A 144179-nucleotide genomic window follows, 5' to 3' on the forward strand; every position below is an offset into this window, starting at 1 on the left:
CTAAAACGACTGAGGTTGTGAGGAACGCAGTAGCCGAAGGCTCCGAAAGGTTCTGAGCATCTGCAGTGTTTTAATTGTACCTTACATAGCTTAGTATACTGGTGCCTTTTTGCTTCCCCTCGATCGAAACGTGGCTGCTGCGGCAGAGATCGAACCCGCATCCTCGGACTCAGTTGTCGAGTGCCCTAATCCCTGCGGTGCAGCGGCGGGCCCTTCCAAGCTTTGACTGCGAAGTCCTTTTTAGGCATGACGTGATGAATTTGAATCCTGGCAGAACAATGAACCAAATTTTCTCCGTAATATATTCCGATGAACGGCCTACAAAGAATTGACCAGTCCGTAGAGATCTTGGATTTCGGGGCATTGAGGCCACTGGGGTTTTAGGTGTCTGCATTAAAGCAGGTGTCTGGGGCTAACCAAAACCGACGTAACCACGGAGGCTATTCATTCGGGATATATATTTTGTATTTTTCTCTGCATCTGCATCTTTGACACTGCTGCGACACCACGCTACGGGATTGGTTTTTCACTGGGGCCTCAGTGTACAGTTTCGGACATTTGAGCTTACTGCAATCGACTGTGGCCTCGCCACTGTTTTATTTCACGCCTCGTTGCCGCCACAATTACATTTTACGGGTTACGAGGCGTACGGGAGACGGGGCGTAACTTAACGCCCCAAATTTCTTTATTTCATGTTCAGAAACATACCACTTCAACAATGGCGCATCAGCACGTGGTTACTGCGTATATACCACAAATTATATTTCATATAGAGAAGACTGATTTACAAAACAGTTCGTTTTACCTTGTTATATATGGCTTACGCAAAACGCAAAAAAATGAGTTCGGGTAAATATTGGTCCCGTGACGAAAAACTTGCATTATAAAGTCATTACAGTTCCAGTACTAATTAATATGTTACGAATTTGTTTCAAGTTAACATTTTTGTTCTCACAGCTATTATTGTACGATACTTGAAACAGGATTTCAAGCAAGATATCCCTAGACCAAAGCAGAGCGCTTCATAATCAAAGTGTCAAATTTAACAGGCATTTCTGCTTTTTCCTGATATCACACTATGGCATTCCAGCCTTCATATCTTTTACTCGCCCATTTAGATCGGTCAGAGTTTTCGGAGTGAGTCCTAAACAAAACACAGCAGCTCTATGTGTAGGTCGAAGGAATAATATTGATAATATTAATAATTGGTTCACAGGATGGGAAACGTGTAGTATCTGTCACTTCTTTCTGTGGACACCTGAACCGCGCCATAAAAGAAGGGAGGAAGGGAGAAGTAAAAGTGGAAAGAGAAAAAGAGGAGTCGTAGTGGAGGGCTACGGAGTAGTTTCGACCACCTGGGGATCTTTAACGGGCGCCAACACCGCATAGCAGACGGAGGCCTCTTCGTTTCGCTTCCATCGAAACGCACCCGTCGCGATCGGGATCGAGCCCGGGTTCTCCGGCACAATAGTCGGGCGTCTTACCACTGCGCCACCGCGGCAGGGTATCGAGGGAAGGAAGATGATTTTTTAGCAGAAGAGTTATGGATTTCATCTTTCACTAAACAACCACTCCTCCTGCAGGTGCAAATGAAGTATTTTAAAATATTCCTTGCACATTTTGCCAAATCAACGCACTGGAGTATTTAAATCTAAACTGCTCATCAACTACCATGTCAAAGAAGTGACAAAAGCGTATTTTTTTTTTTAGGAGATAATTTTTAGAAGTCGATTCCAATTTGTTTTTTCCTACCACGCAACAAAATTATTTAGATCTTCCTGCCAGTGAGTAGGGTATTTTGAAGTTCGTAATATTTTATTTCGCAGCACAGTCGCCAAGAAGCAGGTGCAAGAGAGAAGAAATACCAGTGCAAATATAATTGATGTAAGTTATGCATTAGCAGCCTAATATCTGTTCACTGATTTCATTTTATTTATTTCATCAATGAAATTAAATGTGCGAAAAAATGTAAAAGAAAAGAATCAATAGAAATTTTATTGATATTGATACGTGGCAAGGCTAGTCCACGAAGGTTAGTCCAGGTTGGCACCGCACACAGAACACAGAAACACAGCAGCGTCGACCTTATTCTAGGATCAACCGTTGCTACCACTTTGTCTTCTCCTGCGTCACTGTTGCTGATCGTTTTCATCTTCAACTTCCAGCGATGCAGGTCATATATCTCACATTACCCCCCACGAAAAGCACAGTCCTGGTGCGCACTAGGACGAAGTACTACAGGGGTAATACGGCTTCATCCGGGCGACATGAACAATCTCGGTGCGTGGCATAGAGGACTGTTGCGGCGGATGTGCAGGGGCGATCTCGTATGTCACAGGAGTGACTGGCCGTATAAAACGGTAGGGTCCTGCGTATCGTGGCAAGAGCTTCTCACGCAGCCCTACTTTACGAGCGGGAATCCAGAGCAAGACGAGAGAGCCCGGAGAGTAGTGGACATCCCGGTGGCGAGAATCATGGCGCCGTTTTTGAGGACTTTGTGAGGAAGCTAGTCGGCGGCGAGCGATAACACGGGCGGCGTCAGCTCGGGAGAAGGCGTCACGAACGTAGGTACTGGCGTTAGCGGTGGGAGGCAGTACGCTGTCAAACGGAAGGGGAGGGTCACGGCCGTATAGAAGATAGAAGGGTGAGTAGCCCATTGTGTCGTGACGAGAGGAATTGTACGCAAACGTTAGAAACGGCAAAGTAATATCCCAGTCACGGTGATCATCCGAGACATACATTGACAGCATGTCCGTGAGCGTGCGGTTGAGGCGTTCGGTGAGGCCGTTCGTTTGCGGATGGTAAGCGGTGGTAAAAGAGTGCTTGATGGAGCAATACCGAAGAATTTAGTCGACTACTCGAGCAAGAAAGCAACGGCCACGGTCAGTGAGCAGCTGGCGTGGAGCACCCTAGAGCAGGATGACGTCGTGCAGAAGAAACGACGCCACGTCAGTTGCACAGCTGGTGGGTACCGCTCGGGTGACAGCGTAGCGGGTAGTATAATCCGTGGCCACCGCAATTCATTTATTCCCCGACGCAGAAAGTGGGAAAGGCCCGACAAGGTCAAGACCAACTCGGGAAAACGGGTCTACTGGGATGTCGATCGGCTGCAGGGATCCAGCTGGCATAACCGAGGGCTTCTTCCGTCGCTGACACCGGTCACAACAAGCCACGTAACGACGGACAGAGCGATAGAGGCCTGGCCAAAAGAAGCGGTGGTGGACGCTGTCGTACGTACGAGATACGCCAAGATGACCAGCTGTAGGTGCGTCGTGCAGCTGTTGAAGAACGGTGGTATGCCGGTGTTCGGGGACTACGAGCAGAAGCTCGGTGCCATCTGGTCGCATATTCCGTCGGTATAAGGTGCCGTTGTGGAGCACAAACAGAGCTAGGGTAGCGTCAAAGTTGTCAGTGCTGAGGCGACTTATAATGCTGTTAAGCTTCGGATCTAAGCGCTGCTCATGGCGAATGTTTGAAAGGTCAGAGATGGCCAACACATATGTGTCATCGTCACACTCGCTCACAGGTGGTGGATCTACCGGGTTGCGGGACAGGCAATCGGCGTCAGCGTGCAGCCGGCCAGACTTGTGGATGACAGAAAAAGTGTATTCCTGAAGGCGGAGGGCCCAACGGCCCAGGCGACCAGTAAGGTCCTTCAGCGTAGAAAGTCAGCATAAGGCATGGTGGTCTGTGATGACGAAGAACGGGCGGCCAAGCAAGTATGGGCGAAACTTTGTAATGGCCCACACGAGGGCTAAGCACTCACGTTCTGTGATCGAGTAATTCCGTTCAGCTGCAGAAAGGAGGCGACTAGCATAAGCAATGACGCGAGTGCAACCCATCTGCTGTTGGGCGAGTATGGCACCAATACCGTGACCACTGGCGTCGGTGCGTACCTCCGTTGGGGCCGAGGGATTGAAGTGTGCCAGGACGGGCGGGTTGGTGAGGGCTGCAATGAGCGCAGAAAAGGCTTGAGATTGTTCTTGGTCCCAGCAAAATGGAGTATCGTTCTTCAAAAGATTGGTGAGTGGTCGAGCCGTCTCCGCGAAGTTGGGTACAAACCAAGTTATTTATTGGAACTGTCTGTACGCTGTGATCCCGTATAGAGAGTTAGTCGAGACCTGCTATAACTGCAGACGAGTGGGACATCGGGTGGACGTTTGCTATCGTCCGAAGACTAATTTGTGTCGCCGTTGCGGGAAGGAACATCCTGCACCACCGGACGGAGAGTCGCTGACCTGCACGCCGGACTGCATCGTGTGCCATGGGGCGCACAGCACGGGAAGCCGCAACTGCAAGTTTCGTCTAGCCCGTCAGCAGCCGACGGGTCTGCAGCACAGCAACGAGGACAAGAGCCAAACTGGCAAGGAAGAGCGGCGTTCGCAGCGCAGCAACGAGGACAAGAGCCAAACTGGCAAGGAAGAGCGGCGTTCGAGGCCCAGGAAGCGGTCATCTAGCGGTGCGAGAGGCGATAGCAAGAGAAGGGACCGGTCAGCTTCCTTCCCGTCACTGCCCGGACCCGAGCCTGGCAAAGGAGGAGGGCAAGGTTCCGGTCATGGAAGAAGTCCCAGTGCCACAAGGAAAAAGGTGAGCTGGCCGAACGCGGGCTCCCAAAGTGAGACTGCTCGAGAGAAGGAGCTACAAAGGCAGGTGTTGCAGCAAGCCGAAACTATCAAAAAGATGGAAGCTAGGATGGCAGAGATGGAACGCGCGCTTAAAACCGGCAGAGTAGAAAGGGTACAGACGCCGCTGGCCCAGGCCCCACAGAAAGCGGCGCAGGCGAACGCTTCTAGCGTGGACGCCCCACAGAAAGTGGCGCAGGCGAACGCTTCTAGCGTGGACGATAACTGTACAGCTATGGAAGTGGAGAATCGGGGGACGGTCAAAAGGCCGCCGCCGGCAGATGAGGGAGCTCATGCAAAGAGAATAGCAGAAACTTCGGCGGCGGACACGCCGCAGCCAGTAGTTAAAGTCACTAGTCTTAGGAGGGACATGCTTACCCTTGCAGAGAGAGTAGGAAAACTGGAAGAAAGACAGGATAGGTTGGAAGGTCGGGTCGACAAGATCGAAGCCAGACTAGGCAAGATTGAGGAGCGTCTTGACGCCTTCACCAATGACTTAAGGGGTTTCCAGACCCAAGTAATGGGTATGTTTAAACACCTAAATGCTGTGCTAGAGGCTAGATTGCCTCCCGTAGTCGGCCAGGAGCCGATGTTAGTGAACCTAGTGCCTCACCATGGCCCCTCGCCAGCAAATTGAGGTTTGGCAGTGGAACTGCAGGGGCTTCCGTCGCAAGCGGGGGAACCTGCAGTTGCACATTCAAAATCTAGATAGTAAGCCGGACATTATAGCTTTGCAGGAGGCTAGCGGCTCGGTTAAATTACCGGGATTCAAGACATTTACACCACCAGAGATTGATCGAGGGGGCGTATCGAGCGTCTTTACGGCCATGCTAGTCCATCGTAACACCACAGTGATTCAGCATACCATAGATAGCAGCAGGGAGGACTACGTCCTGCTGGAGATTTTACCCAAAAGAAAAGGCGATAAGAGTCTCTTTGCTCTTAATGTATACTCTTCTCCAAAAGATAAGGGGGTGGGCTTGCCAGACCTCCTGATAAAGACGCAACGGCTATCGGCTAGGTCTCAACTCATCGTGGTGGGGGATTTTAATGCGCCTCATCCGGAGTGGGGCTACATCCGAGCCAGCCCGAAGGGAAATAAACTTTGGCAGGTTGCCCAGGACCTGCGATGGACGATCTTGAACAACCCGTTAGATCATACAAGGATAGGCAACAGCGTGAGCATAGACACCTCTCCAGACCTCACATTTGTGAATGGTATCAGGGATGCAAAGTGGGTAAACACGGGACAGCCACTGGGAAGTGATCACTATATCCTTTCCACGATATTTAGTGCTGCTAAGCACAAAGACAACGTGAAAGGAACTCGAGTGACGGACTGGGACCGATTTCGGGAAGTCAGGAATGATACAGTGACCGGGGAAATCGAGGACTTAGGAGCCTGGGTTGAGGCACTCAAGCAGGCCGTGAAGAGTACCACAAAAGAGGTTCCAGCGGAGGAGGAGGGCTCTACGGCTGACTCCAGATTGTTACACATGTGGGAAGCACATGCGAGTCTCCTTCGGAGGTGGAAGAAACAAAGGCATAATGGTGTGCTCCGTAGAAAGATGGCCAAGTTAGAACGAGAAATCGAAACGTACACATTGGAGTTGCAGTGCAAACAGTGGGGGCAGATTTGTGACCGGATGAATGGGCAATTCGGATGAAAAAAACATGGCAGTTGTTGAGGCACCTTTTAGACCCGACGGCAACCAAATCTGCGCAGAAGGGGCAAATGGCTAGGTTAGTGCATCGGTATCAAGGCACGACTGGGGAGTTTATACATGAACTCCGAAGACGTTACATAAACGCAGAGGCGGGCGGTTGCTTGCCGGATTACTCGGGAGAGGAAAACCTTGAATTAGATGCAGACTTTACGGTGGCGGAAGTGGAGTTTGCAATGGGTCAGCTTCGTACCACGTCAGCAGCGGGTCCGGACGGGGTTACTAATAAGATGCTGAGGAACCTGGATTTCAAGTCAGTAGGGGCACTCACGAATTTGATGAATAAATTTTGGGTGGCCGGGGAGATTCCGCCAGAGTGGAAGCATGCTAGGATTACATTTATTCCTAAAGCAGGGAAGAAGCTCTGCATTGAGAATCTGCGTCCCATCTCGCTAACGTCGTGTTTAGCCAAATTGATGGAGCATGTGGTCCTGAACAGGCTTCAGGGTTATGTAGAGGACAAGGAGTTGATACCTGAAACAATGATTGGTTTCAGGGCTAATTTATCAACGCAGGACGTCATGATACAGCTAAAAAAAGACGTTGTTGATCCTGGGTACGGCACGGGCACCAAGGCTATCTTGGGGCTCGACCTAACTAAGGCCTTTGACAATGTTACCCATGAGGCAATATTGAGGAACCTATCGGACATAAGACCGGGGGGTAGAACCTTCCGGTACATCAGATCGTTTCTGGAGGGTAGGACTGCGGAGATTATAGTCGGAGAAATGAAATCGGATCCCTTCCCATTGGGGGGCAGAGGGACACCGCAAGGGTCGGTATTATCGCCGTTCCTATTTAATCTCGCATTGATGAAGATACCACCCAGGCTGCAAGGGATATCGGGACTTAAACATACATTTTATGCGGATGACATTACTCTTTGGGTAACAAGAGGCAGTGACGCACATTTGCAAGAAACTCTACAGCACGCGGTGGATATTGTTGAGGAGCTAGCAGGGGAAGCAGGACTCTCGTGCTCTCAGCCCAAGTCCGAGCTTTTTGTGCTGAGGGACAAGCCAAGAGGGATACATGCGAGGCACTATGTGCCGCCACCGCCTTTAGAGGTCAAAGTGGGGGGCGTACCGGTCGCTGAGGTTCAAACGATCAGGATCCTGGGTATGTATCTGCAGACTAACAGGAAAAATAGCGAGTCCTTGAAGAGGCTTAAAAATACGGTCAATGCTACCGTGAGGTTAATCAGGAGAATCGCTAATCGTAAGAGAGGTGTTAAGGAAAAGGACTTGTGTAAGCTGGTGCAGGCGTTTGTGCTCAGTAGAATAGTGTATGCGACGCCTTATTTGAAGTTGGACGCGACGGAAAAAGGCAAGGTGGAGGCTATGATTAGGCAGGCATATAAAGCGGCCCTTGGGTTGCCTCACAATGCGTCTACCGAAAGGCTGCTGGGATTAGGGGTGCACAACACTCTAGAAGAACTACGGGAGGCGCACTTGGTGATGCAGCTCGGTAGGCTTTCAAAAACAAAAGCAGGAAGGGACATATTGGAAAGGATCGGCATTGGAGTTGATGCTCCAGCTGGTGACACTAAAATTCAAATTAGGCGGGAAATGCACAAGGGCTTGTACATAAAACCTTTGCCCAAGAACATGCATCCAATACATCACGAGGACCGCAGGAAGGCAAGAGCCAAAGCTTTACATGTTAAGTACGGGAAGTACAACGGGGCAGTCTATGTAGATGTCGCCGAGTATAGGGACAAGGACGCATTTGCAATTGCGGTGGTGGACGGGCGGGGATGCTTGATCGCCTCCGGATCAGTCAAAACCCGCTCCCCAGAAACTGCAGAGGAAGCGGCGATAGCACTAGCTATTACTAGTAGTAATGCTGACTTGATCTTCAGCGATTCCAAAACAGCCATCCGAAATTTGGCGAGGGGCAGAATATCTGTCACAGCGGCGCGATTGCTTAATCGGGCCACGGGGCGAGGGACTACGGAGGCGGAAATTGTCTGGGTACCAGCACACTCTGGGAATCCTGGGAACGAGACGGCTCACATGAATGCTCGAGGTTTCGTCAGCCGAGTAGGTGAGCCGGACGTTCCGGGAAGGTCCACGAGAGATGGGCTGGTATCCTTTCATGACATTACTAATCATTTCAAACTTGAGCGGAGGATTTACCCACCCCCGGACAAGCAATTGGTGAAGGCGCAGGAATGCGTCTGGCGACGATTGCAGACTAGATGTTTCTTCAACCCATACGTGTTGAGCAAAATCTACCCGGACATTCAGCCGGAGTGCAAATGGTGTCAGGAATTGGCAACCTATGACCACATATTATGGAGCTGTAGCATAGCACCGCCACCGGCGGATATTATGCGTGATCCTTCCCTCGAGCAGTGGGAGGCCGTGTTGGCCAGCTCAGACCCGGTCGTCCAGACCAGGGCCGTAGAGTGGGCCACTCAGGTCGCCGTCAGCCATGGGTTGATGGCCATCTAACACGGAACCATCCATACATGCTCTCTGACGAAAATAAAGTTTTTCCATCCATCCATGGGTACAAACCGCCGCAAACAGGAGCAAAGCCCAAGAAAACTACGTACGTCACTGGTACAACGGGGTGTAGGAAATGCACTTACAGCACGTATTTTGTCTGGGTCGGGTTGAACGCCACGCGCGTCGACCACGTGACCGAGCACCTTGAGTTCACGTCGACCGAAACTACATTTCTCCGAGTTCAGCTGAAGGCCAGCTCTTTGGAAGACGCCAAGAATGGCATCAAGGCGATTGAGATGGCTCTTGAATGTAGAGGAAAATACAATGACGTCATCGAGATAGCACAAGCACGTCGTCCATTTCAAGCCGCGCAGGAGACAGTCCATCATGCGCTCGAATGTTGCGGGCGCATTACACAAGCCGAAAGGCATCACCTTGAATTGATACAGGCCATCGGGAGTGACGAAGGCGGTCTTCTCCCGGTCCCGTTCGTCGACTGCGATCTGCCAATAACCGGAACGAAGATCAATGGAAGAGAAATAGCTGGCCCCGTGCAAGCAGTCGAGGGCATCATCTATCCTGGGGAGCGGGTAAACGTCTTTCTTTGTAATTTTGTTGAGGTGTCGGTAATCAACGCAGAATCTCCAGGTATTGTCCTTCTTTTTGACAAGCACGACAGGCGACGCCCAGGGACTGCTCGAAGGCTCTATAATGTTTTTTGCTAACATCTTGTCCACTTTATCTAGTATGACGCGCCGTTCTTCTGTGAATTGGGCGGGCGTCTCCGGTGTCGATACGATGTGTAACGAGGGACGTTTGTCCTAAGGGGCGGTCACCAAAATCAAAAATATCGCTGTACGAATTCAGAAGACTCGTAAGTGCTGTAGCACGGTCAGGGCGCAAATTAGGTGCAACCATTCCTGATATGCGAGCCTCCGGAGATGGGGACGGTGCAGGTCGGGTCGACACTTTAGCAGTAGGGTCAGGCAAAAGAGCGGCAACTGTGACATCAGACAGTGGGGTCAGTTCGACGAGAGTAATGCCCTCAGGAAGAACGTGCACAAAAAGGCCGAAGTTCAAGACTGGAATATAAGCATTGTTATTTTCTACGTGCACGATGTTATGAGGGAGAGCGATTCTACGCTGCAGTGTCACGTCGGTTATGGGGCAAACAACGTAGTCGCCATCAGGAACGGAGGGGAAAGGCGTCATGAGCACATACACTGCAGCTTCTGGTGGCAGACGAGCAAATGTAGAGGAGCGGAGACGGAGCGTTGAAGTATCAGAGGCCTGTTAGGACAGAGTGGCAGGTCCAGATGAAGCAGTCCAGAAGAACAGTCAAAGAGCGCGGAATGTGCAGTTAAAAAGTCGAGTCCTAGTATAACGTTGTGAGGGCAACTGGTGAGGACTTTAAATAGCACAGGGATATGGAGGTCGGCAATGGTGATTCTCGCAGTACACATACCAATCACAGTAGCTGTGTTGCCATCAGCAACACGAATGGTAGATGAGGGAGCGGGTGTGAGGACTTTGTTGAGGCGTTGACGGAGCGAGGAACTGAGGACGGAAATGTGGGCGCCAGTGTCAATAAGGGCACAAACTGAGGCTCGGTCCACAAGAATGTCAATGAGATTACGTCTGGGTGCGAGGGTCAGTTCCGAGTTGACACTCCGGGTCGGTAATGCAGCGTCACTTCCGGGCGCTGCATTCGCTAGTTTCCCGAGTAGGTGCCGGCGTATGATTGAGAGAAGCCGCGACCAGGTAGCGGTGAACGGGATCGATGAGCCCGGGGAGATGGAGATCGGCTGTAGCGATGAGCAGGTGGGACGGTTTCGGTGCGAGGTTCATCTGGTTGAGGAGGAGAGTGTGTAGGTCGATCATAGGCGGAGCGGGGCTCCTCTGGTGGGGCGACAAAGCGTCGAAGTCCATAGTAATACCGACGGTCAGCGTTGTAATAAAAGCGAGGGGTGGAGAAAGTACGGCTACGGCAATACCGCGAAGTGTGGCAGGCTCGACAGCAAATGAAGCAGATTGGCCTGTCGTCTGAGGTGCGCCACTCTGCAGGGTTATGACCAAGGTAGCGACGTGGGGATGCTGTGCTGGCGGTTGTAGCAGCCACTAAAGGAACAGGGTGCGATGGTGGCGGGGGCGGCACGGAGCTAGAGGAGAGGCCGACGTTTGCAAGTTCCTGGCGGACAACGGCCTGTATCATGGCAACGGTGTCGGGCAGCGGAGACGAGAGTGGTGCAGGAGTAAGGGCCTCAAGTTCTCTGCGGACGATCCGAGTCACTGTCGTGGGATGGGAGGGTTGGTGCAAAGGGGCCAGGTCATCGCAGGACCAGGTAGCCGCCCTGTTCGGAAGACGCTCAAAGCGATGTACGAGACGTCTTTGTTTAGCCTGCTTGATTTTTCGGCAGACTTGGAGCACCGAGTCGACGGTAGAGCAATCCATGCAGAATAGGATGTGGAATGCATCATCCGCGATACCCTTGAGGATATGCCCTACCTTCTCACTTTCCGGCGTGGAGGTGTAATCTTGCGACACAACGCAAGCACATCCTGAATGTAGGCGAGGTAGGACTCCGTAGGGGATTGAACACGAGAAGAAAGCTCTGTTTTTGCAGCCAGAGCGCGTCCAATTGGTTTCCTGAACAAGTCCTTAAGCTTGCGCTTGCAGGTATCTCAGGTAACGAGCTCTGTTCGTGGTTTTGAAACCATGTTCGAGCTGTTCCCGCCAAATAAAATATGATGTTAGCGAGCATGATGGTGGCGTCCCAGTGGTTGTTGCGGCTGCAGCGCTCATACTCATCAAGCCAATCGTCAACGTCTGGATTGTCGTCGCCATTGAAGAATGGAGGGTGGCGTATTTTCGTTAGAACAACTGGCTGAGCCGATGTTCCCGCGGTGGTAGGGGCTGTTTCGGAGGTCATCGTGGCTGTTTGAGACGTGGTTGTGATCTCAAGTAGGTGGCGGCCGCTTCGTAAATCCAGCTTTTGGCAGCGTAAATGGACTAATCGGCGCGTACGGGGATCTTGATTCGCCTCCACCAAGATGATACGTGGCAAGGCTAGTCCATGAAAGTTAGTCCAGGTTGGCACCGCACACAGAACACAGAAACACAGCAGCGTCGACCTTATTCTAGGATCAATCGTTGCTACCACTTTGTCTTCTCCTGCGTCACTGTTGCTGATCGTTTTCATCTTCAACTTCCAGCGATGCAGGTCATATATGTCACAATATAATTAAGGTACATGCAATCTAATATCGCAGACCTCAGAAAAACCGGAGGTTTCATCGATGCAAGGGAAAGTAGCACATTTCAAAACGCCGCATTCCGTACCTCCTTTCTATCCATTTCATCACTCTATGGTTTATATTTGCCATGTAATGCTTATGAAGCCGCAATGAGTAACAAATGTAGTCGTAAGATTGCGGAGATCTATAAAATATGACTTGTTTTCTCGCTGTCATCAGAAGCTGGGACACCATAAAAATCAATAAGTTGTTTACTCCAGGATACCTTTATAAGAAATCATGGAATATGGATGGTATCCGCAGTACGCCAAAGTTAGCTTTCTTTCCAAGGGTAGAACAAAGTAAGAGGACGAAGGCCTTGCATTTTAGAAGTCTTGATGTGCGGGATCGTCTGCATTAGACCAAAATCGGTTTACATGTTAAAAAAAAGTTCGGCTTATGTTTAAAATCAATTGTGAAACGGTTGACGTTTTCTTTTCTCATTTTATTAAAACTGCGATTGTTTCCTTGCAAATCCTCTGTTTGTATTGCTGAGGAAGATGGTTCTTCACTACCCCAGTCGTCTTTGGGCGCTTCTCTCTCATTTTGTACTTCGTCTTAAGTGTTTTTTCTGAAACAAAACTATGCTCCTTATCGGGCATTACTTTGGCATTATAATGAATACTTATTATCGCTTTACATAAACTATTCGATTAGATATAGTATCAGAGACGTATATTAGTATTATAAGTCTGCAGTTATTTATACATTTCTTATACTACCCTTATTTACAGAAGCTGTAAAGCCCCTTTGCCGTCTTATCGGGAGAAGTTCATTAGATTGCGATTTAGTGTACAACCGGAAAAGGTAGGTGGATACCGGGGAAGACAGACTTTAGTAAACGGAGGAAGTACCGGTTGTACCATCTACCTTCTTTATGCACTTTACTGTTGCAACTTTAGGGCTTGGCTTTCAGCAGAAAGCGTTCTGGCGACGGCTATATTGAGTAGAAAATTAAACGTCATGTGTGACATCACGCGCCGATTTCTGGAATGAATATAATTGATGATAAGATATGTATATAACCTAAAGGTCTTCGCATGACTCAAAGGACTCAACATTACAAAGTAATTGACTTTACATAAAAAATATTACAAGGCTTCAACGCTGTTGAACCAAATATTGAGCGAAAGCATTAGCTGCGGGTGACTGAGTGTTCTTCTTCTTTTATTTTTCTTCTTTCTCAGCGCACATATAAAGCCCCGCTTTGTCCAAGCAGTATGAACGTGCCTTAGGGGCCTATAGGGGTAATGTGAATGTCAGGGTCCTAGAAGGCTGATTCTGACATAACTGTCCCATGTGAAACGAGAGACCCAAGTTGACAGCTCCTGCCAGCCACGTGGGGTGTGACGTCACAGCGTCACGTGGGTAAGGCGTGGCTATCGGCCGCGCTACGCTGAAGGCTCGAAACCTAGAGTAGTATTGCTTTCGCAATGAAAACATTTCCTTGTTTAAGTCCGGGAGTGCACTGTGTGTGGGAAGTTGGCTTAATTAGGCTTAGTAATGGGGTAATGTTGACCAGGAACAATGATTGGGCACCACCAGAAGCTGCTTAACAGGAATGTTCCTCGATAAATGGTTTCTTTCTTTAAAATGTTAGGTGAAACAGAATTCCATCACTAACGACCATTGTTTTGCTTTCATTATCATGTTTTATTTCTCAGATATCCCGGCGTTTTCTAGTCTAAATCTCATGCTGGAATCTCAACTCGTTCATGTTTGTCCAGCGGCTGGTCATTGCTGTAAGTCTGGCGGAGCTGTGCAAAATACACTTTCTTGTTTCTGAAACCCCACAGTGTACAACTGAGCATAAAATTGTCATGCCCTTAAGATGCGTAAGTTTGAGATGTTTTATGTCCATTGCATCGTTTTCTATGGCTGGCGCACATCTCAGATTCTTGAAGTGAAATTCTGTCCTATCATAATCGTTTTGCTAGTTGTGAACAAAAGTCATATTTGGCTTATGATAAAAAGTTGATAGAAACGCAACTGGACGTAATAACGAGGTCCTATGAAAGGCATTGGCAGTGGCGTTGAAAGTATACATTTAACACTAATTTCTGATAGTATTTAGCCAGCAACGCTGGCATTGGAGGAAAACAATACATATACCGCTGTACTGGTTTGCAAAGCCCTGATTGCGGGTGACTCCGTGGTTTTACACATCACCCACTTGAAAATGAATCCGATCTGCTCGTCTGACAGCCGCTTCGAATTGTTCTCCCTCCAAACCTAAAGGACATGTTCCGAAAAATGACTTTCGCCGCAGCTGGGGCGTGCAGAGCCGGCAGCTCTCGCTCGCCGAGCAACCCGTTGGAATGTGTGACTCACCACTTCGCAGTTGTGCTGAACTACGTGCCTCGCCATTATTCGGATAAACCCGAGAAGCATTTTCTTGACGTGCGCAGACAGTTATGGAGCAGTCGCTCGATGGCCTTCGGCTGTGTATCATACACTCCTGACGGAACCTCTAGATTCATATTACCAAGAACGTCGACAGGCTGAGCGGGTGAAGGACAAAGCACGAATACGAGCTCGGGTTGCAGCCGAATCAAAGTTCAAAGACCACAATAAAGGTTCCTCTTAAATCAAACAACGACCAAGTGCAGTCAGTGATATGAAATAAAGTTAAACCAGAGCAAACTGTGTCTGACCAAGCTTAATCGAGCTTTTGCTCTTAAACTATAGGCTCAGCAGGTTTGAATATCAGCTATTATTAAAATAAATATCCGTACTATTTCTGTATTTGATTTCTTATGTTTGTGGAAGGAAGCATTCAAAATTGCTCAAACACTCAAAGCCGAAATGTGTTTTTAAAGAATGTCGCCACTGTTCGACATTCCTATCGTTTAATGTTTAAGTTAAAAAGAAAATCGGGAATTTTTTTTTTTTCAGTCCTTTCGAGTTGAAAATTATGCTAAATTCCGTAAAGCATCCTTCGTTCCGCTAGTAATACAGGCTGTCAGAAAAATGTGTGCCGAAAGTCAGTCAATGCAAGATTCCGCGCGATGCTCATCAACTTTGAATTTCAAATGGGGAAAACAGAAGCGTCCCAACAGTGTCGTTTCCTACTACGTTTTTTCAACACAGCTCTTTGATCAAGTCCATTGGAAACCTCCGCTTGAATGAGTGGAAGCGTTTAGTATCCACATTCAGCTGCTTGTGAATTGGGCATCTATCAAAAACAGGCTAATAAAACATATCTGCTATTGACGCCATCGCCTTCTGAAAAATTGCTTCTTTCTTTTTATTTTTCATCTTAGTCATGTATTTCACTGCCTGTCTGATCATTTTTGCTACTGCATGACTTGAACTGATTTTGTTCGCCTCGTGATTGGTCATCTATAAAAAAACTGAAGTTCTGAAACTTAATGACACAGCTTGATAACCGCGCACACGGCCAGTATGCGCACTTTAATTTTGGCCAATTTAAACCGGCGTTTTTTTTTGTTTTTTTTTTTTTTCGAGTCATATGCCATGCGGAAGGTTGCGCAACTGGTAACATTAAAAAGTTGTGTTTACGCCACATTGGCTTTCCTTCACAATGTTCCCGCCCCGGTAAAGCCGTCTGTGCATGTAAAGTGCCTGTTCTCACCTTGTCCTGGGGCTACGCATGCGGGCTTTTTAACAATAACTGGAAGGTCCTATGCTTAAACTAGTGAATGACGGCGTATAATGCATACTGTAAAGTGCAACATGCAGATATTTTCGTAAATAAATTCATGAAGTCGCTTGCGCGTGCAATATGTGCGGCATCTGGATTTTAAATCGGTAGCTAAACTATTGCTTTTAAAATTATGTTGCAGTCATAGAACATTTTGCTTTCTACCACATGAGTCGATGTCCCGGCTGAAGACGACAACCGCAGACTCACGTGCGGTGCGCGAGCACAGCCAGTTAGACATTTGGCAAGGTGGAACTCTGGGTGCGCAGAGTGTCGTTTCCGCTTGGCTGAGCGGGCCTGATAAAATATGTTTGCGGACCCCAGGCAGTGATGTCGGTCTGGTTCTTCTACCCACAAACTGGGGACTTCTATCTTAGCCTTCACTTTCTGCTCCAGCCCTGCCCGTGCCTCATCCGCTTTTCTAGGTCTCCTTAAGCTCGAGCCCCGCGAGCTTCGCCTTCTGCTCTCCTGCGTGACATGGCCTCAAATTCCGCCCCACATGCGCACTCTTCGCAATTCCGGCCACCCCTTCATGACCTAGGTGTATATGCCCTCAAGCACACTGAATGCTGGTTGTCGGACATGAAATTTTAGTTCATCAATATCGAACTGCTCTGTCGACACCGCTTGAGTTCGCAGTTGACTTCGTTCGACCATGACGTCGGAGCACTCTAGTCTACTAGTGCTGCAGTTGTTCGTGAGGTTCTACGATCCCCGTCTGCCAAACGACATTAAGACCAACTAATGCGCCGCTCATCCAGCGCACCACCGGAACGTAGCGTCGCACATTGCAGCAATTCCTTGCGTCTGAGGAGTTTGGCGACCGAAACTCTACCGACCTACAACGTCGCAAGCAAAGTTCGGCTGGTGACGCCACAGATTTCGTGAACCATTAATAACCTCGACAATCAGTTGAAAGTGCACCTTTTCTGACAGGGGCTGAAATGCAGTACTTTCTAAAAGTTCGGATATCAACCACTGACTTGTGTTCACCATTTACCCTCTTAGTCGCAGCTGAAAAGTTTCCATCAAGAATTTCAACATCAGCTCATATATCCACTCTAGATTGAAATGTGCTTGTGCACATACGCAGAAAGATATAACATTTCCAGAATCAGGCTGCATAGTAATGCGTCTCTATGCGCAGGAAAATACCTGACTTTCCAGTACAAAGTAATGTCCCTACCCAAGGTTCTTAGAGCGTCAATGCTGGAAGATGTGGAGCGCTGTTAGCCCTAACTAAAGATACCAGTAAGAAACATCATGATGTCACTGTATTTTACAAAACGCATTACGCTTATATCTAGTCTTTATGGTTCCGAAAGTTCACGTTATCTATTAGAACTGTCATAATGGAGAACTCCTGCTTAATTTTGAATACAGCCGGCTTTTAAACATACTTCATAGCACTCCACAACAGCGTTCTTCCATTTCAGCTCCATGGCGATTCAGCCCCAGCAGCTGCGGTATAAACGAGACACGTCAATACATACTCAAGCTCATCGCACCGTTAAATAATTCCTGCCGCAGATTTCATCTTGTGCAAAGGACAATGTTTAATACCCTTTTTTCTTCAGTACGTTAAGGAAAAACAGTTAAGGAAAAAATATTTTACTCCATTCTATAATGAACGCATCCCATTCCACCCCTGTTTACTATTATGTTGAAATTTCATCTGTTTTTAGTTTTCTTAAAGAGTTAGAGTTTCTAAATCAGGTGTAATTTTCTAAACCTTTCATTTTCACTCATAAAGAAGCTCAGCAACCTGCGCATGATGGCCTTAGTTGCCTATGTGCTAAAAAACCCAACTCAACCCAACCCTTTTTTTCTTCAAGTGTACACTGATTCATTTTTGTGCTGGTCGGCACTGTTTGGAATACCATCAACCGATGCAGTTCATTCTCGGCGCTGTAGCGCGTGCTGAGGCTAATGCGATTACATGTGCACACTCTCCATCACGGTCTGACAGATAGTAGGTCACCGACACCTTAAGCCAGTTATTTACCAACAGGACGATTGCGGCTGCGTATTGATTGCAGTGCCACCAAGACGAGATGTTCTGTTGCATTATTCACTGCTCATCTTGGTGTTATCCGGTTGGAAGAATAAATAGAAGACAATTAAACCCACGGAATTCAATTGTTGCGTGGCCAGAAGCCGGTAAGTGCCGAAACGCTACGACAGATTTTCGTTCCTTTACGAAATGATCGCATTGCTTTCCCTCCCAAGCAATGTATATACAAGGTGTCCGATGTAAATGAAACAAGGTTTTAAAACATTCGATGAGCCCCAGCCCAGTAAAACCAACTCAGTGCTTTTCAGAGCCACTAATGCTAATCTAGAACATTTGTTCGTTTATCAAAGTTAATGATATACTACAGACTAATTAGCTTTTTGAAATTTTTACCTTGAGAGAGAAACTGCTAATGCAAAACTTGTAGACTAGAAAAGCGGCTAGCTACATTCTTTCTATCATACTACAACTTACGCTACCCTATTAACAGGGCTTCAAACTCAGGCTGTTACGTAACCAGTTATTAGTTTAATCCTTCGCCAAGTGCATACAACCACCTTCATCGTAGAGAGCACGGCCTAGAAAAGTAGACTTTGTTATCTCGGACGCGTCTCGAAGCTTTGAAGGGACACCGCAGTCACTAGGAAGTTTTCTTATTGCGCCAGGTCTCGATTTCGGGGGGTAAAAAATTAACTTTAGGTAAAAGCTAGTTTGATGAAAACAATTCAGCTATCCGTATTTTGATAAGATATACAACTTTAGCATTGCCATTTTTTTCTCTCAGACCAAAAATTATAAATACCTAATTACTCTTCACTAATTAGTCGCATACTACTTACTGCATATTAGAATATGCGAATCTAAACAGCTCTAATTAGGTTCAGGGTGCTATAGCTTACCGTAGTTTTTACAACCTTGGCTACATTTAGCTGAGACACCCGGTATATTGCAGTATATGCGGTATGTTTTTAATCGCCTAAGCTTTCTCCGATCGAGCTACGTGCGTGTTTATAGTTATTCAAAAGGGCAGTAAATAAGTAGCTCAGATATTCACTGCTCTTAGCACGTGGAAAAAGTCCTGGGGGCACTTTGGATCCCTTAAGTGTGATGAGCGAAAGTCTTTAGGTGGTTGTTGAGTATTTTATGCGATTTGTACTGACATAAAGCTCAATCCTTACAGACTCTTTAGCGTGTGTTGAATGATTTGACAGTATGACAGAAGTTTATAACTTTTGAAGCCACTTGTCGCGCCACCTGTAGCGCCGTGGGGGTACCACTCATTGATATCATAGAAATAAGCACAATATTTGATTATTTCAGTAATGTTCATGTGAAATAGTTTTCTATAATGTCCTAATTATAATAACTTAAAAATTACTTCCTCAATCAATTGCATTGGACTGGGTACCGATGACTTTGGTTTGTTATGACTTCAATTCATGGGTGATGAGGTCATTTTGAGTAAAACTTTTTGCGAACGAATTGACGCACGCACGAACGCACACTTATAAGCCTACAAGCAGTTCAGTTCAGTTCAGTCGTTCAGTCGTGTCCGACTCTTCGTGACCCTATTGACCATGTCACGCCACGCTTTCCGGTCTCTCACTATCTTCCTAACATCACATAATTTCATCTGCAGTGCCTCGAGGATGCCATCTAAGCACTTTCGCCTTAAAATACGGGGAGAAATCTAAATGTTGACATCAAATGAAGATCGTTTCATTTTGGTGCAATATTTGGCCTCCAGTAGCGATACTTAACCGCAGCAAAGTCATACTGCTCAAACGCGTACACGTAATTTACTGTAAAGAGAGACATCACGATTCGCAAGCGTTCCAGGAACAAAAAAGACAAATTTCAGCTGCAAAGCTACATGTAGGGACTTTATTGTTTCCGCAAAGCAGTAACAGTACGGCTCGTAGCCAAGTTGGCAGGCATCTGCAGCGGTCAAGCTGCACTTTTACGCTAATCTTTGTGTGTTACAGTTATTGGGAACAATAGGGATGAGATAAAAAGTCTATGCAAGAAAGAGAAAGCATGCAATCTGTCAACCAGCACAGCCATTCCCAGGCGACTTGCCTGTTTCATTCGGCTATATGCTTGATCATTTTAAAAAAGGGCGTCTCTGCATGTCCGATATTAGGCAAGCCCACTGGAGCTGCAGGTTCCCTGTAAACTCGAACGCGTTACTTCACAACCGTATAAAACTTGTGTAACCCACGGCTAAAGCGTTCCCCACCACTACACTCACCCTTCTTTATTATAACACCGCTGCAAATCTTGCCTCAGACCTCGACTCGCAACTAACGTGCCGGACGCGATGGGCGACAGATGACAGTGATGATATCGTATACCTTCCTTCACCGCGTCGGTGCAATGCACCCGGACTAGCATATGTCAAGCTTAACGCCGGTTGGGGCCACAGGATTTCATCGAGAGCCGACATGCGCTACCAACCTGTTCGTCGCCTTTTAAGTGGGAGAGTGAGATAGGAATTCATCGTTGCTGGACCCCTGGACCCTGATTAGAAACGCTTCCCATTGGCTACGCAGGTACAGTCTTGAACAAAAGTGCTATTCAACACTAATGCGGTTGCGGATGTTGGGGAAAACTGCATCAAGACGCTATCTAACGACCGCCACAAGGACAGCGACAAATTCATGTCGATAAAAAGGGGGACCACCAAGACTGTCCCGATGCTAGATCACTGTTGATAGATGTTGTTGAAATGCAGTTTTCCCTGCTACGTGTTGCATGCCACGTCTCCTCGCAACTGTACCATCGTATATGACTTGGTCAAAGCTGGATTCGCAGTTGCCTCTGGTTGCCTTTTACATAACGTACTGCGACTCTACGCTAAACAGTATGTCAGCGATTATGCAGCCAGAATGAAAAGACTACTATTCAAGCGAGCAGCGAAAGAAGACCGTCGATGAGAGCCGGAAAGCTGGAACCAATAAAGGATTAGATTGTGTCCCTTCACTTCATACATACGCAAAGTTATGAGTGAATACGCAAAGTTTGATGTTAGTAGTGGGAGTATATAATGCGTAACGGCTTAATGCGTTTCTTCGCTCCCTATACTTCGCATTTTTTAATGGATTTTCTATATGTGTTCGGTTTCTATTTCTCTGTTTTGTGCATTCAGTACGGCGAGCCATAACATCCCGGAAATGGGGAGTATTTCGATGTATTTTTTGCGCACTGGCATTTGATGAAGCATCATATTGCAAATTTAATACAGGTCCAATTTGTGTCGTTATATGACTTATGCCTTAATCACCATTTTGAACAATGAAAGAATGGATATCTAAATCGGCATACCCATCAGTGAGACGTTCCTGATTCGTATTAGGAATTTGTCGTACTATGAATTCGAACAGGTTCGTAGTGAGTAAAAAAAACAATCAAAAACTGTATTGTAATATCCGGTGCTTTAACATACAACTTGCTGCTCACAAACCAAACCGTTAAAGGACAAATTCACGCTTCCAAAGCCTCTCCCAATGCTAATTCTTTTCTAAATTTACACTGACTAGGCGAATTTGTAGCAGCTTCATGCAGAAATATGAGATCGGTCTCTTATATTACTTTGGCATCTTGCTTGTAACCGAGCAAGCCCTTCGTGGATGTGATAATTTCAATCAAACAGTATGTACGTGGCTACTTTTAGGCAGTGAGCAGTGTTACTTGTCTAACAAATAGTGCATACCTACCTAACCTCCAGCAAAGCCGCATTATTGCAAGACTGTGTTTGTACTATAAAGTGTTTCACAATTTTCCTTTTAACTCTCCTATTCAACCTGCTCATCGTTCTTCAGCCCGCACAAGCCACCATAAAGCCGTTTCCCCCCCTCCTGCTTGCACCGTCACCCCTATTCACTCTTTCTTAGTCCAAACAGCTCGTGACTGGACCAATCTTCCCACAAATGCCATCCTTCATACAAGTACGGACCATTTCAAGAAGTCATAGAGAGATTGTTTTATTAACACCAGGTTGTTTGCCCACCCCTCATGTAAAACCCTCAACCAAAGGCTCTTGAGGTATCTCCAATAAATAAATAATTATAAGGGTGACAAGCATTGAGTGACATGCCTAGTCAGAGGCTGATGGACACGTAAATATTCAAGGTCCAAGGTAGTTGAAACTTAGGTATTGTGCTTTGCGAAAGTGTTGTGTTTTCAAAACTGCCAAAAGGGATGTTCAATGACTTTTTCTCTTTTATTTGCAACAACTTTCGAAACGTAAGTTCGAGTAACAACCGCAGCTTCGCAGTCGATGCTACCCCACTCCATGAAGCAACCGCACACCCCATCAGCATTGCGCCTTCTGTAATCGGCTCGGCACCCCTCTACCTCCGTTTTTCGAAATGGCGCAAAAATGACACCAGTTGAAAGCTGCTGTCCTCGGGAGCAACGCCAGTCAATGCGCAAAGTAAAACGGGTTCTAGTGCAGACGCCACCTCGTACTACAACAAAGATGGCCCTTGGTTGCTACCAATGCAAAAAGCATGTGCATGTGCAGATGGCTTTGTTAAAAAAAATCTTACACCAGTTTTATGTTATTACTTCACATAGTGAATGACCATTCCTGTGATCAGTGCAAATGCGCACTTAGATAAAGTTCAGACAAGACAATAGAATCGAGACAGCAACATTTATTAACACGAATTTCTCCACTCTAGCCAGAATACTCATATACCTGCTTTAAGTCCTTACGTTGTGTTCGCATAAGTACCTGTTTTAAAAGAAATAAAAATGGCATGGTAGTTTAAGCCAGTCCGCAAGAATGTTAAACAAGGCATACGAAGAACGTAAACAAATAGACACTCACTACCAAAAGATAGAACTCTAGAGACACGCGCAGATCAGTACATAACGTAACACACACACACACTTTACTTTTACTATTTGGTTCTTCGCTCTTGGCCACAATGATAGAGACTTTCACAAATGATTGGTTCTTTCCCTATATGAAGAAAATGATGAGCAGATTTTAGTACAGCGCTTTTCAAACTATTCACATCGTTAAACTTCTTACCAACTCAGAATAATCTCAAGATTACATTCTCGAGAACAATTTCATTAGATATAAAAAACACCGCTATCACTCACATACATTTACACATACACAGAAATTCGCTCACAGCTAATTTCATGCAAATATATCTACAAAACATGCGCACGCCAAGAGTATCATCTCACACATTATAACAAATTCAATTAGAAAGTTCAATGAGGACACTAAAATAAAAATAGAGCTAAAACGTTGGTCCTTGTGATTCCCTAAAAAAGTGGACGATGTTATCACAGAAACGTCTGCAGTGTTGCGTCAGCAGCACTGCGTGCAGGAAGACACCTAAGACACCCTGGTTATTACTGCACTAAAATTCTCGAACTCTCACACTTCGCACCGACACAGTATGTCTTACCGCCTTGGTGCACCAGCAGAGTTGAGTAACCTACAGAGCGGTGTCAGATGTCTATTGTACTATTTACTCAGCGCGCACAAGATTTTTAGGCATCCGTGTGGCGCTGATTTCATTACCATCCAAGTGAATTGAATGACAACCTCCTCAAGTATTGCTGGACGGAAAGGCAGATAGCCGAAAAGGGAAAAATATTTCAAACATAATACTGATGTAGAATATTTTTTTCTAATTCAAGAGGAGACAATTTGTTATACTTAATGAGAAAATTTTCCGAAAGAAGATATCTCCTCCGATCTTTTCTCCAAAAGCTATAACCGCGTTATTACTCCCCACCCATTTCTTGTAGGCAATGATCCGTTTTATGTGGTCACTTCCAACAATGCATTAGGTGAAGGCGAACGAATCTATTGAAACCCGAAAGTAAGTGGATAACAAATTGTTCACAATGTGCGCAGAGCTTAAGTACCCAGACTCTTCTCATCAGGTACGGCAAACCAAGTGTGGTTTTGGAGCAGATAGCGATATTTGGAAGGTTCCATAACACTGCCGGCAACTCTGTTAAGCAGCCCACGGCCCGACCGTACTGCAGTTTCTTCTTTATGATTGCTGCACTAGGCCATCATCGAAGTCAAGTCCATGGCCTGGTAGCCAGTGAGTGTTGGAAGGTCGCACAGTTGCAGCTGAGAAGTGCTTGTCGCCCATGTCCGTCTTTTCCGGTACCTCTCGGTGAGATTGACAGCAAGCCAGATGAGAGCATTCAGAAACATCAAACCGCTCATGATGCGGTAGAGGTTGTCGTATGACCCTTGCTGGTCCCGGAAAAAGCCTGTAAAACAAAATTTCAAAGTTTTCTGCAGCGTGATAATCACTCGTGATGGATTCCATTCCATCCTGCAGCGAATGTCACGAATAACAAGCAAAAAAGAGGATTGCATTTGGTGTGAACCTTTTGTATATCTCAACACAATGCACCCATGCCAGCGCGAGTTTACACTGAGATTAATTAGAAACCACTGAACGCTTTTATTTTTTGCCACCCAATATTCTAAATCAACCCTATTTCATCAAACGTCAAAATGCGATGTTATTTTTGCCTTGAAGCATATTTAAGTTAATGTCGCTTGGAAAATGTAGGGCAGTTCTATATTTATTTTGAGGAAATGATGTGAGACACGGGACTCTACGTCTCTGTTTTTTTTTTGTTTTTTTTTTTGTTTTTTTGCACTTCAGGCTTCGCCAAAAACGAGCAAACTCTACCGGCTAACCCAGGAATCAGCCCTGTCATTAAGTATATCAGAGAAAGATTTCCTGCGGTGATTTTGTTCTCCGTCCATATTAAACACCCATTTTAAACTTTAAAAGGGAGGAGAAATCCCTTGCGGAAACTTTTCTTTCTAGCTCAGTGAGTACGGATACGAGACAGCTCGAGAACATACTACGCCGTTTTATCTCATACGTGAGTTCCAAGTTCCGGTGCCAAGCTCCACCACCGGCAACCAAAATGGTTTTAAAAGGTTATGAAAAAATACCCCAACTACCGTCGAGCTTTCGCTCAAACGCGCTTTCTTCTGCGAGTTTATAGCCCAGAGAACACTCGGTGCGCATATTTCTCCAACAGTCAGAATCATCAAGAGTGCGCAGGCTTGTAACAACAGCTCTGACACGTCAGTGCTCTCTCTGACAGATGAAAATATCCCCCACTTTTGATAAATGCGGAATTCAACCTCAGCTTGGGTTAAATCACATCCTCTGCCACAACACCGACAAACAGCCCTCTTGCACAAGAGCACTCGCAGGAATTATATGGAACTCAAGCTTTGTTGGTGGGAGTTCAGATTGAAAACAAATGCGCTCTTATGTCTTCACCCTATTCAGTGTGCATCTTTCTTGCCACTTCAAAGCGCCGCCTATCATAACCCTGTCTACTAAGTCGCCACGCAGATCATGATTGCATAGAGCGACTAGTTTAACTTTCTAAATGTAAATTCCTTCGTTCTTAAGGGAAGGTGTAATATGGCTAAGAGAAAACTACAAAGACACCGAGCTGGCAGGCGGGACGACTAAATGAAAATGCGTGCTGGGGGAGTAAAAGACAATACAAGATTTTTTACCTACACCCCTCCGTGTATTTGTGATGGACCCGCTTAACAGTTTTAAAACATTTTCTTGCTATCAAGATCAAAACAATGTTAATTGGTTTTGTTTAAGTCTGCAATTTAGAGCTAATTACGTTTATACAGCAAGCCGTCCTCATTCATAAATGGCCGTCACATTAATGGAATCCATACAACCATCATCCTTGCACACGGCCCTCGTCCTATTCACTTCCATCAGCCTAGCCCATCAGGCCATTCTTGGGTGAAGGCCCGCCTCATATATCCCTCAAATTAGTTCTGTATTGTACCAACTGCGGCTACCTTATCTCCGCTCCGATGATGAACAAAAACCAAGATAAAAGGTGGTGGTGGTGGTTTGTGGGGTTTAACGTCCCAAAGCAACTCAGGCTATGAGAGACGCCGTAGTGGAGGACTCCGGAAATTTCGACCACCTGTGGTTCTTTAACGTGCACTGACATCGCACAGTTCACGCGCGCCTTGCTTTTCGCCTACATCGAAAAGCTGCCGCCGAGGCCGGGATTCGATCCCGCGTCCTTGGGAACAGTAGCCGAGCGCCGTAACCACTGCGCCACCCCGGCGGGGGCAAGATAAAAGGATGCCCTTAAACTGTTGGGATTATTGTCTCGACCAGAAACACCGCAGCTTAAGCAAGCGAACGTTCTGCACAAAGTGAATCTGCGTTTTAAGAACAAGCAAAATTTCGCGGGGAGTATTTCCCACATTTTTTCACTTTCTCCTGGAGAACGAGAAAGTGTCGGTGTTTATCGTAGCCTCATAAATGTTGACGTGGGGTTACAGGGGTATGATGAACATATTACGTAGGCAGTTGCAGCGGCACTGATGGTGTAGTACCTGCAACTTCCCTCATATGGTTATCTTAGCGAAATTCATGGATGTGGGAAGCGGTACGCATGAGGTCAGCACGGTTTGCTTTGGCGCTTCAAAATTTATTTTTTAATTCAGCCGTCAGGCGTTGTCTTAACATTCTAACGAGTTTTTTTTTTCTTCTAAGAACTAATAGATGTGAATGATCAATTAAATCACTGGTATGGCTGCCCCGCCGTGGTGGTGCAGCGCTTAAAATGCCCGACTGCTGTGCCGGAGTACCCAGACTCGAAAACGATCACCGGCGACTGGGCTTCGATGGAGGCAAAACGGAGAGATGAGTGCGTGTGCTGTGCGATGCCAGTGCACACTTAAGATCCCCAGATAGTCGACATTACTGCGCAGCCATCCACAACCGGCTACTCTTTCGCTTTTCCCACTTTCACTACCACCTCCCTTTCTTCCCTTACGACGCTGTCGCCAAGAAATAAGCGTGTCAGCTGCTCTCCTTTCCATTCCTATGTTGTTATTATTGACTGGTATGACAAAGTTTCTGTGACTGCTCAAGTTATTATTTCAGCGGTTGTATGGGTTTCGTTGTATTGGTTGTTATGGCGCATAACGCCATGTGACAAAATAGCGTATATAAAGAGCAACTGTGCCGCACGAGAGCACATGAAAATCAGAGTTTTCAGATTTTTCCGTTTCAGGAAATTTCTAGACTTACTCCATAAGACACCCTGCTCACTTGCAGCTATATATACTCTCAGATATTTTCACTAAAGATGCGTTTTATGCGGTGTCAAAAGTTATCCTAGAAGGCAAGAAATGTGGTCACTTGGTTGCTATGATTTAACGTCCAAAAGCGACTCTTAATCTGAAAATGTGGTAGTGGGGGGGCTGAGGAACTTTCGACGACCTGACGGTATTTAACTTGCACCTATATCAAACAGCACACGGGCGTCTTGCCTTTCGACTCCTAAGAAAAGTAGCCGCCACAGCCGCGATTTGCTCCCACTTTTTTGGGTTCAGCATATGGAGCGTCTTTATTACTCACCCATCGCGTTGGGTGGCAAAATAATCTTTCCAATCTCTCTTAACCAAAGATGGAGTTTATGTCTCGTCTGACAAAATACAACTTACGCTATACATTGACACTCAGCGCCACAGTAGCTGCCTTCTTCATCACGCCTCAATAACCAGCAAAAAGCGTAAACTCGTTTTTGTATCCGTTGAACGATTGTATCTTTTGCTTACCTACGACAAATGGTTTTGTCAGGAAGGACACTGTGGCGATGCAGGTCACGATTGCGTTGCTGAGGTTTACGTCGCTGGCGCCGACGAAGTCTCCCATCAACGAGTTATGAACAGCGATCGCATGACCACTGAAGGCGCCGAAGCTTAGGCACGTGAACATCATGGCAGGGTAGCTCTTTACGAAAGATATCGTAACGAGGCCCGCTCCGATGCAAAGGTAGTCGACCATGACGAGGGTCGAACGCTTGACGTAACCTTTTTCCGTAGCCATAGGCATCAGAACACGGCCAACGCAGTCAAGAACAGACACGCTTGGTGCAATAGTAATTGCGAAGATGACTGGGATGCCTTTGCTGAGAATCGTGTCCACGGAGATGCTCGTGAAAAGATTGATGACGTAGAAGAAAATCAGGTGCGTCACTGCAGTGATGTAGAACAACGGCTTGAAGAACATCGATGTGGCTCCGGGCGCCACACTTCCCGCTCTGTTTTCTGGTCGGCTGAGCCTGGGGCCTTGTTCGATGCTGAATATATTCTGCATGGCCTTGACAGGTATGACGTTGCTTTTCTCCGGCGAGTGCCTTGGCCTGTAAAATGACACGGATGTACTCGGTTAGGAGGGATATTAGGTAGGCGAAAGCTCAAAGATATAAAATGAAAACCCGCTTTGTGAGTTGGTACATGAAATTCAGCGAACTCAGCATCCAGAAATGACGCAGATAAAAAAGAATTGAGGTTTACGCTAACTGTATTTGCGCGAACTTTATGAATCCCACGGGAGGAAGAAGAAAAGATTGACTGTGAATGCCCAATCCCTAGCTTTGCCAACGAAAGAAATCGGTACAACTGGAGACTGCAAAAAAACTAGAAGGTCTTTTAGATATCTCTTAAGAGGAGAATGGCGAAAGCCTGCCCTTCCGCATCGATCGTTTGCCTCCCTTCGTTTGCCTTTTATAAGCGTTCGTTGCATTGCTACGGAAAAGAATGCAACGGAAAAGAAAGGTGCAGTATCTGTCACACTTTCACCGTCAAGTGTCAGTTTGGACGGTACACCATCGCTCCTGTCGCGTGGCATTTATTGGCGCGTGTTCAAGTATGGGATTGCAGATGGAAGGAACGCTAGACAAGGAGAACACATCTTGAGGAATCTCGCGCATAGATCCAGCGCTAGATCTCGCGCACAAATCTCGCACACGAGATTTCGTTCCATGAGCTTAGTAAGCTTTTCGCATTATTAATTGGAGGTTTAGCTGCGTGATTTATTGCGCGTTGAATGCTTTGTACACTTAGCACATTCACTATACATATACAGCGTTTCTGTTGGTGTACCTACCATCCGCTAGTATTCATCCTCATTGTTTACTTTTTACTCTGAGCTTCCTCTAATACAAATGCGTCAACAGACTTGCTGCCTCGTATAACAAGTATAAACCTCCCGCAGGTACATATCAGGGTCGCCAAAATACATCTGACAACACACTGATGCTGTTATATTTTGCGGAAAAGTTAAGTTTTTTATTAACGCGGAAGCGTTCCTCCGCTATGTTCACAGATTTCTCTCCGCAGACCGTGTCTGCAGACCGCGTCCGCAAAATCGTGTCCGCAGCAGTTGCGAGTAATTTAGAAGCGGTAGAGATTAATTAGTGGTGTCAATCTATAGGGCTGGCGTAATATTGCTGCAGAAAAAACAATTAGGCCAATACGTTAATCAGGTAATTTTTTAAAGGCGAAAATAGTAAACGTTGTCCGCAGCATTTGTGAGTAATTCAGAAGTGTTAGAGGTAAATGAGTGATGTCAGTTGATAGAGGGTGACATAATGTTGCGTCCGAAATAATAAATAGGCAAATAAAGTAATTAGGTTATTAATTAGAGGCAAAACACGTAAAATTGTGTCCGCAGCATTTGTAATTGAGAAGTCTTAAAGTTGATGAGTGGCGTCAATCGATAGAGGGTGATGCAATGTGTGCGGAGAAATAATTAGGCCGATAGGTTGTTTAGGTAATTAATCAGAGGCGAAAATGAAAAAGTAAAGGCGGAAATGGTCTCATTAGCGAATGGCTAGGCAACACATTTTGGTCTATCACATACTAAAATAGTTAATTAAATCAGTCATTTAGGGTTACGTCAGGGATGTGACGTCACGCAACCGGAAGTAGAGTCTAAAAAGGGCATAGTAATGGATTGGCGCGCAATTTGAAAGTACCAGACTAAAAGGAATAAACAAGAAGTGAATTAATGCAACGTAGGGGATGTGGGGCCACGGAACCGGAAGTAGAGCCGAAAATGGGCATAGGAAGGGACTGGCGCGCCATTTGAAAGTACCAAAAACTAAAATTAAAAAAGAAGAAGTGAATGACAGTGAATTAAGGGAATTAAGAAAACTGCGCATTAAAAAAAAACACTGCACACGCCTAACTGCATTAGGCCAATATTTAGAGAAGGGTATAGAAAGTATTCAAATGACGTCACGGGATCCATATTATAGCGCTGGTCGCCGCATCAGCAATGCAAGCCTTTGAAGCAGATAGCAATAAGCCTATTAGATATTCCGGCAGGCTTTTGCCGTGCTTCACGCACCACGTGTGAGAACCGCGACGAGTGGGAACTTTTAAATGCTAATAACATGGACCCCGGTGGAGTGCTAATCTGAAATAAAGAATTCTCATCTCTGAGGACTCACGATTACCGGAGTGCAGAACGGAAGACATACCTGAGCAGGATGCAGAGCACCGGGACGTTGAGTAGGACTCCGGCGCAGAAGAGTATCATCCACGAGTAACCGAACTCGTGGGCAATGTACAGAAGTATGCGCGGGAAGAAGGAGCCAGCGGCGCAGAAGGCTGTCATGTTCAGCTGCATCATGAGACGCCGCCTGGTGACGAAGGTGCGCTCTATGAAGGTTCCCGTCAGGACAAAAACTAGACCTGCTCCGATACCTGCGGGACACAAATGTTATTATTCGTCAGAGGGAGCGGTGCTAGCAAAACAAGAAGTGAAAAGAAGCAGTTTAAAGTTTTAGTCTATGCCTCAATTCCGAAATATGTGCACAAACATAAGGAATTTCTTTGTTCAGTGTCTTTTGAGGCGTGCTATATATAATAAATATCAATCAGCCATTACTCCAGCCTGCAGAATAAACTACAATATTTGTTAACGCAAAATAGTAGGGATAACATTAGGAGATAGGAAGCGTGCAGATTGGGTCAGTGAAATAACTGAATTTACTGGCATTCTAGAGGAAATCAAGAAGAAGAAATGGGCATGGGCAGGGCATGTAGGGCGAAGAGAGGATAACCGATGGTCGCTTCGGGTAACAAACTGGATTCCAAGAGAAGGAAAGCGTAGCAGGGGGCGGCAGAACGTTAGGTGGGCGGATGAGATTAAGAAGTTCGCAGGGGTCATGTGGATACAGCTAGCACAGAATATGGTTAATTAGAGAAATATGGGAGAGGTATTAGCCCTTCAGTGGGTATAGTCAGGCTGATGATGATGATGACGATTTGTTAACGGAGTATCGTCAATGTGAATAATTCTCGTTTGAGAGTTTTTTTTTTTTAATTTAATAGTGACCCATTCCTCTTCTCAGTAAACGTCACATGCTTATACCAACTTTCTTTACTGCTGAGGGCGAGGTTAACTTTCTTCACGTCACAACTGTGACAAGTGCATTCTTTCCCATGCAAGCCAAGCATTTCCCACATTGCCGTAACAACGCGTTGGTTGTCAGGGATTGTAGATGCCCCAAATTTTACACAGCACTCGCCATTTATCCTTACTGTGGTAATTGTACAACAAACGCCGTGAAGTCTACAAGACATACAAGGCATCAGGATTTGGTAAGGATGAGTATACCGTACCAAAAAATTAAAGAAGTTGAAAATTCAAATTTGCGTGTGCTACTTCCAGCTGCAGTGCAGGACTGGAGAACCGTGTGATGCACTCTGATAATGCGGCGATACTACCAGGTTTGAGATATTGTTACGGACGAAGGAGGAAGAAGAGGGCAGTGGCGCGGGCAGGAGCGCGCACGCTAGGCCCGCACACAGATTCATTAAACGTCATCTCACGACCATCGAGCATCTTCTCTCTGTCCTCTGTTCAGCTGTTGTAATCGATTGCCGCACATAACAATATTATAGGAAAGAGCAGGGTTTTAGCGTACTTAATTTGCGTAAGACGTGCGATAGCCTCTGGAGATGGAAGTTCATATGGAAGTCATGGAAACCCCTACCTTCAATGCACAGCATGTGAGCATGTCGTAGCCTAAACGGCGGCAAATCGGCAGGGGCGACAGCTACGGTGTTCCGTACTCGCTTTTCATGAGAAATTCCAGATTTCATGTCCATTCCACTCCGATGGTTTATGTTTTCTTCGTACGAGCTCGGCATGCGCACGCCACAGCATTCTTGATTCGGTTTTACCACGAGAGATAGTGTTTTAAAACTACAATTATCAGGGGGTCTAGCCAGGTTTTATTGATGATACTGTTTAACAGCATTGTTTGAATTACGGGCGTCAGGATGCGAGCACTGCGACGTTGCATCTGGTGGGCCAGTCAGAAAGTCAGTCGCATGCATGATCGTGTTTCGGCTGTGACGATCGTATGAGTGTTTTGGCACTAAAATAATTTTGCCGCATGAAAACCTCGGCACATATTTTCGAAATTCTTATATCCTGTGGCTACAAATAATAAAGTGAGAGTAACGTTCTCCCATCATTGTCATCGCGTTTTATCTTAGCCAGACCCAGCGGCTCAGCGGCATCGAACGTCGGCTGTTAAGCACTGGTTCCTAAAGTATAGATCACCGCCACGCTGCCACATTTCGCGTCATGCTCGCAGTTAGACCTGGTCTCGTCTATAAGCGCAGAATGCAAAAACTTTAAGAAAGCTGACTGAAAAAGTATTCTTTTCTTCGAGCATCTACTTTCTTCATCCAGTTAGTGTGTATGCCTGTGACTGCGCTAGGAATTGTGCTTGTTTATGAGATTAAATGTGCCAGAGCGACTCAGGCTTTCAAGGGCTAGTCAAGGGATACGGAGTAATTTCGACTTACTGGAGACCTTTAACGTCCACTGAAATCGTACAGCACATGGACGGGACATTTTCATTTCAACAAAAAGCTGCTACCGCGGCCGCGATTTGATTGCGACTGTGCTAGAAATACTACACCATGAAAACTTCCTACCACTAGCAGAGTCTCTGGATCTCAATACATTTGCCCCACGATGTTGGTGCAGTAGTTAAGATACCTTACTACAGTGCCGGAGTACTCCTTTTCGAACCCGACCGCTGGCGGCGTCGTTTTGATCGAGGCAAAAAGGTGAGACGTCCGTGCGCTGTGCGATGTCAGTGCACGTTAAAGAACCCCAAGCGGTCAAAATTTTCAGAGCAATCCACTACGGCATTTCTCATAGCCCTTGTCGCTTTCGTACGTTAGTCCCACAAACCAAACCAAACGTTTCGTTTTTTGTACCATTCAGGTGATAAAATCGCGCACAACCTTGGTATCGGGTCCTTGGCCTCGGGTCTGTAAGTAAGCCTTAACATGCCTACTTCCATACGCGTGCCTACTTGGGACTACTAGCACACACGGGTCACAAATCCTCTCAGGAAACCCACTTTCCCCGCTTCCTATACCTGATGATCGTTCATGAGCTTCTTTCACGCCGGTCCGCCCCATCTTTAGGAGTGACTGCTGGGCATTATCTCCGTAGCCCACGCTACATCTGACCTCACCATCAGCTTACTACGTGCGTCCACAAATCGACGCGTGACTGACTTAGACTTTCCTTTACATTTTTTCGCCAACTGTCTTTTTTGCTACCTTACTCCATTTTCTGTCTCGTCTTTATACCATTTCATCCTTTGGCCCTTAGTGCAGGGTGAAAATGCCGTTTAACATCAACACCTTTCTCCTGCTTCTCCGTTTCCTTCGCTGGACAAGAAAGGCTTCGCCCATATCCCTCCCATTCAGCTCTGCTGTTTTGTACCAGCTGTGGCCATCCGACCACCGCAAACTGCATAATCTCGTCTGTTTCCTCATTCATTTCGAGGGAAGGACGCGTTCGCCTTCTCTTGGAATGCATTTTCTTACGCTAAGGGCCCATCGGCTGTAAAGCATTCTCCTTGCATTCACTGCCATACTATACCATACCATTTTAAATTCCCTGTTATTAATAAGAGGCTTAATCTCCAGATGTAAACTATCGGTGGTACATATACAAAGTGCTTGTATTGAAGCCGAAATCTTCACCTAAATAAACTATACTAAAAGCAAAATGAAGTTATAGAAACAAGGGCTTCAATGAAAACGCAACCGCTGTAGCACGGTTATCGTGCTCCTGTCCGTATTTTTAGCCTCTTAATTTTCAAATAGGCTACAAGCTGCTTACGGCTTTTGCACTCGTGTAATAGAGAAAACTGACGCTTCTTCACTAGAGTAAATTGTGTCCTCTGCAGGCATGAATAATTGTCACAGATCGCCTAGCCACTGCTCTGCTTATACTGTCTCTGAAGCTGCTCAAAACAGAGAGAAAGCTTTCTCGCGTACTCCTTTCTCATGTAAATGGCCTCGTAGTGCAGTGCCACATCAGTTTGGTTTGTTTTTTATTATCAAGTTTAAAGTCCCAAAGCTACTCAGGGTGTGAGAGACGCTGTAGTTAAGGGTTCTTGACATTGCGACTGCATGAAGTTCTTTAGCGTGCACTGACGTTGCACAGCACACGGGCACTGCATCCGGCGGCTTCAGCGCAGTCCATGGCCATGGCCATTCATACGAACTCGAGAATCTTGCTTGACGAAAGCAAGAAATTTGATAAGCTGCAGTTGCGTATATTTTGTTGTTATATAAACTACAACAGAAGGCTTTTTTGTTGTCATCTCCGTTTGGACATGCATTATCGTCGTCGCACAAATGCGCGCAAAGCGCGAAAACAAAATATCTGTAAGTGAAAGAAAAGCTAATGCTGTTTCTCTTCAGTTTCGGAGAGTAGGACCTGTACTCTGGATGTCTGTGCACCCATCGTTTCTAATCTTGGTTTAAAACAGTTTTGTTTTGTAGCTAACGTTTAATGTAGCACCGTTTACGCTTGATGTGGTGCTAACAATGCTTGCAAACGTTTGTTACATTACAGAGTGGCACCTGTTCTACAAAGACTGGCTGATATGCACGCACGCGCAACAGTATCGCCTAAGACATGATATATAAGCGTGAGTTACCACTAACCATGCAGGAAGCCGAAGGTTACTGCCAGAACAGACACGTTGCTAGAAGCGTAGGCGCCAAACATTCCAACCACTTGGCAGAGAGAACCGAACATAATCAGGGGCCAGGGCGGGCACCATCGCAGCAGGAACTTGGACAGCACTCCTGGAAGATAGCGGCAATTACAGTTACCGAAGCACACACACCGTGTTTAACTTGCGCAACGCTTTATCACGACCAGCACAGCGAAATGTGGATTGTTTGACACAGATAACCCTCATTATACGCAGGCTCTTACAAAAGGCAACGCGACAAGACTTAACCGAAGGCGCTGACGTAGCCTCCAAGCATGTAAAAAATTCAGTCTCAACCTATACGGAGTGGATACCACATAACCAATAGAGAGCACTGGAAGCGACTTCAAATATTATTATAAACATCGTTCGGGCTTTAAACAAAAGAAAACCTGCATTCGCTTCGTTTTTAGGCGTGCATTTGCATTTTACATTCCTAAAGTAATTATGTATAATCAGCCACAGCGGTTCTTTTCATCGCTCGCTTTTACTTTATGTTGGTTAGTGATGCTTACTACCGAGAAATATACGGGATTTAAGCTATAATGGGCTCCTGCTGTAATAGCACACCAACCAAATGAAAGGTACAGAAAGAAAGAAAATGTATGCAGATTACATTCTGTTCAATAATCTTCTTTCTCATGTGCTTAGCTCTAATATTAATTTTGGCTTAAACTTTAGATACAAGTTCTAAGCCTCTGTCAAGGAAAACGACAAGATTCATTATTCGTTTACTATTTCAAACGGACTTTTACAACGTATGGAAGTCGCAAAAAAAGGGAAAATATCTCGCGGCAAAGGCAATGTCCTGAAACATGAGACATTCCCTGGCGTACACATATTCGAGGGCGCAGGGTGTACCTTCGCTTCCTGCCTGGCTTCCTAGGTTGCTGGGATTTTTACCCTTGAGCTTTGACCTACAGCGACACCTAAATTTATCTTCATCTACCTCGGTGAAAAGTCATCTTGGCAGCACCAGCATGCAACCAAGATTTCCATGTATTTTCAGAGCTCTCACAAACGGGCGGCCATGCCACTTTTGAAGCCTTACCGAACGCCAGGCACGTAGTCAGGAATATTTTTCACCATAGATAATTTACCCCACTGAATCATGTGGAGGGTGCGGGTGATACCTTCCTAACAATAGAGATACAAGAGGATCGAGAGGGGAGGGTGGTGGTGTGAAAAGAGCCAACTGCATTTCAAGAGAAGGGGACTTGCCTCGACTGCCCTATTGCCGACCGCATGCCTGCAGGACATTGTTTCAAGTTGAAAGGTTAACAGCATAGTCATTGGGGGCCACATATAAAGCCCAAGGCTAAGCCTCCCACCCAGAAGAAACCTCACACAGCTTTCCTCGAAAAGCGAAAGCATGGATATGTTGCCTTTGCCTTCGTGCAGTTAGAGTGCTGGGCATTGACATTTCATCAAGTAAAATTGCCCCCCCCCCAGCCATCCCCCTCCCCCGTCGCAGTGGTACCGACGCGCTCACCTGAGAAGGCGACGGCTGCCGAGGTGAGGCTGACTGACCAGGCTGTCTCCTGCCGGGATTTTTCGAACCTGGATATAAAGTTGACGAACAGGAACCCGATGGTGCGAAGCGTGACACCTGTCATAAACGTCGTGGCCACACACGCTGCCCCGATGACCCACTTTTCCAGGCCGTGGTCGGAGGCCACACCTTGCTTGGTGGTGCCGACGGGCACAATCATCGCCGGCCGGCCGGGGAGCCATTTTGACGGCTTAGAGCTGGCATGCACTGCAGAGGGTTTAGGGGCATATATTGTAATGAGGATTTGACGAAGATTTCAAGCTCATGAAGCCAGTCTAACGTATGCACGAACTTAGCAACATTACCGCGGGTGTAAACGCTTTAGTGTACATGACAATGCACAAAATAACAAAGCTAAATAATTCACTTGGAATTCGAATACTAGGCCGGCTTAAACATATTACACCGCTACAAAACGCTGTGGTTTAGTTACTATTGATGCTTCATGAGTGTTTGCACAAGAAAAGAAAACGATAATGAAAAAAAAAGAGAAGGAAGTTGAAAAAAGTGGTCTGGAGCGTTGTAAATATCAGTGCAGTGATCAATTCGTTCCGAGGTTTTGATAATATTATATTACTCGACAACTTTTTTTCAGGTGCCCTAATTGAAAACTTGGTGTTAAAAACTTAAAAAGGTAAAGTTGGCAGTTTGATAACTGCGATAGGAAACAGAAGCTGCTGAAGTAAGGTGACTCGAATGCGAACTATTCAATTTCATCGGAGTCCGATATCACAATTACGTGAGCGATATAATATTATCCTTTTTAACTACTGAGACGTGAATTTTTCTCGGGCTACGTTAATGCGAGACTAGGACAGCAAAAGGCTGCATATATAGCTGTCCAGCTCTCATTTCTGAGACAGCTCAAATCAGACACACAACAAAACAATCTCTTGCAACAAAGCTTTCTTTAAAAAAGAACATTATCAGTGCGAGCGCATTCTTCCGGAAATTGAAGCAAGTGTGACTTCCCTCGCTGTTTCGAAAATCAGGTTGCTGAATGCCTGTGGCTACAGACGTTTTGATAGTACACTTCGATCATAAAGGATCGATATGTTACCACGTATGGTTTCAGACATCTGTATTGTTAACAAACTTTTGACCCTGTCTTCAGTGGATATTTCTGTACAGAACCATGTGGTAGAGCACTGAGGTCTTAGGACCGTGTGAGTGACTCAAACATCCTTAAGACACCAAAGCTTTCATCATGAACTCAATGAAACACTAATGCCAAAAATAATACTCACACTCGGTTGAAAACTGACGAACGTCGTCGTAAAATATTTTACGGCTTTTATTTTGCTCTTGAAGACGAAATGCACTATACATGTGTAGGACCTATATTTTATAGTGTACATCCGTGCTAACAAAATGTCTAGCGGCTTCGGGAATGCTAAGTAACTGAACCCTGCACGCAATTTGAGGGAAAACGTTAATTTCATGTTGGTAAAAAAATATGAAGAACGTACATGTTTTTAAGCTTAATTAGCGGAGATGAGTGCTGGGTAATTTATTCGGAACATTTCTATATAGACAAGCTTCTGTAAAAGCCTCTGCATATCCTCCCATGCTCGCTGGAACATATAAGCGCATGAATTGTTCTTCATAGAACTATGGCGAGGATTCTCGAACGTTTGCCATAGACTCCGTAATCATACAATCTGGACGAATCTGAAAGCTGTGAGTCAGAACAATGCGGTTCATGCGTCTGGGAGAAAATAGCGGATCTCACGACGATTTGCGTAAGCGCTTGTCGTGCACGTCGGTAAAAAAAACTCACAAAAAATGGTGAAACCGGAGCCCCTCTTTTTTCTAAACTAGTTTTGCGTTTCAGAATCATTCTCAGTGAAGCACTCCTCCGCGACATATGGGCAAGATCTGGCTGAGTGCTGACATACTAACCTAGACATTACTAGATTTCCGGTTACTCGTTTCCCACGAGCAGTGGGTAACTGTGCGCCCCGCTTGCCTTGCACCTGCTGCGTCCCCGCGTGTACCATGTACTCGATATACCTCTACACTAGTATCCGTTATTATGAAACCTTCTGTCAACGCGTACGTGTTTTGCAGCTATCTCTAAAACAGAGCGCTTCGAGAAATTTCTGCGCACGGCTTACGGAGGCTCCAGATTTTCGCTTTCCACACTACATTTCTAAGGGTTTATGTGCTCCTTATGTGCATCCATTGGAACAAACTAAACGTTTTGACATCCAAGGCGCTTGAGCAACCTTCATCGCACAAGTTTAGCTTGCTGTCTCAAGGAGTGTCAAAAAAACATTGCCCAAGACACTGTAATGTACAGTCTTCGTAGCAGACTCTGTTCCTACAATTATATGGTTATACCAATATTTCATCCATATGCGGGTGAAATAGAGCGCCGTGTTTGCACAATAATTGTTCCTTTCTCATTCCTGCCACCACACCGTAATCTCCAGTCTCTTTCATCGTAGAAGGAACCTATAACAACTTGGGCTTGAAGCTGACTGGTATGGGAGCGGAATTGATGAGTGCCCGCCGCTAATTGTGCGTATTGCATACTTTATGAGTCTGCTTTTGAAGACCGGTTCGCAGTGGCCCACGGGCCAGGCTTCACGTGACATCTCACTTTCATTTCGCGACGTTCGCGACTGGCCCGCTTAAAGGGCCGAGCCGCGCCAAAGTTAGGTCTGATTGTTTCCACTCTTTGGACCTTCATCGTCACAGGAGAAGATAATAGGATTAAACATGGCGGCAATCTTTCACCGTGCCACTGAACCAATTTCGCGTTAAGCGCCAACCTAAAGAAGAGGATGTGGGACGTCACGTGAAGTCTGGTCCGTCGTGGTGAATTGGTCTTAAGTGACACAGCCGAGTGGTTCGATTTCTAGGTGCTAATAACATAGACCCGCGTCATTTATATTAGTCGCTTGAGCACTTTAATGAGAGAAGCGCTAATTTCTTCATCTTAACAGGCGCCTTTATGTGGAGGAAGGCGGACGCACGCAATACATACGCATGCGCCATGCATTCGTCTGATGCCCCTTTGGAAATTATTTGCCCGCGACTCTTATTGCGCGTAAAGCGTTTCGTAGCGAAAGCTACACTACGCTACCGTTGAGCATTTTGCCAGTGCCTGAAAGAGCGACCCGTTGCCTAGCAACCGATTTCGCCAACTCGGACCTCTCATTTTATGTGAAAGGGTGACTTTAGAATCAGCCTGCTATGGAATTTTAATTCAAGTTATCCCTATCCCACGCAGGCACATTTATAACAGGCATCAAAGTGGGTTCTGCATTAACGCCGGTAAACATCGATACGTTCAATACAACGCTCAGTGGCCCTCAGCCAAATCTTTCGCTCCACATTTGAAACAGTAGCGTTGAATCCCTATAATTTCTTTTAGCAGCTTCTCAGTACACCCTTCTTTTACAACACTGGAAAAATTGCTTGTTTTATATAATATACGAATCTTCACGGAATATTTAGCTGTTCTCAACAAATCAATACAGCAGCTGCTTGGCGAAAGGCTAAAAGAAGTTTATTGTCATTAGCTTGGCTCAGGTAAGAAACTCTAGTTTACGAAAGAAATCTTGGATTCGAATCATCTTTCTTTATATACCAGAAAAATATTTGCTTTAAAATTGAGCTCGCTTTCTTATATTCACCAGTATTATTAAAAAAGAAAGCCTATTCTAAAACTTTGAATGCGATATATACCTCAGATTACTTAAACGTGATCTCCTCGGAATTTGAATTTTTTTTCTTAAACTTTCAAAATTCGATATTTTGATGGGAATCGCGCCTATCTTAACCGCCTCTATTTTCGAACACTTTTTCGCCCTCTCTTATGTAAAACTGATTGACACAAAAACAATAAAAGGCCGGAATTGTGTTCAGGCGCTTATAACTAAACTATCATCAACTACATCGCCAAAATTTGCCACAGTTACGTCGTAAAATACGGATATCGGATGTTGTGCCACTCAGAACAAAACCGAAATACTGAACCTTAATAATAATAATGATATAATAATACCTTGGAAGAATATAAAACGCGGCAACATCCAAGTATACTACATTTATCTCCTTGCGTTCGTCTGCATCACACCGTTCTCGTGTAGTCGACTTACCGTGCACTTCCAGAACGCCGTTTTCGTTCTGACCCACTTGCAAGGATGGCCGCCTCGGCCTGAGGTCGTTGTCGCCGCCCACATCACATCGGTGTCCCGGTAGCGCCATCTCCGGGTTAGGCGCCATCGTCAGATCAACGCCGCGTCGTCAGGCCACGGGCTAGATGTTCGACGCAGTCTATAGGATTGCGACAGTGGGGCAGCCGGAGAAGGAGCACGTTGTAGTTAGCTGGGGATTTCCCTTACAGCTGCACCGCCGCGGTGCCGGCACCAGGCTGGCGGACCACGCTTTCCAGCACCTGTGATCAGACACACGATCAGCAGCCGCCGACCGAGCGTTATATGCGGCGCACTCGAGATGACGCAGCCGCAAGCTCTACAGCTGAGCTTAAAAGCTGAGCGCGCACACGGCACCAGTCTTTATACGTTGGGGCAAATCATGTGCCGCTGTCTGTCATGACAGCGTGCGGCACAGCGTTGTGTTTGTTGCGTTAGCGCAGCTGTTCTTGAACCGAAGAGCACGTGACCGGTTGACCGAAGTTCCGACACACTCTGTAGCTGTCTACTCGAGACGAAAACATTCGATCCTGTGTCCCTTTTAACAAAGTGCAAAGGTATGATAGCTTCAGTGGCTGACGAGGGCAGTGCACCCAGCACAGCACAACGAGAGGCATAGCGCAACATGCGACCGCCGTTTTGAAAGCTTTGGTCAATGCGGCACCTCTCAATGTTGATTCGAATTGCAGTTCCGATCCGAGTTCGGAATTTATTGATCATTCCAGAAATCGTGCTATTAACTGTTCGCTGAACGACGAACGCGATAAATAAAAATCTCCTAAATTTTACATCAGACTTTCGATACCTTAGGTGTGTATCACTGTCCTACCGCAGCACTGCAACGAATGAAGAATTAACACCGCGTAGTCAGCCGCCGGTAAAAAGGTCACCTTCAACTCTTCGTTCAAGCTGACCATGACTCGAGAGAGCAGCCTACTCATCAATGACTAAAAAAAAAACAGACAAAGTACCATCCCCAACGCTTTCCTTGGCCTCGCCGACTGTTGGCTTCTTTCCTTCATGTATTATAACGAGCACCCTCATTTCCCCTTAATTGATCTGCTTGTAACCACATCAAGGTATGCGTGCCTCACCTTGAAATGCCTCGTGAATTAAGAACTAAGCAAGGTATACGCTCCAACGCTTGACTGTGCCACAAAACTCTAGCGGGCTGTGACAGACAACTACCACTTCCGGCTTGGTGGTGCGGGCTGGCTTTATTTTGTGCGTGGGCCTGGGTGAGCTAACCAGACCCAGCCAACGCTAAGCTCTGGGGCCAGCCAAAGGGGAGCAAAGGCAAGTCCTTGTTTTGAGGTCAGAGCTATGGCGACAAGTTCCAAAAATTTCTAGACCACTGTCGAATCTGCACAGCAGAAATGCGAAAGCCGGAGCGTTCCTGCTATATACGGTGCATCAGGTTTCCTTTCACTATTATTGTCAAATAAATGCATCATCGTTATTACTGATGCTATCATCATTGTAATTGTCACTAATTCCAGCCTTATTGTGATCGCTAATATCATACTTGCGGTAGACAAGGAGAATCCTGGTGTGCGTTTCGCTCTCCCGGGCATGGCACGGTTTGTTAAAGCGCTCGGCTGGGGATCCTAGGTATGGTGGTTAGATTTTCGGTGGAGGTGGGATTTTTATTTTTCTGAGGACGTCATCACGATGAGTGACAAGTGACACATCAGCGCACAGATCTAACATACAGATTTCTAGCGTGGAATTTTATTCTATGAACCTAGAAAGGTTTTCGCCTTAAAAGTGTCAACACCAATTGCGTATTGGTATGCTAGGCGTTGGATCCCGGATGGCTGGCTAGCGCAAGTCCTTTTTGCTGTCCTACCGTCTGTGCCATGTGATCGCTAATATTGCCTTACAAAAGCTGGGATTCTTTATTGTGCACTGACATCGTACAGTACACGGGTACCTGACTTTTCGCTTCCACCAAAAGGCCGCTTCATGGCCTGGATTCGCTCTAACATACTTGGAATCAGCAGCCGTGCGCCGTAATCATTGAGTCAGCTGGCGGAGCCGGGAGCTTCTCTGCGGATATATTAAGGCAAAAGCCTTTAATGCCACATCGATGTCAGCAGGACCTGTCGGCAGCTGTCATACTTTCGAGAACGCATCATATATGGGCATTGGTAAATAAATAGTAACTATTTGAAAGGTAGTTAAAGGATTAATTGGTTTACTAATGAGTAACATGCTAGTTAGACAGTGGTACTTTAGTAATTAATCAATTTAGGGTAGTAAATATCTGAAGTATTTAATTACTTAAATAACTTATTGATTATTTAAGCAAATATTTGTGTAAATAACTAACTGATATATTTACTAATTAATTACAAAATAATTAACAAGTCACTAATCAGTACTAAGCAATTACTAACTTGTCAATAACTGATACTAATTAGTCACGACTATAACCAATCACGCGTAATGACAGATACGACTGTCATCGGTCGTGACGTCACGACGTCATCACATCCAACCATTTCTAATAACCGGAATTGGCGTCATTATGACGTCACATCTGGTCATGACGTCACCAGGCCACATATACGAAGGTGACCCCGCCGGGCATTGGATCCAGGCGTCCGTGCGGCCCCTTTCATTTGGTGCTTCCTCGAACGCCGCACCACAGAGCATACATAGAAATAGACGCAGTAAGCAGGCATCAGCGACGTTTCAAATTGGTTTGCAGGAAAGAGAAGTCGCAGTATCTGCACAATTCTTGGACACATTAGCCGAGTCGTAACGAAACGGAGGAAGGTGGGAGTGAAAAAAAGATAGGCGCAATGGTTAGGCCGCGCCCAATGATAGCGATCCAATCCCGGCCGGCGCGGCTGCTTTACGATGGAGGCGAAACGCTAGGCGAACGTGTGCTGTGCGATATAATTACGTTAAAGAACACCAGGGGGTCGAAATTTCCGGAGTCCTCCACTATGGCGTCATAGCCTGAGTTGCTTTGAGACGTTAAACCCCACAAACCAACACCAACCAAATATAATAATTGGTTCACAGGAAAGGAAAGACGCAGTATCTCACAAACTTGCTCTGTGGACGCCTGAACTGAGCCGTACGGGAAGGAACGAAAGTGGGAGTGAAAGTGGAAAGAGAAAAGGGAGCCGTAGTGGAGGACTACGGAGTAATTTCGACCACCTGAGGATCTTTACGTGCGCTGACATCGCACAGCAACACGGACGCCACTTTGTTTCGCCTCCATCGAAAAGATCCGCCGTGGTCGGGTTCGAACCTGGGAAGCTGTGCGATGTCAATGCACGGTAAAGAACCCAAGGTACTCTATATTTCTGGAGCCCTCGACTACAGCGCCTGTCATAATAATAATAATAATAATAATAATAATAATAATAATAATAATAATAATAATAATAATAATAATAATAATAATAATAATAATAATAATAATAATTGGTTCACAGGAAAGGAAAGGCGCTGTATCTGTCACTCTAGTTTCTGTGGACACCTGAACCGCTCCGTAAGGGAAGGGAGGAAGGTGGGAGTGAAAGTGGAAACAGAGAAAGAGGAGCCACAGTGGAGGGCTACGGAGTAATTTCTACCACCTGGGAATCTTTAACGTGCGCCGACATCGCACCGCACACGGACGCCTCTTCGTTTCGCCTCCATAGAAATGCAGGCGCCATGGTCGGGTTCGAACCCGGGTACTCCGGCACAGTAGTAGGGCGTCTTACCACTGCACCACCCCGGTAGAACGAGTCTGCCATAGTGGAAATATAACGTCCCAAAGAGCGTCTGTCATAGTCTGAGTATCTTTGGGGCGTTATATTCCCTCAACGAAACATTCGATTGTCATTCCCGAAGAGTCCCGGACTACTTGTTAACAAAAATCGCGCATTTAGTTTCTCTTGGCCTGCGCAGAAGCTCCGCCCACCATCTCGTTGGGTACATCTTGAGCTCCATATGCCTTCGCCGCTCCCACTTTGTTATCGAGTTTCTATTCGCCCATGAACAACTAAACGAACTACGGTAGTCGGAAGGCTACGCAGTAAAATATTAATAACAATAATAATTGGTTCACAGGAAGGGAAAGGCACAGTATCTGTCACACTTGAGTCTGTGGACACCTGAACCGCGCCGTAAGGGAAGGCAGGGAGGTGGGAGTTAAAGTGGAAAGAGAGAAAGAAGAGCCGTAGTGGAGGGCTACGGAGTAATTTCGACCACCTGGGGATCTTTAACGTGCGCTGACATCGCACAGCACACGGACCCGAAAGCATTTAAGGGCAGGCTTCACGTTACGTCGTGCTACTGAACGCCGGTCTCAGTCACTTATACTAGCCATGGCGTGCACATTGCTATCAGATGGCACTGATCGCCGTAACATGTTATATATTCCTGGGCCCGTATTCCGAGTTCGCGTCGCTATCGAAGTGTCGCTATCTCACGGGACCTCAAGCCATCTGATTGGTGGAAACGCCGGAACCGGGTGTTGCCACTACGGAACCGGAAAAAGTGGCAACATCATGTTCCGGCGCTTCCACCAATCAGATGACTCAAGGTCGAGGAGATAGCGACACTTTCGATAACGACGCAAACTCGGAATACGAGCCCTGGAGAACAAAACCCGGGTCACGTTCCCAGCATGTGCCGCTGAGTCACCTAACGTGCGATACATTGCACATGATGTGGATCTGAACACACATTGCTATCAGACGCTGCTGAGTCCCGTAACGTGGAATACGCTGCAAAGCAACGTGATCTGAGCACGCATTGCTATTAGATGCCGCTGATTAACGTAACCAGCGATATGTTGTAGATGATGGGGATCTGACCACACATTGCCATCAGATGCCGCTGTCATAATAATAATAATTATATAATTGGTTCACAGGAAGAGAAAGGCGCAGTATCTGTCACACTTGCTTCTGTGGACACCTGAACCGCGCCGTAGGGGAAGGCAGGAAGGTAGGAGGGAAAGTGGATAGAGAGAAAGGGGTGTCGTAATGTAGGGCTCCGGAGTAATTTCGCCCATCTTGGGATCTTTAACGTGCGATGACATCGCACAGCACACGGAAGCCTCTTCGTTTCGCCTCCACTGAAGCGCCGCCGCCGTGGTCGGGTTCGAACTCGCGTACTCCGGCCACGGCCGGTCTCATGGGAGAGAGCGCTTCTCTTCTCTTACGGCCTCTCCAATGGGGTCTGTTTCCACCGCCCGCCGCGCCTCGGTGGGGTCGCCACCGCCCCACTGCTGCTCGTCCGCTACAGCCGTTCACGCGCAAGGGAAACGCGCGCTCGCTTCTGGCTTCGCCCGCGTCAGTTGCAACCGGCAGGTCCTGACATTTCGCCCCTTATGGTTTATACAAAGTCCGTAATCAGCATCGAACATTTATCGTGTACGAGGAATAAAATACAGTCAACAATCCGCTCACGCGCGCGCTCCTTCGTCATTGCGGCCGTGCACGGTCGAATGAAGCTTTGGGTGCACTTCAACTTTTTTTACCCCTAAGTTTTGTACAAAAATAAATTTGCCAGGCTATGCAATGTGCCTTTGAATGTTTTAAGCAGGTGTAGCGCGACCTGACGTGAGTGCATGGTGAACTGTTGGGCGGAGATTCTGTCAACCGCTACCGTTTTCGTTTAGATCAGAAGAGGTACCGGCGCAAAAATTCATAGCGCGTCTCAGATTCAGCGTAAAAAACAAAAATTTATTCATATAGTAAAAATTTCACTTGTCTAGTGGAGTGGGCTGTTCTAGCTTCGTTCAAAACATATCAGTCGATGAAAGACCGAAGATGTATATCTAGTCTCGCGACTACTTTTAATCAAGGATATGGGCATAAACAGTTAAGCAGAATCGAAAAGAGCGGGAAACAATAAAACAATTGTCCTTCAAAGTTACACATTGCACTATATGTTCATCAATTCATCAAAATGCGACCTGCGTCTAGAAAATTCAGTCTCAAAATCTTCCTGCACGGCTTGTGCACATAAGGACTTGGCCTCTCGGTCTTCTCTGTCACTTTCCTGGTATAATTAATTGAGAAGAAGAATCCTGAGAAATGTTTCAAATATCGAAGAAGCGGACCTAATAACATAGCTGTTGTCAATTCCTTTCGGACAACTCAGTGTTGAATTCTGAAATGCTGACTGAATCAGGATCTTAAGTACTTCGAGAACATTTGTGTGTATAGTAGGTGCACGGCAGCTTTTTCGAAAAAAAAAAGCTTGTCCAATAGGGCAACAAGCTCTGGTTTCGGATAATACAGTCCACTAGAATATTGTTCTCGTAGAAGAGCGTACTACATGGGTCTGCTTCTTTCGCTAGTTTCAAGAAGAATAGCGCAAGCGTCACACCCGAAGTTGATTAACTAAACGATATATCCAGCGGCGTAAGGTAAACCGGAATACGTGACAGTGGGAAATGTGATAGTAGGAGATGCCATCACTTCCTTCAGTGCCTTGATTTTGCTCTCAGATAAAACGTCCGTCTTGGCAATGTAGTCATGTGCCGCAAGCTGTTACGGCCCTCGCATCTAGCATATGTCATTCCCTTCCGCACATTAACCTTACTTTTCCGAAGAGAGCCTCAATGGGTGGCTATATAGGGCTTGAAATGAGTCTTCAGTGAGAATGTCCTTCTTTAACGCTTTAGAAGTTTCTTGCATATTTTCGATTAGCAGGTGAACTCATTTGTAAGTCACTGCATCGAGTATTACCTTCATCATTTATTGGCCTCTTTTTACCACTTCGAGCACAAGTGGTGTCATGAATATCAAACCATTTTTATTGCTTTCATAACAAGCTTAATATCATGTAAAAATTTCATTAAAACAATGTTTATTTGCAAATTTAAAATAATGTTTATAATACCACACATTGGCTAATATATGAATTGTAATAACATTTATAATTCAACCCTACAATGTTTACTTTGACTGTGATACTAATACTTTGCTGTAACTAATACTAATACTAATACTTTGCTGTTTTGCTGTAACAGACGAGTTGCTGTCATGTTAGCCTTGAAGAAGCTTTGATGGGATCATTTCTCATTCAGTTTTTTTTTTTTTGTTCCTATCCTTGTACAGGGTTTGGAAAAATTCGGATTAAAATGGACAAAAGTAGCTACCATGCCGCAATGTATGGCATGCTTTTCGAACGTTTGCTGAACGGCAGTGTTTTTTATATCCGTTCACGTGTGTAGTACGTTGACGACATGCCGCTACAGCATCTACCTTCTGTGTTCTTTAATTTCGGGGCTGCATTCACCACGAAACTCGCGAGCGACAGGGCGAAACCAGGCAAAAGCCACCCGCCGCCGCTGAAGCAGACGCGGAGCGGACAGTGAGCAGGTCGCGCCCCTTGCGGTGGCGGAGAGCGCAACTCAAGGAGAAAAGTTCCCATTGTTCCCGCAGAGATTGAGAAGGCCGTAAGAAAGAGCGCGCGCTCTCCCCCGAGACCGGCCGTGCTCCAGCACAGTAGTCGGGCGTCTTACCACAGCACCACCCCGGCGAAGCTGCCGCTGTCACATACGTGCATTAGGTTGCTGAGGAATGGTTAGTTGGTTGCACAACTTGTATTCTTTCTGAAATGGGCGTCCTCTTCCCCGCCCCCTACACGCGTGCCGCTGAAGACGGGGAGTTGTGCGCCCGAGGATTAGAGTGGCTTGTTGCGGCCTCTTCCGCCACATGGAAGCTGCGGTGCTGGCTCAAGTAGAGAAGCCTGGGATCCCCTGCTGCGAAGCGCGGAGCCTGCCGAGCAATGAAGCCTGACAGCACATTGCTATCAGATGCCACTAACTCACGTAACGTGCGATACGCAGCTGAAAAAGAGATCTGAGCCCTCATTGCATCAGATCGCGCTGATTCACGTAAAGTGCGATATGTTGCAGATGATGGGGATCTGAGCACGCATTGCTATCAGATGCCGCTAGGTCACATACGTGTGATGGGTTGCTGAGGAACGAGGTCTGACATCACATTGCAATCAGGTGCCACTGAGTCATGTAATGTGGGAAACGTAGCTGAAAAACGAGATCTGAGCCAGCATTGCCTGAGATGCTGTTGATTCACGTAAAGTGCGATATGTTGCAGATGATGGGGATCTGAGCACGCAGTGCTATCAGATGCCGCTAGGTCACATACGTGTGATGGGTTGCTGAAGAACGAGGTCTGACATCACATTGCAATCAGGTGCCACTGAGTCATGTAACGTCGGAAACTTAGCTGAAGAACGAGATCTGAGCCCGCATTGAATCAGATGCTGCTGATTCACGTAAAGTGCGATATGTTGCAGATGATGGGGATCTGAGCACGCATTGCCATGAGATGCCACTAGGTCACATACGTGTGATGGGTTGCTGAGGAACGAGGTGTGACATCACATTGCAATCAGGTGCCACTGAGTCATGTAACGTGGGAAACGTAGCTGAAGAACGAGATCTGAGCCCGCATTGCATCAGATGCTGCTGATTCACGTAAAGTGCGATATGTTGCAGATGATGGGGATCTGAGCACGCATTGCTATCAGATGCATCTAAGTCACATACGTGCGATAGGTTGCTCAGGAACGGTCTAACAGCTCATTGCTATCAGATGCCACTGAGTCACGTCTGCTTTGCAGACAGCTCAACCCGCCGGTCAGAAATTGCTGGTAGATCGGGCTCTATGTAAAGCAAAAGCCCGTGGACTCCTGGACTAGTAGGGGACCACCCTGAAAGACTTTCTTTTTATTAAATAAAGTTGTTTCCATCCATCCACATAGCGTGCGATACGTCGCTGAAGAACGGGATCTAAGGTCCGCATTGCATCAGATGTCTCTTATTCACGTAAAGTGAGATATGTTGGAAATTATGGGGATCTGACCACACATTGCTATCAGACGCCGCTCAGTCACATGCGTGCGATCGCTTTTTGAGGAACGATGTCTGATACCACATTGCTATCAGATGCCGCTGATTCGCGGAGCATGCAATATGTTGCATATGGTCGCGATCTGACCACACATTGCAATCAGATGCCGCTGAGTAACGTAACATGCAATAAGTTAAGAGGAACCGGATCTTAGTACACATTGCTGTTTGAAGCCGCTGAGTCACGTTATCATCATCATCATCAGCCTGACTATACCCAATGCCGGGCGAAGGCCTTTCCCATATTTCTCCACTTAACACATTACGTGCAATATATTTCTGAAGAACGGGATCTGAACACACATTGCTATCAAATGCCACATAGTCATGTAACGTGCGATCTGTTGCTCAGGTATGGTATCTGAGCACGCAATGTTATCAGAAGCAGCTGAGTCAAGTAACATGCGACACCATGCTGACGAACCGGATCTCAGCACAACTTACTGTCAGATGGCGCTAGATCAAGTAATGTGCAATAATTTGCAAAGGAATGGGATCTAAGGCGACACAGCTATCGGCTGTAGCTGAATTCGACGTGGATCATACATTGAAATCACCTGTGTACCATTTTTTTTAATTTTCTGGTACGTTCAAAGCGGGCATCTAACTGAAAATATAAACCTCAGTGCAGTAAACACTTTAACTGATTTATTTGTTGCCAGATAGAGGGCTAAGCGTTCTCTACATTCACTCGTTTCTTAGCGTTAAATCGAAAACTCCGTAATTCCTTTGTAAGAATCAGCTTGTTCAAAACTACAAAATGTATTGAAAGAAGAAAATATGAAAATGCCTGAGTATCAACGAAACGTTTATTTTTTTTTTATGGCAATAGCCTGTCGCTATGTTATAAAACCATATAAGCATTTTGAGCAGTATTTACTAAGCCTAACAGGCGAGGCACCTTTTTCATGCTCGGAGAAAATTTATCTGCTCAGTTTTCAGTGAATAACGCAGGTCACTATAATTTGAAAACAGTATATATATATATATATTGGACACTGTAAAGATTCTGAAAATCAATGCCTAGAGAAGAGTGGTTCAACCCCTTATAGACACATTGCCTCATGTAGGAGCGAAACCAGAAGTCATTGTTCAGAACATTATGAAAAAGGTAGCGCTAAACTTTCGACAGGTACTCTGCAGGTGGCGACATTACGAAACCTTTTCTTTTACATGAGTACTTTATTTTGACCAGGAACTGACACGTGTATTCAATGCCGGGAAATTAAAGCAAGCACTCACATATTGCGAAAGAAAAAAATAAAACATCAACGAAAACGCGTTTCGCCAGTGGAGCTGGAAACAGCTAGTTGCCAGCAGCTCAGCCCATCTGCAGCTGTGCTATGTCACTGGTGTTCAAGGACGTTCATAAAAAGACGCCGTCCTTCGCGCACTTCTCAAAAAAAAGCATTTTCAGGGCATCGTGAGCTATCCAGCCATCTATGGATAAGTTTATATCCTTTAAGGTAAATCCACACTTGAATTAGTGTAGCGTACTGTAAAGCAATCATTATTACAGAGCGCTGAACTTATACCATATTCCCTTTAACGAATTCTTTGCTCGATATTCGATGTTTGAAGCGAAAGGTTTAAAAAAGGCGGAATATTTCACCTGTTAAGAAAATCAGGCATAGCTAGTATTTATTTCAAAATTCCTGATTTGGCAGCCTCCGGGGCTTAGGTTAAATGTAAGGCGTAAAGGACTACACACTTTGCGGAGTATTTCTTGCACCGAGCTCCAAAATAAAGCTCAACACTGTTCAAATAGCAACATCAACGTTAACTTGTTGCGTTTTTCTTTTGTCTTCTCGCCCGGCCAATCTATAAAGTATAAATAACATCACTGCGTAAAAAAAACGATATTGGTTTGTTGTCATTATGCACTTTAGAGAGAGAAAATATTGAAAACGGGCCCGAAATAAAGCTGCGAGCAATTCGGAGCGCACCGACGGTCCGCCTTCTAAGAGTGTGACTTGGCAGCGTTATCGGATTCTTCCGTGGATGTTTGTTCAAGTAGATGAAATTAGCAGCTCGCTTAACCCTCATTAAATTTGTGCCCCTGTTAGCCAACATACACGCATGGTACGAGTTTATGTGGACAAGCATCCGACATAAAATAGCCCAGCTTTATTCGAGCTTTTAGAATGAGCCTAATTGACCTAAAAGTACCTTGTCTGATTCAGGATACAAGGCCTCCGGCTGGTCCGTTTCCTATCCCTCAAGGGCAACCCTAGTTTTTAGTTCTTGCCTAGTCGGCCACGTCATTTCGTACCGTGACGTTAAAAAGGCCACCGGCCATCCTGTGCTTGGCCATGTAACCAGCACGTTGCACCTGTCAGAGGCATGCCCGTAATTCTTTTCTCTCAACGCCGACGAGAACACTGTCGCCAGAGCCGTCGTTGCATGCCAGAAGCCGGATTTTGTGGGGAATGGAGCCTCATGCTTACTGCTGTAATTTTAAATCACATTGATGTTGGAAAATATTTTCTTTTTTTGGTAGCTGTACTTCTGTGCAGCGGCGAATCTCCGGAACAAAATCGTGAAGAATTCGCGTTTAAAACGCCTTCAATTGTGCATGAACAATCTTTGTATTTGGAGACTCCACCACCGCGTCAAACAGCTGCGAAAGCAACTAACAGTTGAAAGAGGGGATACGTCAGCTAACGTCACCAGTTGCAGCAACAATAAAAACAAGAGGCCTGTCGTGCGCTGACGTCGGTTAAATCCGCTCCAACTTCCATGTATGCGTAATGAAAGAAAAAACATTAAGCTAAGCGCATGTACTGCGTAGCGCGACTAACACTTAACCGTACGGCCTTTGCTCTACAGCTTTTTAAAACGCCAGCTGCATCTGAGAGAACCACACGCACATACGATATAACGCATCGTCGTGTGCGCGTGTGCTTCCCTTCTTTGCAGCGAGTGCTTTCAATATCATGTGGAATATACCAGCTAGCGCCAGTAGTGGGTCTCCTAGTCTTTGCGTTTTGTGACAATAATTTCAGGCGCAGTTAATATGAAAACCCCATGAATTCCTCGGACTGAAAAGAACTGTGGGTCACTATAAATACAAGAACAAAGGATTTATGCCAGATGCTCCAAGTTTCGCTAAACTCGGGATCTCTTCGAGCTCTGGCGACGCCTTAAGAATATGAAGCAATGCTGTCAGAACATGAAATTCAGCCTTCGGCATTGGTTTATGTAGAGCCACTCTAGGGTTACAACCACGTAGGCGGCGTCTCATCGGCGTTGTCGGCAGTCTACCTAGTACCACTCACGTAATGAGATCATTGGAGCCTTCATTCGCTTGTGCCTTGGTGTAGTGGTTGGAGTACTCCAAAACTATACCCGAAAGATGCTAGATCGAATCCCGGTCGCGACGGCAGAGGAGGCCAAAATTTCCGACGCCCTCTACTACGCCATCTCTCGTAGCGTGATTCCCTTTGGGGTTTTAAACCTAATAACGCAAACGAAACAAGCATTTTATTCTGTGCAGGCTCTGCACTGAATGCACTCTAGCATAACTTATATTTTATTATATTTTGTTTTGTCCCAAGGCAGCAGCACGGCCACGTCATTACTTGGGCTGCTTTTACCTCACGCAAAAATTCCACAGCGCACAAAGCCTTCCCTTCCCACAGACCTGGCAAAGCTTCGCGTGTTATTTGAATGAAGCGATGGCTCTGAAAGTTACCTTTGCGATGTCATATGTACTAAATACTTGTCTGCTACTGCAAGCTCAGAACGACGTTAAGCCCGTTAACGTACGTTTTTGCTCCTCTTTCATTAGTCATTCCAGCTCACGCGCGGCACTCTCGCTATTTCATTGAATACGTCAGTCTCGCTTCAAAGGAACGTTTAGTTCGGTGTAAATGCCATCTACGCATCCCAAAAAACCTGTGATGCTACAACGAAAGAAATTTCACTTAATACAAGCATGCTCGGCAGGTAGCTTGTAAACTGAGCTGGCAAATGTTTCTCTGCTACATCATCACTAAACTCGTCGGAAGCATCACTTACACAACGGTTTACAACGGGCTGGTAGCGTCAAAGAGCCTGTTTGTGTAAACGCCTTCCAACAACGTATCTGTCCTGTAGAGCCGATGTTAACCATCCTCTAGCTCGCCGACAGGCAAAAAAAAATGAGCTGGAACTCCGCGCCAGTGTGCATTGACTTTGCCACCGCTCAACGCACTGCTCCGCGCTTCAGCTGCCGCCGCAGCAGTGACAGTCCAGGGTTGAACTCGACAGCATTCAAAATTCACTAGTTTCGCTCGAGTTCACCCGTCAGCGAAAGCCGTAACTCACGCCCCAGTCGTCGCGTTTGAGTGATATGCGCGTACTTGGTACACTCGGGCAACGCCCAACATGATTGCCGGCTTCAGCAAGGACGTGCTCCCGAACGCCAATAATATTAAGGTGAAAGCTTTTAATGCCTCACCGTTGTCGACAGAAGGTTGTCAGCAGAGGTGTCACGCTTTCCTGAGCGAGAGCTAAAAATTAATTAATGAACATCGTCTCCGCCGACAATCGAGCCCCATTCCTTGGATCCCCAGCCTAGCGCTTTACCAACTGCGCCACGCCCCAGATCATGACACGCTCTTCATAATTCCCCTCGTCTAGCGTGAGGATGAAAGCGGGATTCCATGTGTGATAGATACAGCGCCTTTCCTTTCAAGTAAAAGAATCATAGAACGTCGATGAACATTGGTTTGGTTTGCTTTGTGGGGTTTAACGTCCCAAAGCGACTCAGGCTATGAGAGACGCCGTAGTGGAGGACTCCAGAAATTTCGACCTCCTGGGGTTTTTTAGCATGCACTGACATCGCACAGCACACGGGCGACTTGCTTTTCGCCTCCCCGCATCCTTAGGAACAGTAGTCGAGCGCCGTAACCGCTGCGCCTATGTCTTCACTAATATGCTGGTTGTGTTCGACACAGGGGCTCGCAATGTACCATCAGGTTAGGTCATGACGTCACCACGCGATTCATGCATACACGAAGCTGGCCTGCAACAGGCATCGTGTGGCGCCTTTCGTCTGCCGCTTCCTCAGACGCTGCACCACACAGCAAACAGAAGCAGATCCAGATGTCTAGGAGTCAAAGTATCTGTCACAATTCTCCGCGGACACATGTACCACACCGTAAAGGAAGGGAGGAAGGTGGTAATGAAAGACGAGAGGGGGATACACGTGCAGTAGTGAAGGGATACGATCCATCACGCTATAATGGCTTTCACCTCATCACACTTTACTGGTCTAAAGTGCCATTTAGAATGTTTTGAACCTGGAAACTGAATTGACGCTAGGGAGTGGGGACATCATTGAAAATAAATATGAGCACCACTTATGAAGACACAAGGCGTCTGCTGAGGCTGTTTTGTTATCTCGGATTGCGATGGATGACAGAGGCGCTATCACCTGCATTGTAACAGTGTAGCAAAATGCGAAAAAGGCACGTCACTCAAGATGCTTCCCAGCGGTAAGGCACAGAGGACGACGATGACAAAGCTGTGCTATGGAGCATGCGGAATCCTCCAACAGAAGTATGTCACAGTTCTCAGTGTGCATGATCATCAAAGGTTGTACATCTGAGTGCTGTGAAGAATTGCAGTAGCCTCCTGCTTAAAGTCTCTCTACTGGAATGCTATCGATGACGCCAGCACTGTATTACCAAGGAAACAAATGTTTTGTGTCGCCCCTGCAAACACCAAGTCGGCATTATTGTAAAAAATAAGACAAGCATGTAGCGCCGGTGAAAGAATTCATAAGCAATTCTGGCGGTGGAACTGCTGTCCACCTCAGTGGGCAGTTCCAGCGCGAACGTATGGTTTAGTCACGAAATGTTTTCTTCCAATATGCACCAATCGCGTCAAAATTGATCTGCTTTGTGCTGTTGATTCTAGAATATCGTTGCCTAGCGAAGGTAACAGTGGTGAGCTATTGGTTTTTCGCATCAACAAAAATCTCAGCGAACAAAGCTAGCATATAGCAGGCATCTTGAGCGACGGCTGCAGCAAATAAGGAGTGACACAGCTGTGCTTCCTGCGGCATCTCACCGTGCAAAGTTCCTCACGTGTTCAGCACGTTCCACTTTGCCGCCTCGGGCCGGAGCTCATTGGCGCCGCTGGCGTCAGGGAGTGCCAATTTTTGGCATTCGTCTCAGGCTTTCCTTGACATCAAAGCTTCCATGGACTAAAAATTAAAAAAAAAGAACTTTATTACCTAAAAACCAAATCTTAATAATAAATGTTGTCCTTTAGGTTAACATTCCAAAGCGACTCAAGCTATGAGAAACGCCGTACTGGAGGGCTCTGGTAAATTTCGAGCACGTGGAGATATTTCACGTGCACTGACATCGCGAAGCGCAAGGGTGTCTTGCTTCTCGCCGGCATCGAAAAGTGGCCGCCGCGGCAAGAAAGGAAAGGATTGTAGCGAGGGAGCACTGCATGTCCACTGTCTGCCTTCAAGTGCGGACAGGGAAATAATGAACTAAAGAGGTGACATGCCCTTACAGCGCTCCAAATGGGCGTGGCAAGCGACTTCTGCGATTGCGTACACAGGTAGCGTGTAAGTCTTGATATTGGCATTCTTGAAGTTGCTTTGACAACAATAAGCGTCGGGATGGCGCTTGTTACTGCCACTCTGCTAATTTGAAACAAGGAAACGCACGCACAGAAAGCGTTCGTGTGACTTTATCCTGGTATTATATTATATGCTAATTTTGCGCTTTCCACGCTATCTGCGTTACTTGCTGCCGTTGTGCAAACTCGCATAACACTCAGGTGAGCGCACAACTGAGTGAGCTGCGTAGCGTTGCATGTACTAAAGAACGCACAGTTCACAAATGTCATGCGAGCTGCACCGTTTAATGAAAACGATGGACTCTGCACATACATTTGGCTCTGCCTTCATCTCTTTCCGTTAAGCGCCGCATAGATAGTAGGCCGCATCCAAAATACTTGGTCTTTGAAATAAAAAGGAGGAGGGCAGGGGCTCAGGCATGACAGCAATCGTTTGATGTTTGCCGGTTGTTATGGTTTCTCTTTTTTTTTTCGCTCGTGTGCGTTTGAACTGTTAGCTCAATTTGCCCTGCCATCGTGACTTTGCACCTTCAGTTTTTGTAAACGAAGGCTGTAAATAGATATGCTATCATAATTACACGTCAACAGTGAAGGTATGCGGGAACGGATGTAATAGTACAGATGACAAAGTAACGGCCACTGCACTGAACATACGGCTGTACTCTTTACGATTCAACACACACGTGTTACCGTCCTTCACTCGGGCTTCCCATTTTTTTGCTTTTGGGGATGTGGAAATGCACTGATAAGTTGTGCTTCACGAGACTTGCGAAAGATGTTTATTCCTAGCTGTGGGAAAGCACAGACGTGCACATATGAACAACTAAATAACTAAAAATGTGACTTGCTTCAGACTGTCCCAATTGTTGCCTTAGCCCGGCAGCCGGAACCAATGTGGTCTTTGATTGCAGTGTATATCGGAACCTATACCCAAGGAACCTCACAGAACTCTTCGCAGGAATCTTCCCGTTCTCCTAATACAGCCTGAGTGCCCGCACAACACATGAAAGCTCAAGCGTCACTCGCTTCTTGGCGGAGCTTGGCCATATTTTGCGGCCAAACAGGCAACTACGAGCCACGCGTCCCTCCGCAGATCCCACGCACAGCACGCACTTTTAAACACGATTACGCCATGCACTAAGTTTTCTCATCTGAAATTTAGACACGACTGCAAACTTCCAACTAAGAGGTGCGCAGTACATGGCCCTCAAACTGCCACTAAAATGAGAAGAATAAAAAATGAACTAAGCGCAATCTTCTCAATTCAGTTCTCCTGACGGCATACGCACAGGTGTATTTAGCGTATTTGTGTTTGGGTCATGTTCTGAAAGATGTTTTCTGTCATAAAGCCCCGTCTGTCAAGAACACATAGCAGTTTTCTGACCCCGAAAGGCTGAATTATAAATGCTGCCCTTATTGCGCCACTCGATGCAAAAAGTTGCACTTCCTTCTTTCTTTCGTTTCCTTTTTCCATACCCTGCACTGCGGCATAATATTAGTCAAAACTTGGTACAGGGCATAATAATCATTATTAATTATTTTTTACATAATACAATACTATAATATATGCTTTAGCTTGCAGGTTCTATACCATCCCGTGCTTCCTGGCGTTTAAGATGCTAAGTGAAGTTCTGCTCTACTCACTTAGCTGCCGACCACCGGCAATAACGTTTCGCGCTTACACATTTTTGTCGACTTTTAACATTGTCCTTTCAAATCACGAGCAGCGCATGTATATTTGTTTAAGATGTTCCAGCTAACCCGATCACAGGCACTAGCATGCGCACAATAGTCTCATGCACACGTGAAAATTCAGCGCTTCTGATCATTAGGCCTAACTCGCAAGTTAAAATTCCCCTTCAAAACATGAAGACGAAGCTGAATGGCGTGCAAGTGTCCGAAGCACGAACGCTCACAAGTCTAAGGAGGAACGTACAGAACAGGGAGAGGGACAGTCACCTAATCAAAATCAAGATCATAAACTACGTTGCCGAAACAAGAGGCGTATCGCTTGTGGGAAGTAAACCTTGTAACATGAAGGAATCAGAAATAAGGAGGCTGATAAACTCATTTGTACTCACTCGAAAAGCCTACTCCTCACACTACATGGACTCATACACGGTTAAAAAAGATATTACTCTTTGATCAGGAGCATCCTACAAGCCGGTGCTTCAGTTATTCAGATAATTGATTAATGAAAATGTTCTCGCATTAGGTATTTACAATACGCTTCAGAAGAGAAATTAAGTATGCAGATTTTACTAGCCGGAGATGTTATCCCCAAATGAAGCCAGACGACCGATAAAGCAGCAGTTGGGGATCAGATATGAAACCACGCCTACCGCCGTATGTAGGCCCCCGTCATTTGGTCACCAAACCCTGAGGTAGGACCCAATTTCCAAGAACCTGCTCCTACAGAGTCGCAAGTACAGCAAAAAAAAAAGCGAGGGCAAGAGCTGTACGCAAACATTTCTCTAATCTACAAGACACTTTCCGTATCGATGTCGCAGAATACCCCCCCAGGAATGTCTTTCTAATAGGCACACTACGCACTCATATTTATCGATTCCGAAACAGCAGCGAGAAACCTTGCCAGTTGCAAAATTCACAGTCCTGCCCTTCAATGTTTACACAACTTTTCGCAACCTGGTCGCCAGATGGAAATTATCTGCATACCAGGGCACTCCTTGACTCCAAGGAACGTGACTACCGACATCTATGCACGAGGTTCGGTCTGGCGGGTGAGGGCTGAGCTGACCTGTGCTCAGGAGGGATCGCGTGGTGACATTTCACAAAATTGCGATGCGTTAACACTACAGCCGGAAAAATACCCCCTATCCCGTGTCACTTCGAGAATTCCAGCTCGTCATCTGGAGGCTGCTGCAAATAAGCCACTTTTCCAAGGGCTATGAATATTCACTTTCGTGCCAAGGTTCTCATAATTAAACGCAACCCCCACTGCAAGAAGGGTAACACTTCAGAAGGAGACCTTAAACATACACTGATCGAACGTGCAGGACGGAGATTCAGGTAAACAATAATTTGGACTGGAAGGCTGCGATGCCCGGCTCGGACCCCACTGTAAAACTTCAGACCGTTGCCTAGGCATAGCAGATCACTAAATATTAAGTACCTTGTCCACTTAATGCGGTCAAGAAGAAATACAACTAAGTAATTTCTGAAATCATTGTCGTTTGTTAGCGAGAATAACAGCGAAGCCTTTTAAATATAAGAAAAGCTACATTGATCGCTGTCTACATTTCGCAAAGATGCCTTCTTTTGTGATAACTGTTAATGAAAGAGCTGTAGCTGTAGTGCGCTCGAAGACAGATTCCTCTACGAAACAATCCAGAAGCAGCGCTTGGAATGCGCTTCCTAGCAGGGCTCAGGAACGGATACATGTCCTGAACCCTTCGCAGCGCCGCCTAAACAGCAGCCCTGTGAAACAAAAATAGATAGTATAACAGATTCTGCTGTTCATGGCTAACGTTGTAATGAATTTTACTCTTTCTTGCTGCGGTGGGGATAACAATACTAAATACAAGTGCTTCAGAAATGGTCTATCATAAAACGAAATAAAGATGCGCTGTCATTTGAATGAGTTATGATCGCTTCGCTATGTCGTGTCCGGTTCAGGCCGGTTTTGTTTACCATCAAAACAATTCTGGCTACGGAACAGATAACGTCTCGCGTCGGCACGTCGGTCGGACAGCGCCTGCAAAACAATTTCGTTCCCATGTTATCGCACAAGGATTAACAGCGGGCGGTCATCAAATGTGGATGGCGCTTGTCATGCGGTTGAACAAAGCCGCACCCCGTTGTTATGCACCTACGTCGAGCGCAATAGGCTTGAACACTCTCTGGCTCGGGACATTATGGGACGGTTATGAGTGAGACGCTCGCCTCGACAGTTATTTCTTCAGGTTAAGTACTTATACAGTGATATCTAGGAGCCAACAAGTGTCCTCACGCTGTGCTCGACGCGCACCGCATGAACACGTTTGTTGGCCCCTAGATATCTGTCTAGGCACTTAGCCGGAAGAACTAGATGTCGAGGCCAGTCCTTGCTCATGAAGTACCCGTACATCGCGAGCCACAAAATTTATCATCCTAGTGCGGTCCAGGCAAAAGTATAAAAAGGGCGTGCGGCTTTGTCTGACCGCGTGACCTCCCAACATAATCTTCAAACCGACATTCAGAAACGCAGGCTAAAGTGACTGGTGAAGCACTGTAGAGTCTCAAGCAAGCGTTCGCAGAGTGTATAACGGACCTAGGTAGGGATCCAGGCCAGGGCTCAACAAAAGTTCTTTATTGTTTTGCCCAGCTTCGTCACTTGCTCATCGATGTGGATGCTACTAGCATGCGCAAGCAGTCGTACCATGGGCGGCATAGAACACTGGTTCAGTTCTAGTACTCAACAGCTCAACATAAGACCTCTTTATTAAACAATATTCAAATATTTTTACGACAATCGCTGCCCAGAAATGCCCCTGCCCAAGCCTCGCTCGCCTTAAAGCTTTCTGAAGCGCCGGTGTATTTTGTCCTGAAACTAATATAACGTGCACCAAGGTCGGCTCAAGCTGAAGCTATAAAAGGACAGAAAAGGTTTAATTACGCAGACTCCGAGCATTCCTTCCGCGTCTAGTGAAGCAAAGCGACTCTTTGCGATGTCATGCCGTGACAATCAACTAAATCCATGCGACTCGGCTTAATATTTGATGGCGTTGTCGCACGTTACCCCTAACTTGACTCGTAAACAACACGCCAATCATAGCTGGGCAAGGAAGTCTGCTTAATATTATGTTCGGTCACCATGGCCTTCCTGATTTAGGTTTGTTTTCTTTTACCTCTATCTACGTTGTAACATTTGGTCAACGTCGTTGAAACCGACCTCAAAACAACAACACCCTCTCCTAACTTCAAACTGCTCACGCTGCTGTTAAAAGACTAACATTTAACCTAATATGAAGCTGATAACCACTAATTTTAATGTGCACATGAAGTTTCAGATGCAGCATTGAACAGGATTGACGCCGTCGTAATGTTATCTAGGTTAGATTTCGCAATCACTACTAAAGACAAGTAAATCATGATTGAATTAGTTTGTAGGCTTTAACGTCCCAAAGCGACTGGGGCTATGAGAAGTGCCGCGCCGTAGTGCAGGTCTTCAAAATTGTTTCGACAACCAGAAGTTCTTTAACGCGAACTGACATCACACAGCAGAGAACGCCTTGCTTTTAGCATCCATCGAAAGGCCACCGCCGTGGCCGGGAGTCAATGCCGTGTACCTTGGGTACAGCAGTCTAACGCCCTAAGCACTGAGCCACCGCGGCGGGGACGTAAATTATGAGAAGCAGCACTGGTATAACCGGCAGTAACATAGCATTTTAATGGCGTCTTTACACGACACGATGGCACTGCGTATTTGTAGATTACTTCCCGATTGATTATTTACGTTCGTTCTTTCCCATTGCGTAGAACCTAAAGCTGCATCTCTGGGTTTGGTAACTGCTGTTTTCCTTTTAACACATCCCTGCCCCTATATATGACTTGTGCAGAGGTATTGAGCAGATAATACATTTTGGAAAGCCGTCACTCATGGTGCGCCTTCGATGTATAATATCGTAAGTATAAGCCCTGCAATGTACTTGAGCGCTAGCGAGGCGCTCGAAGGCCGCTCTGGATCAAAAGCCAGGCTGAGCGAAACTTAATAACATATACGGCACCATCGACCTATAATTTGTATAAACTAATTTGGCCACCATGCAATGTAATGGGAGAAGATCAGGGTTCCCGAAATAAAAGCAAAATAGCTTAAGGTGGCACACCACTTGACACTTTTTGACGGAGCTACAATATAAAGTAACCGAAAATTAGACTAGGACCGAGGGAAGGTGCTTAAGTGGCGCAGCCACAAACGAGTTTGTATACAACCATAAAGCAAAAGGAAGCAAAAAAACTTTGAAAGGAATGCAGATGGGAAGGCAGCTGGTCAGATTGAGGCTACCGCAAATCGCAAATCACTTTAACGACGATAGAGTGAATTTACTGGAGAAACTGGCCGCCAGGGTATGCATTACCTCGAGAATACTGTAATCGTGAAAGAACGTTGATATTATCATATTTCATAATGAAGGCATGTCGGTGATTGGTGAAATTACATGCCGATCTCCTTATTTTCTGTTTCTGACAAAGCATTTGCTAATGTAAATGCGACTACAATTGGGCTAACCTCCTATTTAAAGTAGAAAATATTCTGATTACTACGCAGGGAATAAATAATTGTTTAAAATATAACCTACCACAATATGTGGTCTTTAAAGATTTAACGATTCGGGAAGGAACAACAGTTTACATTAGGTAGCGAAGTACTGGAAGTAGTAAGCGAATATGTCTGCTTAGGACAGGTATACCGAAGATCCGAACCATGAAAAGGAAATAACAAGAAGAATAAGATTTGGATGGAGCGCATTTGGCAAGCACTCGCAGATTATGACTAGCAGCTTACCGGTATCGCTCAAGAGGGAAGTATACAGCAGTTGCATCTTGCCTGTACTCACCTATGGGGCTGAAACGTGGAGGCTAACCAAGAGAGTTCTACTTAAGTTGAGGACAACCCAGAGGGCTATGGAACGAAAAATGACAGGGGTGACATTAAGAGATAGGAAGCGTGCAGAGTGGGCCAGATAAATAGCTCAAGTTACCGACATTCTAGTGGAAATTAAGAAGAAATGGGCATGGGCAGGACATGTAGTGCGAAGAGAGGATAACCGATGGTCGCTGAGGGTAACAAACTGGATTCCAATGGAAGGAAAGCGTAGCAGGGGGCGGAAGAAAGTTAGGTGGGCGGATGAGATTAAGAAGTTCGCAGGGGTCAAGTGGCCTTCGCCCTGCAGTCGGTATAGTCAGGCTGATGATGTTGAGGCATCGGCGCATAGTGCGAGCGTTCGCTACGTTCGCCTGCAAGCCGAATCTACTCATCTTGTCCACATCGCTCGCCGTAAGAAGTAGCTTGTAGACAAAATGAAGCCGAGAGAGCTAAACGAGCAATGGAAACTTCTAAAAAGAGAGAAGAGAAATTTGCAGGGCCACGACGCAAGGCGGTGAAGAAGGTGCGACTTGAATAACAGAGAAAGAATTCGGTCTTACCGCCGACTACTACCGCTTTCCTTTTGTAAATCCTGACTCAGCTGCATTAAGCTGATGACAAGTTTTTTTTTTGTTTTTTTCGCGGCGTATCCTGCCCTTTCTTGGGCACCGTCGGCCAAGTTAGGCTTCGGTGCCTGTTGCCGTATTTGTTTTCTCCACCGACGAATAAGTGTGGAATTTTTGTTTATTAAAGCGAGGTTGTCGAAAGTGCGGTCCACTGCGCCATGGCGCTTCAACATTTTTAGCTGATTAAAGGCGCGTCTACTGGAGGCGCAGTAATAATTTAAACGCAGTTTGGGGTTAGAAACGCATGATGCAGTTTAACCAGAGCTGAGGCCAAGCCCCGTGCACAATCGTAATCATCAGCAGAAGCAGCAACAGGCCATCACAAAACAAACACAGGCACAAATTTATAGCTTTTAAGGCCACTCAAGCAACCCCCCCCCCCCCCCCCTGCTCCCCCAGCACTTCTTTAGATCCAGAGTAACCTGGGTGTTCTATTTCAGAATGGATGTGCCTGCACATAAACCGCGGGCATTTATCACTAGAAGAAGCAAAGATAGTTGGAACAAGACAATGCTGGACAGGCGACATCACGAGGGGCTGAGCATCAGCTCCCTTACCTCGAATTCTCTATAGCGGAGCCCTTGAAAGATGGGGTTCGTGGATTCTATGTGAATTAAGAATTCTGGGTCCGGAAAGGAAATTTTAAAAGGGCGTAGTTGATTAGAAAGTTTGTAGAGATTACGCGGATGCAGCGGCCGCATCATCATTATTATCATCACCGCCGCCGGCCGATACCCACTGCAGGGCGTGGCGAAGGCCTCTGCCATATTCCTCTAACGAACCCAATATTGTGCTAACTGCATCCACTTGAGCCCGGCGAACTTCTTAACCTAACACGCCCACTTGACTTTCTGTCGTCCCCTGCTATGCTTTTCTTCCCTTTCAAGTCCAATTTGTTACCCTAAGCGACTATCGGTTATCTTCTCTTCGCACTACATGCCCTGCCCATGCTGATTTCTTCTTAGTTTGCGCTAGAATGTCAGTTACTCAAGTTACTTCTCTAACCCACAATGCTCGCCTCCTATCTCGTAACGTTGCACCTAGCATTTTTCGTGCCATAGCCCTCTGCATTTTCCTCAGCTTAAGCAAAACCCTTTTCGTTAGCCTCCACATTTCTACCCCATAGGTGAGTCCAAGTAAGAAGCAACTGTTGTATATACTTTGCTCTTAAATGAGCGCAGGACTCAGTAATTTGGAGGGATGCAAGTAAGTCATTTTTCCTGCATTGGATTGGATTGGTACGGATGCTTCCCTTTTTACCAAGTAGACCAGAAAGGTCCTAGCCAAGTCAGTTCCCTACTGTGACGGAGTCTGTCCCGCCATGGCGCAACACCACCAACACTATTTATCTAGTATGCCTTGTCAGTCTGCAGTGCTTGTCAGGCTGATGATGATGACGATGATGAATTACAAGATGTTTGATTAATACGGTTTAACATCCTTAAGTGACTCAGAATATGAGGGGTGTCGTAGTGGAGGGCTCCGGAACAATATCGACAACCTGTGGTTCTCTTACGGGTGCTGACATTGCAATCCGGGCCACCGCGGCCCGGATTTTATCTCTCGTTCTTGGGTTCTGCAGTCGATTGCCCTAACCACGGAGCAAACGCGGCGGAGCATCGTAGGAAGTGTAGCTCGCGATGTATTGAAGGGAGCCCTAAGTGAAGACCTGTACGCTTCGCAATTTACTCCGCCGCTACGTTTTCTTTTTCCCGCTCGCAGCTTTGTTTCCTCAACTTCTCTCTCAGTGTAGTCGTTATCTGACTTAAACAATTTCCTTATCCTATCAACCATCAATATTTCATTTGAACTATTCCCCTATTCCTATTTCCTGGTACATAAATATTATACTGATAATTCTTTCGAGATTGAAAAATTTGCATAATGGAACACTATTTTGCTATAAGAGCGAAACAACGTGGTTTGCAAACTTTGCTTTGCTTAACGTGTGCGAAATGTTTTTTATTATTTTATTATTTATTATTTTATCAAGGTCATAATGGGATTTCGCTTGTGAATCTGAAATGTCGCCCATGGGACTAACGTACGTTTGAAGCTATCGCATATCTGTTCCCTAAACGTCGGGCTAGATATTTCGACCAACCTCTCTGCCTTTTCCTTTCAATAAATCTATCTATCTATCTATCTATCTATCTATCTATCTATCTATCTATCTATCTATCTATCTATCTATCTATCTATCTATCTATCTATCTATCTATCTATCTATCTATCTATCTATCTATCTATCTATCTATCTATCTATCTATCTATCTATCTATCTATCTATCTATCTATCTATCTATCTATCTATCTATCTATCTATCTATCTATCTATCTATCTATCTATCTATCTATCTATCTATCTATCTATCTATCTATCTATCTATCTATCTATCTATCTATCTATCTATCTATCTATCTATCTATCTATCTATCTATCTATCTATCTATCTATCTATCTATCTATCTATCTATCTATCTATCTATCTATCTATCTATCTAGCTAGCTAGCTATCTATCTATCAGATAATTGATCATAAATACCAATATTAGGGCCAACCTTATATAACGTTTTATCGCCAGACTAGTATCGCAGTGCTAAAAAAAAAAGCTTTGACGCGCTTTTTGTGCAAGCAGTGGCTGTTATTGCATTTTACTGGTACCTCACAAGTCAGGCTAATTGTATTGAACATTCTGCCCTCTGTAACACTGATTCAAATTGTTTTGACTCCATAATGAGAATCGGTGCTTTCTGAACTTCAGTTCACCCGTTCGATTTCTACTACAACAAGACCAAATAAAGTTCATTCTGTGTATGTGCAGTCCTCTGGCTGCCTCTCAGCCTCGCCTTTACATTTTTCTTTCCCTATACCCGCCCTTTGTAGGCTGTAAGTCTAGCACTTACTTGAGTGCCAATGTAATCGTTGTGGCCTGTGTGACTCATTTATAGAAAAGCAGAAAAGCACTACGTCAGCGCCAAAATATAAGGCGTGCTTGTGAACATAAAGTGGTTGACAGACTAAGCTCCTCGCCCACGTTAGAAGAGAAAAAGGAGATTAAGTACACGACCATCTGTGGACTTTGAGCCCGCTCCTCCTCTCTTCTCTTTTTACATATCATCATCCTCCTTGCCTGCCAAACTGTCAGAAAAATCACGGCGCACGCCGATAGAGACTGTAGCGTCAAATAAAAAAAGCTATGCGGATGTATTCGGGAACAAATTTTAAAGGCAAGTTAAAAGACGTAAAAGTGCACTACGCTAGCACACGGCAACTCTCCTTTTGGAATCGCAACTTACATCCGCCCTGTCGCGCAAGACAGGTGTGCCTAATATAAGAATAATAAATAACTCAATTTGATAACATAGCTAAAGATAGAAAGGAAGCATCCGATTAAGTCACCGCTATTTCACGACAAATTATAAACTGGGTTTTTCAGGATACGAGGCCCTCATGGAAGAAAGGCCTGTGAAGTGCCCGCTAAATAAAAAGTAATTACTGAATTTTTTTCTCGAGCAAGTACATAAAAAAATATGGACGCGTCATGGTGCGCCGGAGAGGCGTTTTTCCGGTGAACTTCCGTAGGTTGAATCATAGGCGTGGGTGTGGGCTCTATTTTAAAACTTTCAGTTATCGCGGTGCAATACATTACTGTGGCATATCTGACAGACTTCTCTAAAGAATAAAGTAACGCAGTAAAAATTTCTGCCTGCTGAACATGCGGAAAACTTCGCAGACCTCTTCAAATGTGGTGTGAAAATCATTGTAGTCCACGCAGTGACTCATTATTGCTAAATAAATTGGCCACCCGACAGAGGAAACATTCATTTCAAGCCTGTTCACTGTCCGTTATCTATCGCTGTTAGAAGGAACGCGCACGTTGCGACTACATGGACAAAAATAATCGCAACGTTCGACTAAGTTGTTCTCTTCCAGCTGAGCTATATTCTTGCATTTCCTTTCTGAAAACTATTATAAAAATAATGAAGTGCATTGAATCTACGATTTTGCTGGCTCCCTATAACTATAGTGATAAATATTCGGACATGCCGTGTTTCCCTCTTCAAAAAGCATTAAATTAGCATATATTTTTTCACCTGTCAGAAATTGTCTTCACTTAATAATTACGATGTTCCTAATGCAAGCATTACTGGATCCAGCTTGCTGAAAACCAATAGTTGCCCTGCTTCTGACGAATCGAATTGTTCGAATTTATCTGCCGGTATCTTTTGTACGAGCTAAATCCGCGTGCGGAGCAATGCAGCATCGTGGCATTTTTCCGACAAGGTACAGCTCTTATCAAAGCACAAAAATTGGAGTGACAGTTTCAACACCATAGGCTCTGAAATCCATGCTTTCGTACTAAATTAACTCAGCTAAAAATGGTCAGAAAGCGTCCGCCTCGGAAGTGACTTTACAATATAAGCATAAAAAGTAAATGAATGTCGACGCCAGTGAATGCCAAACTCCCTTTTAAGAATATACTTCGTTAAAAGAGATACCGTTTTTATAAATATAACGGTCGATATTTTCCTGCCGTTGAATGAACGTTCACTAGGACTGTCATAAACGAGTGTTGTCGGTGGAAAAACAATTATAATTAGGTAGAAGTCAAGTCTGCATTAACCGCACACCACACACAATTCCTACGTGACAAAGCATTCTACCGTTAAACTTTTTCCGGTTACTAAAATAGAAAAAGCTATGCATTAGATGTAATCATAAGCTCAAAAATTCAATGCGACATCAATTGAGATGTGAACTATTCACTGTTTTCTACTCATTCTGCTCTCCATTTTCCTTTCCGCAATTCCAAGAAATGGGAAACCCTTTCGAATTAGTGTTGATTTACTATAGCGATCAGGGAACATAACGTTGCATTATATGACCGAACATGGTGCTCTGGGACAGTCTCGGCGTTACCCATAGCCGACGCTTCATGTACCGCGCGTCGGACCTATCACATCTATGCAAAGAATGCCATATTGGTCGACAGAGAACGAAATACGAGAACATCGCGCCGATCCTTCACAAACGCTTGTCAACTTCATTTCCTGTTTATCGCAGATCCGCCCGTATGTATGACGACACGCACACGTGCTGAATAGAAGGCACAGACTTCAACACGAAATCAGGGGACCCGTAGCCAAGTTTTAAAGGTTCTTCAAACTACTGTGGATATTTTAAGAGCGGTGCGCCCTCCTTCGGTGAGCTTTTAAATATGCCTCAGTGAGTGCTGCTTTTTAGGACGTATTATACTAAGGAAAGCCGCGCCGCTTAGAAGGGGCCCTTAAAGCGATAGTCGACGCAATATTGCAATGCAAGAGTGCATATAGGAAGTCTTCGCGAGTATTCGAGGTAAATTATAAAGCTTTACGTAGAGCCTCTAATTTACAAATAATTTGAGGAAACTGCCAGTGGCCACCACCAGCAACAGATTTGGGCGACAAATACAAGCCTCCCTAATGGCGTCATTTGGTGCTTGTTTGGTGACCCTATTCACTGGATGCTACCACGTGACGTGGTTGGGACGGGGCGACGTAGAGCGCCGTCCACCTTTGCGGCTTGTTCTGTTCGTTTTCTCTTACGCCGTGCTCTGAATAGAGGGGAAAGAGGAGTAGGCTCATTTTCAATCGCCAATATGGTCGTGGTTAGTGAAGCTAGCTCAAACCACTTTGCGTTCCGGAGAAAACTGATGGGATATATATTGCACGTGCGCGTTTTCTATGTCTTGTAAATAACTCTTCGGGGTCCCCTCAATGCGCCCACAAAATAATAGGCCGAGTTCTACAACTTTTCCCTTAAGCCTCACCTTTTATTAGACTGTCCTCTGCTTCGTCCAGGCACCGTTATCTTGTCCCGCCTGCCCTCTCCCCTTGCGGACCCTCATTCACATGAATTCAGTTTGGTGCTCACCTTTATCTCACACCTACTCACTATTACAGAGTACTAACCTAGCACATATTGTGAAACGCCACCAGGCATAGATATGAAGCCCTGCTTTAACCAAGACGTAACATACCAGCAACACCTAGAACCAGCTCGTATTACGACACAAGCTCCCTGCATGGTTCAATTCCCACTGCGCGCTCAAATCTTAAAAGATAAGCGAGAGCCGGCAGCAACTTTGAAACTGGTCATGTCGTGAGATCTCAGGATACAGCACAACTGATCGACCAATCTGCCCGCAAGAGGCAAGGTGGTAATTTTTCGCTTCCAACCGATAAAGGGGAATATAACGCTATTACAGTAAAAATGGTGGGAGGGGGGTTTACTAAGGGAAGTGTCAAATAACTCCAAGTTTCGGCTGTCATATGTTTAGCAACATTTGTAATCGGTCGAGAGACTTCATGTCCTGAAAACCCTTACCTAGATGTCATTTAAAAATAGGGGCGAAGGCAGGACTGACAGCTCTTTATAACAGTACAATAGAGCTCAAAAACTCCGCGTACTTTATGCTCTACAGTTGAGTTCTGGCTGCCTCATTTCTGTTTCCTTTCTTTTTTTATTTCGAGCCCGGAGCCAGTCGCAGTTATGGCCCGCGTTACAAGAAGTAGATATGTCATGTTTAGTGTTACCCTGATTTTAGCAGCCACTGCGTAGGCAGTCCTCGCGGATAGAATCTTTTCAGAGTGAGCAGTGAACACTGGATGACGCCGCTGAAGGAGGTGCTGTGTTTCACTACCTTCGCGTGTCCAGAAGCCACTGTCCAAAATTATTTTCGTTGTACCTGAAGCAAACACACTCAGCTGGGAGCATGCACGTCATCGCGTTGACAAACTACTATACGTATATACCTTAACGTCACTCACTGATAAGCACAAAAGCTACACCCATTTAAATTGCTGGGTCCACAAGATATGTGATGTCATTTAATCGACTCACGTGTAGGAACAGTGGCAAGCAGCGACTCCAAATTATCAAGATAAAAAGTCATATCCGCAAAGTACGTTGATAGACTCCCAAGCCGGTTGCGGTGGTTCCATTTGAGTGAAATACGGGGATTTTCGCGTTCTTTATGCCTTCATCGTTCCCCCTGGGTTTGCGATTTATTGTGCGTGCAACTCATCCTTGACAATAGTCATGCTCCAACTTGCCCAGGGTGGAGTTCTTCTAAAGAAATTTTTAGGTTGCTTGAAATTCTATTAACCAATTTTACGATGCGAACCGTTAGTCACAAGTGCGATGAAACAAACAGCGATACAATTAGCGCTCTTACCTTGATTGGCTGCAACCTCTTTTAGGACCCGCTGTCAGCCCGGAGAACCCAAACTGCTGCACCAATAGTTCTAAGCATCCTTCGCTGTATAGCTTCTTTCTAGTCAGAAGACCCAGGTGGACCTGCTCACTGGAGGAACAGAAAAAGAAAGTGTATGAGAGAGAACGAAAGAAATAAAGCGTCTGGAGTTCCATGTGCCCCGGAAAAGCAGAGACATACAAAAAAAGGCGGAATGCTGACGAGGAGGTGCTGTGTTTTGATCGCTCGCTCGGGAGATAGCGGCTCCTTATCGAGGCGCTTAACTGCATAACATGAAGGCCTAGGTGTAAAATGAATGTGCACGTGTCGTGGTGCTATAAAGAATGGAGGTAAGTAAAGAGTTAAATGGGATTGAAGTCTGTCGTTCTCTTCTCAACTTGTTGACAGCGCACTGGCAGGCGAGAGCTGAAGCGCCCGCTTCACGACTGCTCGGTCAATCTGCCGAGCACGCGAGAGTGCGTGGGTTCTTATAACCGTCATTCGTGTTCGTATTCCACACTCATATGTAAACAAGTAGCAACGATTTGAAATTCCAGGCTATTCGCAACACCTCAATGCGCTTGGCGTGTCCGGCATGCAGCTGTTGAGCACGATGCCGCGGTTTCGACACCAGTCTCGACGAACGCACTTGCAGTACTAGCAAATGCAAAATACTGTATCTACCACACATATCCGAAAAACATCATAAAAGCTGGGCACCTATGCCAACCCCTGGCAGCTGTTCCTTAAAAAAAGCACTTGTTCTGTTACCTTTCAATTGTAAAATGAAAGCCTGCAGTGGAGGGCACGGGTATTTTGCTTCTCCTATTCATTGCCTAGCGGCGATTATGGCTCGAAATGGCATATCATGTAATTATATGATCGCCGAGAAAAATAAACACATATGTTGTCTCAAGAAGCACTCTGAATGAAGTGCCTTAGCTTGTAATGAGATTTTCAGCTGGATTTCTTAGTCGCATGCTGTAATTTTAACCTCCCCGAATGTAGAAATGTGTATGGTGAGCGACTGATGGAGTTCAATGGTGTTAAAATATGGAATGAATTGCCGATCGAGGTAAAAGCCGCCAAAAATTCTAAATTGACATGTAAACTGTACTACCAGTCTAAGCGAATTCTGTCTGAATTTCTTTCTTAGCTATGAAACATGCTTTACACTGCTATTTGTTGTTGCGCACATGCTATTACGTGTGCGCAATAATTTTTGTGAGTGTATCGTGTACTTCGCTTGCACTTTATTGTAATTTTTAACCATAGTCTTTCTAATTCTCCTTTTCTTCATGGTAGCACTATTATGCTTATAGATTTTATTTGGTAATCATATATGTGGGTATTATATTTTACATGCACTTTGTTGTATTCTTTCATATGTATGCAATTGCAGCAGTAATGTTGAGTTTACATCATTATTGTTCCTTTCAATCATTTATCCTCTATGGTTGAATCTGAAAGTAATATTTGTATTTGGACCGGCCACTAGCCTACTGAGCTATCGGTCCAAACAGTGTTTGTACATATTATTTCGTTTTGTCAATAAAGTTCCTTGAAAAAAAAAATCCCCTCCAAGCAGTTCATTAATACTACATCCCGACAAGGATGGATTATAGGAACGCGCTGGTCCATCATCCTAAAGCTAATCACCCAAAAAACATTTCTCGAGGTTTCGCGACTTTTGCTAACGTGGCCTGGTATTATTTCTCTTGGGTGCAAATCACTCAGGAGCGTAGGGCACTGCCTTTTACAGCCAGCTTTAGTAGCTCATGTGTTAGCACGGATTAAGTACACCATATAAAAATGCAAACTAGCCCTGCCGCGGCATCGTTATTTAGGCGTATCACTTCTGCTCGCAGGCAGGCAGTACACGTTCGAGCCAAGCACAGCCTCGAGGTCCAAAGAGATTGGAAGAGGGCGGCAATTACCGCCGCACACACTGAATAGCATGCTGCTGTGGAACAGCGGTGCTCTCCACCGGAAAAGAAAAAATCGTAAAATGTTGCTGTAGTTAAACTAAATCAAAAGCGTTAGCCATCAGCCGGCGTCGCATTTACTGCTACCGCTTTGATTTCAGCTCTATTCCGCGCCAACCGGTCAATGCGATTTTTCGTTCGGTGTTCGCGGCAGCCTGTCTGGCACGGCTGAGGGGTCTATTTCTTTAGCAAGAGTGGCTTCCTTTTTACCATGCCTCCTCTTTTTTACACGCCCGACGCTGCGTTCACGATCTCGGTCGCGGCCTCTTAGATGGCGTGTATGTTGGAGAAGAAGCGGCGCTGATGAAACTTTCATCAAGACGAAGATGTTCACTGCACACGTGAGCGTGACCAGTAGAGCTAAAGCTCTAAAATGAAGGTTGCAGGTTCGGATCCTGCCGGCGACCCACGGTTGTTGATATTTCCTTCTACTTCGTAATCATCTCCACGATTAGAAAATTAGATCGCAATAAACAACAACAAAAAAAAAACTCCGCCGTTCTTTCCTTCTTATGCCGTTGCACAGCAGTAGCGGTGGGCCCCAGTTATGTATTTGCACATGAATCACCTATATGATCTCTATTAGAAGCCGCAGGAGTTGGCCCTATATTGCAAGAACATCCCACACCGCAATGTGCTGGCACGGAAGAACATGACGTTCAGGCTTCAATGGATGATTGGGTCTAGGTTAATACGTAGACCTTCGTTACTGTCGGTTTTGTTTACAGGTTACCTGTTTCGTACGCGAAGTAATGCAGCTTCGGTGTTGTTGAACGCGGTAGCACAGTAATAAGGACATGAATTCCATGCAGTGGCGCTGTACAAAAGAGAAAATGATCCAAGCCCATTGAGAAATATAGCAATGAATGTTACTTAGTTGTTCCTGTAATTTTTCTAGTTTTCTTTCATCGGTTCTTGATGAGTATTTTAGTGCACCTTTGCACACAGACGCACTATTTTATCTGGCATAACTGTTTACGCAGCGTAAATTCCTGACACCTTTGATTCCGTCCGGCTAAATTCATTTCTTTGCGCCACGCAGAGCATGCAGTTCATCTGAACGCATGCAAAGGATGGCAAAGGCACGCCTAAGGGCGTACTCTTAGTAGGTCAGTAATATTAGGGCGCTCTTTTTGCACAATGTTGCAGCTTCCAGACAATAAAATTTAGAACCCTCACTAGCTGGAAGAATTTATAATGTAGCCCCTTTCCAGTCCGCTTGTTTCCCATGGCTACACCTTTAGCTCTATTTCACAGTAACACTTCAAAAAACTAAATACATGAGCGCAATAAATGCTGCATCCTTATTTTGCGCCTGACAACCAGTTTTTAGAGCCCACACACGTGCCTTCTGACTCTCCCGATTGGACTGCCCTGTGGTAGAAGACCGACCCGCAGTCGTTTATCGCTGGAGGACAACACATCACCAGCACGAAACGAGCACGTAGAGCCCGGACATTTTTCGACCTTTGTCCTCTTCTTCCGCACGTGGATACTATCTACTGCGTCGAGGAATGCTGCGACGAGGGAACGACCTTTTCTCGGTGAAGTGCAGCGGACCAAAAACTATGCTCAAAATGGACGACAAATATTTTACCACAAGCTTCTTGCACACAGCGACACCATGATCTCGGTGACTGCTGGCTGCATGATACTGTACTCGAAACTTGGCCTCGGTGTACTAAGGCTGACGCCACGTTTTACGATGTCGGAAGATAATTAACGTGCAAACAAACAGCTGAGGATGCATTGACGTCTCCCATTCACCCTATCTATTGTGACTTTCGGAACAGCTATCTTGGGGCCTTCATAAAAGTGGATGTTTATGCGATTAGCCACTCACAGTATCATCGGCAATGGCATAAGAGCTAAACACTTTTCCTGACTTCCGCAACAGAATAAATTCCCCGTGTGATAACACATTGAAGGTCAACATATTACAAGAGGTAACGTTACGGGACTGCGCCAACAGGTAGGCCTCGTTACACCGTACACCATAGTCAACCACGCAAATCACTCATTATTTCTGAAAACATTGGCTTATGCTTAAATAAATATAAATTTTTTTGAAAGTGTTGTGCAGATCTTGGTTCTCTTTCCTAGAGATTGTTACTAACTTAGTATTTATGGGCTCCACAAGTAATAAACTATTCTCAGTTCTTCTCCGACGTGTACATTTGTTTAAAGGGGTATGATTCAGTCACCCTGCTGATTGCACTGCTATTTGTTTACTGGCTGGTTCTAAAAATAATATGTCATCATGTCTGTCGTCGACAACACCATTTTGTGTTCCGCGTGAAATTCCGCGCCATCATACATGCTTGTTAGAAGAACTGCGTTTAAACCTGGCGTTCACGGACAGGTACTTGCATAAATTGAACAGGAGTACTCGATTCGCGCTTGTAAGGCGAACTGCTGGGCCTGTATATTTTTTGATATGCCTTCTCCCACATCGCCCAACCAACATAATCCTCTTTCTTCTCCCCTTCCGCAGTATAGAGTAGCAGGACAAATTTTATTCACTCTGGGCAACCTCTCTGCCTTTCGTTGCAATATATATATATATATATATATATATATATATATATATATATATATATATATATATATATATATATATATATATATATATATATATATATATATATATATATATATATATATATATATATATATATATATATATATATATATATATATATATATATTAGCGAAGAAGCATCCAGATAAATCCGCCAAAGGTGGCTAGAACAAAATGCAGAATATATGGTAAAATGGGAAAATAGCAACCGTGTTTTCTTTGTCACCTTATTTTTAGAATATATGCACGTGTTAATGCTTTTCTTCTGTCTTCCAGTGAGTGCTCATTTGTCTTCAGGTAAAGGTTACAATATTGGCCGTTCTGCATGCTCAGCGTAGCAGGCTTTGGCGAAGACTGTGTACTAAATCTATTCGTTTTAAATATAAACTTCTTGCCGAATCTTAAACTATACATCTATAATCTAGACGGCTGCTTACCAGAGAGCGGCAAATGTGGAGGAAGCATGCTCTACAAAGCCCCTACGATTTCATGACAGACCCTAAATGATGTTCAGAGCTCAGGAAGTTTTATTGTTCATGCGGGGTAGGAATGTGAGCTTTATGTCAGAGGTCATGGCTAAACATTTCTCACCTTTCTTCGTTAGAAGTATGGTCTCATTTAAACGAAGGGTAGAATCAATTTTCAAATCTCGCTTGAGCGCGAAGGGAAAAACAACTGTTTTTGTTTTTTGTGATCAAATTTATACTCGTTTTTGTCTGCAAAATCGCTAGTTTGTTTCGCGTGAATTATATCTTTCTTTCACATGTTTTTTAAGCTGGAGCATGTGCATACAGTTTAAAGGTCGTCAACGCAAACTGAATACGTTATGGACTTCGGAATTATGTGGCTCCCCTCCGTAAAGTCGTTTTTTTTTTTTTTCAAAACTCAGCTCAACAATCCATGTACCTTGTGACGTCAGTGCATATTAAAGAACCTCAGCTGGTCGAAATTTCCGCTGCCCTCCACTACGACATCTCTCATTTCTTTTGTTGTTCTGGAACCTAAAACGCAACCAACCAACAGTGCACCCTCTCCTGAAAAAAACGTGGTTTCAGGGTAAAATATGTTCGTTCCTTCGTCAACCAACTGCATTATTTGCCAAATGCCTGAAATAACAGGTTTTTATAGAATGTGGGCGCCATATTCCACTCTGCCGTCCTTCGGTGGAATTTATTTTTATCAGAGGAAGATTACTGCTTAAAATCATCCTATGAAATACGTCATTTTTGAGTGGCCTAGGCGTATGTGAGAAGGGCGTTTAGATGGGAAGCCATTCAGGCAGTTTAGCATTCTCCTGCGGATGTCTATATATACTAGATATTTAAAAATTCCTATCATACGCCTTCTCCATATAAAAGAAAACTGCTGGATAGTGTTGATAATATATGAACGCTTCTGGCACTGTGTTTTCAAGACAGACGAGGCGGTATACTTTTGAGCATGCTTTCTTGAAACCACTTTGGTGTATATTACTGAGCTCGCGGAATTCTAGAGTGAACATAACCCTTATATTTAGCCCGCTGTCGAAAGATTTATCAAGCCAATTCGTGAAAGCTGTGGCACTAGAGGCGCTAGAGGAGGTCGGTGGCTTTCCAGGATTCCGGAACACGATAACGGGTTTTTTTTTTCAGCCATTAGGAATTTTCCCCGATAACCTTTTTTTCAAAATTGGCTCAAAGTTTTCAAAAGTGCCTCAACAGCGGGTACTGAGATAGGCACGCATATCACGTCTTTCATCGTTGCCGGGTGCCATCTGTTTTTCACTCGAGAGTATCACTTGAATTTCTTGAAGTGTAACAATTTATTGCAAGACTCGTTCAAGTCACCACTTGTTGGAAGCTTCTGCTTTCCAGCTGTGTTCTTTTTTTTAATTCAGAAACAAGCCTGTGTAATGAACTTAGCTAGAAACTTTTGAGAAATTTTCTCCCAGCATGTTTGCAAATTTTGCGATGGTTGTTCGTGTGCTGAGAGCTGTGAGAAAACATATTGCAAAAGGAACAAGTTGTCTTTAAGTTTACCCACTCATGCCCGCATTTTTTTTAAATGAGATGCAGCTGTACATGGATGACATGTTGTCTGTCATGATTCTTTTTTCTGCATTCAGGAGAATATATCGCGCTTTAGTCTCGCATTCTGAAATTCATGAAATTCTTACGCGGTAGATATCTCTGAAACATTCCCCGGGCTATAGCTGCCCCCACCCCCTTTCTTGCTTCACTCTACTTTCGTACGTACGATGGCTCATGCATTTGTCGCACAAGTCATGATGACTGTGGTTTGGATTAGTGTACCGCTGTAATGATACAGGTAGTGAATATTTCGTTAATGTTGTCGACGTTGAGATCATCTAAATATATTTTACCAAGTCTGGATTCAGACTGAAAGAACATCCCGTAGGCTAAATGAAGCTGCCATCGACGTGTCTTTGTCGGGATCCGTGATGATGATGATGATGACGATGATGATGATGATGATGATGATGATGATAATGGCATATTGATAATTACATACAGATAGTGGCTTTCATGTGAATTGTCTAAACCATTTCATTTTAAATTGTTACCCAGAGAACGTCAAGTAAAGTATAAATCTATGAAGGTCATTTTCCTTGTGCTCGGTGGGCAACAGGTATTTTTTCCTGTATTCAGCAGGGAGACATAATTACAGAGTAAAATCTAATAAAATGCTGCCTCTTTTGTCAGTTTTTTTTTTTTTTTTTTTACAATCACAGAGAAAGAAGTGGGCATAAGAATCTCCAACAAACAAATAAAGTTCTGGTAATTGTGTCAAAAGTTGTGGTTTGTTTTGTAGTTTGTGGGGTTTAACGTCGCAAAGCGACTCCGGCAATTAGAGACGCCGTAGTGAAGGACTCCAGAAATTTCGACCACCTGGGGTTCTTTACCGTGCACTGACCTCGCACAGCACACGGATGCATTGCGTTTCGCCTCTTCTGAAAAGCGACCGCCGAAGCCGGGATTCAATCCCACATCCTTGGGAACAGTAGTCGAGCGCCCTAGCCCCAGCGCCACCCCGGCGGGGTGTGTCGAAATTTTTTCTATGTAGTGAAGCGGTACTGTTGGTGAGGTCGGAAATATGCTGGGAATATTGTGATTGTTTTAAAAAAGAGAATGCCAACAGCGGTAGCTTCATATTTAATTGTGAGACTTATAACGCTAGTTGCGACGCCACTCTGAACTACAATCTCGACACCTCCAGCGAACCAGTTTGTGTGTTCTCAATCGCAACGGAAACTTTTGCGCTTCTTTAAAATGTTTTGTCCCGTTCCTAGGCTATCCTGCAAACATATAACTAAGGAACAGCTGGTTGGTTGGTTGGTTCGTTTGTGGGGTTTAACGTCTCAAAGCGACTATGAGAGACGCCGTAGTGGAGGACTCCGAAAATTTCGACCACCTGGAGTTCTTTAACGTGCACTGACATCGCACAGCACACGGGCGCCTTGCTTTTCGCCTCCATGGAAAAGCGGCCGCCGAGGCCGGGATTCGATCCCGCATCCTTGGGAACAGTAGTCGAGCGCCGTAACCACTGCGCCACCCCGGCGGGGCAACTAAGGAATAGCATTTTAAAACAACCATTATGTCGCTGTAATGTTTTTTAATCCAGGGAAATTCAAGATCATTAGAAGCCGCATGGTCAATTTCCGAGGAAAAGTTCAAAACATATGTTTAGGACTTTTGCAGCCCCCTTACCCGTATTCCTCTTTTTTCCCGCTTAATTAAGCTCTTAAAAAGTACATTGCTGGGCATGTTGGTTCATAATGCTTAAACCTCTGAAGCCAGACGCAGCATGAGACAGAGGAGGTACACAGAGAGCCCCAGTTGACTTACGACTGATCTGTTCCGAAGAATAAACAGCATATATAACAAACACATATTGTCCCTGCGATAGCATGGGCTTCTAGCGAAAAGAAGGTATTTAATACAAAACAAACCTCTCCTTTTTGGCGATAACAACCGAAGGAGCATTTATGCATGTTTGCTCATTCTCTATGGTTAAAAACGTTCCGACAGCGCCTGCTCACGTCTTGATTTTTTCCGATTGATAATACGTGCATGACGAAATCCAAGAAGACAATAGTATTGCTTGACGTGCAGGGCTAATTTGCTTCTCGCGCTTGAGCACAAAGTTGTTTGATGATTCTTCAAGCGTTCGCTTAGGTATTTTCCGGTTCTGGCCAATGTGTATTCGGCCACAGGACAATGGGATAAAATGGGCGACACCCATAGCAAACTTAGTAAACATCGTCTGGTGTTTGGTTCTGCAAGAACAAGTTGTAGAGAGATATCATTTGGCTTGTCCTTAACCTGTCATAGTTGTTTCCACCTTATGGCAGTTGAAGAGAGATATTATTTGGCTTGTCCTTAACCTGTCATAGTTGTTTCCACCTTATAATTTGCGCTGTTATTCCGCTCTAGTGGGGGCGGACCTGGTCTGACGCCTATCACCTTCCTAGAGGTCCATGCGTTCGGCGAAGAAGCCGTGGATGAGTTATGTGTTAATTCTAGGCCTCCCCCGTATCCAAAAAAACGTTTGACTAGCTAACTGCCCTCTTTTAGAAATGGTTGGGCAGGTGTTGGTGTGCCAGCGTTAGGCATGCATGGTCCTTCCGCAGACCCTGTAATTGTGTCGGCAGAGGCCGATGGCAGATGCTGTGCACTGCCTTGTAAATGGGTTGCTGGTTTGGGAGTTTTCAACTCGCTTCTTTAAATTATATTTTTCCTTTGTTTTTAAGGTAACTATTTCGTTTTCGGTTTTTCATGTTGGGCAAGATCATCAGTAGGCAAAATGGTCGCCTTCTAGGTCTGCGCAATGCGTCTTAGCTTGAGATTTCTCAGCAGGGTATTATTTTGAAGGGCATTTCACACATGTTTGGTCGCCACGCTAGCTCTGCGAGGCATTGGCAATTTTTTGCGGTTTAAACATCAATGGGGGTTTGGAATGTATGGGCGAAAATTTAATTTGAGCGACCTTTTCGATTCTGGGAGGTTTATGAAGATTTCTTTGTTCCCTTTGGACTTTTTCTGTGAACGTCCATGGCAACATGCGGTTGCTGTGCTCTTCGACATTTCCTTCTCTATCAAATTCTGAAACTCGCTTCTGAAATGACGCCACGAACTGCGTTCAGTGCCCTATGACTGCTTATTATGGCATGGTTGTCACCGAACTCAGGAGTGCTGTGCATTATATTTCAGTTCAAGCAAAAGATCCCCACTTTAAATCTTGGTTGCTTTACATCCTGCGCATTAGGTTTTTACTACAGGTTTTGCAACTATAATGTGTGACAGTACCTATGCTAGTTTTGGTTTGGTTTGGTTTGGTTTTGGGGTTTAACGTCCCAAAGCGACTCAGGCTATGAGGGACGCCGTAGTGGAGGACTCCGGAAATTTCGACCACCTGGGGTTCTTTAACGTGCACTGACATAGCACAGCACACGGGCGTCTTGCTTTTCGCCTCCATCGAAAAGCGGCCGCCGAGGCCGGGATTCGATCCCGCGTCCTTGGGAACAGTAGTCGAGCGCCCTAACCACTGCGCCACCCCGGCGGGGCAACTAAGGAATAGCATTTTAAAACAACCATTATGTCGCTGTAATGTTTTTTAATCCAGGGAAATTCAAGATCATTAGAAGCCGCATGGTCAATTTCCGAGGAAAAGTTCAAAACATATGTTTAGGACTTTTGCAGCCCCCTTACCCGTATTCCTCTTTTTTCCCGCTTAATTAAGCTCTTAAAAAGTACATTGCTGGGCATGTTGGTTCATAATGCTTAAACCTCTGAAGCCAGACGCAGCATGAGACAGAGGAGGTACACAGAGAGCCCCAGTTGACTTACGACTGATCTGTTCCGAAGAATAAACAGCATATATAACAAACACATATTGTCCCTGCGATAGCATGGGCTTCTAGCGAAAAGAAGGTATTTAATACAAAACAAACCTCTCCTTTTTGGCGATAACAACCGAAGGAGCATTTATGCATGTTTGCTCATTCTCTATGGTTAAAAACGTTCCGACAGCGCCTGCTCACGTCTTGATTTTTTCCGATTGATAATACGTGCATGATGAAATCCAAGAAGACAATAGTATTGCTTGACGTGCAGGGCTAATTTGCTTCTCGCGCTTGAGCACAAAGTTGTTTGATGATTCTTCAAGCGTTCGCTTAGGTATTTTCCGGTTCTGGCCAATGTGTATTCGGCCACAGGACAATGGGATAAAATGGGCGACACCCATAGCAAACTTAGTAAACATCGTCTGGTGTTTGGTTCTGCAAGAACAAGTTGTAGAGAGATATCATTTGGCTTGTCCTTAACCTGTCATAGTTGTTTCCACCTTATGGCAGTTGAAGAGAGATATTATTTGGCTTGTCCTTAACCTGTCATAGTTGTTTCCACCTTATAATTTGCGCTGTTATTCCGCTCTAGTGGGGGCGGACCTGGTCTGACGCCTATCACCTTCCTAGAGGTCCATGCGTTCGGCGAAGAAGCCGTGGATGAGTTATGTGTTAATTCTAGGCCTCCCCCGTATCCAAAAAAACGTTTGACTAGCTAACTGCCCTCTTTTAGAAATGGTTGGGCAGGTGTTGGTGTGCCAGCGTTAGGCATGCATGGTCCTTCCGCAGACCCTGTAATTGTGTCGGCAGAGGCCGATGGCAGATGCTGTGCACTGCCTTGTAAATGGGTTGCTGGTTTGGGAGTTTTCAACTCGCTTCTTTAAATTATATTTTTCCTTTGTTTTTAAGGTAACTATTTCGTTTTCGGTTTTTCATGTTGGGCAAGATCATCAGTAGGCAAAATGGTCGCCTTCTAGGTCTGCGCAATGCGTCTTAGCTTGAGATTTCTCAGCAGGGTATTATTTTGAAGGGCATTTCACACATGTTTGGTCGCCACGCTAGCTCTGCGAGGCATTGGCAATTTTTTGCGGTTTAAACATCAATGGGGGTTTGGAATGTATGGGCGAAAATTTAATTTGAGCGACCTTTTCGATTCTGGGAGGTTTATGAAGATTTCTTTGTTCCCTTTGGACTTTTTCTGTGAACGTCCATGGCAACATGCGGTTGCTGTGCTCTTCGACATTTCCTTCTCTATCAAATTCTGAAACTCGCTTCTGAAATGACGCCACGAACTGCGTTCAGTGCCCTATGACTGCTTATTATGGCATGGTTGTCACCGAACTCAGGAGTGCTGTGCATTATATTTCAGTTCAAGCAAAAGATCCCCACTTTAAATCTTGGTTGCTTTACATCCTGCGCATTAGGTTTTTACTACAGGTTTTGCAACTATAATGTGTGACAGTACCTATGCTAGTTTTGGTTTGGTTTGGTTTGGTTTTGGGGTTTAACGTCCCAAAGCGACTCAGGCTATGAGGGACGCCGTAGTGGAGGACTCCGGAAATTTCGACCACCTGGGGTTCTTTAACGTGCACTGACATAGCACAGCACACGGGCGTCTTGCTTTTCGCCTCCATCGAAAAGCGGCCGCCGAGGCCGGGATTCGATCCCGCGTCCTTGGGAACAGTAGTCGAGCGCCCTAACCACTGCGCCACCCCGGCGGGGCCCTATGCTAGTTTTACGTCGACCTCACTAGGTATTACGTGGAATTTGAGAATAACAATTGTGGAAAGTTTTGGAAACCATCTACAGCCACATTCGTCCGCTGTCATTTTGTAAAAAGATTTTTACAGAACCTAGCGGTAGCATAAAAATGTATTCGGCTATGGTGGCAGCCGCTCACCACGGCAGAACTCAGGATGGTGTGCCACTCAAGGCTGATCCTCGCTGCCATGAAAAAAGGAAAAACCAAGAAAGAAGGCGAGAGATTTGTGAGAAGTGGATAGGAAAGTGAAAGATGGAGGCTAAGACACGAAAAGGTGACTGTTGATTTTCCCTTCACGGATCAGACCGGTGATGTCGCTTGCAGGAAGCTGGAGCCAAAGTGATGTGCCACCTCTGTCGAGATGTGTCAAAGATCAAAACCCATGGCATCGGCTCAATCACCAGGATCCGCTTTTACCCGCACATTGCGATGCCATGCATGGCTAAGTATGGGTTCTCGGGTTCTGTCGTGTAGCACAGCACACTAAACATCTGTTTTAACGGATGCCCTTTGCGGGGCTTGTTTGCTTGCTTCAAACCGTTTCAGTTGCAAAAGGCAGCGCTTAATATACTGGAACTTCCTGTATACCTTCCTGTGTGAAACTTACTTTTTGTGGTTAAAGGTCCCTCTCGTAACGACTGATTGTTTAGCTACATTTAACTGCTGATGGGTATCTGGACAAGGCCTCTAATTAGAGCTTGTCATGAAAGCCTTTAATCAGAGCTATTCATTTGAGCGTTTCCGCATGAAAGGACATAAGAAAAACATCATGTCACCGCTAGGAATGGAACCACAATTCGACACACACACTTCGACAACAGCATGCTTGGCCCAGCTATCTATCACCACAGCCGATCAGACGTCGTGTAAAACTGCAACACAATGTCGCGTTGCGCAGTGAACATCGTCGTCTTCATGAAGTTCCATCTACGCCTCTCCTTCATTAAACCTAATGAGACATAAACACACGTCATCTGGCCGAGTGAGGCCCCGGTCTGCCAGCGTAGTCACGGGCTAATCCGCCAGCCTGACAGAACTCCTAATGCTTTCGCAATTTTCTCCTAAGCAGACTTAAGCGCATTTATGTTTTTTTTTTTTTCGTCTATGGCTTTCGCACGTAAACAAGAGGTGCTGATATTTTGGAGAAAAAACTGCACGGAAATCTTTCCGCCGGTTTTTTTAAACCCGTCACGTCAAACTTCAAAACTACGTGATGGCTAATGTTTGGAAATACAAAGCGATGTGTAGGGTACCCCATGAGCCTCAGCGCGAAATATTGTGCTGACGAACCGCAGTTTGCCTGCTAAAGCAGACACCTATGACGACAGCTCTATTTCGTTTTTTGTTACATTTTCCAGGCGGTAAAAGATTTTCCTTTACAACCAGCGCCTAAGCCGCATGTGGTATTTTATATACAGAACGCAAGTGTGTTTGTTGTCAGTGTCCTTTTACCTGTGACGGAAACACTGCATTGCCGCAAACCTTTGTAACCATTATTTCTTGCTAATAAAAGCCGCTGGCATGCGACTTGATAAACCGCGTAAAACTAACTTTTGTTGTTTGTTTACGCACCAGTATCGCCGAAGTGTGACTTTATCATCTTCCTCATTGTGCAAAATGCACCGAGATGTGTCTTGTGAAATGATGGTAACCACTCGCGTCTGTTTCCGCAATGCTTGGTTGTTGTAGTCATCTTTGTGGCTTTAGCTGGATGTTTCTTCGCTGGTTTTAAATTGAGCGCAGGCAAATGCAATGTGCATTCGTTGTTCGATGACCCGCGAGCACTTTTGCTGCTATCGCCGCCGCCGAGCTGCATAGGGATTTAAGGGCAGAAGTCAGCCCAGTATCAGTTCTTTTTCCTCTCAAGCCAGTATTTTTGTTGGTTCCCAGCAGCATTTTTACTACCGTGGCAATATGACATGGAGAGACAGGTGCTGGTAACGACAGCATTGCTAACTTCTCGCCCTATAGCAACTATATATTACTTGACTCTGGCAGGCACAAGAGGTTCGTTGATGCGGTGATCGTTTATGACTCAGCAATACTTTCTGCTAGGGCAGTTGGTATAGACTTCTTTAGACGGACGTAAAATATTAACGACTGATAAAAATGAAGATACGAGACAAGTGCTTGTACTATGCCTTCTTGTTTTGGTGGACGATGTTACGGTGTTTACGCGATTACGCTCCATTTCGCAAATGAAAACTGGCATGTGCAACAAGCACGTGACAAAATAACCCCGAATATTTTGTGGCTACAGATTTCTACTGCACAGAATGAGGTAGCAATCAGGGCTCCCAAGCAAACTCTCTCATTTGAAGGCTGACACAACGACATTGTACACTGATATGTTGTGCGTATGTGAATGATCTCGTCATCATCATTAGCCTGACAAATACACTCTACATGGCGAAGGCCTCTCCCATTTTCCTCCAATTAACCCTGTCCTGTGCTAGCTGCTTCCACTTCACCCTTGCGAATTTCTTATTCTCATCCGCCCACTTAATTTTCTGCCTCCCTCTGCTATGCTTACCTTCACTTGAAATCCAATTGGTTACTTGCAGAGACCATCGGTTATCCTCTCTTCGAACTACATGCCCTGCCCATGCCAATTTCTTCTTGACTTTCACTAAAATGTCATTAACTCGAGCTATTTATCTGACTCGATTCTGCGCACTTTCTATCTCTTAACGTTACACCTACCATTTTCAGTCCAATTGCCCTCTGCGTTGTCCGAAACTTAAGTAGAACCCTCATCGTTAACCTCCATGTTTCAGCCCCATAGGTCATTACCGGTAGAATGCAACTGTAATACACTTTCCTGTTGATTGATACCGGTAAACTGCAAGTAGTAATCTTTGAGTACCTTCCAAATGGGCTCCATGCCAATCTCATTCTCCTATTTACATCCCTCTCGTGGTCCGGGTCTGCGGTCACTACCTGTCCTAAGTAGGCATAATCGCCTACCACTTCCAGCGCTTTGCTACCTATTTTAAACTATTCTTTTCTCAGGCTGTTCAGCATTACCTTAGTCTTCTACATATTATACTTTAGATCTAACGTTCTGCTTCTCCTGTCTAGATCATTTATCATTAGTTGCAGTTGGTCCCCTAAGTTACTTAACAAGGTAATGTCATCAGCGGGTAGCAGGTTGCTGAGATATTCTCCATCGACCCTGATGCGTAGCTGCTACCATTCCATGCCTTTCAATACACTCTCCAAGCAAGCTGTAAAATGCATTGCCGAGATCGTGTCTCCTTGTCTCACACCTTTCATAATTGGAATTTTATCCCTTTGCTTATGCAGAACTATGGTTGTTGTGCAGTCACTATAGATATCTGCCAGTACTTTCACATATGGCTCACCTACAACCCAATCTCGCAATTCCTGCATGACCTCTGAAGTCATGCAGAATGGCCTCGAGGTGTGTATAAATTACATACCTTCCACACGGCGACTCTGAAACGAGATTTTCATTGGCGACTATAAGGGAGTCAAATATATGATGGAAAAAGCAAAACCTGATGCTGCTCAATTCCCTGCAACAAAAAATATGAGATATCGGCACCGCAGCAGTTGGCGACCAGCCTACCATGTATCGGTCTTCTTACGCCACTCCTCCCGAAACATAAAAAGGCAACGAGAACAAATACCGGACGTAGAATGTTGACATCAACAGGAAGAAGTTGCGTAATACCCGTACTCCCGGGTCTGTATGCAAATTTGCTTCGGGACTGCTCTGGAGTGAACTCTAACAGCCTCAACTAAAACTCAAACCAAGCGTTTAAAGTTGACGCCGCTTTTTTCTCTCCTGATGCGGATGGCAGCAGCAAAGATTTGCGGCGTTCAAACAAAAAGCATACTACGAATGACCATCATCGCTCTTACGTGCGCACCGCGACCGGTCTGCCAACTCTCCCTCTGCTACACTCTCTTCTTGATCCTTTCATTAGTCGTCGCTCAGCCGGACGCACCACCAACTAATACAAGCCAAATATACCGAAGAGTCTCGTTCTAGTCACGCTCAGGAGGATGCAACCACGATCGCTACAGTTTACAGTCTGCCGGAGCATACGCCGAAATTGCACGAAAACATTATCCGGCACCCGCTTGGCAAATAAACCTCCGTCCAAGCCAAGTTCTGTGAAAAATCAAACCTGAAAGTTTTCTCATGTTTGGCGAGGTGTTAAGCGCAGAAAAAGACAGGGACGTGAAAGACAGACAGGATACAGCGCACCGTATATGTACAGTGATACCATATATGCACGGCATTTCAAATAGGCTCAAGAGGGCGGCCAAAAAGGGAAATCTGAGATTGGTTATCTCTGCCAAAGGAAAGCTGTCGAAATTATCAAGAATCACAAACCCGGTTCCAAGCCACTCAAAGGGATCCATCAAAAGGCATCGAAATGCGTTTGTTGAGTGTGTACAAGGGATGGTATACCTTATTCCTTTACCTTGTGGTCGAGTATACATATGGCAAACTGGCAGATGTTTAAATGAAATACTTTCAGAACACAAGCGTAATGCGGTCCAACCAAGGCATGGTAACCTCTCGGAACCTTGTCATCGTCGCCCTAGTAAAACTTATATTTCAATGTTGAGTGAGTGCGATGTTGAGGCAAGGAGCAAAACTCGATGCACGCCTGGAATAATCGATATTCAGTAGGGTCAAGGTGCGGGCTATTTGATGATCCATTTAATATGTATACCAGCGCAAAACAGCAAGACACACGACAAAGAACGAGGATACACAAGCGCAGAACTTCCAACTCTAGTTGGAAGTTGGATGTTTAGCGCTTGTGTGTCCTCGTTCATAGTCGTGTGTATTGCTGTTTGCGCTGGTATACATACATAACGATAATGAAATAATCGAGGCACGCGTGATTCGTAAGAAAGCAGCGTAGTACATTAATACTTCATCGAATAATTTGTCAGACAAAGAAATCGCGTTCCTCGATGGTACATGGCATGTGCATGCGATGAGTGTCATCTCTCTTTGTTGTTTGTGATACACTGTGTGTGTGTGTATATATATATATATATATATATATATATATATTGTTACGAAGCGGCAAGCCGATGAAGACAAGAGACAGAACATGACCGATGACGATGGTCGATGACGTTTAATGAATGTTCGCGGGCCTAGCGCGAGCGCTCCTGCCCGCGCCACTGCCTGCTTCTTCTTCCTTGTCGTCCGTAATATATATATATATATATATATATATATGAGCCAACTCGCCGACCAGCTAGCCCAAGAAACAGTTTTGCTGAAAGTTTTCTTTGGTGAAACTTACCAAAACAGCTTATCGTACTAACTCCTCTTCATGTGGATGAGGTGTGCGTAATGAAATAAGCTGGGCACGAGGTCCATGCGTTTATTGCCCTGGCAAAACCAAAAACAAAGCTGGCTGCCAGGACCCGCTGGCAAAGTTATTCCTATGTAAAACTCAGTAATATGCCTTTTCCATTAGTGAAATCCTTCTTAATGTCCATCAGACACCTCCTGTACATACCAGAAGATGCACGATGCTGTCTGAATGGTAATCGTTTTACTCTAGGTACCTAATTCAAATTAACAAGGTACGGACTACATCCTTTTTAGGAGCCCGTTCTTCCATAGCGCACCGCCCTTGTAGCATGTCATCGAAGTAGGCGTAACCGGCAATCCGCTAGCAGATGCAGGTGGCAGCTCAACGGAGCCCTACTGGTCACCTGCTAGACATAGTAGGTGGCACAGTGGAGGAATGAAAATCACATCCTTACATTTAAGGAAGAGGAATAGTCCCCGGGTGCACTGGAGAACGTAAGAATGTACGATCGGATTTTGGCTCCCACAGGAGGTATCCGGAGTCAGCTGAAGAATGCACAACTTAAAGGTAGGGTTACAAAATTATACTAAAGATTACTTGCATGAAAATATAAGATTATGACAACGTTTTAGGAATGCACAAAAGGAGGGCGATAATTAGGCTTTGAGGAACTTCCAACTCGACCCTCTCGTTTTCTATAGGAGGATGACGTCATAATTATCCTACCAGGACCATTGCATTCACTTTACCCTAGACCCATACAGGCACGTTTATACGGACTGGTTCAATCTAGATGATGTTTCAATTCAAGCAGGTTCATAATGTACAGACATCTTTTTGAACGCACCCTGATAAGCAGGAGCCCGGTCGCAACAGTGATCACAAGTCGGCAAGAGATTGGCTCCACACCTTATAATCGGAATCTTTCGGGGTTCTCACCTTCCAATGGAGAACATCTGACATTAACGGCTTTACCTTGCCCTTGTCCTCAACCGTTTTCGAAGTGGTTCGACTACGAATGTTTACCTCTTAAACACAATTTTATGGCTCAACAATAAACTAGCAGCCAACGGCCAGTGGAAATATTTTTCTTACAACCTACTAATAGAAGAACCCAATCCTATACACCAAGGAGTAATTCACCAGCGCACCTCTTCCCGAAAGAAATCCTCGTCGCCGAAACTGCTGCAAGCGCTGAATGAGGAGGCCCACATATCACAGCAGGGAATAAAATCGCTATTGATAAGCAGTGAATGTTCTGGTATGACACAGGAGCGAATCTCGGCGCAAATTTAGTAAATTAGAAGCTGAAGCAAAACAGTAGCAGTTCTAAGAGATCAGTTCAACGCCATTCTATTACAAATTTATTATAATATTTATCATAAAAAAACTAGAAACTGTGGGTTAGCGCCCTCGCACTACTTCTCTCCACCTTTGTTCTCGCTCCAGCGCTAACGTTGCAAATACTTTCGGTGATTCCAAAGTGGTGTCCTACCTTTTCCCCAATACTTTACAGTGCAAAGGTGAACCCGAATAGACTTGTTTAAACAAATCCAAAGTGAAAACTGCATCGCCAGCCGAAATAAAGCAGTTTGATAGATATCAAAGCAAACAGCCTGAGCTGATAAACCTATAGCCGAGCGAACATAGCACCCCCCCCCCCCCCCCCCCCCGGACACGCCGTACTGTTTTTGCACACGCTGTTAGTATACTACAAGGCTTTCTGCCCATATATCTGCCGGGCAGAAGCATCACAGCACGGCAATTAAATTGTGTTGCGTCGTAAGCTTCTGGGTAGCGTCACCGAAACAAAAAAGGCATCTTTTTTTTTCGCATTTATGCGAGCTTCTATACCCACTGCACACCACCAAAAGCTAATTCTTATCTGCTTTGAATCCGAGATTCAGACAGCAGGATGTACTTTAAGCTAGATATCACTAAGGACGTGAGAGTGCAACTCCCCCCCCCCCCCGCCTTTTTTTTTTCAAATGCTAATTGCGTGAACCCCAGGATAGCGAAATCAAACTTTCTTTGTAAGTTCCTAGTACTCTGTGCTAGATCTTTACAGAGGAATCGAAATTTCTGCAACCACAGTAGGCATCACTTCTAGCGATAGCAATATATAGGCCCAAAACATACGTGTCATAAATAAAACGCAACTATTATGTGCAAAGAAATAGAGAGGATATACTAAGGAGCACTCTCCAACGACAGGATACTTGGAATGCGTCAAACGATAGACTCGTTTGATGCGTTAAAGTTTCTACTGAATGCTCCTTTGTAATGTAAAGAAAAATATCGTACTGGCCTGCGCTTATAAATTTTGATGTCAAACCCACTCCTATCTTAGTCCAGATGGACTGATAGTATGTGCAAATAAATAAATAAATAAATAAATAAATAAATAAATAAATATATGAAATGTATCAGAGACGGGTTCTTCTGTGGCAGCGTACACATTTGTTATGTTCATAGCAACCATAGCATATCACTTCGACCTCGCCCAGCACAGTCTACCCATCTTGAGAGTTTAACACGGGCTCTTGGCCGCCCGTGGTCCTTATAAGCAGTGGCAGCAAAGAAGCGCAATTATAATCAGAATACGTGTCAGTAATTATCCAAAGCGCATCCTTGCCTTCGACAGATGGGCCTCATGCCCCCGCAACAACCATGATCGGCTTCTACACAAGTGAACGATGCTCCTGTGCGAGCTTATTAAGGCAAGCAGAAGACGACCGGGTCGCCGATATCAGACTCTGTTCAGAAGATCTTAGTATTCAACCTCGAAAAACAAAACTAAAGGTTGTCCCCTACCTTCCAGGTACCCCAGCCGCCGGGGCCGTGCAACTCCTCCGCCCTTGGCGCCGCTAAGAGCCAGACGATGAAGCGGCGTTTTGCCGCGCTCGCAGAGTCACTGAGCAGCCACAAATGACAATGGACTGATGGCGCTAATAGACAGTTCAAAATGTCACGTTTGCAAATGAAAAGGAACAAAAAACGTCGCCATTCTTTCCGCAGCCTTCCGCAGCGCGGGATGGCAGATGCGCAAAAGCGCAGTCGCCTCGGTAAAAAAAAAAAAAAAAAAAAAAAAGAAGAAAACGACAACAGAGACGTCATGGGCGCCGCTGCAGTGCATTCCTGGGTGCGTGAAAAAGACTCAACGAAAGCGAGCAAAAACAGCTCGATAAACAATCGTACTCTGCCGCTTCACTCGTTACGTCAGGCAGAGACGCTTTCAAACGGCCTGACGGAGCTTCACACTCCAACTAACAAATAACGGTCATGCTCGCGTTCGCACGGTTGGTTTTTAAACTACTTGTCGCAGTTCTCCGCTGTGACAAGGGGAGTGTATGGGTGACCTTCTACATTCTTCAAACTCGAGACTCCTGGCATTGACATTTCCCGCTAACGCAGTGACGCAACTTTAACTGTAACGCCACCTTTAAACTCGATGTACCGTAGCACTGGAGGTACAGTCGAGCGCGATTTGAATGTTAACGCGCGAGCGTCGACCAGCCTAGCACCCTGGCGGCCGAGTTTGGAACAAAACACGTCATGATATCGCAATCTTCTCTTCCTCGTTCTCTGTTCCATACAACAGCCATCACCCCCGCGACAAACTTACCACCCTTTCTCTCTATTCTAAGCTTTCCATTTGTTGCGATAAAGTGTCCAATTTCAGATAATACCGAATAATATGTCATGCGCACAACGATCACTGCCTGTTTGCACAACCAAAAGAAAAAAGGAAGTGATGTCCCAGCAGGGAGTGACGGCTGCTGAAGGAACAGCAAAAAGAGTGAGGGAAACTGCCTTGATACCTCCCTCGCCTCGGCAGAGAATTCTGGGCCATGGTGCTGTTCATGTTCCCGGTCGACGCTCGCGTGATAACCTTCAAATAGCGCTCGACTGTACAAAGCGACGACGAACAACCACTACCGGTTCAAAGCGTAAGCTAGCTGATCGCTGACGATTTCGAGGCAACCAACCAGGAAGCCTTGCAATTAGGCTTCGCACCACTTTATAACAATAGCGATGCCAATGCGGCTTTTTCACGCAATTCTTGTGAAGCGCGAAACAGCGGCGCAAAGTCAATATATGGAAGGAGTCAATATATGAATTGCTTAGCTGGATATGTTGACAAGGAGGAGGAGGAAGAACATTTATTTCCGCCGAATATGGTGCAGCAGCCACCTACGTGTCTGCACGCAGGCGTCCGGGGAGGCAGTCTGTCACACCGCGGCCAGACGACACCCGGCCTCGTCTAGGAGAAGAGGTCTTCAGCCTCGGCCGCCAGGCGGACGGCGAATCGCTGTGTTTTTTCGTCGGAGCTTCTTAGCGTGGTCTCCCATTCATCGCTAGTTTTAATCGCGTTGCGCCCTGGTGCACGAACGCATCTCCATATTATATGATCTAATGTTGCCACGTGGCCGCAAAATTTACAAATTTCGGTTTCTGCACCGTCCCTCTTCCGCCCTCTGGCACCCGTCCAACTCCTCCACAGGGGCGAAAAGAAATTTCGAGCTTAGAGTCTTCTCCAGTCGTACGATTCCTTTTTACTCAGGTATCTAACCGGTGGCGGATATATCCTTCGGTCTTTCTTCAAGTTGTCGGTTATATCCCTAAAGGTACCTATACATTCTTTGGTTTTAGATGTTGTGGAGGCGTCCGCAGCACCCCGAGGTAGCGAGGAGCGGGCGAGCATGTGGGCAGCCTCGTTGCCGGCGAGACCGGCGTGTGCTGGGGGCCAGATTATGGTCACGCTTTCGGCGAGAGACGACTCGTTCAGAAGTTTTGCAGCACGATAGCTGACTCTACCCTTGCTAAAATTTCTAACCGCCGCTTTGCTATCGCTGATGACGTGCTTCACGCCTGGTCGTGCAATGGCAATGGCTATTGCAATCTCCTCCGCCTCTACCGGCGGTAGATCTCGATTTCTTTCTATTCCTATGGCGATCCCAGTGTCCAATGGGGCGACCGAGGTTACGTCGCCTTTGTTCAAAAATTGAAGCCGCTATCTAGATGAAGTTATCACGGAATAGCGAGACAGAGCAGTCGATCTTGACGAAGTCAGAAAGGCTAGCGATAAATTTGAACGGGGAAAAAAGAAATGCTTCTTCCAGCGAAGCCCTGCTTAGAACTGAACAGAACGCCGGCGATAGCCCCATGTGTGCTATCATATCCTTGAACGTCAGTCTAAATAACACTTTCGGCAAGCTGAATGGCAAGGTGCCGAAAAGGCTCCTAGCTGAGGCACCGGCAGCACAAATAGGCTTTCATGATGTCGCAGAGTATCTTAAACGTGCTTGCCAACTTTCCACAGAAAACTGATCGCGTCTAGCTTCGCAAAGCAAAAATGCAGCGTTCCGGCCACAAAGAGCATGAAAAAATGTGCACTGTAAACCTGAATACCAGGAAACTAACGCTCAGCGGCTGAAAGAGCTTGCTACTAGCACAATCTTCTTCTTCATCATCATCATCATCATCAGCCGGACTATACCCACTGCAGGGCAAAGGCCTCTCCCATATTTCTCCACTTAACCCGGTTCTGTGCTAGCTGCATCCACTTGACCCCTGCGAACTTCTTAACCTCATCTGCCCACCTAACTTTCTGCCGCCCCCTGCTACGCTTTCCTTCCCTTGGAATCCAGTTTGTTACCCTCTGCGACCATCGGTTATCCTCTCTTCGCACTACATGTCCTGCCCATGTCCATTTCTTCTTAATTTCCACTAGAATGTCGGTAACTTGAGTTATTTCTCTGACCCACTCTGCACGCTTCTTAGCTCTTAATGTTACCCCTACCATTTTTCGCTCCATAGCCCTCTCGGTTGTCCTCGACTTAAGTAGAACTCTCTTGGTTAGCCTCCACGTTTCAGCCCCATAGGTGAGTACAGGTAAGATGCAACTGTTATATACTTTCCTCTTTAGCGATACCGGTAAGCTGCTAGTTATAATCTGTGAGTGCTTGCCAAATGCGCTCCATCCCAATCTTATTCTTCTTATTTCATTTTCGTGCTCCGAATCCGCGGTTATTACCTGTCCTAAGTAGACAAATTCGCCTACTACTTCCAGTACTTCGCTACCTAATGTAAACTGCTGTTCCTTCCCGAGGCTGTTGAACATTACCTTAGTCTTCTGCATATTGATTTTCAATCCCACCTTTCTACTTTTCCTGTCTAGGTCACCAATCATTATTTGCAGTTCATCCCCCGAGTTGCTTAGCAAGGCAATGTCATTAGCAAATCGCAGATTACTTAGGTATTCTCCATCTACCCTTATCCCTAACTGCTCCCATTCCAAGTCTCTGAATACTTCCTGTAAGCAAGCTGTGAATAGTACTGGGGAGATTGTGTCTCCTTGCCTGACACCTTTCTTTATGGGAATTTTGTTACTTTCTTTATGCAGAACTATGGTTGCTGTGCAGCCACTAATATATCTTCCAGCACTTTCACATACGGCTCGTCTACCCCCTGATTTCGCAATGCCTGAATATCGCCGAGGTTTCAACTGAGTCAAATGCTTTTTCGTAATCAATGAATGCTATGTATAAGGGCCTTACATAGCCTTCATAAGAAAGAGGACACTAAGGACCTTAAAAATTACAGACCAATCAGCTTACTGTCTGTTACGTATAAGGTATTTACTAAGGTAATCGCTAATAAAATCGGGACAACCTTAGACTGCAATCAATCAAAAGATCAAGCAGGTTTTCGGAAACCGTACTCTACTATCGGTCATATCCATACCATCAATCAGGTGATAGAAAAATGCTCGGAGTATAACCAGCCCTTATAAATAGTATAATCTTAATTTGATCTAAATACAACTGCGCAGTTCTGTTATTTCTTGCAGAGTTTGCAGAAAAACATAGAGTGTACGGACGTCACGGGGCAATGGCTGTTTCTTACCCATTGCCAACGTTATCCTTGACGTCTCGAAATGATAAAAGAAGCCGAAAATTTTAAGCTTGCCACTACCAATCGATCTAAACAGGCACAATTTACTTGACGCTAGGGCTGTTGCGAAATGCGCGATGGCTGCAAAAGCTACGAGAGCAGCTGGTCAAACAACAAGAGAAGCGAACTCTGCTGCTGTCGGCGAAACGCAGCTTGCCGAGAGAGATGACGCTCGCTTGTCAGCCTCCATTGGCTGGGATGGCGAGACCCCTACGAAGGCAGACGTAATGATCCCGGTGTCAAGGCTTACGTAATGTTTTTCAGAGCCAGTACCTTTGTAGCGACAAGGCCGCTGATGTTGTATGTAACACTATGATGCTTTTCTTATGAAAAGATGATATGAGCATTGTGATTCTCTGCCCCTCTTTTCGAACACTTTTCAGTGCGTTGCGTAGTCGTCTCTTAGGCGTTTTTGCTGCATTTGCAGTTCCCAAAGGTAGCTCAGACGGGTTGTGCCAGAATGACTATACTTACTAGCGTCTCTGAGCACGATAATAAGGACAACAATGAGACTAACGACCGCTGCATAATCTGCCTCTCCTCTGTATTCTGTAAACCCCTCTAATAAATATTCAGTTGTGAGAAGCGCTCGAGTCGAGTGCCTGCCTCCTTCTGTGTCTTTGTGTTTTCGGTCGAAGTTTAAAAAAAATGCTGCACACGACCATATGCATCTTGCGCACAGACGACGCATCAAAATGGGGATTTCGCTTTTCCCTTGCATTAACGCATGCCACCGAGTGAAAGCATTGCCGCTAATTGCAGCTAATCTTTAACGTGCATGTATCTGCTTCTTGTTCCCACGTCTTCTAAGATGACGGTTCGTAAACCGAAGTGAGAAGCAAGGCCAGGGTAGTGTTGGCTATACGAGTTACGTACATTAGTGGTCAAACATGATTATTGTTATTCGTTCAGTGCAAGCGTTCATAGCACCTTCGAGCTTCACCACGTGTAAAAACGTTGAGCGAGGTTTCCCCACGTTAACTTTGTTATCGTCTACACTGAGATGTCGGAGTGGTTTTCAAAACTAGGCAAGTCTTGAGCAGTGGCGGTCTCAACACAAGCTGATTATTTGTGGCAGTTTTTGCCTTTTGCAAGTGTTTCTTGCCCTCTCGAGAATGTTCACGGCCGCAGCCAGGAGTTGTCCACGGCGCATGCAGTAAGCAAAACACCCATACACAATTGTGAGCGTAGTCGCAACGAATGTTTTTTCTTTTTGTAATGGCGTTTAAATCGCCTGGAAATATATATAAATTTTAAAAGCTGACCGCCCACGCCTTGTTTTTCAAAACGTAACAAAAAACTTCCAAATATGCAGCAAGTCACTTTCAACACTGATCGTGGCTTTTGTGTTTATTGAGCTTAGGAACCGCCGAAAATGCTAAGTGGCCTTCTTGAAAACTATATTTCGCGTAGAAGGAACAATATAGGTTGCACTGCACTCTGGATTCTGCCACCACTACAGAAATGTCGCCTCCACTCTCCGGCTTGACGGTGTGCCGACGGTACTGTTTGTACTGTTTTCTGTTTCTCTGTAAAGCACATATACTCATGATGGGTTATTAATCACCGTTTAGAGCTGAGCCAGAATTAATTTCACAATTATTGTTTATTTAAATGAAACAACCATCGTATCACTGGCCGAGGAAATAAGTATGTCAATAATATTGAAACCGACTGAACAATTTTTCGACGCAGAAGAACATAACTTGATGTCAAATACATGATATGAATTTTGCACTTATTGTTTTAATACAGTAAACAACCATAGTACCACTGGCCGAGGAAATAGGAATGTCTGTACTATTATTGAAACTGACTGAACAATTTTTCGATGCTCGAAAAATAATAACTTAATGTCAAATACATTTCCTCCGGATAAACGGTGTCAATGGAAACACATATCTGTGTATAAACTTGGCTGACCTTTTTGCAGCGCAGGCGCCCTGAAATTTTTCTTAATTGAGACAAAAATATAAATAAAATAATGAGCCGTAATTGAGCAAAGGGAAAGTTTGACCAAGTTTATTTGAAATCCAACAACTTGCAGCAAAGAACCTAGTCATCGCTTTACCACATATGCCTCACGAAGGTGTGCAGACCCTGCACTGTGGAAAAAATTTTTGGGGGCATGTGCTGACACACAATGGAATTATCTTGCATTGCCAAACGCTGTGTGAACCAAACCTTATGAGAATGTCAAATGTTGGTACCACAGTGTAGCAACAATAGCCTTACGACTCGGTTAATGAGGCTAAAGTCACGTTTAGAACAGCGCTATGTCAACACGGTAATATTTGGTATGTGTATTCGAACAGTTTCGTTAAAGGCGGAGTTAGCTAGAAATCAGCCCCCGCATTTTGTTCAATGCCGCAGTACCCTGGTTTCTAGTAATACCCCATTTGCATTTTAATCAAAAAGCAAAATGGCTTGCTGAAAATACCAGCTCCCATTCTTTGAAACGCTGAAGACAGGCACATCGCTTTTATACTCACTTGATGCAGTGCATAACAATGTTCGCAGTGCCAACCCATTTGCATGAAACTTGGCTACAAACACGGAGTAAGATAGACAGGAGCGCCGACTCCGCTCTTTGGAAGGGTGAAATTTTGCTACGTCGGAGAAAACTTGGTGGCGGATCCGATAGATGGCGCTAGTATTTATCACCGACTCTGCTGAGGAGGAGGAGGAAAAAACATTTATTTAAACTCAATAACATAGGCACTGGTGATTAGGTGGTCGTGTCCTCTTCAGGCGGCCTCCTCAGTCCAGGATATCGGCAGCCGCTACTATCCCGCGCACCCGCTCGATCAGCCATTGCTGATCTTGCAGGTGTGAGCTAGACAGAGCAGCTTCCCAAGAGGAGACGGTGGGGTGGGGAATGGGCGGGAAGACACGCCCATATGGAGTGGTATAGTGTTGGTTTGGTGCTGGCGCATGATTGGCAGATCGAAGGGTACCGCGAGGGAAAGAAAAGGCGTTCGTGGTAGAGCTTCGGGAATGTGTGCGTTTGAAGTTGTCGCCAGGTAGTGGCATCTGCTCTGGAGAGGGATTTGTGCGGTGCGGGAAGTGTTCTTCGTTGTTGTCTGTAGTATTGAGGGTAAGTGTGTACGTGAGTGGTTCTGTGGTGGTTGATAGCTGAGAGCTTGATGATGGCCTCAGAGCATCTTCCTCTCCGGTTTCCGTATTAGCTGGTAATCGGCCGTCTTCAGTCTTCCCTCCTGGTGCCCGACAAGTTAGTTCGTGGGCGAGCGCGTTGGTGCGCTCGTTGCCAGAAAGAAATGCGTGACCTGGTGCCCAAAGTATTCGAATAAGCGGCGTGTGCGTCGTCTCTTTGCACTGACGAAGGATTTGGTGGGTTTCGGGAGACAGCAGGCCGGTTGAGAATGCTCGGCATGTTGACTGTGAGTCTGTGACAATAGTGCAGGTTTTCAAGTGTTTGTCCAGGGGGTTGGATGAGATGTATCGGATGGCGAGGGCTATGGCTGTCTCTTCCGCCGTTCTGATCGAGGTCGTGATGATGGAGCCTGTTACTTGTACATAACAGTCATCATTCGTGACGGCCAGGCTCGCGGCAGGTTTTCCGGGGTAACTTGTTGCGTCGGTGTATAATACGAATTCATTATTTCTTAATGTACGTTGAAGTGTCCGTACTCGGGCCTGCCGTCGGCCCGCGTTAAGGTCTGGATGCATGTTTTTCGTGATTGAGGCCACTTGGATGTGGCCCCTCATTGAGAGGGCAGCGTGCCGACGCCGCGCCTCCGCTCCGGCGGTTCCGTGCTGCCGCCACGTCTGTCGTCTGCTTCTTGTCGCTGCACTTGAGTATCGCCTGCATGGCCGCGGTGAATATGCCCCTTGAAATCGTGTTGTCTGCATCTTCGAGCTGCACTGAGGTGTCACCTGTTGCCTGCCTCATCGCTGGCATATATCTCTTTCAGCCCCGTTGCGCTCACCTGCTTCATACAGCTCACCTGCCGCGTCCCGCTGACTCATTCTTATTTGCGAACATCCCCATGCAGACAGCGCGTTTTACATCTCTGTGTTTTCTCTTGTGTCCTATGATCCTGTGGATGAAAGTGTGAGTATTACGGTTAGAAAAACGGTACGCAATGATAAGTTCAGTCTCCGGCGCTTGCGCATTGACTAACAGAGGCAGAAGTGGTTGGTTCTGGATAACTTTGGGCCACCTAGGGCTCTTAAATGTGTGCTGACATTCCACAACGCGCGCATAATCTGCTTGTTTATTACATTGCCGCAGCTCAACGTTGTAGATGCAGCATCGGTGGCATGCTTGTAATTGATAGGGCCCTTTCCTCAGAATTGTGCACTACAAGCGTCATTTCAAGTTTTCCTCCTGATTCGGAGCGCTCAACAGCTTTCTGCTCTTAATTTCTGAAATACGGCGGAAATTGCGCCCTTGACTAGGTGAGCCCGTTTTTCTTCATTAAGTAATACATTTCCTGTATAGCTGCTGTAGTAATTTAGAGAGCGAAATTCATCCTTGAAATGCTGCGCACACATCCTATGCTTTTTAGTTAATTCCTGGCCAATCTGGGGAATGTTCTGCTTCCATTGCTCGAAAAGCTTTGCATCAGTTGGCGGCCGAAACAAGTAGGACTTTTTTGTTTTCTTTGCCGTACCCTTAATTACATCCAACGACGAAACACTCTATCGCCTACCTTACCATCCACATATAAAAAAAGAAGCATTGCACAGTATGCGCTCCTCACGCGTATGGCGTGCTCTGTGCCGTTCCGTCTGCGTACTGGTGACCTCTCTGCGTTGTTTGTCGTCTGCATGCCCCTGTCGACTCATTCTCAAGTGAATACGCAGAGGACAAAAAAAAAAACGAAAAACACTGGCGGAGCTTTATCTTAAAGTTTTATCTTAAAAAAGATACAGGTTGGTGATGACCACGATTCCACTTGTGCGTTTTCCGACTAGTAGACGACGCGAAAAGCTACCCCTCCGTCTGCTCTCCGCCCGTTGTACGTGACGCTCAAGCGGTCGCCTGGATCGAGCTCGGGGGCATTTCGTTTCGCAACACTGTTAAGAGGTGGCGTGCATATTTGTCTCTTTCTGCAAGGAGGATTGGGGAGGAGGAAAGGGAGCGGAGGGAGAGAGTACAGTGCGAAACTGAAAGCCGGACGCGGGCTCGCCGTTCGTGTAGCAAAATCGGCCTACGGCGAGTGCATGGCAGCGCGCCAGAGCCGGCGCTCCTGTCTTATCTTACTCCGTGGCTACAAATAATCACACCTGATGCGTGTTCCAGTCTATGTCTGCCAGAATCTCTATCGTATTGACATACATCTTATACAGCTGCGTGTTGTTTTCCACAAAGTTCTAGCTGCTGCCACATACATGCTCTAGACCTCCATTTTTTTTTCCTTACCTGATCATTCGTTGTCACGGCTCTACGTGCAGCTTGTTTTTATAAGTAGGCTTCTGTTAGCGTCCACAACTATTTTCAGAAGTTTTTTTTTACTTTCTCATCACTCTGCTGTTTTTGTAGTTTCGTTCATCTTCATCGTGCATTGCATGCATTCTTTACTGTTGTGCAGGAAGGTATTCTTTATACTAGCTATAGTGTGGTCTCCTCACTTCAGCCCGCATTTTCTGCTTAGAAAAATAATAAGAACAAAATTGAAGACAACAATAGTAAGTCATCACTGTCTTGCACACAACTATTCCCTCAGGTAGGCAGCATTATTCGCACTGGCCTCGTATCAGTGCATTCATCGAACCTGCCATGTCTGCATTGTTACTGTGTACAAATGGCAGTTTTCAAGGGCATATCTAATTTTTCTTTAAAAAGTGTAAGTTTTAGCACATCTCCAGTAATTAAGGCATAAAAATGGAATTAATTGAAAACCCTTTCCACATTTTCAAATGTGAGCAGCAATCGCCTCGATACCATTGCTGCCAAACTATGGAGCACAATTGAGGTATTCCCTGAAGCTAACATTGTAGAACAACCATGATATCCGCGCTTCTCACGTAGCAAATGTTTCAACTAAGGTGCAGTTGCCAGTTGTTCGCTGGATGTTGTCACTCTCAGTCCATTTGCAGGTATAGCGCGCAATCAGAATTTAGGTTGGGCATCGATTGCCTACTCTGAACCTGAAGTATACAGCAAATATCAATATTCTGCGTGCTATATGTTTCCGCTAGAGTCCGTAAAGTGGATGCTCTCTAAACAATACAAGATAAATACTGCCATTGTACCTTCTCGTCGCTGTCCTGAATGAATCCGACTGCACTGAAAGTCAGCTGCGAGCACAAATCACAATATATTGTCTGCAGGAAAATAGTTGCCATACGACGTCATAGCTATGGGGTGAAGCTGAAAACGAGGACGAAGGGACGAAAACCATACTGCTAAACACCACCCACGGATATATCAATCCTCATTTCCTATCGGTAGGGACAGCCGCGGCTTCGCAAACCCATGGCATATACAAATACAAATGCTTCTGTAGTATTGCATATGATGTGCGCACTTGTGAATGTGTTTTCATTATATTTTCAGTAAACTAGGCTTGTCACAATGTGCCCATAGACTGCAGTCTGAGGTGAAAGCGCAATTACCCTCTCCTGCACCTTTGTCGCGATTGTAACCGTGTGCTGCAGTGAAAATTAAAGCCATATCAACGCTGACGCTTGAGCACACACAGATATCATACGAGCAGTAAGGCGGCAAACCTCGGCTCCATCTGCATGCGTTCGTCGAAATCTATTGTCGTCGTCTTGTTGCAAGCAAAGCCCATCAGGTCATTACAGTTTGAGAATTTGAGAGTACATCAAGTAGCTACATTGGCTTCTTGATCACAAATAATGGAGGCGCCTCCCCATCACCGCCTCTTATGCCCCCGGAGTTTTGTTCAGTCGCCTAGTGATCGGCGACCCATCTGCCGTAATAAAGCCCGTCGACCCGCCTCGTTCAGTACCGCACGTCGTCCCTGCATCTGCCGCCCCTCAAGTGTTTACTGCGGCTTTCTCTGGTTGCTTTGCATTACATTCATTCAAAGGCCACCAGCCTTCAGCACACATTTAATGCAAGTTCCTGTCAGCGCCACACTGCCGCTTTTGCGGCCTTGGTTATTGCAGTATAAACGCGTGAGTGCTTTTCTTTTAGGGAACTCATCAACCTGTCCTTCTGTCTATGAACAGTGGCCAAGACCTCGTGGCTGAGCCATGAAGACACCGTTCTAATTACTCCTATTTCACGTCGCAGATACAACAGTTCCTTGCTGTAGTCGATGTCATTCTGGCCATCTTCAAAAGTTAGTAGGTTAGGGCAAGTGCATACATTAGGGACAGCCTGTTCATATGTGGTAGTGTCCCTACCTCCATTTCTGAGGGCGACCGCGTTCATTATATTTAAATTTAATCGGCTTTGTTCTGTCTATAATGTCTGCGCTCCCCAGAAGGTCTTACATCTTGGACACTTACACAACCGGCCAGTAACTCGACGGCCTTCATACACTCCGACTACAAGACGCAAGTAATCTCCACGTCTCTTCTGATGCCGATTTCAGACATCTCGTCAGCTGCTGCCTCTTCCAAAAATCCAACCGCGCCTTCACTTGAGTTACGCTTTCTCATTAAGTACCAGCTTGCCTCCTGCACTCCTGCCCTGACCCCGGAACCATCTACGCCCGTTACGTTCTACGTATGCTGAGATCTCCGCAGCAGCCCCTGATCCTTTCTCTTCATCTCGTCCTGGGCCGGTGCAGCACTCATTCGCCACTCTATCCTTGAGATCCCCTGCGTATGCTCTCTTGTGGCTGCTTCCGTGCTGTCCGGTTTGTTTCAATTTACTAGCGCTAGATGCTCCACTCTGCCATTTATCCTTTATACGATGTCAAGATTGCTACCTTTATGCAGATGCAAACTAAGCGTAAATAAGCGCTCTGTGTGCACATACATATTTGTCGGTGATTCTCTTACAAATAATGAGAGCCACGAGAAAAATCGCTGTCATCCAAATGCAATAAAAACGCCCGTTCTTCTCAGCTGGAACAGCTTTGGGAACACAGCTACGTTCTGAGAAAAAGGGAACAAGTAATGTGATGCTTACGTTCAAACATTTCTTCGGGCTGCCTGAGTTTGCTCTCTATGCTAATGCTCCTCTAGTAGAAGGAAGAGTCTGGACGTATGTTCAGTCTATTAAAAAAAGGCAGCCTCATGTGAACATATTTACCAATCCCATTTTATTTAATCGAGCTGAACTACGAAAGAGACAAATTGCTGTTCAGCTACGAACTGCTCGCGAGCTAGTCTAGACGACCGGCACGATATACTGTACATTGACAGCAGTGTTTGAATCCCTGCTTGAGCCGGCGGTACAAATTGATAGTAACCCTCAAAATGTTCGGTGAGCGAATATGAAGCAGGTGTTCTCTCTTTGCCAGTGAAAGTGTGAATATCTCGCAATAAGTAAAGAAAATATTGATTTTCCTGAAAAGGAAAATGTTTGTAGTCAACGTAATATATATATATATATATATATATATATATATATATATATATATATATATATATATATATATATATATATATATATATATTTCAATCATACGGCTTGCTAAAACGTAGCTTTTTTGATAAAAATATGAGTTTGGCGGTCTTTTGCGGATTTTGTTGCTGGCCGTCGTGGGGGATCTATTTTCGACTTGGCAACATTGTGGAGGACTGATCTAAACGTGTAACACGGCTCCCACAGCTCGTTATTAAAGAGTTGTAGTCCCAGAAGTAGTAGGCCTTTGTGGCTTGCTTGTAAAATGTGTTACCGGCCAGCGGTGTGGTGCGTAGTTTACATAGCGGAGAGGCCAGCCTCGTTCCAAAGAAAGGTGTGCGCGGGTAAAAGTATCAGTTAGAGGCCATCTGCGTTGCCGGCTACATGCAGAACGAATAAGAAGCGGCGTGCGGAACGAATAAAAAGCTGCATCCAGAACGAATAGATTATGTTTTCAGTGGCATTGTGCTTTCATGTCTTTTAAAAGCAACAGCGAAGGCATTGGGATAGTGACATTTGGCTGAGGGAACAAATCGCGCGTTCTAGAGGTCTCCCTATTTCTTCTTGTAAGCACTTGCAGGTCTTGAATAGCAGCTTACCAGCATTCCTCAAGAGGAGAGTGTATAAAAGCTACATCTTACCGGTTCTCACCCATTGGCTAGAAACGTGGAGGCTAACGAATAGGGCTCTGCTTAAAATGAGTACAACTCAGAGAGCTATGGAAAGAAAAAGAGCAGGTTTAACTTTTAAAGAAAGGAAGAGTTCAGAGTCACTCAAAGGACGAACTCTAATTACTGCTATTCCAGTGGAAATCAGAACGAACGAAGTGGCATGGGCACGACATGTATTGCGAAGGGACAATATTCGATGGTCGCGTAGGGTAAGCAATTGAATTCCAAAGAGACGCAAGTGTAGCAACAGGTAGCAGAAAGTTATGTGAGCGGATTAGATTAAGAAGTTTGAGGAGGTCATATGGATGCAGGTAGCACAGGATCAGGTTAATTAGACGTATATGCGAGAGACATTTGTCCTGCAGCCGGTACCGTCTAGCTGATGATGGTGGTGATAGTTTCTTGTAGAAGGTGTTCGTCTTCATCTCCATGGGCTTCTTGGAATGTTGAGAGCACATGTAACTAGGTTGGTGCTGACTCTCATTTGCCAGTGAAAATACGCATTTTGAATTTTTCCGCGAGGATGTGGTGGGCATTTAGGATTTCTCATCCGGTCGGTGTTTGATTAAACGTTCGTACTGAGCCGTGAGGTGCGTTTCTATTATGTATCCTAGTGTGTTGTGGATTCTGGTTGCTAGGAGCTTTACTTGTGGGAACTCGAATCGAGAGGTCGATGGCAGTCTTCTGAGCCGATCCGAAGGCAGTCTCCTGCTCGTTTTTCTACTTTTCGCAAATGCCTGGACTAGCGACGGTTTATTTCACGTCATGATGTTTGTTGGCAACGCTTTGACCATTGTGGTAGTCTTTGCTACGCACACTTTTCATTTATTTGGAATACTGTGTTATATCGTTATTTTCGATTAGGCTTTGTACTCCAAGAAAAATTTCGCATTCGTCGAGTCACCTTTCCATGAGCTTTTCAGATTTCCTTAAGGCCCGACCACATGCCAGCGTTTCTTCGGCGTCGCGTCACTGTCTCGTCTATAATCGTCGTCCCTCGGCGCTCGCCAGAGAGGGTGGCCAAACATATGACGGCGTACGAAATGGCGTCTCCAAGTCAAGGCATGGGGGAATCCTGGAAGTTCGAACAGTTGTCCCCTCCCTCGTCCATGGATAAAATCGTCCTATTCAGCGAGGACGGGAACTTACTGGGAGGGTGGGGAGGCAAGGGCAACAAATGAGCAGGCATGCGCACAGACATAAGAGGAGCTCCATGCTTCCAAGGAAACGAGTTGTGTCTGTGGCGGTTGGTGCTGCAGCTTCCCATATGTGGCTCATCCGCGGAGAATTTCTGGCGTCGACTCTGATATCTGGAATCTCCAGGTACCTGCGTGTTTCAGCGTCGCCTAGCTCGACCGATAGCCGAGACGTTGACACCGCGCCAAAGGAACACAGCCGTGTGGTTCGGCCTTTAAACTATTCTGCTGCTTGTAACAGCCGTTAGGACCCTGAAGCTGGCTTTGACAGCCGATGCGGATTCTGCAGTTTGATGACTGCGTTCACTAAATTTTTGTACACCGGCAACAATAAACACGGCATAGACGCTCTCCTTTTGGGAGAGAGAACTTTCCTCTACAAAAACAGCTGTAGCTTGCACAAATCATGCGCTGACTTCAGCTTAACAGAACAGCACTATTAGCAAATGAAAATGCCTGACATTGTTTGGGCCTTTCAAACGTTTCCCTTGTCTGCCCAGCCATTAGTATTCCGTCGCCACTGGCAACATGCCCTGTGCTGGTCACCTTCATTAAGAACTTTTCTGGTTTGGGCGTTTAATTATCCTTCTGAAAGAGCACGAAATCATAGTCACGTAAAAAAATGGCGAAAATACAGGGACGTCGTCACTCTCTCTCGTTGTCCGCTCGCCTTGCCATCACTTCACGACGGGTACTCCCATGCACAGGTCACCGAAAAAAGTTCTAAGGGATTGTAAACGCCTTCTTTAGATTAGTATCTGGACGCAGGGACTACTTTTATACAGACTGTCCTGCGCTGAAGCAACATCCGATGCTTCGATGCCAGCGCCAATTGATGATGATCTCACCTTCCACCACCAAACAGGCCGTTACTGTTGAGCACTCACTGATCTCCCCAGTGGCTCTACTTGACCGCTTTTTTTTTTTTTCAGACTGTGCGTTATCCTGTGAATATAGGGTAGTAATGCTAGTTTTTGTACCTTTCAGCCTGGCTTTTAACTGGCGACTGTTTGTTACGAGCAGTGTTTCTTCCACTGAGGCCAAAAGTTTATTGAAATATCCGGGTTCGCAATAACTTGACCCAACTGCTAAAATTGCTGGTCGTTTTGTGCACACACGGGACTTGCTTAATGCATTATTTAAGCTCATTTCTACAATGATTCGCTTTACTAGTTGCAAATGCGATGAGTTATACGAAGCAGAGGTTTGTTTGCTTGAGGGGTATAAACCCAGCATGTGCGTTCTTCTTGTAATGTTAGGGTGACGTCAAGGAAGCTATTTCCTAGTTTTTTTTTACATTTCATAGGGAACCTGCAGTGAATGGAGGCTTTCTTTAAAAATGGCGGTTACGCATAAGCATGCTCCCTGAAAGCCGTTGTCGGTAGTGTTAACAATTATCAAATAGTCATCCACGTATCTGAAGATTTGTTTTACATTTGAGCCCATTAGCCGCTCTTTGAGCTTTCTGTCAACTTGTGAAAGGTACCGATCAAACTGGTACAGGGGCCAAAAACGAGCCAATACATACGCCCTGCTTCTAAAGGTAGAGTGCTTCTTGCGATTTGATGGACGCGGAGCACATGTACAAAACTAAACGGTCTGAACAACTTCTCACCAGCACACCTACACCATTTGCTCTGCGGGGGGTCCTGGGAGCCAAAGTCGGCCGCTGGTGTCCTATGTTATTAACCTCTCTTTACAGTACCTTACTCATGCCTCGGGCATGGTTCGCAAAACCTGATCCGCCTATCTAACCTAGACCAACGGCCCCATAAATCGCGTATTTATTAGCATCATTACCGACATTGTGTAATCCCACAGTCCCTTTTTATATCCCCTAACTCCCCTCCCTGAGGGCAGGGTAGCAAACCGGTTTCTTCTTGCGGTTAACCTCCCTGCCTTTCCTCTTCCTCCTCCTCCTCCTCCTCCCACAGTCCCTCTATTTTTTAGATATGTGGGTAAATTAAAACACCTGAGGATGTGACAGAAAAAACGTCTTAACTTTCGAAGAATGCTTTTGCGTAGATATCGAAGCTACCATTAGCAGTAAATACAGTATCGCACAGTTAACCGCACACAGTTCAACGTTGCCGCCTGTTTGCACAGTCCTTCAATTCTTCTTCGCAAAAATATACATTACTTTTTTTTCTAACGCAGGGAAAACATTCATTTTCTTTAGATTGCGGGTAACATCTCATTGGTCTGAGAAAGGAAAGTGATTCCACGACGAAATTCTAACAGCGCAAGAGAGTTGAGTTCGAGTCTAAAAACTTTGTAAGGTCCAAGTTCAAGAATATCCAGTCTTGAGAAACAACGCCAAGGCTTTTCACTTCAGATGATATTCCTGTGTTGGAAGAACCAATGCACTGTTTAAGGAAAGCAGCTATAGCCTTGTTTTGGGATCAAATATTATGGCGTTCTTCTTGGATGCATGTTTATGACTCAATCACGAGTGCTTCATTACTTTAGTATTGTAATTAGCGTATTAGATTTGATTTGCATCTCAAGTAAGGGCAAGAAAGCAAAACGTTGGCAAGTATGGTCAGCGTAAATTATATATATCGTGTGCCTTTATCATTATTAACAACCTTTGATATCTATGTTTTAAACAATATGGCTGTGCTGAACAGTGCGGGAATATCATGTTTTTTGTTCAAGAAGTGCAGTCAGCGCTCAGGTTCTTTCAAAATGCTTCGGCAAATTCTTCGTTTTTTCAAGGTAATGCAAAGCCAGCATCAAAAATTTTTTTCTAATGTGCCCCACTGGCAACCACCTTAGGGCTGCTCAGCACATTTTGGTGTCCCTCTTTATTGGCAACATATTTAGTGAGGGGGGGGGGGATCATTTACGCCACAGTGGGTTTTTGTTTTGTTGCCATAGAAACTTGTTAATGAACGTTGATTCCGCTTCACACAACAGATAGTTACTGGGCGCTTTTGTAAAAATATATGCTCGTTACTTAGACATTAAGAAAGGTAACGGCTTAAAATTGTTAAGATTTGCAATGTAATATCCGCTGCCTTATATATCGCCATGCGATCCTCATATTGAAAGTCATTAAGCACTGACATAAACTCTCCTCACTCAATTCCACGTGTACCGCTGCCGCTGAGGATAAAGCACCACTCTCGAAGTTAGCACTGGCGCTCTTACGCTCTCTTGAAAGACGTCTGCCTCGCTCAGAGCAAGGAACTGGAGGCTATTTGCTTTCGAAAATATATTTTTCTGCCAAAGGTATGTAAACATTTTATTCTTCGCGCTCGGTAGAATGCTTGAAAGTTTTCTCACTCGATCAAGCATCAAACAATGGCTCTAAATGTGTGATCGACCCAGGTGACAGGCGAAAGTCCGTACGCCCACTGGGACGTACAAAATTAGCCCGTCAGTAAGGGGAAGTAAATGGTGTGACAAAACACCGAGAGATCTAGCTCGTACGTGATCGGATCCTTGCGGTACAGACGTTCTGCGGTACAGCAGAATGGTCGCTTACCTTCCACGTGCTCCCTGATGCAATGAACCCTTGCAAAATGATTGTTGACACTTATCTTTCCCTAATAATGTCCACCAACATTCATTTCAAGACAAAAATACTTTTACAACCGGTTAGCCGAAGAGGTACATAAGCGTCACCACTAAGGTCGTATGAGAAGTTGTTGCCGCATCCCCAACCGTGTTTTGTTGTGATGTGTTTATTCGCACATAAGTCCTCAAGGCCTTCATGTGCCAAATATATATGATGTGAAGCTTAAATTTGGCAATTGAAACTGCTTGCGTGTTATGAATGTGAAAGCCGGAGATGTTTCGTATGGGTCAATGCGGAATAAAAGGTGGTTTAAGACGTAGATTATGGCTAGATAGATCAGTAGTTGCGTTTATGCACTACAATGACTGTCTATATGGCCAATGCGAGGGCATCACTATCCCAGTGACGTCTCGCAGATTTTGCTTGACCACAAATGGACCATAAAGACTTTCCTCAGCAAAAAGTGTAGTATTTCTGCTGAGTGGAAAGAGGTAAAATTCAATGATTTGTATAGATGTCTCACGTGTTTCCTGCTAACTGCATGACATAAAATCGCGGCAAACGATTCTTTTTAGTTTGTCAAGTTGCTCACATGAAAATACCATACTGCCTGTAGTGAACATAGTTTGAATTGTTTAAAGGTAAACTGGCGAGGGAATGATGATGCCTACTAAATAAATGTGTCCGATACAAAGTTGACATCAAGTTATTTCGATGAATCGTTATTGATAACGGCATTTGTTTTGTTTCATGAAATTGGACGCCACTGAGTGTAGCTTTGCGCTTGCATCACTGCCTCACGAAGCCTACCCACCTCATTCTTTGTTTTCTCTGCTCAAATGACACCCAATGTTTATAGGGTACAAATACTGTACCTGCGCAATACTGTCTGCCACACCACACGCATCAGCCTTCTTGATACAATTGATTCCAGCCTGGCTATATACCCAGTTTTGACTTCTAACGCAAAGCTTAAACCTTGCGTTTGGCATTTGATGATCTCAGCTGCCGTCATGGAGACTAACCTCAAAAGCAGAGGGGCCAGAGAAATGACACTAGTTAGTAACATTCTATTTAAAATCAGAAAAACGAAACCGGCACGTCACTATATCTAGTAAGAAGAGAAGGCAACCGATAGTCTCTAAGGGTACAAAATTGGATTCCAAGAGAGGGAAAGCTTAGCAGAGGGCGACAGAAAGTTAAATGGGCGGATCAGGTTAGACAGTTTGCTGGGGTAAAGTGGATGCAGCTAGCTCAAGAACGGGTTAATTGGATGAATGTGGAAGAGTCCTCCGGCCTGTCCCGCTAGCGATGATGGCAATGATGATGGCCTTAGCTGCCATGTGTCACAACACACAACCCATGAATATTGCGTATGGCGGAATCGGATTATGACAAAAATGCGTCTGGCAATGACAACTACGATGATCGGTATGGAGGAGATGATTGGAGGACAACATGTCTACCCACAGAAAAAGAGCTCCACTCAGAATATGCACACGCGTGCTTAAGGACATAATAGTTAGATTTGCGGCAACAAATACAGCAGTACCAGACACTGAACAATTTTATATAGAGGGAGCCGTGGTTTCCTGAATGATGAAAATACCTTTTCTGAGCGGCAGTTGTGCACATCACCTGATCACGCACAAGCGTTTTTGAATGCAGCGTTAATAAAGGGACTTAGTTTCCAGTGACTCTCTTAAACGAAGGCAGTGTAGATGATTCAAAGACGGCAAGCACAAGCAACTGATTAAAAAAAAAAGGTATTTCAATGCAGTACTCCAACCACATCCCACTCTACAACTTCTATGCGAAGAGGCTGCTGATTCTAGAGAACCGCTTCAGGTAATAGAAAAAATGTTTGATGTCTTTTGAACAATTTTACTGTCTGCACAGCATGTTGAAGATCATATGTTAAAATCCAGATAATTATAAGATTAACCATTGCCAACGTGGTGCGACACTCACAGGAGCAGAATTATGGCAACGGTGGCAGCAGCAGCAGCAGCTGCTGAAGGTACATCACCATGAGGGAAAAGAGTATCTTCAAGAAAGAGGAGCAAGATAGCGAATTGACACTAATGATCATGTTTGTACAAGTTAGGTTTTGTTTGGTTTGGGGGGTTTAACGTCCCAAAGCGACTCAGGCTAAGAGAGACGCCGTAGAGGTTTCCTAAACATGCACTGACATCACACAGCACACAGCACACGGACGCCACTCCGTTTCGCCTCCATAGAAACGCAGCCACCGGCGGTCGGGATCGAACCCAGGTACTGCGGCACAGTAGTCAGGCATCTTAGCCACTGCGCCACCTCGGCGGTGTGTTCCCGTTAAGAATGCTGCAACCAATTGTGTAATCGACTTATTTATGTTAAGTAATCACAGAAATTGTCTTAACACTCAAAGACGCCCAGATACTCACCGATGTTAAACTACCAATCATTTTATCGCGAACAATTTTGTTATACTCATGCAGCACTTGAGTTATTCGTGATTCAAAAGACACTTGTGGTCCGCTTCAAGAGTGCTAGGGAACCGTTTTATTAGCTGTCGTCTAAGCTCCGCTTGAAATTAATCACTAATTTCTTAATTTGTGTCTTTATTATTAAGCATATCCACATTAACACATTCATAAGCTACCACACTATGTGCAAAAATAACAGTGATTTCCATGACAGTGAATTCCCACTTGAGCACACCGTACGACCATGGAAGCACGTCTGACTCAGGCTCGGTTCACATCTAACAATCTACCCATCCGCCAACTGCGACCCGTCAGATGCATGCTTGTGATTTTTCGCTCATAACGGCAACACCGACAATGCCGATGCCGCATTTTTCTAAAAAGCAAGGTATTTGACGCTATCACGTTAAGATTGTGTTGGTAAGGAGCGCTTCTGTCTTTTTTCGTTTTCTTTGAGTAATATGCCCTGCTAAATCGGGACTCGCGACACCCCCTCTTCCGGCCAAGCGACAGCACCCGACGGCATCCCTGTCTCTCTTTCTCTAAGGAAGTCATCGTTTAGTGAGAGTCACCAAAGAAGTTAAGGGAGAGGATGTGGACTCCACACCAAAAGCTGTCACGTACTTAACCAATGGCTTCTATTGAGGCGCCACTACCCCTTGACAAATAGCTTGCAGCATATAAGAGACTTGAGTACATCCGTATGATCTATCCTTTGAATACCGTATTTAATGTCGGGGCATTTTAGAGGGAATAAACACTGAGCGCTACATCATCCCTTTTAGTGACACCTTTCTTCCCGTTATACACAACTTGTCAATTCCTACTTGTTCTCACAACTTAAATGCTAGTAGCGATGTACAAAGACACCCCTTAAGGCCGCATGGAACATGCCGCGGCGGCACTCGAATGAGATTGCTAAAAGTAGATGGCGAATAAAGCGACTTGGTACCAAGTTGCCTGGTAACGCGGCTGTCATGAATCAGGTGTACCTCCGTGAAAGCAAGAACATAATTCAAAACGTGTAAATCTGTTCTCTCAAGGATAGGGTCCCGCAAATTTTTACTCCTCACTGGCTGTCTCTAAGCGAGTTATACCGCGATTCTTGCTGATAGGCGTCTCTGAATGCAACCAAAAGGTAACATACGCTCAATGAAGGCAAGAAATGATTACGGTGAAGCTAAATGCACAGTGCGACCGTTGCCATACCGTCCTATCTTGGATCTGTTCACGGCTGATTTTGCGGCTATTACGAATCAAAAACATCACATAATGAAACCTGAAGGGAAACACCCCATAAAAGATGCAAGTTTTAATGCTGTGAATTGTAAAAGAAATAAGAAAAATTGCAGTCGAAGGATTCGAACAGATGTTTCAGTGCTGAAATAAGTAGTTTTAATCCATTGCGTCCTATAAGTCTCTTTTTTCTTTATTACCTTTTACATCAGTACACAATAAGGAAACAAGACACATTTCTTTTTTATAACTTAACAGACACAGTGGTAATAAAAGATAAGAGCAATATTGCCCGAAAACTTATTATGAATAAAATTGTTTCAAGGAAGCCGGCTGTTCAAATATCGGTAACTTATCTGGGGGCACACTTGAATATTTCAACGTTAAGAATGTGCGCAATAACGTCAATGAAATACAGCCTAGAAGGCCAGACATTTATTTATTTATTTATTTATTCAGATACCCTAAAGGCCCATCTTCATTACGAACTGCAATTCTCGTCTTCCATACACTGTGCATGCAGACCAGCATAATCAAGTCATATGGCACAGCGCCTGGTTCATGTGCGTACAAAAGATGAATACAGAAGGGCATGAAAGGGATGTCTTTTTCAGAGTTCTCTGCACTATACCCCATATATACCTACCCCATATATACTCCACCTTCGAGAAATATGTGCTTTATTATTTCAAGTTTATGAGAAATCGAGCGATTTGCATTTGATGGTACAACAATCTCTTTTCTACCAGGCAGGGCTTAATCGACAGCGTGTAAGTGTGAAGCTGTAAGAAAACCTGTTTTCGCTTAACAGCGAATTGAGATTTTTCTTAACCCTCTTTAAGACGTCATCTCCTGTAACTCCACCGTATGTGGAACGATATAAGGGTACCGGTAGCAGCACATCGCATACATCTTTGTAAAGTTTTCTTCTTGGAACAAATGACATATTCCCAAGAAAAGCGAGCTTTAAAAACCTGGTAAGCTTATACAACCTCGCGCAAGAGTCCTCGAACACTTGTAGTGTTTGCTTCATATATCGACACAACAGTCAGATAACGCTTCCTGTGGCTTGCCTTGTATCACTGTTCGCAAAAACAAATCACTATGATCGCACAAAAACAGAAGCCTAGACGCCACCTGCCATGAAGGCAAACGAGCCAATCCAACGCCTCTTTATCTCACAGAGTGAAACAGATTGGTCTGACTAATTCGCTCCCACTTAGACCCCCACACAAACACCACAATGACTCTATCTGCTGCACGTTTACTCTGTTCGTGCATTTCTCTTCACGCCTTATACACCTGCGTAATTACTTTATATAAATAAAGTTTATTCTCTCTCTTAATTTCTCTCTCTCTTCGTGCACAAGTAAGTACAAACTTTTCGCGGCAATGAACTTGTTACACACCGTCCCGCGATACAACATTGAAAGTCCGTGTCCACCCCAATTGAGCGTCTTCTGTCTCTGTCGTGCCTTAACGGTTTCCCTATTCCAGTATTGCGTCGCATCTTTATAGTGATCTAGTGGCACCCCTGGTACTTTATTTGTCTTGCTGAATCGGTCCTAATAAACATATATAACTCATCCTTGCATATTTCTTTGCTTGCTCCTATCGTCCGTCTGAACAGAGCGTTACCGTTTTTCTTGATGAGCTACGTCAGATATCTTTTCCGCAGTGTAACGTTTGCAATGTCGGTAATGTCAACATCGACTTGTTAAAAACAAAGAAAACCAAATGGTGGTCGAATACATAAGCATTTTGGCTGATTAGAATTTTTGGGCAAATCTTCAGTTTCGGCATGCCTTTACCATGTCAATATACGCGCAGAAGGGAATGAGGTTTTTTCTTTTATCATCGAACAACAAATGTCGCATAATTTTTTGTAGGCTGCCGTTTTGCAGTGCATGGTACGTGCAAAATAATGATCTACAATGCTCTTCCACTGTGGTTACAAATAAGCATAAACTTGACTCGCTGGTAATGAACTATGATTGGGAACATTTATTGAGTACTGCCCCAAGGATAGAGCTTTATGACTTTCTCGAAACCTTTGATTACTTTATTAAATCTTCGAGAAAAAAAAAACAATTCCGCTCAGACAGCGCAAACCTTGTTGCCCTTGGATTACTCAGACAACGCAAACCTTGTTGCCCTTGGATTACTCAGACTGCCCTTGCTGCTAAAAGGAAATGGAATTTGCTTGAGCTATGTGTCGCCGATTACCAATGAACAGATCCATGCGAGAAAGTTCAAAGTTGCTCACAACCATGCAAATGCGATAAAAAAAAGCGAAAATGGAAATACTTCCAGTGGAGGTTCGTGGAATCGCGTCTAAGCCCACGCCGGACTTCGTCACTTATAAATAAGTTTAGAGGATGCACTTCCAAGACGCCAATAGTTGTTCTCACAGAATAGCGCTTCTATTTCAGCTTGCGTTTCAATTAATGATCCTTCCATCCTCAGTTCAACAGCTTTGCATGAATCTACTGAAGATGATCTTCGATCTATTTTGTTTAGCTTTAAAAGGCGCAAATATCCTAGACTGGAATAAGTGTCTGTTGAGTTGCTCTGTAGAAACAGTAGGATTCTTTAAATGGTCTTCTGTTATCTGTTATAAATACTGTCATTATTACCCAAGTTATCCCTGACGGATTGAGAGCAGCACTTGTTATTCTGCTGTGTAAAAACGGTGCTAAAAGTAACGTGGAAAACTATCCAGGTATATCTATCCTTCCAACTGTTGCTCGTATCCTAGAAACACATATTTACACTTTAATGTATACCTTCCTTGAGACCAACTACGTTTTCTCTAGCCGTCAGTTCGGCTTTATTAAAAGAGGCAGGGGAACTTAGGTTGGTTTAGACTAAGTTTGCGTTACTCTTAACACCGCATTCGAAGACAATGAATTTGCATACTCGCTATTTTTAGATGTCTGCTTTAGACATCTGAATGCTTCAGATGTCTCTAAAGCATTTTACACCCCGCCGGGGTGGCGCAGTGGTTACGACGCTCGACTACTGTTCCCAAGGACGCGGGATCGAATCCCGGCCTCGGCGGCAGCTTTTCGGTGGAGGCGAAAAGCAAGGCGTCCGTGTGCTGTGCGATGTCAGTGCACGTTAAAGAACCCCAGGTGGTCGAAATTTCCGGAGTCCTCCACTACGGCGTCTCTCATAGCCTGAGTTGCTTTGGGACGTTAAACCCCACAAACCAACCAAACCAACCAATCTAAAGCATTTTACAGTGTTCACCATATTGTATTACGCCAGATATTTCACCACTACGATATTTGTAGTCCATTCCTGTCTCTTTTACTGAATTACCTCACCAATTGGTGAGGTAACTATAGCATTAGGAGAAATTCGAAGTCAGCCAATAATCAATAAAGAAGGAGTTCCGCGGGGTTCTATTTTAGCACCTCTAGCTGTCACTTAATCTTTATGTAAATGATCCTGGCGCTACCACACACAAAAGTAGGATTTTTCAATATGCACATGACATGTACCCTTCTAATTACTCACCATCATGACCATGAATCTCCAACACGACATACATCATGTCATGAAATGGTTTCACAATAACGTAATTAATGTTAACAGCGCGAAAAGCTAGTATGTATTCTTTGTTCTTATAAGCATATGCCTATTCTTAAACCTGTTTTTGCATACTTACCTACCTGTGATAATTGCACTTGTGAAGCTTGGGACAAGCTAAGGTTCAGCGATGACACTGAAATTCAGTTCGAGGCCCTCGATTGGGCCGGCATCGCCAAAGGTCTCCACTGCGTGCGGAACGCTGCTGACTTCTCCCTGTTCCTCCACACTTGTCGTGAATAAAGTTTTATCGGCCTCAGCAGTCCTTTATAGAATATGTGTCATCTATTAAATACTTCGGAATTCATCTGGATGCTGAAATGTCCTGGAATACACACACATGCATGCACCGAACTACGTAAGGTAGCATGCTTGTTATATCTATTAAATTTTTGTGCCCTCTGCAAATCCGTACAAATGTCGTCAATGTACTGACTTACAGTGTACTACAATATGGTATAGGTTATAACCTGTTGTTACCACTAAGCAAGTATATCACGCGTAAAATTATAATATTTTGAAACGTGTGTTGAAATCGGCCTGTTACGGTATGTATTTACTTTTGATTACGAATTTGCTCACACACCTGCACATCCCTGATTTTGACCAACTGTAGAAATCAAAAGTTGTACTAAAATATTTCTAGAGTGGTGATTGCAGTTTGTTCCGGGTTTTCTCATATTTCTTCCAGAAAGGCGTGCCTTCCTATTGGGGTCTTGACAAAGCTCACGCCCTACGTATACTTGCTGCCACCCTTATCGCGCCTCCTGTCCTGGCCCATTTCAACTCTTCTTCCCTTCCCAGTGCCAGTGGTCATGGGGTTAGGCGCAATCGTGGCCTAGCGCCGGAGCAGAAGCGACTCGAATTTTTCGGGACATTGAGGAAATTCCGACCTTTTCTACTTAGGAAGACCTAGTTTCTATTTAATGAGCATCACTCATTTTGTTGTCATCGCCTAAAAACCTTATAGGGGGTATGTATCAGTGGGATTTATGATTTCAGGATCACGCATTTACTGGTCTACAAGCCAAGCCGACCGAACAGAAGCATTTACTGCTTGCCCTGCCATCTCATCGATCCTCCCTGCTCCCTTGACTGCACTGCTGACGGTGGAATAGTGCTTATCACTGATGTAGATCAATCATCGCACTTGCTCCAAATGTGTGATAAACAAAATTCTCGATACATTCATGGTTCTCTCAGCTTCAAGGCACCTTGGCGTGCCAAGCATTCAGGATAACATGTAACGACAGTTTTTCTACGCTGACGATTGTTGCTCTCACAGCAGCTACTATGCCGCTTTCAAACTGCATCAACGACGAAACGACCATCCGCTACAACCTAGGGGCCACTTATGGCCTATCTACAATCCGTCTGGCCCACTTTCCCAAGCCCGAAAGGCTCACTGCATGAGCGCTTTTCCGAAACAATTTCCCAGCCGAAATCGATCACACATCCATGTACGCTATAAAGCGAGTTATACCAATCAGCTGACATCAATGACGCCAACTTTTTTTTCTTCCCTACATCCTCTTACGGCGTTGCCTTTCATCTGCTTACCGAACCACCCACCCTTGTTTTAAGGCGGCTGCTGTTCTTCCAGAGTAATTCAAGACCCTGTCTGCTCATGATTCGCCGGTCACAAATTCGCTAGTGGTGATCACCTTCTTAGTTCCCGAAGAGATACTATCACTAACCACTTTAACCTCATGCGGACGAACTTGTTGTTCATTCATGCTTCGACCTATCGTTCTGACTGGATCGGCATTTTAGCTTTCATGAGGTTCGCCTACAACTTCTTTTGCAAGCTCCTTCTGAAACTCATTGCGGTCCATCGACAGCTTGGTTCCCACCAACGACTCCATCCTTATTTGCACTTCGGGCTCCTCCGGAGTGGCTAAAGCAGCCCGCAATATTTCTCGGGAATGGATGGAGCTTCTGAGCCTATTCAAAAACTGCTTTAGGATTTTCCCCACTAGGACGCACAGCACCCTCTTGGCTCCCTGTTCTCCCTATGGCTCCCACTGTTTGGTGGCACAGCGTCATCCTTTTTTTGCAACAAGCCTAGCGAGATGGACTTTCAAATGAAATGTTACCTTTCATGCCAGATGGTTATCATGTATGCCCATCATTTTGTTCGTGAATTGGTTTTGTAATGTGGTTTAAGGTCCCAATTTTATTCAGGCTATGAGGAACGCCTTGGTAGAACACTGCGGATAATATCGGCCACCATGATATTTTAAATTTGACTGACAATTGCAATGTACATGATGGATGCAATGCGTTTCACCTCGATCAAAACGCTGCCCCCACGGCCAAATTCAACCATTCAACCCCCCCCCCCCCCTCTCTTGGCAGTCGAGTGATTCAGCGAAGTGCTGCAGGCATCTAGGAAGGATTGTTTATTCAACTATCATTTTTGCAACCACCCTATTAGGAACCACTTGAGGCATACAAATGAAATGAATAACAATATAAGCTTCAACTTCTCCAGTATTGAGCCACATAGGAAATGCAATACGAGAACAGAAGCTTCTAGTGTAGTGTGCTGGGTATAGTTTTTGTCAGCAGCGCAAAAGAGAGCGAGGTTAATTGCGGCTCCAACCCTGTTCGCTGATAAAAATTGCATGTAGCTCATTACAAGCTTCTAACTTCCGAACCCCTGGCATAAAACATGCAAAACTTTAACTAAAAACGTTTTACATTTCACTGACTGTGATTTTTATTTCATCATTACTAGCGAAAGGAAGCCCTGCCGCGCTACTCCATGGGTCTTAGAGCTCATTCATATTGTTAGAGGCATATCGGAGCAAGCACGTGCCCTGACAGTGATTCATCCAGATAAAGGTTGCGCAGAAGAACGTCTCTCGCAATCAGCATGGCTGCTTATTGCTGTTTTAACAGCACCATCCCTTCTGTCAGACGTTATTATTTTTGCACTGTCTTCGCTGACGCTCTTACTGGTGCTTATCTTTATCGCCTTTCCACTCATTCCACTATATCCAGCTTTTATCTTTTCAGTTTTTGGTCTATATTTGATTCGGCGTTAGATGGTCACACCTTTCACTTCAAAAGCCAGCCTTTGTTAGATGTCTGATCAAAGACCTCGAAAACGGCTGAATCCCGGGGGCGTAATGTTCATGTACTTTAAGAAGATAAGTGAGACAATGCGTATCATGAGACAGGAGTGGTAACACACATTTTTGTATCTGTGTCGTCACTATGAAAAGCCTCCACTCGAACGACCAGTTCCTTTTAAAATCTAGAACGACGCGTCACCAACTAGTTCAACAATTAATGCACTTCACGCGTCTCCTTTTAAATGATAGCAGTTTATTGCGCGCAAGTTTATTGCGGTTGGGCATGTCCTTTCCAGAGCATCTGCAGCCTTTCTCATCCATATTCTTCTACATTTGACTACTGGTTGTGCAGCACTGGAATATTTTCTGGTCTGAAATCTATTGCCTTGTTTATTTATTTATTTATTTATTTTTATTCTGTTTTTTGTATTAACTAATATTATTACTATTACTTTTCTTTCGCTGTCCACCTGATTTTTGACGATATTTTTTATGTATACAATATCGCATTTTTCCTTTTCATGCTACCATAATTCTTTTGCGCGGGCCGCTATATTATATTTCTGCATTTCAGGCATTATTTTTCCGGTATACCTCATGTACAGCTTTCTCCCACCCGATTCGGAGAAAATTGTATTCCATAAAACTGGCAAGGATTTCATGCGTGATGTTTTATGTATCTTTATGGCTCCATTTTGTTTTGTACACACGGCACTTTTTAGTACTACAATCAAAGCCCGATTTAACGAAACTCGATTTAACGGAAGTCCCGATTTAACGAAGATATCGTAATTCCCTCTCAGACTCCCATAGGATCCAATGCTTTGACTAAGTCCAAATAACTAAATCAATTCCATAGTCTGTCCCGAATTAACGAACCTTTTTTTTCGAAAATGAAAGAGGAAATGGGCTATTTTGGTCCATTTTGTAGAGAGCATCCCAAAATATATTGATTGTGATCGCACGGTAACACCGCGGGGCACTTTCGTCCCATTTTTTTTTTTTTTTTCCAAACTGCACGGCGCAAAAAGAGAGTTTTAGTGTTCAGTTGAATTCACCAGATGGTGCAGCGGTTTAAAAAAAAAGTCTCATGTCACATTCCAAGGGTGGTGTTGCAAATCGGCGATTCTTTAAGGCGTGCTTCGTGTGTTTCGTCCACTATCGTGCTTCTGCGGAGTGCATGCTTCTCACAAGCTCAGCTTGTTAGGCCTACAGTGCTACTTAGCTTTTCTGACCTACGAGAGATCGGTATGGTCAGTGCTCACAAAGCGCACTCAGGCAATGATCATCGATTTCGTAGTGGACAATAAATTTGTAGTCCTCTCGGGCTCTTCTCAATGAGTAAACAATTTTTGTTTCTTTCGTGCTACCGGCGCCGGTCATTTTTGTTGACCGCATTTCCTTTTCGGAGCATTAATCTTTTGCAAGTATGATGCCGCGGTAGCTTTTTGAATACCACCGTACCTTATAATGGAATGCACCAAATATAAGGACCGAGAAATACCTCACTCGATTTAAAGAAGCTCCCAATTAAACGAAGTATTTCACCGCTCCCCTCAACGCCGTTAAGTCGAGTTCCAACTGCTGTTTTTTTTTTCTCACATCATTCCAGACTGGTAACCACTTTCTAGGCCTTTTCGTAGTGCTTTAGTGCGCTTAGCATGCTCGATTTACAGTGATATTTTCTATTGGCTAATTTCTAATGCACACGAACATATTTCCGTTTACCATCCATAGTCTGATTGATTCTTCTCTATATATTGTTTATTGGGAGTCCAGTTAGGTTGTCATGCATTTTTCGCCTCTGCTGACTTTACTGGTATTGCAGGCATATAAACATATTTTCTTCCTTTTTTTCTCTCTCACATCAGTGGCACTTGCTGTATCTGCTTTTGTTCATACGGCCACTAAATACGTTTTTCGTTTTGTTTTCTTTCCTTCTTCCTCTTTTGTATCGTTTTCTCACTTTTCCTATTTTTCTGAATCTGTTGTACTGGTCTTCGCGGTATTTATTGCTTCGAATGCTTTTGTTCTATCTTCTCTTGCAGTTTCTGGCAAAACACAGGCTTTTTTTTTCATGCCTCCTTCTTTCGTGGAGCTCTTCATCTGTTTGTGCATTTCTTCTCTCGCTTTTTATTTCTTTCTTTTCTCATTTTTGTATCTCATAGAACAGTTTGTTGCAAATATGTAACCGTGTTTTTTTGTTTATCTTTGTATTTTTATGGCATTGTATATATTTTTATACATCCGTGTTTTCCCCCCTAAATTACGTTTTCTTTTTTGGGGGGAGGGGGGGGTAGCTTTTTTCCATTTATCTCAAGCCCGGAAAATCTTTGCTGGTCCGGGAAGTCCGGGCTCCCTCTCTCGTTCTTTTAAATTCATTTTTTTGTTTTGTTGTCGTTGTTGTTGTTAGGCCTGTCAAGGTATGAGGGGATCAACGGAAGGGTAAAAGTAACAATGCGGCCGTCGCACGTTATATGCAAGGCTAAAAAACGTTGAATAGCCCCTGAAATGCTACTTGCGTTACAATTATGGTGCAAAAAAATCCATAGGCATAGTCTTAGTAAGTATTCAAGCAAAATTTGAAAACTTTGCGCGGAGTCGATAGGTTGGTAATATTTGTTTAAAAGTGACCCCAAGCGACCGTTCGCAACCAATTCGGGTGACACACCTCTGCGCGGAAACCTCCCCACTGCCATCAGGAGGGCTGCTGGACGCGCCCGCTCACTGGAAGCTCCCAATTACGCGGGCGAGACTTTCGTGACGGGGCGCCTTCACGACTTTTTATCTGTGTGCAGACAGGCAGACGTACCCCTGTCATTTTTTTTTTTTTCAGGGCACTGCCGGCGCCTTGAGCGCGTTGTCTAAGGACCCTAGAGAGAAGAACAAACCATCAAATCTTTGGTCTTAGAACAATAAATTGTTGTATGGCTCTTCACTGATATGTTGCAATTGTCTGAGAAACAGCTGTCCGCTTTATCGTTCTTTAGGTGGCCAGTATAATTCCGAAGCATAATGCCTTATGCAGCTGCATATCATCTTATCCCGGAACCATTCACCTACTAACTTAATATTCGATTAGCTCATTGATACAAAACTACGAAATCTTTTTTTTTAACATAGATCTAATGCTGACAGGTTCTCGAAAAAGGAACCTATTGGTACATGAGAAGGTGCTGTCCTCATCGCAGTCGATCACCTATTACGATGCAAAGCCTGATATAAGTGAGCAACTATGTCGGGTGGGGCTTATTGATTGCCGTTTGCAGCAAAATAGGCACAAAGGACAAGACACAAACACAAAGAAGCTTACACTAGAGATGTCTGCTCCTTTGTGTTAGTGATCCGTTGTTCGCACTCTTTTGAGTATGAACACGACGGCATGTTTACCGCCGGGTTCAAAGCAAAAATATATTTGCGCATTGCTCTCTACCTTGCAATTTACCGCCTGCAAGAAGTGCCGATAACTTCTGTATTTTTTTTAACGCCTCGCGAATTGAAGACGTCCCACTGTGAAGTTTTAATTGCTAAAAACATTTCGAGATTTTAACATGCTCAAACCGATTCGGACGAGCGAAGACTTTTGCGCACTGACGGAAGCTGATGGAGGCTACGACCTACAATACACAGTACGAGAATGCGTTGCAGAGTGCACGCGGGGAAATCGACTGCTTCGATGGCTGGCTTCGACGTTCCGCACTCGCCCCCACTGTGAATTCCTGCATTCAAATTTGCTCCGCTCCAATGATTTTGTCTTTGTTTTTGTTTTTGTTTCGTCCAAGATTGGCTAGTATGCAAGCCACAATATTCTTGGTTAGGTTTGACCGTGTAGAGTAGTGCGTCTGCGCTACAATTATCCGGGGATTAATCTAGCTTTACCAATGATACGTTATGAATGTTTTTTTAATTATCCGCGCCAGAACAGGTGTGTGGGACGTCACGATGTGGCTAGCCATTTGAGGTTGCTTGACTTTGACGATTGTATGAGTGTCTCCACATGGAAACAATTAAGGCCACAATCCTGTAACTGTTTTGCACTCTGCTCATGTGAGGCCTCATACCAAGGATATGAAAAAATCACTGAGTTCATTTGTAGAGTGAGTTCATTTGTAGCCTCCCAGGAGCCTCGTACAATTTATCATTTTATTGTAAAAAAGTCTTCAATCATAATGAAAGTCTTCTGTAATATAAAATAATAATAGATTATGCGGGCATTGAATTCCCAGCAGCAAGCAGGAGAAGAAGACCCCTATGTGTGTACACTACCGGTAGTATATTAACAGGGCTACAGATTTTCTTACTGTGAAGAGATGGAAGGAAAGCTTCACCACGGACACCAAGGCGTGCCGGGAAGGCGAGGCTTCGAATGTGTCTCACTCAGTTTTTTACGGATTGCAATATGTTTTTTTTTTTTTTGTTCCTTACTTTAGTTTTCATCGATTTTCATGCACTCTGGCGGCATGTGCTTATCCAGCCGCGCACGCAGGTCATTTCAGATCCGAAGAATCGTTAAGCGGCAGGGGCTGCACGGCATGAGCGTGGTCGCAAAGAATGCGGAGCCGCAGTAACTGTGCTGCTGTGTGGTAAAATTCAAAGATATAATCCGCCCCCGCTGAGAAGCGAATGCTCCCAACGCAGCCACTGATGTACGACGGATGTCCGAGCTCGGCCGGAACTCAGCGGCTAAGTTCGGACGTCCGCCGGAGGTGCAGTGTACGTGCGAAAGCGGGTGGTTGAATCCGTACGCCCAGCGGAAAGCCGCCGTACGTTCGTCAGTAGATTCGCTTTTACACAGTTATGATATAGTTTGTAGTCGTTGTGCTTGTGCTAACTGCATATCAAACAGAAATGCCATCGAATCTGAAATATGATGCCAGAGCGAATCGATGCGATAAAAAGCTTTCCATTAAGCACCTTTTTTTACTTTCCGCATTTTTCTTTGTCGAATTTCTTTCTTCAACATTTTTTAACGAAAAGTTCAATGGCCATAAAGCATTTTTTCTAATCATGATACTTCGGTGAAACCTTAATCGTAGGCAGAGTAGATGCAGCAAGCAGCAAGCTTAAAGAATCTGAAATGAGCCAATTCAATCCACCTCACAAATTTTGTCATGGAGGATTCATTCACGCTTCTGCGTTCTGCATTTTCTGCGCAATCACAAATAGCTACGGCTGTTTTGCACCGATATCATTGTTTTTGTTGTGGCTTGGTGCGCGGCTGGCCCACTTTGTTCACCCAACGATCCGAAACTAAGTATTTCACCAAGCTTTTGTTTATTTAGTGGAGCTTTTTGATGCACCGACACATTGCAGGTGGTGCAGCTTAACCTGGTGCGCATTCGGGTATGGGGCGGTAAGGAAACAGCTCTCTACAGCAGCCGAACGGCCGATCGTTTTAGGCAAGACTGACAGAATGGCTTCGCGCCGACTAAGGTGCTGCCTCATGTCTTAGGGCCATCCTTCTCGGCATTGCTGGACGCCGCGCCAATGAGCCGCACATATTCTCGGTCTATGATAAAGGAGTACCTGCCTGAGCATTAAATCAGGAGATAATTTGTAAACCATGCGCTGCGTGCAGATTTGCAGAATTTATAGGGCAAAACTTTTGCATTCGAGCCTGTCGTGCGACATTCCTACACCTGTGGAAACTCCGCGAGGGCTGTTTTTAATGGCCAGCTGCTCATCTTTCTCTCTTGATCTTTACGGCAATTACAGTTTATAGAAGGAATGGGTGTATACACTGTGCAGTAGCTGCTATATAATTAAAAGTTTGGTGCTCAACTTCAGCTTTGAGAAACCAAAACCGCACTTTGGGCATGTTGGTTATGCTTATGTGACCGAACAGCCCAGGACAACCGGACAAGAAGGAGATAAGAGACAAAAAAAAAGTTAAAAAAATCAGCGCCTAATTGTCCTTTTCTTGTCCCGTTGCTCCGGGCTGTTCTAGCAGTAATTTGACATACCGCCACCACGAAACAGTTGGGCTGTGAGATTGGTGACTGCAGCGCCTTTTGTTATTCACAACAGGCATACTGGCAGGTCGTGCAAACCGCAGGCTCTCAAAAAAAGAACTTGAGCTAAGCAAAAGTAAGATGAAAACAAAATTGTTATTTCTGTGTTCTTACAAATTTTCAGAGGCTCCTCAGAACTTCACTGCATTATACACAGCGAGATAATGTCAAAGCTACACTAGAGCCATGCATTATTACAGTAATATTTCTAGCTTGTTTACATGTAGGATGTAGAACGGCCTTCAGTTCAGTTCAGTTCAGGCGTTCAGTCGTGTCCGACTCTTCGTGACCCTATGGACCATGTCACGCCACGCTTTCCGGTCTCTCACTATCTTCTTAACATCACATAGCTTCATCTGCAATGCCTCGAGAATGCCATCTAACCATCGCGTTCGCTGCCTGCCCCTTCTCCGGCGACCCTCAACCTTTCCCAACATCAAATCTTTCTCCAGCGACTCCTCTCTTCTCATCAGATGACCAAAGTAGCTGAGCTTTAACTTTAGAATTTGACCCTCCAATGAGCAGTCAGGGTTTATGGTCGACAATATCGACTGATTTGATCTTCTGGCAGTCCAAGGAACTCTTAAGAGTCTTCGCCAGCACCACAATTCAAACGCGTCAATTCTTCGGTGGTCAGCCTTTTTCACAGTCCAACTCTCGCATCCATACATCACAACTGGAAAGACCATAGCACGGGTTATACGAATCTTGGTTGGCAGACTAATGTCTCTGCTCTTTACTAGGCGGTCAAGGCTAACCATTGCTCTCTTTCCCAGAAGCAGGCGTCTCCTAATTTCATGGCTGCAGTCTCCTTCCGAGGTAATCTTGGCGCCCAAGAACAGAAAATCTGTCACAGCTTCCACTTCTTGTCCATTGATGCTCCAGGACTTGATAGGGCAAGACGCCATGATCTTCGTCTTTTTAATGTTCAGTTTAAGCCCAAACTTCTCACTCTCTTCTTGTACGCGCATCAGAAGTCTCTTGAGTTCCACTTCACTTTCTGCCATTAAAGTGGTATCATCCGCATATCTAAGGTTGTTGATACGTTTTCCAGCAATCTTCACTCCAGCTGAAGACTCGTCCAGACCGGCCTTTCTCATGATGCACTCTGCATATAGGTTAAATAGGCAGGGCGACAGTATGCAGCCTTGCCTCACCCTTTTCTCAATCGGAAACCAATCAGTAAGACCATGCCCAGTTCTGACTGTGGCATCTTGCCCTTCATAAAGGTTCCTGAGGAGACAGATGAGGTGAATTGGAACTCCCATCTCTTGGAGAGCTTGCCACAATCTGCTGTGATCTACGCAGTCAAACGCTTTCGCATAATCAATAAAGCAGAAGTAAATGGGTTTCTGGAACTCTCTTGCTTTTTCCATGATCCAGCGAAGGTTGGCAATTTGGTCTCTAGTTCCTCTGCCCTTGCGAAACCCAGCTTGCACGTCCGGAAGCTCCCGATCCACATACTGCTGCAGCCTACCTTGCAGGATTTTTAACATCACCTTGCTAGCATGCGAAATAAGCGCGATCGTGCGGTAGTTGGAACAATCTTTGGCTCTGCCTTTCTTTGGAATGGGGATGTAAACTGACCTCCTCCAATCCTGTGGCCACTGCAGGGTTGTCCAAATCTTTTGACATAATGTATGCAGTGTGTTAACAGCGTCGTGGTTGAGGTTTTGAAGCAACTCAGCTGGAATACCATCAATTCCGCTAGCTTTGTTCTTAGCAAGGCTGGCTAAGGCCCATTCAACTTCACTCTTCAGGATGCCCGGCTCGAGATCAGTAATCACAACCGGCTTATGTTGGGTTTGCACATCCGGGTCCTTCTTGTACAGTTCTTCTGTGTATTCCTGCCACCTCTTCTTTATCTCTGAGGCTTCAATGAGATCCTTGCCTCGTTTGTCCTTTATCACGCCCAGCTTAGCACAGAAGCTTCCTTTGATATCTTTGATTGTCTTATACAGAGCTCTTGTGTTCCTTAATTGGCTGTTGTCCTCAACTGCTTGACACTGTATGTTCAGGAAGGCATTCTTATCTCTCCTTGCTATTTTCTGAAAATCCGCATTGAGAACCTTGTATCTTTCTCTTTCCCCCATACCTTTTGCCATCCTCCTTTCCTCAGCTATTTGCAAAGCCTCTTCAGATAACCAGTTTGCTTTTTTGCATTTCTTTTGCTTTGGAACTACCTTAGTAGCAACTTCTTGTATTATATCACGAACATCAGTCCACATCTCTTCGGGCTCTTTGTCTTCTAGATCTAATTCTTGAAATCGATTCCTCACTTCCACAGCATATTCTAATGGAATCTGATCCAGATCATACCTGAAAGGCCTTCTAGTTTTCTGCGTTTTCCTCAATCGAAGCTTAATTTTGGCAACAAGAAGCTGATGATCGGTGCCACAATCGGCCCCAGGCCTTGTTTTTACTGCTTGTATAGCGCTTCTCCATCTCTGCCGGCAAATAATATAATCGATCTGATTCCTGTACAGACCGTCCGGTGAAATCCATGTGTACAGGCGCCTCTTGTGCTGTTGAAAATGAGTATTCGCTATGGTCAGGTTGTTTTCTTGACAGAACTCTACTAGCCTCTGCCCAGCTTCGTTTGGCTCACCAAGACCGAACTTGCCTGTAATTCCAGATATTTCTTCACTCCCGACCTTAGCATTCCAGTCTCCTATGAGAAAAACGACGTCTGATGATGGGGTGCGGTCTAAAAGGCATTGTAGGTCCGCATAAAATATCTCAACGTCAGCTTCTTCAGCAGCAGTGGTCGGTGCATAGACTTGGATAACTGTTATGTTGAAAGGGTGACCTTGGATTCGAAGTGAAATCATTCGGTCGTTTTTGGGGTTGTACCCTAGCGCTGCTTTGCCCATTCTTCTGTTTACTATGAGAGCGACCCCATTCCTTCTCTTGGATTCGTGCCCACAATAAAAGACAATAAACGGTCTTAAACAATCCTTATAAAGAAAATTCTTTCCGCAAGGTCCACCATGTTCCTTTTCGCATTGTCCCTTGAAGTAAATAGCTAATAATTTAAATTTACAGGGTCGTCCACTCTTACCATGAATATGGGAATGTGTGGCATGCACTTTGCGAAACGCCATTGTATCCGTCACAGCCATGCATCAAGGCTAAGTGGGTTGTGCGTAGAGGGAAAAGCAGCTCCAGCTTCACATCATCTATATCTTTACTCCGGTGTGCAGACTCGCATCAAAACAAAGTGGTGTATGTGTAGAGGAATCAGGAACTTGTGTCACATCTATCTGTTTGTTACGATGTGAAGGTGTGCATCAAGGCAAAATAGCTTATGTGTAGAGGGACCAGGAGCTGCTGCTTAATGTCCTTTGCCTCTTTACTAAAGTGCACAGCCATGCACTGAGGCTAGGTTTTTTGTGCATGGAGATCCCAGAAGCGGCAGCTTCACGTTGTCTGCCTCTTCTCTCTGGTACGCAGATGCGTATCCAGGCAAAGTGGCTTATGCAAGACGGACCAGGAGCAGCTGTGCGACGTCGTCTGTATATTTGCTATGGTGCACATCCGCACATTGACGCAAAATAGCGTTCTACCATTCTCGAGCTATTCCGCCGCGCTGGCCTTAAACTCAACTCCAAGAAATGTCGGCCATCAGAAAATCAAAGTTCTTGGTCACTTAATGAATGCTGCTGGTGTTCAGCCTGATCCCGATAAGAATCGCGCCGTTCGTACTTTTTCCACGCCACGTTCATCTAATGATGTTCGAAGTTTTCTCGGTTTGTGTTCGTATTTCCGCCATTTCGTCCAGAACTTCGCAGCCCTTGCTCGCCCTCTCACCGCCCTACGGAAACACGATACGCCTTTCTCTTGGGGCCCTGACCAAGCTGCAGCTTTCTCCGAACTTATCCCTGCTCTCACCAATCCACCCGTCTTGGCCCATTTCCACCCTTTCCCAAATAGTTGCGCCGATGTGGCAGTGATTCGTTCCGCCATCGGACAACAATAAGTCCGCCTTCCGCGGCAACAGCCCATTATGTGGCCCTTTTTTTTTTCTTGAACCAACATGTTTGGTTCATGGCCCCTTTTCCCAAGCATTTCACCCCAGAAGAGCCGAGCACCAGGCCGGGGGAAATCTTGTACCCATTGGAAACCGGTGGGTACCCGGCGGTACTGGGGATCGAACCCTCTACCGAACTCCGAACTGACTCAAGTGGTCACAGCACTGAAGCTATCCTCGCTCAGCGACACCACGGCTGCACCAGAGTGAATGCGTAGGCCAGCCGCCTACTCTCTAGAGCAGAACAAAATTACTCTCATAGAGAGAGAATGCCTAGCTCTTGTTTGGGCTATTGCGAAATTCCGTCCTTATTTGTTTGCGCGACCCTTTACAGTTATCACGGACCACCATGCCTTGTGCTGGCTTTCTTCACTAAAATACTCGGATGTTTGGGACGGGACGCTGGACGTTTTAAGGTGGCAAACATACACCTTTTCAGTGATTTACAAGTCTGGTCAGCTTCACCAAGATACAGACTGCTTGTCCCGCCACCCTGTCAATCCTCCCAGCTCTACGGCATGTGACACTGACGCGTGCGTTCTGTGTTTATTGGCCTTTCCCCACATAGCCGACGAACAGCGCTTGGACTCTTCGCTCCGGTCTATCATCGACTGTCTGACTGCCGGCCAGTTTCATCCTGCCCTCGCCATGTTCATACTCCACGGGGACGCGCTATACCACCACAATATGCGACCTGATGGCGCTGAGCTCTTGCTCGTCGTTTCGCAACGTCTGTGCTCCATCATCCTGGAACGATTTCATGATGCTCCCACCGCTGGACATCTTGGCATGTCCCGCATGTATGACAGCGTGCGCCGACGTTTTTACTGGCCGTGTCTCTATCGCTCCGTTCAGCATTATGTGGCCGCGTGTCAGCTGTGCCAGCTGTGCCAGCGTCAGAAAAAGCCATACGTATTCCCATCTGGACACCTGCAGCTAATCTCTATCCCGACTGACCCGTTTTTCCGTTTTGGTGTTGATTTGCTTGGACCATTCCCAGTCTCTGCCTCGGGCAGCAAATGGATCGCCGTAGTGACCGACTATACTACGCGTTTCGCTACTACTCGCGCGATCCTGACTAGCTGCGCTACAGACATCGCTTATTTTCTCCTCCACGACGTTATACTACAACACGGTGCCCCTCGTGAAGTAGTCGCGGATCGTGGTCGCTGCTTGCTCTCCAGAGTGGTTAACGAGCTACTTCGGGTGTGCACCGTCCGCCACAAATGTACCACCGCCTTTCATCCTCAGACCAACGGCCTCAAAGAACGCCTCAACCGTACGCTCATAGATATGTGATCATTTTGTCTCCTGCGACCACCGGGATTGGGACATTTACCCTTTGTAACATTCGCCTATAACTCTTCTCGTCATAATACCGCTGGCTACTCTTCCTTTTATCTGCTCTTTGGCCGACAACCATTACTCCTCTTCGATACATCGCTACCCACTACTGACGCAGCCACTAGTACTTAAGCTCGTGATGCCATCTGTCGTGCTAATAGTGCTCGCCACATTACTCGCGACAAACTCTTTGCCTCCCAATGCTCCCAACAATCCCGTTATAACAGTCGCCACCGCGATGTACACTACGCTTGAGGCTCTCTCGTTCTGCTCTGGCTCCCATCCCGCCGGTTGGGCTTGTGCGAAAAACATCTGCCACGCTACACAGGCCCCTGCCGTATCTTGCGCCCAGTCACCGACGACACATACAAAAACGAACCTCTGAACCCGAAGTCTTCTGCTGCACAAGCTTCCGACATTGTGCACGTGACACGACTCAAGCCGTATTACTCACGCCCTGCATCGTTTTCCTATAACGCACCGAGACTGTGCTTCCGCGGCGGGGGTAATGTTATGTAGTGTACCATGCTGGCATTCAGCAAGTGAAGAACGAAGTGTCTGTGTGTATGGACGAAGACGACGTTTAGTGTTGAGCTGTGTGGTTAAGTGGTGCCCATCGATTCCATAATGGTGTTGCCCACTGGTGCGTGATTTCCACTAGTAAAAATATATGCATGCTACTGACAAGTCAAATTCTTCCCCCTCAGAAATTCCAGACAAACAACCAAGGGTGCGTCTGTAATAGCCTAGCCTGCTCTTTCTCTGCAGACTTGAGTCAGATGTCTGTTCTATTGCTGTAGGTTGGACAGGCGTGAAACTTGTGATTTTATGTTTGCAACAAGTATGGTATTGTAGTTTAAAGTCACAATGGTAGTAATAATCGCAGCTTTATCCCTTTATAATAGCGTTGCCAGATACTGAATTATTAATTTACTCTGCATTCTTTCGGTCTATTTGATGTGCAGAGATGTATTATATTTATATGAATGGAACGGTATAATTTGCACATAAAAACATTGTAGCGTTTTTGATGTTTTCCTACCTTTAGTGATTTTCATTTCTATATAACATGCCTTTCTGAAGAGAATCTCTTTTGTCTAACCCTGCAAGAAAATAGCAAACGGCTCCCAAATCTTTCACAAAACTGTGTGATATTTTTAATGCTAACTGGGGTTTGATATCACAAAAACATGTAATATCTGTTAAATATTTCTATTGCCCCCCCCCCCCTTTTTTTCGCTCAAATGCGGCCCAGCGGACACTAACTCTTGCAAAGCACCAATGGGTACTAGTTGGTTTAACATTTCAAGAATTTTCGCGCTGCACTATACACAGACAAACAAGAAAAAGGGAACTAAGTACACAGAACAAGCGCTCACTGACAACTAACTCTTGCATTTTTAATGCCCTAGACCCTGCCCAAAGACCGTACTCCAATGTCAATACCATTTTTATAGACATGGCTGTTCCACAGCACTCATGTCTTTTATACGCTTGTTATTACTAATCTCTTACCCAAGTGGTGGCTTATGCTATGGGGGCGACAGTCTCTGGATTGTATGTCTGGAGATTTTGGACTAGAATTGCGATGTAAACGAATTGTGACCTTATTTCTCCATCACACATGAAAGAACTAATGTTCAAATTTCACAGCTACAAGTATGGTTCGAGACTCCTGGTCGATGCGAAAGTTATGCGCTTTGATTGCAGTTTGTATTCTCAACACACTTTTGTCCTCGATATTACATAGGGGCAAATTATGGACCATCCTTGGACAGGGGCAGTTTATTCGGCCCCCACTACTCTCCCACTTTAATCAGGTGCAGTGTTCCTTGTGAACAGCTGGCAATATCCATACAAACCATTGTTTTTTTGTAATATGTGCTGCGTAGTTGAGAAATACATGGCAGGCATGCACAGCTGGTTGCCAAACTTATGCAATCATATTTCAGTAACTATTTAGCAATTATGCTGTATACTGCCGGTAATACATCAGGAGCTTATGCTTGTCAGCTTTCTTTTTGTGTTTTGTGTAACTGTAAGTCTTGCTATTGTAATGTCACATATAGCACTGTGGGTAAACAAATAAATTTACTTTTCAACTCTTGTAAAAGCATCAAATCTGCACAATCACTGCGGAGAGCTATGCTTCCACATTGGGCTTTAGCCACATGTTAAATATCTATCTTTATTCTGATACTGCAGCTCGCATATTTCCAGTTACACTATTACGAGTTACTTCGTCATCACAGCTGCTCTAAGGAGACGCTTTCTAGACGTTTGTAGCTTAGATGTTGATGTTGATATACCCCTGACACGCCCCGGGAGTGTCTTCGGGAAGGGTACATGGAAATTAGCGAAACGTTGTGCAGTTTACAGAATATAAAGGTAACAATTTTGAATGATGTTATTATCAATCACTTCTTTTCAGAGCTGCGACAATGACTTGAGAAATTTGCCGTTGAGCCACTCAAAATGCAGGTTTCTGCCACCAATGCGTACCTGTGTAATACTGCAATGCTCTGACTGTGTATTAATATACAGCATCCTTTATGTTTAGTTCCTCTGCATGTGCACTCCATGTCTTGGGCATTGCTGAGGGTGCATAGCAGCAAACATTTAAAATATGCTGTTTGTTCAGAGTGGTATGTTGAAAAAGACGACCTAAAAACATTAAAATACTGAATGCCAGGCTGTGGTCGAACTACGTTTGTACCTTTTGGTATTCTGCATCGGTTTCGCTGCTATTATATCAAATTTCTGTATAGTATATGAGAGTTCTGAATGGAGATGCACACGTACAGTGCCATCTGAAAAGCAATTGAGAGAAACTGGCAGTTGCCCCTGGAGATATCTAATCGAAGTTCCGCATAGATAACTTGAATTTCATTTTCCCTTCTTTTTCAGGAGGAGCCTAACCTGGTATTTCGAACTTAGACCTACAAGACTAGTAACAGTTGATCGAGCGAGTGCGCAGAATAGTAGCGGCTGCCGGAATCCCGGCCTGCGGAGACCGCCTGCAGCGGATTCGATCATATTCTCACTAATTCCCAAATATTAGGTTTCAATAAATACCTTTTTTCCCTCCACCTCCTCGTGGGAAGAGCTGTCACAGCCAAGGATTATCTAAAATTATTCAAGCAGATTTTTAATACTCCAGTTGGTCGGCATTTTACCATGCCATTCCATGTATTTTTGCATGCAGCTTTAACATGGACATTTTTTTAGCGCAAACTTTTTACACAATTTTTGCAATAAAGCCTAAAACTCGAAAGTACAAATGGCGCCTTCGTCGCCGCCGCTGCCGTCACTGTGTAAACCTGTGTGAGACGGGGGTCGTAGCAACCGCGGTGTATATCTCTTCAGGCCAGCGTTGAAACTGCGTTGGACGTTCTGGCTAGCGGAATGCCTAGCCGAACTGAAAACGACATGGTTGTCGTGAAGGGGGACTCCAATAAAGGCAAATAAATAAATAAGCTCTAATAAAGCTTAGTCGTTGCCTGAACAGTTTGTCTTGTCTGTACAATAGAGCTAAACCAAAAGCTTAACCAAAGCGTAGTCATGCTGCCGTAAAGCTTTGTAATGCTTGTTTTCCTTGTTTTCAATGTTTACCGTAGCCGGCACGCGACTTTATCACTTTGTTTGCAAAGCTAGATGCCACAAGATTTCTCTAGAACCATTGTAACCTGAAGCGGCAGTTTCCACGATACTCGAGATTGTTGTCAATGTTTCAGACAACTTATCTTGAATGTTAGTTATTGTCTTTGAACTGTGCGCGGCTGGTAGCGACGTCCAATCTTCGCCCGTCTGCAGTCGAGCGCACTTCCTGCCTTTCCCGTCGCCGCAATCACCGCGCTGTTTTCTGAATGCAGGCAGAGCCTGATTGCTGCCTGTGACAGCGGCTGTTGTCAAACTCTCCGTATGACAGTGGCAATTGATGTTACCAAACCTCTCAGTAGCAGAACATATTCATTTACTGTTTACTTACATGACCCTAACGGTCCTTATGCAGAGCTATTGCGGTGGGGGATGCCGAAATCTATAAACAAAGGGGAGAGGGGGGCGGGGGGGAATTCTAGAGGGGCACAAACGTACACAGGAAGAGGTATTTATTCACACAATTGAAAACCTCCAGAAGAAAACGGCGTTACGTGAAGGTCACGTATAAATGCATATAAGATGAAAGAAACATTAAGCATTATCTGAACGATTGGCAAATAAACAGAAATAATTTCAATTTAGATATAAAATAGCATAGCGGCTAGGAAGGGTTGTTAAATTGGTTCACAGGAAGGGAAAGGCGCAGTAACTGTCACACTTGCTCTGTGGACACCCGAACCGCGCCGTAAGGGAAGGGAGGAAGGTGGGAATGAAAGTGGAAAGAGAGAAAGAGGAGCCGTAGTGGAGGGCTACGGAGTAATTTCGACCACCTGGGGATCTTTAACGTGCGCTGACATCGCACAGCACACGACGCCTCTTCGTTTCGCCTCCATCGAAACGCAGCCGCCGTGGTCGGGTTCGAACCCGGGAACTCCGGCACAGTAGTCGGGCGTCTTACCACTGCACCACCCCGGCGGGGCCTAGGAAGGGTTGTAGATTTCGTTTTCTGGATAGGGTGTTCCGACAGCGCTCAAGACACGGAATACTTTAGCAAAAAGCAGCCGTCGCCCCTGCGGTTCTATGCTAAATATGCGGACAGGATTGAGGGCCGTAGAGCAAAATTACAATCATAAACAGAAGGGTGAAAAAGAAATAACATAAAGTTAACCAACTGTAGCCGCCATTGCACTCGCTATTGAGCGTTATCAGCCATCAATTGCTCACTTTTCGCGTCTGCTGTTTTAGTATTTGGTTAGAATGCTTCAGTTGGCTTCGTGTCGAACATTGGCTCAGGGATGAGGGGCGGCCAAGCACTGCATCAACTTGCAAGGAGGTAAAACAACCGTCAAGCTCGCTTAAAACGAAAGGGCAGTTAGGGCAGGTAACGCGATCGCGAGTCAGACAACTTGAATACGCATCCCTTTTTCAGAGGCACTTCAAGGAGCAGCTCAATAAGTAAAGTGGTTAACGTAAAAGCTCAGGCGCCCAAATGATAAAAAACGAGGCAGTTTTGGAAAGACAAAAAACATCCGGGCTAAAGGGTTTGGTTTCCAGCTCCCGCTGCCTATTTTTCATAACTTGCTGAAATAAAGCAATTGCTCATTCATCTTGTTATGTCAGTGCTGGTCGGAAGCTTCATTTATTATGTCTTTCATCACTGCTCATTTGTAGTTTAAATGTAAATTATTTGGCTCTGAATTTGTTTCGTATGCCTCCAACGGACATATTTGATGTCAAGTTTACAGACACCATTTGCAACACACGCTTCAGTACTGTCTTGCAAGAAATTATACCTAGCTTCTCTATAAACAAAGCCCGACCGAATACTGACAGCGCACGAGGTTACATGAAAGCAGTAACGAAATAAAACGTGGAGTACAAAGCATATATAAACAATATAAAGAGGTTGGAGGAATCTCTAAAGGCAGGGTGATGTCCGGCCTGACTTTTGAGATGACTACTGCATGGCTGGAGGGGTAGCGCAAAGTCAGCTTGGAAGATAAAAGCGCATATAGCCTACAGGCACAATAGCAGCACACAGTAACACAGCAAATGAAGCAGTCCAACCGCCGGGTGGATATTAATATTTCAATCATATGAGGCAAGTATTAGGAGCCAGAAGGAACAAAGTTGGACAAGTGTAAAGAAGTAAAGGGCTGCCAAACACACTGGCACTGCTGCGATCGCCGCAGTGTGACGTCAAGGCAAGGGCTCCGCCAGCTGGGCTGCTTCTGGCCTGCCGGCCAATAGAATACATTATCATGGTCTAATATTGCTCAATACCGCAGTTCAAATAATGGAAAGAAGCCGATGTAAGCTTCCACTTCTACCAAAAGTCGTCCAAAATGAAGAAGGCTTGGATGACAAATTTAAGAATGAGGAAGCAACTGTCGGCGTCATCCGTTGTCTACAGCAAGCACTACAAAGAAGAAGACTATACCCTATGTACAAGCTACTAGGTGAGCCGTGTAGCGACGCTTTTACGTGTTGTTTGTCAACCAGTCTTTTTTGTCATTATTGGGGTACAAGTGCAAAAAGCTATTGCCAGAAGCTGTTCCATCCGTCAACCTTCCCGTGTTTCCTAGCGATGCAAGGCGACCGGGATGGACGAAACGACAGCGTAAGCAAAACAGATATTGCTCAAACTTTTGTTTCCTCGAACTCTCTTGTTAGTGAACGCTCAGGCATTTACTCAAAGCGAGCTAAATGTCTCAAACTGGCTTCGGCAGTAGCGAAATGTCCAGGCTGGATCAGCAGGGACTGTGCGTCCATTTTTGTTTGAAATGTCTCACGGCAGTGGTGTTTTCGCGTTCATTAACGCCGCGAAATCTGATACAGTCCACACAGGTGTGCTTGTCTTTTCGATTGGATGATGGCATTTTCCAAGACATGGACAGCAGATTTAATGGAACGCATCCCTAAAAACGACACTTCAGTAAGAGTAGCGATAGGGGATGTTTTCCCTGGGCTCCGCTAGAGCTCTGCCTTGGCTACGTGCCAAACGTGAGTGCTAAACAACAAGCGTTGCTTTAAAGTGTCCGTGATGTGCCGCTAGCTCTGCGCTTTTCTGAGAGAATTCCCAAACGTGATTAAGACCTTGTGTCAGTGTTTTTTGAAGTGGCAGCCTGAACCACTATATCCAAATCCTGCTGAAAAAGGCGTTCCCGCAAAGTCATACCAGCTCTGAGCACACGCAGAGGCTTTGTCAACACACAACAATTGGGACAGCAGTGAAAATTTGAGCGCCGTTCCCATAGATAATGCTGCACGACTAGAAAAGGAGGTGCAAGTTATATATGTGACGGTATATGCTTATCTATTGATACGCTATGCTGCCACTATTCCCATGTGGTGATTCACATTGGCAGGACTTAATTTCATCAAGCATTCAGGAACAAAAAAGCAATTAATATATCCTGCATTGTGTTGAGTTCTGACCACAAAACTGAAATACATGAGTAGGAACAAAGCGTTATAAATTACCGGCTTTATCTCCTCATCACTACTGTTGATCAAAACAACCAAATACTACTTAAAGCAATCTTATATCATGGCCAGTAACTACGAGTGGACCGCTTGCTGCAACATACAAATGAAGTAAAGAAACCACAAGTAATTCCTCAGTAAAAATTCAAGGAATAATTTTTTATCTAGCCACGTCACCAAATCTAGATGAAAATACTGCATTTCAACCCTATCAGTGTAAGCATAATGCTATCCTAAGAACAGGGACTGGCCTGTTTAAAACAAGACTCATTTTTTTATCCGCTTTATATGGATTCAATTAGCTTTTTTGTGTTATAAGTTTTCAACGTGTGACAGAAATTTAGTGATATCCCTGTCCTTTTAGGGAGTGTTTTAGATGACATAATAATTCGGCCGTTCTTTTTTCTCAATACTTCAGCAGTCCCAACACACAGCGCTGACCTACGCACAGAAAGTTCTGAAGGTATGTAATACAGTTTTATACATTGCTTGCTTGTTTCACCTGCAGCTGTTTTATACGTCTCTGAATTGCACATTACGTTTGTGAAAAACTGTATACTAAATAATTCTTCCCAGCATTTACTTCAACAAACACACAAAATAGCTTCTAAACCGGACTAACTATAGCACAATGAAGTGTTTTCACACGAACAGAATATGTGGGAGCACATACTCTTGGAAAAAGTAGAATGACCGTTCAACTACATCTCTGAAAAACTCTTCACTGAATGCGACAGGGATGCATGTGTTGCCCTCACTATTCAAATACACAAATCGATCCTGTTTAACTTCTGTCAAGCCCATTTGTACCTAAACCTGGCAAACGTATGTGCTTGCACGTTTTAATACTTTCGGTGCAGTCTTGTCGGTGGCCTCCTCAGCGTTTTCCAGCAAGAACTCCTCCAAGGATTCTGGGCACTTCACTCCGAGGACACGCTTGCTGCAGCCCTGGCACTCCACTAGCCCACCTGGACTCGCGCCAATAAAAAGTCGTCCCTCCAAAACAAACAGTCCGCACTGGCTCACAACTAAGTCCTAATGTTCTCACTTTTGCTGTTGAATGTAGCACTTTTTCGCGCTCTATTCCAACATGCTACCACGACACATTGCTGCTGTGCAGACGTGAGTCTGCCGCATGACCTTTTTTTTTAATGGCCGCCAGTCATGTGGACCCATCTTAGTACGCAGTGTTTTTACTCTTGTAAAAACACTCTATGCGATAGAGGCAGTAATCTTGTCCACCTTGTGGTGCTACCAAAAGCCACATTTTGTTTGTTCTCTGTTTTTTGTCTCAATTGTAACAATGTTTTTGCATTTCCTGGTGCTGTGTTAGTGTTCTAGAAACTTTTCTACATCACAGCTTCCAGGAAACCTTTTCAGCTAATGCACGGTACTAAATAGAATCCATTATTTTGACTCTGGCTCACAGGCTTCAATCTGTTTGTCCCAGTCTTCTACAGCTGCAAAAAGAGCATGCAATACAGATTTACAGTTCTGCAACGTTTGAGGAGGTCTACTGACTCCTAGGAGGTCTGACAAATGAAATGGCCTCAGTGCAACAGTGTAATAAATAGGAAAAACACAGATAGGCTTGCAAATTGCTAGCATATTTGGGTCTATTTACAGTAATTATAGTAAAACACAAACATTGCTGCAGAGTAGGCAAGGCTGAAAAAAATGAGAGGCTCATTTGACATGCGTATGAATGGTGCCAACAGCCTTCAAAACCAAGGAAAGCAGTGTATATTTGAAAGAAAAAAAGAATTGCATTGTTACTTAAACAAAAACAAGTCGCGCAGTATAATCACTTTATGTAGGATAGATGCTTGATAGTTACATAGAAGCAAAAGCCAAGTTCTACCAGTGGCATTCACAAGTCATGTATGCTGTTCTAACAACTGAGCTATGGCAACAGCTCTCCAGCTTTCCACTTTTGGGAGTACTTGCGTTGCATGTAGCCTAACCACGAATGCTCACCAGTGCACACTTTGCCTGTATTGTGTGAGGGAGGATTCGTTATAATAGTGCAAGTGACAGGTGGAATGAGATAATCGATGAGGCACGCAGCTACACAACAGCCCTTTAATGCTACCTGTGGCATGAGTACTTCCAGAACCAAAGGCCTCATTAACATGCTATATATAGCACATATAGCTGTTACCTATTCCGTGTCAAGGGAATGGAAACTAGGGGCCTGCTTGGCGCACATATCAAGGGAGCTAAAAGGCTACATTTTTCTAAGTGCTGAGGCAAATGTCAAAACAAGAAGGGTGAAATCCTTAGAAAAGAGCTGCGCTCACAGATCATAAACTAGAACTTCAGTGACCTCATGTTCCTGAACTGTGTCATCACATTTCAACTATTATTGCATCACGACTAATTGTAAACCACATCAAGCCGCCCGATTTTGCCTAACTACTGCGCAACAACACTAAGTTTACCTGTAGCAGTCAGATCAAATGCCGGCAGAGTGACCTCCAGTACTGTAAGGTTTGACTAATGATACATTTCATATTGAGCTCAGTTGACAAGTAACCTACACCGATACGCCAAGAAAATATTCAAAATAAGCTTGCATTGATACCTATTACAGCAGCGTTCTTCGAATGAATCTTTGCTGCAGACTGATGGCCTAAATTGTTGAGCAGCCTTTCCAGGATGTCACCTTTCTGTTGAGCCGGCTCTATGGTCTTGGCCTGGAAATGAAAAACAAAGGTGTAAAGGTCTAGACTGGAAAGGTGCAAATAATAAAAACACAAATTTGATGCCATTCATCAGTTACATGTCTGGCTATGTAGAACTCCAACACTCTAGTATTTGTTACAATAACCAGCACTGCCCTTCCTCTCAACGTCACTAGCTCAGCTTTCTTTTTCGTATTTGCTCCATGACAGTATGCAAAAACATAATTCATCACATACCTTTTTGCACATGGAAGTTCAACTAGAAGTCTTTCCTCCTATTCTTCCTTTATTTGTTCCTCTTTACTTCGCCCCACTTCTGTGGCTGATCAGTTAAAGACAATTGTCGGATGTTCTTGCTGCATGAATGTGCAGCGAAACAGCCGCAATATGCTTTTGCTTGTAATTTCTTAACATATCACTTTGAAGGCCGTTTTAGGAGTCCTCAGCGTAAGCCTGTATTGTCTCCACTGCAAAAGGAACTAATTTGTGAATGTGATACGCCGCTCAGTAATTAGAGCATGCTTGTAACTTGAAGGAACGACCCCTTCAAAGAATATTTCAAGTTTTTCTCCGCGATCAATTTGGACACGTTTCGACGGAGGCAGAAAGTGAAATTGGTCAATTTACTGTGCGGTGTCATTGACCGTGCGTGAAGGAAACCCGTAACGAGCATAACATAATCCGCAGTCCTCCCCTACAGCGAAGCTTATAGCCCATGTGTCGATTTCAATCTATGCCAGCCGCTACGGGAAAATGTGTCAGCCGCTACCCGATTACCCTTCAGGGAGTCGTAATACCATACGTCTCCAGGCACAGATTATTGGGAGTAATTATTGACCACCGACTATCTTGGTCGAAACATATTGCTATGGTGAAGAAAAGGCTAATTAATTTTTGCCATGTACTTCGTTACATAGCTGGCATCAAATGGGGTCCAACTGAGCGCTCCTTAATACGGCTTTACGAGGCTCTGTTTATTGGCTACATCCGGTACAGTCTCCCAGTACTCTCTAGTATGAGCATTTCCTGCTTGCGGACTTTAGAGAGCGTGCAAGCGCAGGCACTGAAAATATGTCTTGGACTGCCCAGATGCACCTCTAACAAAGGCACAATTGAAGAGGCACACGCTCGCCCAATGTCCATATACTGGTCACACGAACCACTTCGTGTATATTTACGAGCACTTACAAGACACCGTTTTCACCCACTCAGCAAGATTCTGAATGAGAGGCCGGACTGCAGTTTTACAAGTGCACTCCGCTGCCATCAGTCGCAAGTACCGACAGGATATGCCCTCCCATATCGTCCCACCCAACCACCATGGACGATGGATAAACCTCTGGTGCACCTTCGTGTTTCCGGAATACTAAATAAATCAATGGTACCAATTAGTGGACTCAAACAACTTACTCTGGCACACATCTGGTCAGAATATCCCAATCATAATCACGTATACACCGATGGATCTGTGTCAGCACAGGCATCCGCTGCAGCTGTGGCCATACCAGCTCAGAAAACGACTCTGCATTTCCTCTTGGGACATACCTCTACATCAACCGCTGCCGAACTTGTAGCCATTCGGGAATTTATTCGCTATATATGTGGAGAACCACCTCAAAAATGGTGTATATTCACGGACTCGAAGACTGCGTTACAAATTTTGGAAAACTTCTTACGCCACACTGCCTATCAGTCCCTGGCACTAAACATTATGGAGCTCATCACATCTGCCCAGCTGCAAGGCCACATGATAATGCTTCAATGGATCCCTGCACACTGCGGCCTCCATGGGAATGAGCAGGCCGATTTTGAAGCGAAAAGCGCACTCATCAATGGCTTCCAAATAGCTGTGCCTTTTTCAAGAGCGGATACGACGTGTCTTCTAAAGAGTTGTATAATATTGCTACAGCAGCTCACTGGGCTCAACCAGGAGCCCGACACATCCGTCTAAGAAGGCTCGATCGAACATTTAAAGTGAATGTTCCGCGTGATATTCCGCGTCATTAGGCATGCTTGATACATAGACTTCGTTTAAATGTGACTTTCACGCGCAAGTACTTACATTTAATTGGACAGATGGACTCACCGGAATGTTCAACTTGTGGCATCCCAGAGACTGTGGACCATGTATTATTGGTGTGCCCAGAGTATGCGAACGAAAGAAATGTGCTAGCTGCTTCCTTGAAGCCTTTAGACAAGGGTCCTCTGTCGGAGGAACTACTGCTGGGCGCATGGCAGGACAAAGGGAAGGGCGTCCAGGCAGTGCGTGCTTTTTGCCGTTATTTGAGCGCCAGCGGACTTGATTCGCACTTGTAAAGCAAGCTGCTGTGTCTGTATATATTTCATATGCCTTCTCCCACATCGTCACCCATCATGACCTTCTTTCTTCTCTCCTTCCCCTTCCCCAGTGCAGAGTAGCAGGCCAGATTTGAATTATTCGGGCCAACCTCTCTGCCTTTTCATTTCAATAAATCCATCTATCAATCTATGCCCCACTGATTAAATTATTTGCACAAGTTGTATGGATCTACCTCATCTTCTTCTCTAGATTCTCCATTGTGTCTAATTGGGGATAAGAATATTTTCCCTCACCTCATCTGCTTCTCATTGAGGGTGTTTTCTTCACGATGCCAAACCTAGCCTTTTTCTCCTTAAGCCTCTGAGTAGGGGTAAAATGACCTCAAATGCATCGCAAATGGTCAAACTAGGACTATGTCATGTTGGTGGGGACTCCACTGCTCGCAATTAGTGCGTTCACGCTAAATAAAAAACCATCAGAGCGGAGCGGATTATAGCCAGTCGGGTTCAAGTCACTGCAGCGGTTGCTGTCGTTCGGTAAACCAGCTTTAAGTAGGGTTAAACCTTCGCCATTTCTAACACGAGACGAACGACTGCGGCGAAGTCTACGATGTTCCGTATTCGCTCCCCGCTAAAAATTCCTGGATTCAAACCTTTTCCGAAGGTGTGTGTGTGTGGGGGGGGGGGGGGGGGTGCGCGCGCGCGCGCGCGAAAGTTCTACAAGCAGGCATACAAGCGTTAGCCTAGGCTCTCAACCTCCGTATTAGTGTTCTCTAAAATCACAGCCTAACTCGCCATCGAGGGCAATGCACTAATAAAATGAAATGGAGGAAATGCCTACCATGCTCATGAGCGTCTCATTCTTGCCTTTGCAGTGTCTCCTGTGAATGGGTACTTGAGGTGCCATCGACAGTGAAGTATGTGTGCGGTTTTGTTTTTATTTTACTGCTGCGATACCAGCGTAGAATGAAAACGAACACTTCTGAATGCGTGCGCTTCTCCAACCGCTGCGTAGCTAATGTGCACCAGGGGGTGCCACAGAAAACTTCGGCTAAGTTCGCTTTCGTTTTCTCCTTCTGTTCCACATCTCCATATCTCCATATCCACATCTAGTTCCATACCATTTTCTCTCTGACAGAGCACCAACAACAGGCGCTCAAAACATTTCATGCTTGAAACGCCCTACAAGCCAACCTACGAGTTTCGAAGAATTCATCAACATTCCTGTCTGAAGAGGGTACCCTTTCGAAACTAGGGCTGCCTTTTTTAAAGCAAAAGTCACTGCTAAAATATTCGCCTCTTGGTCTGTCAGAAATCCCTCGCGTATTCATTGAGGTATAACCTAAACTGGCTAAGTGAAAGCACGGTATGAGTGCAGTTGCGTGTAACTAACAAAACCACCAGCACGTACCCTGGATGCTGCAAACAAAGCTCGCCTGTGGAAATTGTGCAAACGAAATTGATAATGGCTCCAATAAATGTCGCCGCTTAATAATAAAGTCATGAAAAGTTACTCAGGCATTCAGTTGTAACGACATAATGGCATAAGAATGATTAATTCCTGAATAAGCGCTTGAAAAGGAGCCAGGCTACAAAACGGACATATATCAGCACTCTCAGCTCTCAGCTGTATCTCGTCCCGTATAAAGATCAAAAGTAGAATGGC

General features: G+C 45.1%; 1 protein-coding gene and 1 pseudogene across 2 annotated transcripts; both read right to left on the reverse strand.

Moving 5' to 3' along the window:
• Positions 1 to 22414: 22414 nt before the first annotated feature.
• Positions 22415 to 90799, reverse strand: LOC146195184 (monocarboxylate transporter 13-like). Of its 2 annotated transcripts, XM_084597718.1 has the most exons (8): positions 90635 to 90799; positions 70318 to 70446; positions 40344 to 40642; positions 36175 to 36441; positions 34630 to 34773; positions 30114 to 30339; positions 27403 to 27989; positions 22415 to 24029 (listed from the first exon to the last, which is right to left on the reverse strand). In XM_084597718.1, exons 3-8 carry the CDS (start codon positions 40468 to 40470, stop codon positions 23815 to 23817), a joined length of 1566 nt encoding a protein of 521 aa, XP_084453844.1. In that variant the 5' UTR covers positions 40471 to 40642; positions 70318 to 70446; positions 90635 to 90799; the 3' UTR covers positions 22415 to 23814. The 2 variants fall into 2 exon arrangements, with proteins under 2 accessions (XP_084453844.1, XP_084453845.1); XM_084597719.1 differs by lacking the exon at positions 70318 to 70446.
• Positions 90800 to 138173: 47374 nt separating this feature from the next.
• On the reverse strand, positions 138174 to 143420 carry LOC146195185 (uncharacterized; annotated as a pseudogene).
• Positions 143421 to 144179: the final 759 nt, after the last annotated feature.

Source organism: Amblyomma maculatum, chromosome 3, assembly GCF_055883805.1.
Source record: "Amblyomma maculatum isolate TAMU_Amacu chromosome 3, ASM5588380v1, whole genome shotgun sequence".
NCBI classification, from domain to species: domain Eukaryota; kingdom Metazoa; phylum Arthropoda; class Arachnida; order Ixodida; family Ixodidae; genus Amblyomma; species Amblyomma maculatum.

Excerpts from the sequence above, each read along its gene's own strand:
- LOC146195184 (XM_084597719.1), bottom strand. The coding sequence starts at position 40,470 with ATGGCGCCTAACCCGGAGATGGCGCTACCGGGACACCGATGTGATGTG. Across the intron at positions 34,774-36,174 it reads GGCAGCCGTCGCCTTCTCAG|GAGTGCTGTCCAAGTTCCTG; the intron begins GTGAGCGCGTCG and ends GCTATCTTCCAG. Across the intron at positions 27,990-30,113 it reads GTGCTCTGCATCCTGCTCAG|GCCAAGGCACTCGCCGGAGA; the intron begins GTATGTCTTCCG and ends GTCATTTTACAG.